Below are 113922 nucleotides of genomic sequence, written 5' to 3' on the forward strand. Positions count from 1 at the left end.
AAAATAGGCGATAAACATCTAAAATTGATTGCATCCTATTCAATCACTACTTCACAATAGAACAACTAATTATGGGCAAAAACGACACTAATTATGGAATTATAATTTAAATTTATTAAATAATGTAAAATTAACAGTCTTTCTTGTTACAGAACAGTCTTTAGGTAGGATATAAGTTAAAAAACAGAACATAAATTTCAATTCAAGGGCTTCAACTATTTGAAACATTAAGTAGGTAGATATAAGTTAAACACAAACAGAACATAAATTCAATTCAAGGGCTTCAACGAGGTGAAGCATTAAAAAAAGTTTTCAATTCAAGGGCGTCAACGAGTTGAAACATTAAAAAAAGTTTAGCCTGTGGAACCTGAATAGGTAAAGGGAAGAAAAACAGTTTTAATATATATTAATAGTAACAATAATGAGAATTTCAATACTTACACATAGTTAGTCCCCACCCATTAAGGATGCTGTAACAGTTGAAAGGGATCTCCTGTTTCTGTTCATTTGTTCACTGGCTATTTTTACCCTTCTTGAAACTGTGGTCCTAGGGATGCCATAAATCGCTTGTGCCTTTGAAGGGTACAATCGGTTATTTAAGCACATTTGTACAACTTCTTCCATAGTTTTTTGGATGTATCGCTTCCTTTTTTCGTGGCGACTGGCACTACTTCCTCCGCAAAGTTTGCATCTTCGATGCTTGATGCCGAGGTTGATGGGAGTTCCAAGTCCGAGGCAGTAGTAGTCGATGCTGCTGCTGCCGAGGTTGATGGGAGTTGCGATTCCAAAGTTTTTATAGGCGATGCTGCTGCTGCCGAGGTTGATGGGAGTTCCGATTCCGAGGTGTTAATAATCTCTGGGAACCCGTGGAAACCGTCCTCTCTAACATCATCAACAAGCGGTGGTGGTGGCAATGAATGAAGTAGGCAATAGTATCTTTACCATGGCCCTTACAAATGCTTTGTATAACAACAAAGTAGATGATAAATATCTGATACTTCTGCTTCATTCAATGCAAATTGGACAACTATAGTTCTTAGAAATAAACTTGTATGTAGTGCATTTTCATCACAAGAACACAACACTAAATGTATCGGAAATGTATCTTTGAAAATAGCAAGGACTCATGGTACAATCATTACAAGGTAGGACACAGCAAACATATGATTACAATTTTTTCCTGAGGTCCTCCTATTGTGTCAAAACTGTTTTGACAAATGACAAGATAAATTGATTGAATATAAAATAATAAAATCAAAATATAAATAAAAGTAGAAGACAATAAATACATTATTCGAAAACAAACTTGATTTCAACATAAGCGAGGAATCCTTTTAAGCAATTGTGGCAGTTCAGTGGAATATGATGTGGCTATCTGTTCTGATTGAAATTTACCGATGTCCAACCACAACGTTATCAATTTGATTTGGTCTGGAGACAGCCAGGTGCCCTTATGAAAGGGAAGATGCTTGAATCTGGTGCTGTTATCTATCGTGTGTTTTGTCGATGCGAAGTCTATCAGCCTAATCCGTAGTCCGATGCATCATTGTGACAAACTGAATTTCCGGATTATTTGGTCGAAAATATTCTGCTTTTAAATTCCCGAGTCATCAACTTACGATGTTTTTATAGGTTGGGTTACTAGCCCAACGGCCACCCAAGTTTTATAGATCTTGTGGATGGATCAGGATCCACTTGAAATGGAAGAGGCACCATGATAAGTCATGGGCATAATCATGTTAAAGCCGGTTAAAACCGTTGCTTTTAACTTTCTCCCCTATGTCACCCTCACCATACAAACGCTTTTTTAACCTCTAGAAACACTAATGCCACCTTCAATATTCCTAAAAGCGATGCGTCGTGTTAGATGGTGGATATACCAAAATGTGGACTAATATAGCCAATTATCAATACAAACAATATAAAGGCCTATAATACATTTGACCAACATCCACAACTTCAATCCTTTCGGACACTAGAGTGATCTCCACAGACAGACGGACGGACATGGCTATACATACATATGTTTATTTCATGTGGGAGCGTCAATAAATGAAAAAAATAATTTACATATATTTAAATTAAATGTAAACAAAACAAACATTGACATTACTTCCAATAAACAAAAGTTGTTGCTTTTGTTATTAGTAATTTTGAAGTTATAAGCAAACTGGCTTCAGAGTTGTTTTTTAAAAATTTTGTCAACCTGCCCAACCTTCTAATAATTGAACCATGGCAAGGACTAAAGACGTCCTGGATTACATTTATGTTAAAAATGGGTGTGCGAAGCCTATTGACAGCTCTAAATCACAATTTATACTATGTAGCCAAAAACAAAAAGCTGGGGCCTAATTACGTGATTCGATCGTGATCGTGAATAAGTTTTTGGAACGATAAAAAGTTCTCTCTCAAAATAAATGAGAGAAGGTTTTTTGCTTAGCCTCTCTGAGAGAGTCTTTCCTTTGGTAAACAACGGAGGATGTTAATGTTGATAACCTATAAAAAAACGCTATTAATATTTTTTTGCGGAACTGCTTACTTTTTTAATTATTTTTAAAGACTGCATAAATTTGTATATTTTTTTTCTAGTTTAATTACTATTTCCCAAACGAGTGCAGAGGAATTTTCTCAACTTTTCTTGTTATTTTGTGTTAAATATACTGAGATTTTTTTACTAATTTTATTTTTCTTCTACAAACCGACAACAAACATCAATTTTTTACATCTTATGCCAAGTTTGCACTTGCGCTCCAAAATCCACTGGATTTCAAGAAATCCTGAAATACACCCCGGTGTTTATACTTATTTTTTGTGGAATTCAAACATATCACAATGATCAAGGTAGATGCATATGCGCAGCTGATCGAACATGAATTTTCACAAGTTGTAAATTGAATTAATCATCAAAAATATAAAAATATAGAACTTTACAACTTTATTTGGAAAATTATCGTAAAATTTTTTATATATCGTATTAATTGTGTATAATACTAACAAATGAAAAAATAAAAAAATGATTTTATCGTTGAGGCATCATAATAATAAATTTTGATAGATAAAAGTTGTGCTCAGAACCTGCATAATATTAGTACTTGCAGTAGTTTTCCCGTTTAGTGCTAAAAATGCGTTCCCGTACTCCGAAATCTAGCAAGACTTGCACTTCTCTTTAAACAAAAATAGCGCCGAATAACACCTTCTTCTCCTGTTTTCTGCCATACAATTTTGGCTTAGTAGAAACTAGCAGCAAGTATTTTCATTGGCATCTAATATGATAGCTGATACGTTGATTTTAGAATTTATGCAGGAGTTTCTGCAATTTCTGTCATTTTTCCGTTCCCGTATTTTTTAAGAAATTTGTATGGGGAAGCAATTTTTGACAATTCGCTCTTTTTTCTTTCTTTTCATTAAAAAAATACGGGAACACAATGAAAAATAGCATTGTAACAAAGTAATTTAATATTTTTTCACATTGTTTACAAATTTTTATACTAAAATTTTTTGTTGCAGCAATTAACCATCTACCTTGTTTATTGCGATACGTGAAAAGTGTTGCAACTTTTGGTACTTTTTTAGGCAAAAACATGGTTGTATATCATGTGTACTGTGATTTCGATGTTGATTTCGCTGAAATCACGAAATGAGATGATTTCATTTTTGTATGCGAAATCATGATAAATGTCGCTTGATTTCGCGCGAAATCACGAAACGCCTTCGAAATCACGAAACGACGCCGAATGTAAACCAAACATTATACAAAAAGGCATTAAGAAGTCTTTCATTTTATTGGTTTACGATAGGCAATTTAGCTACGAGTAATTTCTCACAAATGTATGCTCAATAACTCGATATTTTTACTCGATAACGAATCATGTCATCTCAACTTTGAGTACCCGGTTCGAAACAACTCGATATCAAATCACATAATTAGGCCCCTGTACTTTCCTTGCCTTCTTCCACGGCACAATCATACATGTACCCGCATCAGCCCAGCTGATGTACTGCGAGCTGTCAAACAAGTTGTAATTGAAAACACAAAATTAAAACACAAAAATTTAAAAGAAAAATTGTGAATTTTAGATGGATTTTTGTAATAATGCGTTTATTAGTATCTCCCTAACAAAATTTTGTTGAAAAAATCGTGTGAATCGCTTTATTTTTGGAAAACAGTTTTGACATTTCACAGTACCGACCTGCGTTTTGTTGTAGTTGTTGGATGATGCATTTACCTGGTAATTGTGCCATGCCTTCTTCGCTTGTCACATTCAGTTGGTCGAACATCAGAATACACCTTCGTTGATTAACAGTTTTTGTTTGTAGCTATTTTTATACGCATTTCGTTTCGTTTCATGTAACTTTGAAAGTTCAAGTTCGATCAACTGGGTTGATGCTTCTAACTTGTTAATCGTGCCATGTTTTGTAAAACATTTGTCATTTAAGTTGTCAATTCTATAGAATATCTGTCTGGTTAAGTATTGGTCTGTTCCAGTACTGCAAGAATCTACTAATTTTTACTATTTTTTCCGATAACATAAAGGAAAAAATGTTATTGTAGTAACAAATAGTAGCTTCTTGCAGGTTGTGGAACGGAGCATATATTGTAATGTAAATTATATTGGCTATTCCCATATTTAAATTAGGCAATTTTCCTTGCGGCAATTGTCATTTTCTCGGTGTTAAGAGGCAGAGGGTTACCATATGCCTCACCTCTCTCTTCCTCAAATTTACAATTGCCGCAATAAAAATTGCCTAGTGTAAATATGGACTATGTTTAGCTTATGCATTCCCAGCAAAAAGTTTGCATCCGCGGATGCAGTTAAATCACTAGAACAATTGCCGCTGGAGTACATCTTTTCCTATGAATTGTACAAGAGAGCGCGGAGAGAGAGCTAGGATGCACTCCATTTCGCTTCCACAGCACACAGCTAGGATGCACTCCATTTTCGATCCAAATCACAGCCTTTGATGTAGTATTTTGGATTGAATTTAAATGCAGTCTAAAGATGCTGTAAAATGCAAGCCATTGCAAATATCCCAAAATAAAAAACATACATTGCTTATGCGTGTAAACAAGAATATTAACTTCATTACACTAATACAAATTATAAAAACTCTCCATTAATTTTGATCATAACTGAGTTTACTTCCTCTGCTCAGCTTTTTGTGACACCGCAACTGATATTGCTTCATCATCCAAATGGTTTTTCATTTTTCCTCCAACTCCAGTTCAGATTTCCAAAAAAACTCTAATACCCCGGTTACACTATTGAAGGTTAACCCACTGGGTTTAATAGATCCAGTGGGTTAATCTTTGCTGGTTACAATTGGCTTTTCGAGGATATAAACTGTCAGCTGATGTTTGTTTACGTATACATACAAAATAACTAATAAAGTCGTGTGTTACACTTTTATGCTTGGTTTACATTTGGCGTCGTTTCGTGATTTCGAAGGCGTTTCGTGATTTCACGCGGAATCAAGCAAAATTTATCATGATTTCGCATACAAAAATGAAATCATCTCATTTCGTGATTTCAGCGAAATCAACATCGAAATCACAGTACACATGATATACAACCTTGCTTTTGCCTAAAATAGTACCAAAAGTTGCAACACTTTTCACGTATCCCAATAAACAAGGTAGATGTGCGAATTGCTGGAACAAAAAATGTTAATATCGAAATTTGTAAACAATGTGAAAAAATATTAAATTACATTGTTACAATGCTATTTTTCATTGTGCTCCCGTACTTTTTTAATGGTAATGTTAGAAAATAGACCGAATTGTCAAAAATTGCTTCCCCATACAAATTTCGTAAAAAATACGGGGACGGAAAAATGACGGAAATTGCAAAAACTCCAGCAGAAATGTCAAAATCAACGTATCAGCTATAATATTAGATACCATTGAACATATGAACATGCTTGCTGCTAGTTTCTACAAGGCCAAAATTTAATGGCAGAAAACAGGTGTTAAGGCTTGGATACATAAGCTGCTTTGCCTGGTTGCCTTGCTTTCCTGCTTCATTTCTGACATAATAAAAATACAAGAATAAAGAAGGCCGAGCAAATTTCGAACTGGGTTGCCCTTTTCTTTTTTATTCTTTTATCAGAAGTAAGCAAGGTAAGCTGCTCTGCCTGATTGCCTTGCTTTCCTGCTTCATTTTTGACATAATAAAAATAAAAGAATAAAAAGGCCTAGGAAATTTCGAACTGGGTTGCCCTTTTCTTTTTTATTCTTTTATCAGAAGTAAGCAAGGTAAGCAGGCAAGGCAGCTTATGTACGCAGGCCTTTATTCGGCGCTATTTTTGTTTAAGGAGAAGTGCAAGTCTTGCTAGATTTCGGAGTACGGGAACGCATTTTTAGCACTAAATGGAAAAACTACTGCAAGTACTAATACTTTGCAGGTTCTGAGCAAAACTTTTATCTATCAAAATTTATTATTATGATGTCTCAACGATAATTTTTTTTTATTTTATCATTTGTTTGTACTATACACAATTAATACGATATATAGATAATTTTACGATAATTTTCCAAATAAAGTTGTAAAGTTCTATATTGTCGTATATTTTTAACGATTAAATCAATTTACAATAAATTGTTTTTGAAAATTCATGTTCGATCAGCTGCGCATATGCATCTACCTTTATCATTGTGATATGTTTGAAATCAACAAAAAATAAGTGTAAACACCGGGGTGTATTTCAGGATTTCGTGAAATCCAGTGGATTTTGGAGCGCAAGTGTAAACTTGGCATTACAATTTCTCGTATGAGATATCGTCCCCTCTTTGCTCATATTCGTATTATTACGGTATTAGATTTAACTAATCTCCGTGTAGACGTTGTTTTATTCCCCAGTACGATTTGTACCAAATAAAACAGGGTTCGTTTTAGATTACGTTTCTACAATGCTTTATTTACTTTATTACACTTATTCAGAACCGACTTTAATTACTAAGCACACAGCAAGTCTCTAGTTAGCACGCAGCACTTCTTTTACCGATCTGTTCAGTTCAACGCTTAAAACACAACTACTCCGTCATTGCCATTTCCCCGGTAATTTATACCCCAAAGTCTCCCTGTTCTAGAGTCCTCCAGAACACATATGGCAACATCTCGAATCAGTGCAGCGAACACACAGACGCACATTCGCACTAAGCGAACAACCATACTCACATACATACATGGGGGAATACAATTGCACGACAAGCACAGTAATGACGTAACAACAACAAACAAGTGCAAAGAAGTAACAAACTAAACAATAATTACATGATTATGGCAAAACAAAATAAAAGCACATTAATGAAAGGTAAAGTAACATCTAGAATAATGAAGAGAGTTCTACATGGTAGTTGTTGTTGCTTAAATAAAGTAACTGCGTAATAAAAACTACGTTACAATTCAAATTTTTAAATTAACGGAAATTAAACTAAACTAACTTAAACCTATCAGTTACATTCGTAACATTGCCTCCCGCTTAAGCCTGTTCGTCCCGAATAGGCACAGTTCCCTCTCTGTGGTATGGGCATTGGTAACACTGCCTCCCGCTTAAACCTGTTCCTCATGACCTGGCACAGTTCTCGTTCCATAGCGGGCCAACCGTTCTAGATGTACCACCTTCATCTTTGATCTAGGGCTGTCGCTCTTCTGTATGCGATACACGACGTCATTTATTTTCGTGACTACCTTGTAGGGGCCTTCCCAGTGCGTTTGTAATTTGGGGCATAGTCCTTTTTTCCGTTGTGGGTTGAACAATAGTACCAGTTGCCCTTCTTGGAACCCATCAGTATTTGCCGCTCGATCGTACCTCGCCTTCATGCGATTGCTGACCATTTTTATCCGATGACGTACTGCATCGTGTACTTCACTGAAAGAGTTTTGACTGTTTTCATCGTTATCAATTTCGGGGTTTGGTGTGGCACCGAAGATCAGGTCACCAGGCAGCTTCAATTCATTCCCGAACAAAATTTTGGCTGGGGTTCGAGATGTGGAGTCATGAATGGCCGACCTATAGGCTAGTAGGAATTTTGGAATATGCTCATCCCAGTCTCTTTGGCCGCTATCTACCACCTTTCGTAGATGCTCTTCCAGGGTGCGATTAAATCTTTCCACCATGCCATCTGATTGTGGATGCAGGGGCGTTGTCCTCGTTTTCTTGATTCCGTAGATGTCACACATTTCTTTGAAGATCGCTGACTCAAAATTTCTTCCTTGATCGGAATGAACCTCAGATGGGACACCATAGCGACAGATCCAATTCTTGCTGAACACATCCACTATTGTCTTGGCTTCCTGGTTGGGAATGGCATAAACCTCTGGCCATTTGCTGAAGTAATCCATGACCACTAAGACATACCGGTTCCCAGAGTCGCTTATTGGAAACGGTCCAGCCACATCCATTGCGATTCTTTCAAATGGAGCTCCTGAATTATACTGTTGCATGTGGCCTCGACTCTTCCGGGTTGGACCTATAGCTCTTATACACCTCTCACAGTTGGCAATCCAGTCAGCGATGGATTTCTGACAGCCGACCCAGTAGAACCTCTGCTTTATCTTTTCAGCAGTCTTTGTCACACCAAGGTGTCCTCCACTTGGCCCATCGTGAAACTCTGACAAGACATCTTTTATTTTGGAGTCTGGTACGACAATCAAGTTGCGGTGAGTTTTTCCATCGTCGCTCTCCCACTTACGATGTAGGCACCCATCTATTAGAAGTAGACTGTTCCACTGGGCCCAATAAGATTTCAAAAGTGGGCTTTCGGGCGCTATTTCTCTGCGACTAGGGCGTTCGCCCGTTTCCATAGCAGAAATTATTTTGCCTAGGGTGCGATCTTTTCTTTGTTCCGCCGACCAATCCTCGCCTGATTCAACCTGCAGTAGCCGGACATCGACGATACTTGCTTTGGCTTCAGCCTTCGAGCAATGTCTATCTACATTCAATTTTGCATGGCCGACGAGACAGGGCATCAGCATTACCGTGTTTTCCACCTTTTCTGTGCTCGATACTTAGGTCATAACTCTGAAGCCTCTCGATCCAGCGGGCCAATTGACCTTCCGGGTTCTTAAACTGGAGCAGCCATCGCAGAGCGGAATGATCGGTTCTTAGCAGGAAGGGCTGTCCATACAGGTATTTGTGATAGTGTTTGATACTCTCCACAACTGCCAGCAGCTCTCTCCTCGTCACACAGTAATTCCTCTCAGGCTTTGACAATGTTCGGCTGTAGTACCCGATGACTTTTCCTTGGCCGTCTATTTCCTGGGAAAGGACACCACCGATCCCGTATGCACTGGCGTCAGTGTCCAACACAAACTTACCGCCGGGTACAGGGTACGGCAAAAGAGGGGCTGTGCAGAGCATGTCTTTGAGTTTTTGGAATGTCTCTTCCTGATCGTTGCTCCACAGAAATTTCTGCCCTTTTTGAGTCAATCGGTGTAAGCTTGCGGCCATGCTGGCAAAATTGGGGACAAACCGACGGTAATAGGTGCAGAGACCCAGAAAACTTCGCAGCTCATGGAGGTTTCGAGGCTGCGGCCAGTCTCTGACGGCTTTAATCTTCTCGCTATCCGTCGATATGCCCTCCGTCGTCACATGGTGCCCCAGGAACTTCACCTCTTGCTGGAAGAGGTTACACTTCTTCGGGTTAAGTTTTAGACCCGAAGACGATAGCTGCTGGAGTACATTCCTTAAATTCGTGAGGTGTTCGTCGAAGGTCTGTCCCATGACTATGATGTCATCCAAGTATATAAGGCACGACTTCCACTGCAACCCTTTCAGCACCCGCTCCATCAGCCTTTCAAAGGTGGCCGGGGCGTTGCAGAGCCCGAATGGCATGACATTAAATTGCCAGAGACCGCCGTTAACGCCAAACGCTGTCTTTTCCTTATCTTTTTCGGCTATCTCTACCTGCCAGTAACCACTCTGCAGATCGAGGGTAGAGAACCATGACGTCCCGGCTAAGGTGTCTAGTGTGTCATCGATTCTTGGGAGCGGGTAGCTATCTTTCTTGGTGACATCATTTAGTTTTCTGTAATCCACACAAAATCTGGTGCTTCCGTCTTTCTTCTTGACCAGAACTACTGGGGAACACCAGGGACTCGACGACGGTTCGATCACACCACTCTCCTCCATTTCGCTTATCAACTTCTGGACTTCGTCCCTTTTTGCCAGTGCACTATAGGTAATTTGCCCTGTTTTTGAGGCAAAAAGTCGATTTTGCAACTTTTAATAATAATAATTTTTTAGTTGGCATTGAAAAAATAACATGTCAAAATTTATTAATATGAATGACATTTTTCAAAATAGCGTCATTAACGCGGTATAAATTGCAGTCAAAGTGAGAATTTCGAAGAAGAAATAAAAAAATATATATTGAAAGGCATATTTCAATGCATTTAAAACCGCGCAAAAATAAACCAAATATAAATATATGTAAAATGGAATATATTGGCAATTGCGAGAGGAATTTATTTCATATATAATATAGTTTAAACATTTTGGGTAGCGCCCAAAAACAACAAAAAGTCAGAAATAAATATGTTATTTTTCTTTAACTCACTTCACATAGACTTATACTAAATTGGCCGTGTTTGGTCGTGATTTTGCCACCTAGAACACAATACTGAAAGTCTTCTGCATTGGTATTACCAGGTTTCCAAACCCGATTTTGCCCGTTTTTTGATATTTATGAGATTTTATTAGATTACTTCTCAATAAAAAGTCTTAAAATTGTGGAAGTTTGGTTTGAGGCATGGTACAATAAGGAAGGTAGAACAGGTTCGAAAAAACTATGGAAAATCAACCCTACACGTATGCCCGCTTCCTTTCAAAATTGTCTATGGTGACAAACGTCAAGTTTTGTTTTTGTTAATGTTTGTTTTGTTTCATATTTTATTAAATTTTTAAAATTAATGAAATGTGTTAAAAAATGAATAATACGATATATTCAGTCTTCGAAATTGCCTTTAAAATTTCATAAAGGTTTATTTACAGGACAAGACAATAACTTTTATGTGGATCTACTAGAAATGTCCCTGCTAAAGATCGTAACTGTTGGCTAATACGAAGAAAAGAAAAAGTATCAATAAAGTCAGGAGAAGTCTTCGTTTTATGAAGTGAAAGATTGGATTCTGTTAATTATCAATCTGTAAATTCGAGTCCTTGTTAGAATACAGAACATTAGCAAGAAAAATGTCAAGAAAAGCAGCTTTCATATTCCCACAACCTACACATGCGCACATGTATGTATGTATATTTACCACAGAAACTCCGGAAGTGACAAGGAGACTTCTCTCGCATGTTTTTTACGACGAGTCTTAATGGCTGTCTAGCGACCCCCAGAAATGTAGCCTGCAGGCGTGCTTACCATTTTACGGCTGCAAGGACTACTTAAATTCTCAAACGTGCGCCAGAAAATGGAGAAAGTGAAATTCTTCTTATTGGAGGTTAAGATCACATTGTAATAATAAATCCGATCAAAAATATATTGGGAATTTAGCGAAAGATTCACCTTTTTTCTTTATTTTATATTCAATAAGAAGTTACATTGTTAAATAGAAGTTAATATCGTGACATAACTTTGTTTACTTTGTTCATGTTCCATAGTATCTGCAATGTTCAATCTGATTGTTACTTTATTTCGCTTTATTGTGTGTCCTTGTCAACACTGGACTTCACATTTAGAGCCATTGAATTTAAATTTAATATCACATCCAGCAGACCCCTCAGAGCTACGGTTATAGTCCCCAGGAATTTAAAAAATGACCATTTGAGCTCCTAATCAGTTTTTGATACGTCGCATCTTCTCACTGTTATTGTTTCTGTGTTTATTACGACTACAATTCTTTTTTTTTAATTAATATTCAGTAATGTGTGTATGTATTTTTTGGAATTTGTCAAAATTTGAATATTCAAAACAAAACGTAACAAAATGACGTTGACACAAGTTGGTCACCAAAAGAAAAAAAATATAATAAGCTGTGAGCTCTGTCATACCTTTCTTATTATACCATGGTTTGAGGAAATAAATAAAAAATGTAAAAAATATTGTTTTTTACAATTGCATTGCAAGTAAAATAAGTAATGGCTACAAATTGTTCGGTATATCCGGGTTTTCTATAAACGGTGCGGCAGTAGTAAGCTTTATTTTATCTCTCTATTATATATTAATCATTGATACGGTTTAAAGGAGTACTAAACTCGTCCTTATTAACGTATATTCAAAAAATATACAAAACTGTAGTAACAATTCGTTGGAAAATCTACTCGCGGGGACAAAATTTGTGTTACTTACTACGGTGGTCGTTTTCATCAGTTTGTTGTGTATAAGAAAATTAATAAAAATGGCATTGGAAAAAATAGCTTTGTTCGTTATATACGTAGTTGCTTATAACCGTTGTTCTTTATATCCGAATTTATCCGTAAAAATCTTTGTTTCATCTTACTTTTACACATAAATAATTTAAAAAGTTAAAAAATCCTTTAATTCCGCTGTTATTAATTTTTGTCTCAAAAACAGGGCAAATTACCTATAGTGCAGTGGAACGCTTCTTGGGGCCTGTTTTATTGGTCTTGCGTCTGCTGCGTTTATTTCATGTTTCACCACCGATGTTCTTCCTTGATGCCCTTTTGTAGACGCAAAGGTAGAGGCATGTTTCCATAATAACTGCTTGGCCTTGTTCTTCTCGGAAGGTGATAAGTTCTGTGTCCACTCTTTGATGTAACCATCGAGGTGCTTCTTTTCCGTGGCTGCTGATTTTTCGGTGTTATTTTCCAAATTGATTACAGCTTCGGCTGGTGTACATTGTCCAACGTCGGAAAATTGGCAAATTTGTTCTTGCTTATCTGACAGGTTCAAAACTCTAACTGGAATCAGTCCATCGTCGTTGCTTTTCACCAGGGCATTCGCTATTAAGATGTTACTATTTTTGTTCTCTGCTGGTTCCGCCACCCACAATTTCCCGACTCCACAATCTCCATACATTGGTACCCATATCAATGTTTCGGCACAAGGCGGAATAATCTCTGGATGTTCCGTAGTCAGACGTCTAATAGGTGTGTTTTCATCGTAGCCCATATTTAATGGAATTTCCACATTGGACCATGTCATCACACGTTCTTTCATATCCAGATTAAGACCAAAGGCAATCATAAAATCTGCACCTATTATAACTTCGTCTACGATATCAGCAACTATAAACTCGTAATCGACCGATTTATTGACAATAGTTAGTCTCACGGTTATCTTTCCATGTACTGCAGCAGGCTCCCCTGTTGCTGTGCGCAGTCTGACTCCATTTAGTGGCGTTATCTTCCCCCTGGCCAGATCTGATCTGATGATGGACTTTGATGCGCCTGTATCCAAGGTCAGAATTCGCTTGTCGCCATTGATATAACCAGTTGTTGTAAGGTTGTGGTTTTTCTGTTGTACTATCGCTATGGAGATTGTGGGACCGTCGTCGATGGGAGCCAGTTCACGCCCCGCTGGACTGGCTCGATTTAGTTTAACGGTGACTCATTTGCAGAACGTTGAGCCACTCTTTTACTTTCTTTTGACGGGGATGGTGACGATGACCTCGATCGCTTGCGCTTCGCTCTACATTCACGCGCAAAATGACCCATTTTGTCGCAATTGTGACACCTACCCTTGGCCTTAGTTGGTGCTGCCGTATACCCGCTTCATTGCTGCCTCGATCTCGTTAACACGATATTTGGGTTCATCGAACTCGGTATCCAGTTTGCGGACCTTGTGAGTCTGGGGATTGGTGATTATTCTTGCCGTCTCTTGTGTAAGGGCGTACGACACGGTTTCAGCAAATGACGATTTTGGTGACGCATACGTTGCACGTTTGATCTCGGCGTCACGTATACCATTCACAAATGTTTCGATTTTCATACGGTCCAACAATGGATGGTTTTCTCCTGGATACGTCATTAGCACCAAACGTTCTACCTCCGTTGCGAAGTCCTGTAAGGTCTCATTTGGCTTCTGTATTCTTCCCCTTAATTCCATTAAGTAGATGTTTTGCTTATGTTCGCCACCGTACTTACGTTCGAGAACAGCCATTATATCCCCATAACTGTTTCTAGAAGCGGCGGGAATACTCTGTAATACGTCAGCAGCATCACCCTTCAATGCCATAAGGAGTGATACCGCCTTTTCGTTGTCGTTCCAAGAATCTCTAGCAGCCACTGTCTCGAACTGTAATTTGAACACATTGAAAGAGGTAGAGCCGTCGAACACTGGAGGCTTAATTTTTAACGCGTTATGGATAGCTCTCACTGGACCGCCTTTAATTTCCAGTTCCGACATTTTCTTTTCTATGCCCAGAATCTTCTCATCTTGAGCCAGAAATTTCTCGTCAACAGACAAAATCTTTTTATCCAACTCTTTAATTTGTACCTCCACGATTTCTACTCTCTTTTCAATCACCATCGTGATGTTCTCGAGTTTCTCGTTAATTGTTCTAGAATTTACCTCTAATTTCTCTTCCATGCCCTTAGCGATTTTTCTAGAGTTCTCTTCTAATTTTTCCTCTATTTTTCTGGAATTTTCTTCGCTCATTCGACAATTTTCTGCTTTCATTTCCATCACAAGTCTGGAAGTTTCTTCGCTCATTCGACAGTTTTCTGCTTTCATTTCTATCATAAGTCTGGAAGTTTCTTCATTCTTCCTAGACATCTCTTCTAACATCTTACAGTTGTCAGATTTCATTTCCGCCATAAGTCTTCTTGAATTTTCTTCATTTTTCTGGTTCATTTCCAGCATCATCATAGCCAGCATTGATTTCAAATCGTCACCCCTGGCAGCTACCGACGAAACTTCCTCAACGCTGGATTCGCCCTTTGCCGATAACTCGACTTCCTCCTTACCATCGAACTCATATTCATCGATGTTCATTCCACGGCGCTCGAACTCTTCCAACAAGCGTTTTTGTAGTTCGGCCTTGTTGCCAGTTGAACACAACTCCAACTTACTTAGCTCCTTCTTCAAGTCTTCCACTCGTAGATCCTTAAACTTCATTGTAGGATGATCGTAATCCCACTTCTGACACCAATTATTACGGTATTAGATTTAACTACTCTCCGTGTAGACGTTGTTTTATTCCCCAGTACGATTTGTACCAAATAAAACAGGGTTCGTTTTAGATTACGTTTCTACAATGCTTTATTTACTTTATTACACTTATTCAGAACCGACTTTAATTACTAAGCACACAGCAAGTCTCTAGTTAGCACGCAGCACTTCTTTTACCGATCTGTTCAGTTCAACGCTTAAAACACAACTACTCCGTCATTGCCATTTTCCCGGTAATTTATACCCCAAAGTCTCCCTGTTCTAGAGTCCTCCAGAACACATATGGCAATATCTCGAATCTGTGCAGCGAACACACGGACGCACATTCGCACTAAGCGAACAACCATACTCACATACATACATGGGGGCATGGTACAATAATTCATAGGTAGGCCAGGTATGAGAATCGCCAAAAAAATACAACCCTGTCGCTATGGCTTAAAACGTCAAAATTGTTTTGATGAATGATAACGGATGAGTAAACAAAGAAGAACGAAATGTTGAAATGAAAACAAAACAGAGTTGAATTTTTTGATCAATAATAAATATCAACTCTGCATGTCAACACGGTTTTGACAGATTAAGCCATAACAAAAAAAAAAAATTGTAATCAGCTGTTAGCTGTGGCCTACCTAAGAATTATTGTACCATGCATGGGGGAATACAATTGGACGACAAGCACAGTAATGACGTAACAACAACAAACAAGTGCAAAGAAGTAACAAACTAAACAATAATTACATGATTATGGCAAAACAAAATAAAAGCACATTAATGAAAGGTAAAGTAACATCTAGAATAATGAAGAGAGTTCTACATGGTAGTTGTTGTTGCTTAAATAAAGTAACTGCGTAATAAAAACTTTACGTTACAATTCAAATTTTTAAATTAACGGAAATTAAACTAAACTAACTTAAACCTATCAGTTACATTCGTAACAGTATATTTTACACACAGGGATACATTTTTGCATCTTGATACCATGACGTACCTTTTGTTAAAAAAGTTTCTAATGAAAAAAAAATAATATGGCCTGTTCCCGTACTTTATAAAGTGGTAAAAGTCGTAAAAGTTGTAAAAGTCGTAAACGATTTTCATATAAATTTTGTGTACGGGAACGCAAAATGTGTAAAAGTGGTAAAAATTGTAAAAACTTTTTAGTTCTGGAACAGAGCTATAATTTTATGGTTTCCAAATAACTTTAGATTTATTAACTACATAAAATCTCATGCGACCAATCGTAAACGTGTAAAACACGACAAACTCTGTTGCAAAAACAGTTGCAACTTTTGGTACTTTTTGAGTAGAGTTGGATTTTTTGCACAAATACCGAATACAACACTGTATTTTTGGTGGATTTGTGCCGGATTTAAAATAAACCCAGCCATGAGAGGATTTAATTTTTGTATGGCAAATCTGGTCAGATTTGAGTAGATTAAGCAAATAAATCCTCATGAAGTGGGTTAACCCGGCAAAAAGCTGTAGTGTAACCGTGCTATAAGTCCACTTCAAAAATAATTTGCGTCTCGTGAATTACAGCAATGTCCGTATCTTTAGTTTGTATTTCTTTATATTTTTTTTTTAACAAATTCTTATAATTTTAGACACTCTTTCTTGTGTTCAGAAAAAAAACTGCGAGTGTAGGGATCAAAAAATTGGCTTGCTTGATCTATAAGCGAGTGCTTCTAAAATATATCGAGCGGAGTGAATTTTTCATAACTCCGTGTGGACTGCATCGAAAGAAGTATTGAAATCATAACTCTGCATTGCACTACTTCCAAACTTTTTTGCTGGGTTACTATAGCTCTGTTTTTCCTTTGTTATCGGAAAAAATATTAAAAAATAGTGAATTCTTGCAGTTCTGGAACAGACCATATATATGTATGAAATAAATTACGTAAATTCCCAAAACACCCGTTTTAAGTGTAAAATGCGTTTTAGAAGGTGTTGCTCAAAATCAGCCTAAACCTCAAAATGTATTCCATGGTGGAATAAGAAGGTGTTACATCAAATCATGTCTAACGTCAAATTTGCTCACAATAATGCATTACTGTGAACTGTTTGTTTACATTTTGTATGTGATTTTATTCACAATAACGCATTTTGACAACTGGTATGAAGATCAGCTGTTTTTGGCGTTACACCTTATTATTCCACCATGATTTATTCACAGTCATGCATTACTGTGAATTGTTTCTTTACATTTTGTATGTGACTATATTCGCAATAATGCATTTCACTATAGGGATACGCAGTGGAATGCAATAATCGGTTTTTCGATTATACGATTTTCGTGAAAAACTTAAAACTCTATTTTCGGTTAGTCGATTATTTGAGAATGTACTAAAAGTTGACTTTCGCTTATTCGTTAACCGCCGAAAACCGATTATAATCGACCATTTCCATTGATGCGATCCGTGATGTATATATGTATAAAAAAGTACCGTTCAGTACGCGGTATTAGCACACCCAATAGTCAACTACGACTAATCTAAGTCGTCCACAATTAATAGTGGACTAAGAATAATAATAGACTACGACTAATGGCCGACTACGAATAATAGTTGACACCGTCTTTCGAAAGTCGATTAAGAATAATCGATTACCCGATTTTCGCACAGTCAATAGTCGACTACGACTTTCAGAAATTTTGCGGCTAATAATCGATTAATCGATTAACTGAAATCGATTTTACGTATCCCTATTTCACTAGAGTATTTTCACTAGTTCAATTGAACGAGTTATGGCCTGTTCCCGTACTTTATAAAGTGGTAAAAGTCGTAAACGATTTTCATATAAATTTTGTGTACGGGAACGCAAAATGTGTAAAAGTGGTAAAAATTGTAAAAACTTTTTATTTCTGGAACAGAGCTCTTGTTCATAATATAGTTCAAGGGACACTGGTCATTTCTATGAACAAATTGCGAATGAGTGATTTTATCTCGTTGTGTGTATGAAATAACTCATACGCAAACAACTATGATACTGAACTAGTTCACTGATTTAACAACTCTAATTTTCACAGCAAGAATTGTAATCAGCTGTTTTCGGTGTAGTACCTGAATTATTGTACCCTGTATCTTCCTACTACAAGCATCGGCTTACTGAATGGCGCTGACTTTGTATTCTTGTTTCCCTTAACCCATACGCATGGCACAATTACCAGGTAGATGCATCAGCCGACAACTACAACAAAAACGAGTTCAGTACTGTGAAATGTCAAAAATGTTTTCCAAAAATAAAGCTATTCACACAATTTTTTCAACAAAATTTTGTTAGGCAGTTTTTAATAAACACATTATTACAAAAATCCATCAAAAATTCACGATTTTTCTTTTAAATTTTTGTTTTTTAATTTTGTGTTTTCAATTACAACAACTTTTTTGACAGCTCACAGTACATCAGCTGGGCTGATGCAGGTACCTGTATGATTGTGCCATGCCCATACGATACGATCTGGCAATGCTGTTCAAGCCCTTTTACATATTTTTTGTTATTCTTGTAGAGGATAATTTTCTTTGTTGTAATTTATTTTTAGAATAAAAAACTGTCAAGGGTATGTACAATATGGACCGGTGTTAAGTGTATGAACGTTTTCAGACGATAAGGTTTGACTGCTCAAAAACGTGGTTTCCGTTTTGACTCTCATTCGTAATTTTCACATCTAGTGTTGCGTTTTTGAAGTCATTTTATACAAGCGTACTTTTTGAACAAAAAGAAGTACGGTTTTACATAAATGTACCAAAAAGGTTTATGTGTGTATTGTCACTTCTTACAGCATTTAACACAAAAATGAGTATTTGTTTACATTTTTTTTCTTATACATTTCGCACACACACATTCTTTCTTAATTTTATAAAAATATGTGAGGGAACAGTTACACTTCACCCCTGTTAACTACCTTTCAAAAAATTCCAAAAAATTGAGGCAGTTATGCGGGAAAGGTAGTTACGAAAATCTACCTCATGTGGGTAGTTACAAAAATCTCATCTCAGCCTTACAAAAAATGACAACAATTAGAACATAATCACCAAAAAACAAAATGGTCTATAGTAAATAAGTCTAAAAATATATAAGTTGTATTATTGAATCAATAAGAAATTTTAGTCATCGGTGAGCATAACACCATAACATAACACTGGACATCTTCATCACAATTCACGTAGTCATCGAAATTAAATTTCTCATAAATACACCAGTGGGGGTAATAAACCGAGAAAAACATTGTTAAATGTTCTTTTTGGGGAAATATTTGACGGGCAAATATCCGAATTGGGTACTTATAGAAAAGTAGTTAAGCGGGAGAGTTTGAACTCATTTATATGAAAAAACTTTGGGGATTCAGATTGTGAGGCAATTAAACGGGAAAGGCAGTTAAGCAGAGAGGTAAATAACCGGGGTGCAGTGTATTACTTATACCATGATCAGATTTACATTAGGCAATTTTTCTTGATGGATTTTTTCGTCCCCTTTTATACAAACAATTCTGTTCGAACATTTTTCTTTCAAGACATTTAAAATAATCTCAATTACGAAAACTATAAAAGAAATTAATTAAAAAATCATAACATATTCTTGAAGTAATGTTTGTATAATACAAAGTCCCAATTTACATTAGGCGAGTTTACTTGCGGCAATTGTCATTTTGTAGGAGAGAGAGGTGAGGTATATGGTAACCCTTTGCCTCTCAACACCCTCTCTCACCCACAAACTGACAATTGCCGCAAGTAAACTCGCCTAATGTAAATTGGGACATATTAAATAAAAAATATTTCTTGAACGAATTTATCAAAAAAGTACTTTATGAACGTTTTCGTTCACTTACTTCCACATTTTGTTTCAACACTGACACAATTTACGAATGAGAACCAAAACGGACAACGCATTTTTGAGCAGGCAAACCTTATCGTGTGAAAACGTTCTATGTGATAATATATTAAATCGTTATATTTACATAGTGCTTGGCAGCTGCCACCAAAAATAAAAAAATCATGCCTGGCTTTCAAGATTCCGGTAGCAGTATGGATACTTTGGATGTTATACAGGAATATTTTGCCAAACTGAATCCTATTGCAGAGCGCATTTATCACGATATAAATGATACGAAAGTGAATTATGGAAAATTGTGGAATAGCCTTAACTATCATGAGCAGGCAGATATTATCAATGATACACTCATTAAGCCGGAGATTTCATTGCATTATTTCGATAGTTTTCATACACCGCAAACCAATTCCACGAAAAGTCATCAAACTTCAACAGATTCATTGGCAGCAATTGTCTTAAATGACTTTAAGAATTGCGGCGGCGGGAGGGATAAAGAAATTGTGCCACTGAAACAATTTGATGCCAAATATAGTAAAAATGAAGGCCATGGATTTGATGGTAGGGATCTGAGGACATTTTCAATTCAAACGGTGGCAATGAAAATAATACAAGATGATAACATCGGTAGCTTTCGTGATGAATATTCACGTCCATTTAGTTATCGCACCAAATCTCAAATAAATTTACATCTTTTTTCCGGTGATATGTCTGGAGACTCGTGGCATTCAGCAGATAAACAACACCAGCTATCGTTATATCCTGGCAGCAAAGATTCCAAACAAGAACCCTTGGATGCAGAGTCAAAAAAGACCTTACTAAATTACCACAGATTACAGTGTGAGCTAAAGAAAAGCCTAAATCAAAATATACAAAAATCCCGGCTAAATGATGTTCAAAAAAGTGGCGTTATTAAACCAAGTAGTATTACAAGTCCCATCATCAATGGCATGGAGGCAAAAACTCGTAAAAGTATTAATAATCTTCAATCTCCAATTAATGCTGATGTTGAAAAATCGAATAGCAGCATTAAAGCCGCCGCGTCAGCACCGAAGCCAAGTAAATCCTCCTCTTCCTCCATAATGCAGGTATTTTTAAACTCGAATAACAGTTCGGCCCCACCACCAGCAACATCGTCTAACATAATTAATTATGCTGTCTATACTGACAACTTTTTGGATGTCGGCGAAGAAAAAACCAATTTAATGCAAAATTGTGGTGGTCGCGGTGGACAATTTCTGCTATCAGCCTCATCTTCATCTACAGCCACTTCGGAAGATGATGAATACGATGGCCAGGCTGATAAAACATTAGATTCTGAAGAAGTTTATCTCTTGGATAGAGATATACGTAAAGGTTTTGATTTTCTTAATAATTGGTAAACTTTTTTGAAATTGTTCCTTAGAAGGCCTAGATTAAGGTGCATAGAAGTGAACGTTTTCGTTAAAAGGGTATTTAATGGCAAATACCTTCTTAACCTTTTAAGCGAATATTTTTTATATTGTTTATGTATTTTATGTATTATAGTTTTATATGTAATTTTTAAACTGACGAAGGCAGCATGTAATTACCCTATTATGACTTACAACATGTTAAGCATATTTCATTTTTATATTATGAAATACATTTATAATAATCTCGAGTAGGCTTAAGTTCGTGTTACACTCTCAGTGTTTTCTATTAACATACCAAAAGAACAATAGGTGTGTTCGTCTACTCATCAAATTTACAAGTTCAGCAACTTCTTGTAATCGGCTAAGGTCATTTGCATTGTACTGTGGAGTATGCGAACAACAACCAGTAACAATTTGTACACATTTTGAGTAAACGAGCAGACATAACGTTTCTGTGCTAAACATTTCCCAACATGCCTAATGTTATCTGAGAGTCTAACAGAGTTCTGTTTATTAGTTGCTTTAGGAGCCCCACTCTGATTTTCATTAAAAAAACTTTGTTTTCGTGAATTTTATACATTTTAAACTGTTCTCATGTTTCTCAACTACAACTGTATATGCTCTGCGGAATATACCTATTGAGTTCTGTAAGTTTTTTTGATTGTTATTGTTCTATCAGACATACATACTTCTGTTACACTCCTTATAGAGATGTCCTTATAGGATGTCAGACATTTACCTGTGAATAGAACTCATGGAAAAAATGGTAGTACTCAAAGAGAGAGAGAGAGAGAGAAGGTAACACGAAGTTGAGCCTCTATGAAAATATCCCAGACTAACGTAAACTCAATTAACAAAACCAAAATGAAAAATACTCTTTACAAAAAGATCATATTTTAACAACTTCATATTGTAGTATTTTTTACAATTCATTTGCTTTTAATTTTATTCTACTTCTCTTTTTATATGAAGAACTATATTTTGGATAATATACAATATATATATTATAAATAAGGAGACTAACATATATTTATAGACTGATAACATTACAACAAATTAACGACAAACCAAAATATGCTATATACACATACATACATAGAACATACATATGAGAAAGGCATCTAAACAATTTAAAAATAATACATTTTCCTAATACAACTAAATCATAGCCGACCAAGAAGAGCGAGCGCTTAAATTGTTTATGTGTGGGTAAAATTACACTGACAGAACAGGGTGATGATTTTCATATTGAGTGTGAAATGAAAAATATACTGTTGGCGCGTTCGCTTTGTATGACTTGAATTAAAAATATTATAAATAACTTCATAATTTGAAAAGTATTTTTCTTCATATGTTAATTTTTTTGAGAGAAAAACAAATTGTATATAAAAATGATTTTTGAAGACTTTCTAAGCATACATACATTTTTTATTGCTGCATTGCAGACGAGGCATTCTGCGTCATTAAAAATATTAATACAAAACAAAAATCATTTTCAAATTCTTCCCTCCACATATTTGCTGTACAACTGCAAAATCTTTTCTGTGTACCCAAAAATAAACAAATAAAGCGGCATCAACCTGCTTGCATGAAATTCAGTACAAGACTGAAGTAAAAAAATCAAAACATTTGCTCTCTTACTTTGCGTTCGGGCCGCGTGTGTGTGATTTGCCGAAAAACTTCGTAACCAAATCAATACCCACGAACGGGTTTGAACTAAATACACCCAAACTTTTTGTAGTGTTAACTAGAAATTTAATTTTAAGAGCTTTGTACTTGTATTTAATATTATATGAAAAAAATATATATAAAAATATATACTAATAATATATTTAAATCTTTGTTTTTTTTTAGTTCAGAAGATGGACATAAAATCTATATGTGATAAGTTTAGCTGGCCAACGAAGGATGTTCAAATAGTTCAGCAATATGAACTAGACCTAGAAATTCCAGAGGTTGATATAAGTGAAATAATAGAGAACGGAACTGAAGAATTTTATCAGACTCCGCAACGGAGAGTTTTGATACTTATAGAAATGGTACTAAGTTCTATACTATTGTACGAAATTCGAGGTTGCCCATAGATACTCCCAGCAGACTTTATAGAATCACACCGAAATGCGCTCTTTTTTCGATGTACCAACTAACAACGGTATTCTGCCAAGCATTTTGAAGTACTTACAGTAATAGAACTAGGGCCTGTCCTATTGGTTTCGATGACCCAACAACTGTGTGTTTTGAAGAAAATCTTAAATTTCTGAAAACGAAAGGCAATATGTGATTATTTAATTAAAGTTTCCTGCGGCCAATGATATTTACGCAAACTTGAATCTAAATGATAGATTTCTGGCCCATTAAAATTTTAAAGTGAAACTAACATAAAATGATTTCACACGAAACTGTGCCAATTACCTTGTGCATTTGATTAAATACACTGCCTCCACAACTTCATTAAATATTAAAACTTCCAAAAGAAAAACTTAATCTGAAGGTAAACTTCCCGTAAATTTAGGCTCAGAATAAGTATGTTTCTATTGTGTTTTCTCTTTCGAGATGAGCTTAATGATCAAAGTATTTTATAATTGAAAACGAACGCCAAATATATTGTCACCCTACACGTCGTCATAAAAAGTTTTCACATTGGGTTATCGTTATGAAATATTCAAAATATAACATTACACAGCGGCCTCCTACTTATTAGAGACCCCCTAACGCCGGGGTGTCAGGCGAAACCGTGCCCATCGGTGCAGTTAGGGTACCAACTGTATTATAACGGAGCCTCGTTGATACCTGGGCATCTCAACGCAGTAATGACTTAGTTGTCAAGTCCTTGCCATGGTACAGGAGGGCTATGCCATGGTGTACCTCACTTCCCCCATTAAATCTATGACGCTTGGAGAATAAAAATTTAAACAAAAAAACAATTAAAACAAATTCGACTGATGACAACACTGCAATGCCTAAGGATAACTCTTCAAATTCAAAATTCTGTACCAAGTCTGGGGCAACCCGGCCAACGGTTGACGGGACGGTAGTGTCGGGAGTGGACGGACAAAAGGTACCCACTCTAGAAGCTGTCACTGACAGTTTGGATGAACAAAGCCGGAATCTCCTGGAGATACTGGAGCAGACGTTGGCCCTGCGTCTCAGTCAGGGTGGCTATTCTACTGGGGCCGAGGACGGCTCATCGGATGACGAAATGAACACCACAGTCATTCCAGCGACTGTAGTCAACGATGAGTCGGCCTCGCTTCCACTGAGAAGCAGCCACCTGTATGAACTCTGGACCAACCGATGCACCAGCTTCCCAACCATAGGCCGCAGCCGATTTTGCTGGCTTACAAGGACTTGCTGCTGTTGAGGAAGGAAATCCGACCAAAATAGTGGCCGGAAAAGCTCCCACCACCTCAGATAGCTCTGCAAGTCAATGGGCCAAAAAGAGGAGGGCGTACCACAGAGGAAGTACATTGACAGGGAACCCTCATCTATAACGCTGAGAGAATGTAAGCTGATCAAGATTAATCTCAAGGTAGTGAGAAAGATCGAAAGATCTCACCCTCACTTACCCAAGAGAAATCCTGATATCAGTAAGCTTTCTCTCGTAACGGCTAATGAAGAGGTTAGGTCAATGCCTACATCGACTTCCACAGCCCCCAAGGGCCAAACCCGGAGCGATGTTGACATGATCCGAAAACCATCAAATGATTCGCCTCCTTCAACCTCAAAGCTCTCTTCAAAGTGATGTCCCGCCACACAGACAGGACAAACCTCAAAGGAGAAGGCAGTCAAGTCGAAGGGGACGCATCATAAGAGCTCCAAATCTGGGAAATCCGACCGAACACCGATCTCCGCACCTGGGGGAGCACCTACCAAACCCAATCCATCTCCACCAAAAAGCGCGGTGAAGAGAGATAGGTCAATGGAGGAGCCACTCCCCAGTGCTAAGAGACCCACTTCGGGTCAACAACCCAATATCCATACCTCCCCAGGCGGTTGCCCTAAGACTGCGAACAGGAAAGATGCCGCAGCCAGTTCAGCCTCACAAGCTAACTTGGGCCGCAAGGAATCTTCCGGTTCTCATCTCAAGAGCAACAGCAGGGGAAAAAGAACGAGCAGACCGATGGTGCCGGACGAGTTGCGAGCAGCGGTCATCGATAGATCTTACCCTGACTGGATAATCAGAGAGGATCGATGGCTACTTATCGAAACTCGTCTGCGTGACATCGTGTTCGCAGGCGAAGGGGAACCACCAAAACACACCCAATTTGGCAGTGCCGCTCCATACAGAGGCGTTAGGGGCATCTGTTGTGAAAATAGGGAATCTCTGGATTTCCTCACTTCCACGATAGATGGTCTTGGCGAACTCTGGGAGTGGTGTCAACTGGCAGTCGTTGGTGTCAAATAGGTCCCTTTCAGAAGAGTGTTGTCAGCATGGGTGCCACCTCCACCTGTGGATCCCGCACGCATACTGACCATACTCGGCAGACAAAACCCCAATCTTCGGACCAGCACATGGAATCTGGTCAGCCACAATCCGGAAAATGGAAGTGTTGCCATCAGGGTGTCAATAGACACTCAGGGGCAAGATTACCTAAGGACTCGAGAGGGCAAACTACAGTTTGGTCTAGGATGGATCAGATTCCGTCTAGGACGAAAGTAGTGGAGGAACGGAAGCAGCAGCCGCTTCGCATAATGCAGATTAATCTGCATCACTGCAAAGCGGCTGCTGCTGAACTTCTTGTAGCCCTCAAGAAATCCGAAGTTCACATCGTCTTAATCCAGGAGCCCTATTTATACAAAAATAAGGTTGCTGGGTTAAGCGATAGCAACTACACCACCTTCGCCACACCCAACGGGGACAAGGTAAGAACCTGTGTAGTTGCTAAGAAGAGTCTTAAACTAATATTTCTCTCTAATTACAGCGGAGGTGATATTACGGCTGTAAGGATGGAATGCAGCTCCCAGAGAGCCACCATATTCTCGTCCATATACATGCCATTCGAGAGCCCTGACCCACCGGGCAATGACGTGGAGAAGCTTGTCAGAGAGATGGGTAGCACTTGTCTCATCATCCTAGGATGTGATGCCAATGCTCACCATTTCCACTGGGGCAGCAGAGACACAAATTCCAGAGGTGAGTCCGTATTCGAGTTTATCTTAACATATACAGCCCAATTATGAACGGCCTCTCACCGTGAGTTTTCTCTTTCTCGCCTCCTCCCCTATTATAAACATCATATCGCCGTGAGTGATGTTATGTTCTCACTGTTCCCTTATTATAAACAACAAGAGGGTGAGCAAAACTCACGTTCGTGAAAAAATTAGCTATTACAAATGTAAAAAAAGTGAGAAAAAGAGGCAAATTTCTGCTGAAATTTCTCACTACCGAAATCAAAGTGAGTTGAACAAAAAAATTTAAGTGTGAACATTTATTTTAAAAAATACGAATATTTTGTATCTGTAATGATAATTAATTGTATTTTAGGTTGAAAGTAACAAAAAATAATAAGAGATTTTTTATGTTGTGAGGTTATTGTTGACCTTTGGACGCTATTTTCTTTGGTTTTAATTTGGCTTGAGGTCAACTTAAAAATTTAAAAACAAATGGGCGTTTTTGTTTTTATTCTTATAAAAAGAAAGAAATATCATTATTATAAATTTCTACCATAATGTTTATAGTTGCATAAAACGAATGTTCTTGTTTTTTAAAGCTTAGGACATTGACCGCTAACATTTTTTCAGAGTTCTTTACGAATTCGGTCTGAATCTCTGAATTCTTTCAGAATTTGGTACAAAATTGGGTCTACCTTCAGTTCCAAGAATGGCATGTAACTATCCACTGGAGTTATATGACTAGGTTTGGCATCGCACCATTAAAAGACGCAGAGTGCTGTGCATGGTGCTATCAATATTTGCCTAAGAATTTAGACGACTGCAATATCCCAAGTATAGTTGAGCAAAAACTACTCTGGTTTGTTGTGGACTTTATTCACACTATATTTGTTTACATTAGAACCTGCGACTATGTGAAAGCTATTCAAAACTACTTGAAATGCTTGTTGAGCAAGGGATTCTATCCAGTATGGTTGGGCTTCCCTCTCTAGAACGTGAAGATCATTCTTGATGGACTTAGTGTGTCGGGCCAACCCACCCAACGTTTTAGTTACAGTACTTGCTCGGGCATTACCGTGAGAGCCATCCCTATCTCACGGTAATGCCCGAGCAAGTACTGTAACTAAAACGTTGCCCGTGGTATGTATCAGTGAAGGAAGGCCTAAATCGAGTTTTCAGGTATGGACAGATCAAAAAGGTACATTCTGCATAAAGCGGCTCACAACTATACAAGGACCCAATCAGGAGCAACCCATGTCTGCAATTGTTATTCCTAGAGAGAGTAATGTACACGATTTGGATCTTTTGGGGTCGCAGTCTTGGAAAGAATGGGAGATGGTGCTAAACACAACTTCCACTTCATTTCCTTGGTATTCCTCAGAATTTGCCATTTCTGTTATCACCCAAAATGCAACATTAAACATTTACTTATTGTAGCCATTTAATGACGTTTTTAAACGACATTTGTTCACTTTTTTACGATTTTCCAATAAATTTCACGAATTCTTCAGTGTAAATAAACAATTTTCACATATCTGCCAAAACAAAAGAACAGCTGTTACAGATGTTGCCATGTTGTTTTAATGTTGTATTTTCTTTTACCAATATCCATGTTCTTTTACAGTGGATTGTTAATAACTGACATTTTTCTTGCTAGAAATGTTTATTAATTTGAAAATTTATTTATTTTTTATACAAAAAATAAGAATTAATTAATCTCAAAGTTATTTGTGCAAAAAATGACGGTATGGCAACACAAATTATTATTTCAAGGGTTCACAAGTCGCGCCATTATTTTCCATTTTCCGACTTGTCAACCCTTGTTCACTTTTTGTGCTCCTCCCTGCTCAATCATAATAGCTCGAGCAGGTGAAAGTGAACTGCAACTCACTTGTGAGTAGCTCCCTACGTGAAGATTCATAATCGCTATGATAATCTTAGAATATGCAACAGGGGAAACGAATACACGTTTCAAAATAGAATCAGGGGGGAAGTTATAGACATAACCCTCATAAATAAAGACGAATCACTTATCAGTGACTGGAGGGTATCGGAAGAATGCTCCTTTTCGGATCATCGGAAGATATTCTTCCAAGTCTCTGTTAATGGTATTCGACAGCCACCATTTAGAAATCCACGGAAAACCGACTGGAACAAATTCAATGAACTAGTAAGCTCCAAGCTGGGAGTGTCACGATACCCCCAAACAGCCACAGAGGTTAATAGTTCAGTGAATAACGTGACAGAGGTTTTGGTGGACAGCTATGAGACCGCCTGCCCACTCACTTACCCAGGCAGAAGATGTCAACCGGCCTGGTGGTCGAAAGATCTGGCTAATCTCAGAAAGACTAGCAGAAGGCTCTATAACAAAGCCAACAAAACGAAGTTGTCCACTGATTGGGAGAACTACAAAGTATCTTTCAATAAGTACAACAGCGAAATAAAGAAGGCTAAACGCAGATCATGGGTCTGCTTTAGCGAGTCTATAGAGGGAATAAAGGATGCAGTCAGGTTTCGTAGAGTACTGTCGAAGGACCCCAAATTCATCGGCAGTATCAAACGGGATGATGGCACATGGACTAACTCCGGTCTAGAAACTCTGGATCTCCTAGCCAAAAACCACTTTCCCAACTGCATGGATGCACCAGATCGCTCAGCCGATCCACCTATGTGCAATCAAGCCACAGGGGAAGTGAGTGTCATCGAGGAGATTATAAGTCACACAAAGATAACTTGGGCGATAAACACTTTTAAGCCTTTTAAATCACCTGGTCCAGATGGTATCTTCCCTGCAATGCTACAAAATGCACTGGAGGTGTTGATCCCACACCTGGATCACATTTATAGGGCCTGTCTACGTCTATCGCTCACTCCGGTTCTGTGGAGGGAGGCCACGGTGACATACATCCCCAAAGCGGGAAAGTCAAGTCACACGCTTCCCAAAGCCTATAGACCAATCAGCCTATCTACCTTTCTATTGAAAACCTTAGAAAGATTGCTTGATCTAGGAATAATGTCCAAGCTTGAAAACAGTGTTATAAGTCCTGCCCAACACGCCTTCATCAAAGGCAGATCGGTGGAGACTGCACTAAATGAAGTCGTTGGTTTAATCGAGAGGAATATGATGGGATCGAACTATACGTTAGCAGCGTTTCTTGACATAGAAGGCGCTTTTAATAACGTCAAACTCGAATCCATCCACAATTCGCTCTTGAACTTAGGTGTTTCCACCACACTGATCAATTGGATCGATGGAATGCTTAGCGGCAGGATAATCAATTCAAATATCGGTGAGACCTCCATTCGGAAGTCTGTCACCAGGGGCACACCACAAGGTGGCGTACTATCTCCACTGCTGTGGCTCCTGGTGATTAACTTAACTTAATACTTAAGGAATTTGACCAACTACGTATAAAAACAGTAGCTTATGCTGATGACGTGGTCATAATGATCACCGGGAAGTTCCCACAAACGCTATCGGAACTCATGCAAGGAGCTCTAGACAATTTATCAAGATGGGCACACAACAATGGACTTGTGGTGAACCCATCTAAGACAGACCTGGTTTTATTTACGAACAAGAGAAAAGTCAAACCATTCACCCTACCAACGCTGGATGAAGTGGCCTTAAAGCTCTCTCTAGAGGCCAAGTACCTTGGCATTATCCTGGACCACCAACTAACGTGGAAAAGGAATGTCGAAGAACGTGCCAAGAGAGGTCTTATAGCCCTTTATTCATGCAAGAACTCTATTGGTAAGAGTTGGGGTTTGAAACCACAGATCATCGTCTCCAGCGTCTTCCAAGCCGAAATCTTTGCGGTCACGAAAGCAGCAGAGTTGATAAAAAAACATGGAAGGGGACATAGCTGGACCGGTGACTATTTATGTGGATAGTCAAGCGGCCCTAAAATCACTTTGATCCCATTCAGTCAAGTCTGCTGCGGTCTTGCACTACAGGAAAGCTTTGGAGGCCCTACGATCAATCGTTACCTTGTGCTGGGTCCCGGGGCATTGCTACATCGAGGGAAATGAAAAAGCGGATGAATTGGCGCGTCGCGGATCTGAGTCAAACGACATCGAAATCGATAACTCAATCAAGCCACCCTTGTGTCACTTCATGCGGCTCCTAGAACAAGTATACAGGGAGAAGGCTGGTCAGATTTGGAACAACGAACCTGGCTGTACGGTATCAAAGGCAATCTGGCCCAACCTCTCCAAACGGAAGACCACTTCTCTACTCTCTATGAGAAAACCCGATCTGAAACTAATGGTTGGAGTAATCACGGGACACTGCAGAATAAGATCAATGACCTGTAAATGGGATAGAGATGACTCCACAGACTACTGCAGATTATGCGAAGATGAAGAAAAAACAGAGACGATTGAGCACTTATTATGCCGTTTCCAATGCTCAGGACCAGGAGAATTCAAACAATGGGTGATCATACAATATCATCTCTGACAACATTTTGCCAAGCCGAGCCGACAACACTGCTTCTTCTCGCCAAGGGTCTGAAGTGGCTTCAACATGAACGAATTACAGCATCTTAATATGGCAAAACCTCCTTTCTCTCTCTCCTTTCATAAATAATTTCTCAATTGTCTTTCAATCCATAGCACTTTCTTAATTATTCTCCCTTATTTTCTTAATTTTTCTTATAGGCCGTTTACATATAACAAGGTTAACCCAGTGGGTCTGGGTTTCAAATGTCATTTCCATTGTATATACTTCAAATAAATCCTCATAATGAAGGTTAACCCTGCAAAAAATTATAATATAAACGCCGTATTATTTCTTACTTCTCAACTCGATACCTTCTATGCAATTATTTCTTTTCTTGTCTCCTACCCACACTATAGGATGAACACAATGGACCATAAGGTCTCCGAGTGGAGTGGCTGTCCAATACGACAGCTGCGCGTCCTTTAACCTGACCTAACCTACACAGCAATTTTAATGGAGATGTTTTAGCTTTCTAAGCCACTGCCAATCTATCAAACATAAGAATTGGAAGACATTACAATTTAGGAAGGAAAACCCCTATGATTGTACATGTGTATGTATTGAGAAATGATTCTACAAATGACACTAGGTGGACTTGATAGAAAAATATGTACTTCATATCTGAAATTTTTCAATAATTTCCGTATAAATGGAATTTATCAAAATCCACCTTCGTCTTCGAGCCATTCACATGCGATATGCCAGATGAGCTGAGTAACCACCAGCGAAAGTATCGTATCATATTGGTTTAGTGTGTGGGACATTGCCAGAATTCACTTTTTCAATACAAATTCCTTAGGTCATGTTAGTTTCATTAATTCAGTTAATTGAAGAGCTATAAATTCATTTAACAACTCTTGCTTAGATAATGAAGAAGCATCTATTGCAACAAAAGTGTTTGTCGAGGGTCAATTTTTATATGTCAAATCAAGATCAGATGTCACAATAAAAAAAACAGATGTACATTGAATAGAGATCTATTTTGGTCTGATATATTTGCACACGATTTGCCTATCTTCATTTTACATGGCATGCATTTAAAATATTGAGTAATTCTTTTCTAATTAATGAAGTAATCGCCTATGCATCTAAACAAGTGCAATATATATTAAAATGCATCGTGGTTAATGCGCATTTATGTGGCATTACGGCAGAGTTTATTGATCTCTGTTATTGCAACGAGATGTATCCGAAATTTCGAATGTTCCTTTACTTTTTAAATCTTGTTGGTATTTCTTTTAAAACTGTTTACATTTTTGTTCGTATGGGAATAAATACTTTGTTTCGGCCTTTTTTACAAACAACGTCAAAGGAAAGAACAACAATGTTAAATAGGCCTGCTAATGAAAATAGTTCACTATTTTTTTTTTTTCTATAAATAGATCAAAAGCTTAAAAATTGGTCATAAGGTTTCATAAGTTAATGTGTCAAGGTCGTCTTGTATGTAAGCGACCCTAAGACAAATATAGAATTACAAAAAAATATATGTGCAGCAAATGTTTATCTAAAGGAATGCAAAAAAGAAACGAAGAAACGTAATTGTCCAATACTAAAGACTGTGACAAAGACGTAATATCTACATTCTATTTTTTTACAAACAGATGCGCAATTGCCTCTGTATCTTCTATATTTTGTTTTATCATTCATTTGTTCGATTGCAGGGGGCGGAAGGTTGTCTAGACTCCGAGGGAACGCATAAAATTAGCAATTGTTTGTAATAGAGGTTTGAAATTACATCATAACCTGCAGTGTAATTTGTAGCAACGGATGAAATATATGTACATACATATAGACATACCTACACATTTACGGCAAGCGATAAGAGTATTTTTATTTGGTCTTCTTAGTAAAGACTTATTGATTATCAATAACAAAAGGGGATTGATTGATCTCTTTTAAGCAACCAATTTTATTAATTGGTAAGATCTCTCTTTAAACTTTACTAATACTCTTATCTGCTAAAAAGTCATATGGACTTATATGTATCTGTGGTCTTTAGATTACTTTCAGAAGTCACAATGTTATTCTCCCAGAAGACAGTGGATGTCGCGAGGTCTTATATAAGAAGACGCCGTCGAATTCTATAAGAGAACTCCTGTCATTTTATAAAAAAGTTGCAATGGTCTTATATAAGAATACCGAGTGGAGACATACTGGTATTTTATGAGGAAAGCCAATAGTCTTATATCCTATCAATGAACCTTCTCTGAGAAGACATTATTAAAAAAAAATTAATTAAAAAAAATCTACTTTGGAATTCAATTTATAAAAATCACATCGATCTTCACTAAGAACATCTTTTGCTGTTCTGTGAATAGATTCGAGGGTTCTCTATTAGAGATCACCATGGTTTCTATAAGAAGACTATCTGTAGTGCTATTCTCTAAGTAATTTTTGAGATACAAGGGGTCTTCTCCGTTCTATTATGTAGAATACACCTACGGAGGTCTTCTATTTTATATAAGACTGCTGCGGAGGTCTTCTATTCTATAGAAGACTCCTACAGAGGTCTTCTATTCTATAGCATACCCCTACAGAGGTCTTCTATTCTATAGCATACCCCTACAGAGGTCTTCTATTCTATAGAAGACTCCTACAGAGGTCTTCTATTCTATAGAAGACCCCTACAGAGGTCTTCTATTCTATAGAAGACCCCTACGGAGGTCTTCTATTCTATAGAAGACCCCTACAGAGGTCTTCTATTCTATAGCATACCCCTACAGAAGTCTTCTATTCTATAGAAGACTCCTACAGAGGTCTTCTATTCTATAGAAGACTCCTACAGAGGTCTTCTATTCTATAGAAGACTCCTACAGAGGTCTTCTATTCTATAGAAGACTCCTACAGAGGTCTTCTATTCTATAGAAGACCACTACAGAGGTCTTCTATTCTATAGAAGACCACTACAGAGGTCTTCTATTCTATAGAAGACCCCTACAGAGGTCTTCTATTCTATAGCATACCCCTACAGAGGTCTTCTATTCTATAGCATACCCCTGCAGAGGTCTTCTATTCTATAGCATACCCCTACAGAAGTCTTCTATTCTATAGAAGACCCCTACAGAGGTCTTCTATTCTATAGAAGACCCCTACAGAGGTCTTCTATTCTATAGAAGACCCCTACAGAGGTCTTCTATTCTATAGAAGACCCCTACAGAGGTCTTCTATTCTATAGAAGACCCCTACAGAGGTCTTCTATTCTATAGCATACCCCTACAGAGGTCTTCTATTCTATAGCATACCCCTACAGAGGTCTTCTATTCTATAGAAGACCCCTACAGAGGTCTTCTATTCTATAGAAGCCCCTACAGAGGTCTTCTATTCTATAGAAGACCCCTACAGAGGTGTTCTATTCTATAGAAGACCCCTACAGAGGTCTTCTATTGTATAGAATACCCATACAAAGAGCTACGATTTGCTCGCGAGTGAAAATTTGGGGGGAGATGGTAATTTTTTTTATAAAATTTTCCTGGTGGTTTGGTACAAGTTTATTTGGGGATGGGGTAAGTTTTTGTTTGGTGGTGGCGAGGGGCCAATTTGCCCCACCCATCTTGTCCGAATTTGAGAAGAGTTTCACTCGCGAGTGGAATTTGAGGGAGTATTCGGAGCTCTGCCCCTACAGAGGTCTTTTATTCTATAGACGACCCCCCTACAGAGGTCTTCTGTTCTATAGAAGATCCCTACAGAGGTCTTCTATTCTATAAAATATCTACAGAGGTCTTCTAAGGCATTTTTTAGATGACCTCTACGAAGATCTTCCATTCTATAGATGAACCCTACGGAGGTCTACCATTCTATAGATGAGTCCTACGGAGGTATTGTATAGAGGACCCCTACGGAGGTCTTCTATTCTATAGAAGACCCTTACGGATGTTTTCTACTATATGGAAGGCCCCTCATTAGCTCATTTATAAAAATCACATTGATCTTCACTTCTTCACCATGATTTCTATGAGAAGACTATCTGTAGTGCTATGCTCCAAGTAATTTTTGAGATACTAACGAAAATCGAGGATACCCTGACTTCCATATCGTCAGTTGCTTGGCAAATGATTGCAAATGTGTGAAGTATTATGTTTCTTAAGACCGTAGTACTTAAAAACTGTGAAGCTACGTGTCTCAAAACGTCAAAAATACACATTTTTAACGCAGGTAAAAAGCAAACATGTTTAATTTTTATTTCTGATGCATTTAGTTGAATTTTCGAGGAACAATGCAACTGAAATATTTTGACGAAGTTTAAACAACACAAAGCAAATGACGATATGGAACAACAACAACAACTCAGGAGTACCTTTGAGAACCTCTAACGATCTTTTCCCCCATACGAGATTTATGAAGACATATTTCATGTACAATTGCATCGGAATTCCCATTCAACAACAAATCAGGAGTACCTATGAGAACCTATAATGATCTTCTTCATGAGCAATCCTACTTAGCTGCTATTAGGCGATCTTCAAGTGGAAATCCAATCAGTCTTATGAGTTGTTATTGTCACATTTATAAACACATACATACATGCATATGATTTGATTTAGCATCGTCGATGTATTATCAAGTATCATCGTGGGCAAATGTTACACGCGACAAGCATGGCTAAATTTGTGCTGATATACGCATTAATTCCTGTTGCCAACTTGTTCACATCACACTCACGTGTATTCACACCTACATATGTACATACATACATAAAAAAAATTGCTACAAAAATAAACATTGAAATAGATTTGTTTTTTCAAAAGAAAACTATGTTGGTTTTATTTAAGTTTTCATAAATATAGCTTCATGTATCGGTAATATAGGTATAGTATTTATCGCACAGTTTTTTTGCATTTTTTTCTTTTTGCTTCGTTTCTTCACATCATACATACATATACAATATATAAACAATTCATCTTCATATAATAACTTAGAAATTAGAATTGGTAAATATACTTCTTATTTTTGTTTTGTTTTTCCTTTTTATGATAAATTACAAAACACCAATTTTATGTTGTTGGGCATTGAGACAATTGGCTGCGGCATGGCATATTTATATAGCATTAATTTAGGAGAAATGGCGACTCTATTTAGATTAAGACATTAAGATTAATAAATAGTAATTTCTATGGTTTTTTATTTTAAAAACTCTGAAGAAAGGCTTGAAAGGAAAGTAGCTTTTGTTTACTGTAGTTTCGGAAATGTCATTTAAAAGAACAAAAAATAAAACATTGTTTTTTTTCGCAAAGAAACCATACTATTGCTAAGAACATTGTAAACATTACAAAAAATAAAATTAATAACGTTAGAACAGAGACCGGCCACACAGCAATGGATTTGTTTTGTTTATGTTTTTGCGAAAAGACAACTTTTCGAAAGTTTCCTTCATCTTCTTCTTTGACATTTCGCAAAAAGTTGTACTATCTTTTTCTTCCACACTTCATGGACTGACTGTTCTTCTTCTCTTGGTAACACTTTTCTTTACGATGTATTCTAATCCTAACTAGGTGCAGTACTTTCATATTCTACAGAATAATGCTCCTATTGCTGCTGCTCTGGCACAGCGCAGCAATTGTTGAGCGAGCTTTGTTTTTGCAATGGTGGCACTGCTTCCTGACATTCTTCTAGCTTATACTTTTTAAATGTGCATATGCTTAGCGGCCTGCGCGCTTATTTCATCCATACTTTTTCGTGCACTTTCGGTCATATCATCCAGGGAACGCCGCGTTGTCATTATCAAATCATCTGTGCTCTTTGCTGCTGTTTCGGCAATACCTTTTACTTCGGCATTTATCCTTCCGATAACCCATTCCAAGCCCAGACGCCCTTTGCCCGCATTCATACTGATGTTGGATGTGACCATATCTTCCATGTAGTGGGACAGGGGAACACCATGTACTGTTACTGAAGCCTCTTGTCTTAGCAATGTTTTTGTGGGATCTTTGGGATGTGGTTCGTAATATATGATTTCATCCACCGATATGTGTCGGCAGAATGTCAAATTTACAGTCTTCAAAATCATTTGTCTTTTTGAGGGATCTACAACTGAACGTTCGCTGGCAAAACATGATTTGGCTGTTCCAATGATTTTATGGGTCCAGTTGGGGAAATACCATTTCGATTGGACCAGACGATGGGTGTGTAAAACACCATCGACAACTTTGCGTTCAACGACATCGGTGCCAATGATGGACGGTGTCATGGGGTTGGGATATTTTCGCCACGCTGCCTGAGCCACCGTTTCCCATGGGTGGTTGAATGTGTGTTCAGACGTCCAAATTTTCATTATGCAAGATCTGTGTGCGTGTGTGTATGCTGTTCAGCTGTTCTCGGGTTTAGCGAACTTCCACTTTGCTAAAATACACCAAAAACCCCGTTCGTCACTCTGCTGTCCAAAGATCAGCTGGCTTGCCTGTTGAAAAACAAAAAACGCCAGATTTTAACAACAACAAAAACTATAAATTTGTTTATCGCAAAATTATTGAGGGAAAAAAATGTATTGATAAAAGAAATTTGGATGTACGTAACAACCTTCGAGTTAGACAATAGTTCGACAAGAAAAAGACTGGCAAATTGCTATAACCACCCTTGAGAAAATTTATCACAGTTGTAAAATATGGTAGTAGGAAAAAACTTTCTTGCAAACAGGTACTTTTCTCAATTATTAATTTTTGTTTGTTTGGAAACAAATATTTTATATTTTTATCACAGTTCACGGATTTTTAAAAGCTTATTTTTTAAATACTTTAATTACTACTGTCGTTTGTTAACATTGACCCGTTATTAGCACCTTTATATTAATCACTGAATTTAAAGATGCATTTTCCTATCCAACACATGCAAAATACGACAATAGATTTTTCGATGAAATTAGAAATCAAGTACTCAATAATTTGGTTATCGAATAACTGTTTGGAAAGAGTATGCGATTTGGTGCATTCTATGTGTTGTACGTACGGCAGTTGTCACACAATTGATACTACCAAAGCACATGAAACAAGCATGGTAGAACAATAAAAGGTAACAGCAATACCAAGCTGACGGAACTGGGCTGTAACGTTAGTGTCAAATTCCATTCGACATTTAACAAAGCACATTTATATAAGGTAGAAGTGACAATCAGCTGTATTTTTACTTCTTTTTTGTTTTCCTAATGCAATAGGATCTACTCATGAAATTTGAAACTTCGAAATTTGCTACCATAAATACTAATGGTAAACGCGTAATAAAAATGACCTACGACAGTTCTGAATGCTTTATATTTACATTTTGATTTAAATTTATTCTATTTTAGAGGACTTTCAAAATGTATTTATGTTTTTCTTGAGAAAATTTTTAGAACAACCCCATTATTCAATATTTTCTTTGCCTTTAAATTTTCAATAACAACAATGTTGTTTTTGTAAATTTGTTAGTTGTTGTAATTCATGCATATACCTTATAAAAATATGCCTTGATATTTAATATATTTTGCTCTGTTTCAGAACCTGAAAGAAGCTACTATTTTTTTATCTTTATGTTTTCAAAAAAAAAAAAAATAGTAAAAATTAGTAGATTCTTGCAGTACTGGAACAGACCATTTATTTTCTTTTTCGATGTAGATTAGGGATAAATATATCATTCGGAAAAAAAACATTTTCCCGTAAAGACTTCTTCATATCAATGACATGTAACCTCCTCTTAAGTCCGAATGACGTGACGCACACTAAAACACAGCTTAAGGTGCCATCAGACCATCTGCTTTTTTACGTATGTTATGTAGCTTGTACATTCACATGCAAATTCATATGTACAACAAAAGTGCCATTTTACATACAGAGCATGGCACAAATACCCAGGTAGAGGCATCGTAAAATTCTGAATATGTTATGTCAAAACTTTCTTTATGTTGTTGGGGAAATTGCAACAAAAATAATTTTTTTTATAAAGGAATTTGACTTTTCATATTCGATCAGCTGGTGTGATACCACTACCTGGTAGTTCTGCCATGATACAGACCCAGCAAAAAAAGTTTGGAAATCTGAACTGAAGTAGGAGGAAAAATAAAAAACCATTTGGATGATGAAGCAATATCAATTTTGATGTCATAAAAAGCAGAGTAGAGGAAGTAAACTTAGTCCCAATTTACATTGGGCGAGTTTACTTGCGGCAATTGTCATTTTGTAGGAGAGAGAGGTGAGGCATATGGTAACCCTTTGCCTCTCAGCACCCTCTCTCACCTACAAACTGACAATTGCCGCAAGTAAACTCGCCTAATGTAAATTGGGACTTAGTTACGATCAAATTTAATGGAGATTTTTTATAATTTGTGTTAATGTAATAAAGTTAATATTCTTGTTTTACACGAATAAATGTATTTTATTTATTTTCTGATATTTGCAATGGCTTGCATCTTATAACATCTTTAGACTGCATTTAAATTCAATCCAAAACACTACATCAAAGGCTGTGATTTGGATCGAAAATGGAGTGCATCCTAGATGTGTGCCTTGGAAGCAAAATGGAGTGCATCCTAGCTGCGCGCTCTCTTGTAAAATTCATAGATGAATTCATAGGAAAAGATGTACTCCAGCGGCAATTGTTCTAGTGATTTAACTGCATCCGCTGATGCAAACTTTTTGCTGGGTAGTTTTTTCGAATAAATTGTATAAAAATGTAAAAATCTGGTCTGTTCCTTTACTTATAAAAATGGTAAAACCGGCAAAAGTAGTAAAAGTTGTAAACTGTTCCCATATGAATTGCATTGTGTCCGTAGTAAAGGAACGCTTTTCGGGTAAAAAGTGATAAAAATTGAAGATTCTTGCAAGTAAAGGAACAGAGCTATCTTTACACATCTTGAAGAATTTTCGGCCAAAATAGGTTTGTTGTTGTTCTACTTAAGTGAGCCGGTAAATAGATCTTCTTGGTTCTACCCTTGATGAAAGTATAAGGTGGCGTGAAACGCCAGCGTCGTCAATCTGAAAATTTGTTTGTTATTGTGGATAAATTGTATGAAATCAATTATACAAGACTATTTTGATTCAAAGTTCAAGTTGCCAACATTTTTGTTTATATTTTTATACGAAAAATTCACGATAACTATGAATTTGACAAATTGGTTGCAAAAAGCTGACCTTAGTGTTCCACATTATATATTGCGACATAATTTGGAACCTTGAAGAATTTTCGCCCGAATGAAAATATGTGTTTTATTCGACGCCATGTAAGTGCGTTAGTATTCGTCAAGATCAATCAACTGCGATTTTTTTTCCTCAAAATGTAATCCTCAGGGCGAAACCTATAGCTCTGCGTGTGCGTTCAAAAATACAAAAACAAAATACATGTATTTCAAATTGAAAACAACAAGAAATACATGTATTTTGTTTTTGTATTTTTGAACGCACACGCAACACGCAGAGCTATAGGTTTCGCCCTCAGATCTAATGTATTTTCTTCGGATCGAATGGAATTTTTATAAAGTGACTCAGTTACATGTCAAATTTTTATCATGTAACAGTATGAGAATCCTTTACACATGTACATGTGTAATAATTCTGTTATCTAAATATTACCATAATAAACATATACATATATTTAACTTATGATAAAAAACGCCAATTTTATTACTAACATGTGTTAATGTGTTTTGTTTTTCTTTTCTCTTATAATATATGACTGTTCGTTTGCTTTTCCGGAACAATTTATTAATAAACTTCCTGTAAGCGAATAAAGTTGCATTTACATCAAACAGGTTTTAATAAAATTAAATAGTTAATTATCATAATTTAACCGTATATTTTTTATTTTAGTATACAACCCTCAACAGTACGTTTGCATATAACCAGATTAAATAAATACACTGGATTTCAAATGTCAATTCCATTGTGTATGCGTCAAATAATGAGGATTTATTTAGAGAAGGTCAACCAGGCAAAAAACAGTAATTTCACTGAAATTTTGATATGAAATGCGTCTCTAGATCGACGTCCATAGGTCCCGGTCCACACTAGCATCAATTTCATTAAAAAATTTCATGAGATTAGGCGTTCTTAAATCGAATTCCCCACTACAGCAATTTTATGATTTTACTCTACTATGGAAGTCGATCTAGAGACGCATAATTTTATGCAATGTTTTCAATGAAATCACTCTAGTGTGGACCGGGATTAGTAGAGTAAAATCATTTCATGAAATTTTTGAATGAAATTCACGCAAGTGTGGACGGGGACTAAATCTGACCAAAATCCACCAGATTTGCTATACAAAAATAAATCCTCGTATTGAATGGATTTGTTTTAAATCCGTCATAAATCCTCGTATACAACTCTGTTTATTGCAACATGTTGCTAGAAAATACAAAAAGTTGCAAGCTGACACAAAAAAGAAGGTAGATGCATCCGGGAATTGCTACAATAGAAATAAGTTAAAATATCAAAATATGTAAACAAGACGAAAAAATTAAACTTGCTTTGATATACAAAGTTTATTTTAATGAACCAAGACTAATATTTACGATGTCTAAAATATAAATGCTCTGTTCCAGAACCTGCAAGAAGCTACTATTTTTTACTACGATAACATGTTATCCTTTATGTTATCGGAAAAAATAGTAAAATTTAGTAGATTCTTACAGTTCTGGAACCGACCAAAAATAATTCATTATTTGCTAATTAGTTAGCATTAGCATTGAAAAAAAAAAAATATCATGAAATCATGCGTTCTTAGATCGAGTTCCATACTAAAGTAATTTTATGAAACTGCTGTAGTGAACTCAATCTGAGAACGCCTAATTTCATGAAATTATTTCATTGAAATCACTTTAGTGTGGACCGGGACCTGTTGCGCCTTCTACGTAGCCAGCAAACCAAATGTCTGATGTCCGACATATTGGAACAATTCCGGAAGCAAAATCGTTCAGATTTTGTTCCGATTTCGGAGAAAATGTCGGAAGTAAATTCCCCTTCGGATATGCTAATGTTTTTCTTCCGGTTTTGGTACGAATACGGATCGATATTTCGGAAGCAAATTTCCCTTCGCACAGCAACCACCTTTTGTATATATCTAACAAGAAACATTTGCTCTGTTCCAGGAACCTGCAAGAAGCTACTATTTTTTATTACGATAACACTTTTTCCTTTATGTTATCGGAAAAAATACTAAAAAATAGTAGATTCTTGCAGTACTGGAACAGACCAATTTTAGTTTGTTGTCGAAAAACAAAATGGTTGGTTATAAAATTCGCATATACCATTTTTAAAATATTTTAAATATAAATGCAACATATAATAATTTAAGCTAGTGCTGATAGACTCAACATATTCGTACACAAGGTTTACATTGTTCTACTATAACTACAAAATGATATCAGTGAAAATCATTAGATACGCGTCAGAGAGAAATTTTTTCCTTCGATATTCATACGACATTATTCCAAAATCGTTCAGAAATCTTTAAGAAGATTCGGAAGATACATCAGATTTCCATACGACATTATTCCGAAATCGTTCAGAAATCTGTACGAAAATTCGGAGGAAAAAATTCGAATTCCGAATTTCACAAGGATTTTCTTCCGATCTCGTTCCGAGTTCTGACCGAAATCGATTCGCTTTCGCTCCGAAATTATGTCAACCACTTCATACAAATTTCGTTAAGATATCGTTACGATTTCGGATTCGAAAACGGACGTATCGTCCGAATTTTGTTCCGATTTCGTTACGATGTCGGTACGATTGCTTTGCTGGGTAGCTATGTTTCTTTTTTTATGAATACGTATGTATTAAAGTTTTCTGTTCGTGTTTAATGAAGAGAAAAGAAACGTATTGATGTTTTCTCTTTACAAATAATGATCTCCGTCGAGTTCTATAAAATTGCCATGAAAGAATATAGAAAGCAATACTGCAATAAATCAAATATGACAAACACATGAAAGCGTGCGCACTATTTTCTTGAAATTATACATTTCACATAAAAACACATAGTTTCATGACATTTTCTCGTGAAATTACTCGTGTGTGGACTTTGACTATTGAACTGGATGAACGCATTATATTTCGTTACGATACACTCTTATTTATTACATTTGTTTGTAAATTAAATATTGAAATTCCATTTTAAATGACCTTTTGTATGGAATTTCAAATATGGTAGCTTTATCTCCACGGTGTATATTGTTCCGCTCCACCAACAACAACAAACAATGCTATAATCAAGTTAAACATTTTTTCGTAAATATGAAGACAAGAACAACAATATGAGTCACAGTCAATCTTTAATGTCTATGCACTGATAACAGGCAATAGAGTCAGTCAGTTAATACAAAATATGTGTCTACAAGTTCACACCATACACAATTAACACTGATTTTCTCATTGAGTGACACGACGTTAATGATGATTTGCAAACAACAACACAATAGGTCTGTTCGATAACCCAAAAGTTTGTACAAATTTGTACAAACTTTTACAAAATGCTGTTCGGTAACAAAACAAACATGTTCAGTAAAAGAGTAATGAGAAGTAGTTACAAGTACTTGCAAGAACTCGCAAATACTTTTTACTTGCGAAGTTATCGAACAGGCCTAATGTCTTTGAACAAAGCAAAATGCACCAACAAAGACTGCCCGCACCTCCCTATCAAATCTTAGAAAATATATGCCCAAAAGATATTTGTTTTATAGTTCTTTTATTTGAATATTAATTACAGTTATTTTTGTTTATTATTATAATATACTTAAGAAAATTGTTTAAAATACAAAAAGCACGAAAAGCTACTAAGGCCCTACGGCTTCCATTCGGTTTTGTTGTTCTGTGATTTGATGTTGTTTTTCTTCGTTATTTTTTTGCTATTCGTGTAGAACATTATTTTTTAGCTTTTTTTAAGAATTTGATTTAATTTGTGTAATTTCTAGGTTTTTTATTCTTCTATATAATCGAATATAATATTATCTTATATAAACATACAGCGACATGTTTACTTGTTCTTTTAGAATTCCTTAAATTATGTTTTAAAATTATAATAAAAAATATATCCTCAAATTCACCGAAAATAAAGGAAACATTGAATAGGAAATGAAAACATATCAGAAATTTCAATTGTTGTAGTTTAGGGAGGGAAATGGGGGGCGAAATAGAAAAATAGGGGCGTTTGTTTCAACATAACAGCATTATAAAGATAGTTGAGTGTGGGGTGGGTGGACAAACAAGAATCAAAACAAAAAGACAAACTATTGCATTACCGTTCAGCATTAATAACGACATGCATACTCTTGTGAAGGCAGCCAGTCAGTAGCGCAGGCCGTCATCATTGTGAATCAGAATGATTGAATTAAAAGCTTAAGAATTAGCATTGACAGTTATCAGCATTTCCGGGACGACTGTTTCGATCGGCATTCAAACGAATTTGATCGGGGAATTCATTGTAGAGTTCTACTTCAGCCTCCTGGGCCAAGCCATTCTTGGCAATTGTCTGGAATGCCAGCTCCACATTTATGCCCTCCTTGGCTGATGTTTCGAAATATGGAATATCATTCTTGGACTGACACCACTGTTGAGCCCTTCGTGTTGACACCTGACGATTGTCCATGTCCACTTTATTGCCCAGGACCACAAAGGGGAAATGTTCGGGATCTCGGGGACTGGCTTGTATTAAGAACTCATCACGCCATGAATCGAGATTTTTAAATGAGTTGGGTGATGTCACGTCATATACCAAAACACAACAATCGGCTCCCCGATAAAAAGCAACGCCCAGCGATTGGAAACGTTCCTGGCCGGCAGTATCCCAAATTTGCATTGTGACCACACGATCATCGACAACCACCTCCTTTGTACAGAAATCGGCACCAATCGTTGCTTTGTATTGATTTGAGAATCGCTTGCTCACATACTGGTTCATCAACGAGGTTTTTCCAACACTGCTATCGCCCAAAATGATAACTTTCAACAATGACTTCTTACGTGTAGCCATCTTTTTAGGAGTAGTAGTTAATCAACACAACAAAAACAAATCTTTTTTTCTTCTATGTACTGTGTGTATAAAACGTAATTATTTTATGGGATGGGATTTAATATTTCTTTTTTTTTCTCTCTTCTGCCACACACACAAACACAAACTGCGCAGTTATTCAATATTTTTTCGAGATGAATAAATTTAATGTTTGGAATTAGTTATAGTGTCGTTTTTATAATTCAACTTTATGTATCGCAAATAAGCTATTGCAATACTATAATTTATATTCGTTCCGACGAAAAACCACTTTTTCTCGACAAGGAAAATTCAAGTTTTATGTTTTTTGTGTAGTAATTGGTGATTTTTTTCTTTGTTTGTAGTAGCTGATAGGGATAGGTAAGTTCGACATTCGATTAATCGATTTTTAAGTCTAAAAATCATAGCCGACTTTTGGCTATAGTCCTCTATAATTGAAAAGTCAACTTTTCCTGGCCGACATTCGATTTTCCAACGTATAACACGTTTACATATAACCGGATTTAAAACTAATTTTACACTTATGTTTGGTTTACTTTCGGCGTAGTTTCGTGATTTCGAAGGCGTTTCGTGATTTCGCGCGGAATCAAGCAAAATTTATCATGATTTTGCATACAAAAATGAAATCATCTCTTTTCGTGATTTCAGCGAAATCAACATCGAAATCACAGTACACATGATATACAACCCTGTTTTTGCGTAAAAAAGTACCAAAAGTTGCAACACATTTCACGTGTCAGAATAAACAATTAACATGCTGCAAGTAGTAATATTTTGCAAGTTCTGAACACAAATTTTATCTACCAAAATTTATTATTATGATGTCTCAACGATAAAATTATTTTTTATTTTTTCATTTGTTAGTACTATGTACAATTAATATATAATTGTTCCACAAACATCCCAGATTGGACAAGGGAGACTTCTCTATACAATTAATACGATACATAGATAATTTTACGATAATTTTCGAAATAAAATTGTAATGTTCTACATCGTCGTATGTTTTGAATGACTAATGTTTGGTTTACATTCGGCGTCTTTTCATGATTTCGAAGGCGTTTCGTGATTTCGCGCGGAATCAAGCAAAAGTTATCATGATTTCGCATACAAAAATGAAATCATCTCATTTCGTGATTTCAGCGAAATCAACATCGAAATCACAGTACACATGATATACAACCCTGTTTGTGACTGAAAAAGTACCAAAAGTTGCAACACTTTTCACGTATCACAATAAACAAGGTAGATGGTCCATTGCTGCAACAAAAAATTTTTGAATCAAAATTTTTAAACAATGTGAAAAAAATATTAGATTACTTTGTTACAATGCTATTTTTCATTACGTTCTCGTACTTTTTTAATGGTAATGTTAGAAAAAAGAGCGAAATGTCTAAAATTGCTTCCCCATACAAATTTCTTAAAAAATACGGGAACGAAAAATGACGGAAAAGGCAAAAACTGCAGCAAATCAACGTATCAGCTAGCGTATTTAGATGATAATGAACATGTTGTTAGTTTCTACTATGCCAAAATTGTATGGCAGAAAACAGGAGAATAGGGTGTTATTCGGCGCTATTTTTGTTTAAAGAGAAGTGTAAGTCTTGCTAGACGTGGATTTTAAGGCCTGCGTACATAAGCTGCTTTGCCTGATTGCCTTGCTTTGCTGCTTCAATAAAAAAATAAAAGAACAAAGAAGGCCGACCCAATTTCCAACTGATGGCAACCCAGTTCGAAATTTCGTCTTTATTCTATTATTTTTATTACGTCAGAAATGAAGCAGGTAAGCAAGGCAATCAGGCAAAGCAGCTTATGTACGCAGGCCTTTAGAGCGCAAGTGTAAACTTGGTATAATTCAATTTACAACAACTTGTTTTGAAAATTCATCTTCGATCAGCTGCGCATATGCATCCACCTTGATTATTGTGATATGTTTGAAATCAACATACACCGGGGTGTATTTCAGGATTTCGTGAAATCCTGTGGATTTTAGAGCGCAAGTGTAAACTTGGCATTATACACTTAAAACAGGTATTTTGGGAGTTTGCGTCATGTATTTGACAGATATGTGGTCTGTTCCTTTACTTTAGAAAATGGTAAAACCGGCAAAAGTAGTAAAAGTTGTAAAATGCTCCCATATGAATTGTATGGTGTCTAAAGTAAAGGAACGCTTTTCGAGTAAAAAGTGGTAAAACTTGAAGATTCTTGAACGTAAAGGAACAGATCTATGGTATGGAATTGGCAACTTAAATGATGGATGTTTTATAAAACGTGTTAAATGTAAAATGCGTTTAATGTGGGTTTCAAATGTCAATACGTCAAACGAATCCTCATAAAGAGGGTTAGGGCGAAACCTATAGCTCTGCGTGTGCGTTCAAAAATACAAAAACAAAATACATGTATTTCAAATTGAAAACAACAACAAATACATGTATTTTGTTTTTGTATTTTTGAACGCACACGCAGAGCTACAGGTTTCGCCCTTAAATCTGCAAAAAGTTATATGTACTATAAACAGGCTATTACAATTCATATAGCTCGGAAATCAATCAACGTTCGACTTTAATCAACAAATTAACTATTGAAAATGAATTACCTGTGAAAAATTAACAAAGTTGACGATGAGTTGATTTTTTGTAAATAACACGTTCGCAAATATCGTTTCGTTGTGAAGTACAAACTCAGACAAGACCATGTTCACGTCAGACAAACACTACGCACTTTTTCAACAACTCGCTTGATTGACCTCATGATACAATAATAGAGGCACTACACTAAAAACAGCTGATTATTATTCTAGTTGTCAAAATTCATTATTCTGAATAAAATCACATACAAAACGTAAACAAACAATAGTAGTACTTTATCATAAACAAATTTTAAATGTTATGCTTGGTTTACATTTACGAAATCCACTCGATTTCAACTGTCAAATCCATAGGTTAAACGTCAAATGAAATCCAGATGAGATTTCATTAAACTTACCCTTAGATTGATTTTAAGCAACTGATGTATCGTATTCTCATTTCGCAACGATTTGCGTCATGGAACAATAGTAAAGGTGCTACCATGGTACAATAATGTATAATAATTTGTTTGTTCCCGAACTGCAAGAATCTACTAATTTGTCCGATAACATAAAGGGAAAAATGTTATCATAGTAAAAAAATAGGTTCTTGCAGTTTCTGGAACAGATCATATATAATAAATAATAATAATGTAGCTGCCGTCTGTAGAAATGAAATTACGGAATTGAAACCATTCCGATCGGAATCTGTGACATGCCTACAGCTGATTACAATTTTTTTCTTGTTATGGCCTATACTTCTGTCAAAAGCAGGGTTGTTGACATTATGCAATTATAAAGGTGGATGCATCGGTGAATTGTTCCAACAAAAACTGATTTAACACTATAGATCTGTTAATTTACGTACAAGAATCTTCAAGTTTTACCACTTTTTACTCGAAAAACGTTCCTTTCCTTTCAGACACAATATAATTCAAATGGGAGCATTTTACAACTTTTACCGGTTTTACCATTTTCAGAAGTAAAGGAACATACCATATATCTTAAAATTGAAAACATGGGTAGGAAATTTTATTCGCGTGGCTAAATAAAATTGTTGATTTTTTAATAAATAAATATGCAGAAATACTGTTCTAAAAGTACGGGAACCGAAAAATTACAAATATTGTAATATTTCTAACTGAAATGTCGCCGTATCTGCAAATCGGATGCCAGCAATCACGATGTTAGATCAGCCAAATTTTTCAAGTAGAAGATGAGAGAATGGCATTTTTGTTTTCACTGTCTTTAGTTTGTGTACAACTTTTGCTATGTTTGGAACACCTTCTACAGTTTTGTACCACGAAAATTATGTATCTTCTGATCATATTTTGAACAGCTTGGTGATTAAACACTGATTGTTTTGTCCAAGGTAGATTTATAGAAGGTATATCATGGTACAAATACACAGGTAGCCGCATCGGCAATTGTTGGTAACATAAGATGTCAAAATTTGACATCAATTCAATGCAATTGACACATTATGTTACCATCAGCTGGCTTGATAATGCTACCTGTATTATTGTACCATGAGGTATATGCATGAATTACAACAACTAACAAATTTACAAAAACAACATTGTTGGTATTGAAAATTAATTGTCAAAGAAAATATTGAATAATAGGGTCGTTCCAAAAATTTTCTAAGGAAAAACATAAATACATTTTGAAAATCCTCCAAAATAGAACAAATTCGAATGACAATGTAAATATAAAGCATTCAGACCTGTCGTAATTTTTATTACATGTTTAGGAAGAGAAACAGTATTTTACGGTAACAAATTTCCATGTTTCAAATTTCTTGAGTAGACCCTATTACATTTTGAAAATTAAATTTACAAAAAAAGTAAGAATACAGCTGATTGTCACTTCTACCTTCTATAAATATGCCTTGGTTTTGTCTTTTTTTACAAACAGAACGGTATTGTTGTACATAATTCTCATATACACTTTCTACAAAACTACGTATATTACTATGAATATTAACAAAGACAAACCATGTCCAGGGGCTGGATTCTTGTTCTATGAAGAATTGAAATTAAAAATATTTCTCTAACCCATTTTTTGAGTTACCGACTAAAATCGTTAACATTAAAACGCAAAATTATGAATGATAAGTTCAAATATCGGTAGAACTTTACGACTACTTTTTATAGGTTGCTAACTTACCGAAAAGATGAGTTAAAGAATCGCACTGCAGCAGGTTTTGCCAATTGAAATGAAGAAAGTATACTAAAGGGATAATCAAAAGTCATAACAAAGCAGAAAAAAGCAAAACAAATGAAAGGAAAAAAAAAGAAGAATAAAAAAGAAAATTCTTTTAATTTTTTCGTCTGACTTGACTCGCTAAAGACCCATAAACGATTATAAACATGACTCGAAAAAGAATAGAAAAAGAGTCACAAATTAATCAACAAAACACCAATAAATGATTGAAATACGACTCGAAAAAGACTTTATATACCATCAGAAAATGGGAAAAAAGAATCGAAATTAATGCAGGGGAAGACTCATTTGTGATTTGTTTAGAAGAGTCGCCTGAGGTTACGTTTTCCTCCCGACAAAGGAGTCATGTATGATCAGAAAATGAGCTCATATTCCAGATTTTTAATCGTGCGTGCAGACAGATCAAAAAAGACTCGAATTTGATCAAAAATATAAAAAAATGCTGACTGTTGACGATAAGTTTAGTCCCTATTTACATTAGGCAATCTTCCTTGCGGCAATTGTCAGTTTGTCGATGAGAGAGGGTGTTGAGAGGCAAAGGGTTACCATATACCTCACCTTCCTCTCCTTCAAACTGACAATTGCCGCAAGGAAAATTGCCTAATATAAATATGGACTTAGTTTATATCAAATTTTTTTCATATATAACCGGCCTTCGGCCCGGGATTTAAGACATTCTCCTATGGACGAGAACAAAATTTGGCTAACGCGAACAAAACTAAAATTTCCCTTTAAATCGAAATTGTTTTATCATCGATCCGAGTCCAGTCCAAAGAGAAAACTTGATATTTCATTCATTTTTCTCGTTTTTTATAAATCGTAAAATACCAAAACAAACAAAAACAAACACGTTGGATGTGCTAATAAACAAATTTGAATGGAAGCGGGCAGGACATAGCTATAGGGTTGTAATTCCATAGTTTTTTCGCAACTGTTCTACATTCATTCATGAGTTAAATGTTGTCATTCTTGAGTTAAATGTTGTTTAAAACTATAATAAAAAAATAAATTCGTACATATGTATAAATTACATTTAATTGAGCTATATATAATCTAAGTTTTAATATAAATGACATACATACAATATACACATTGTAAAAGTTGTGATATCAAATTTAACTCTATATTATTGGGTAATCTTGCTGCTTGCCATGCCTATGTTCCTTTAAACATTTCCACATATCTTTCAAAACACGTTGGATTAAAGTGCATTAAATTTTGTTCAACATATTTACGAAATTGTTTCAAATTTTGTTGCTCCTTAAGCAATTTCTGATGTTCTAATTCGACTAAATGTGGTATTGCTTGTTGGCTGGATTTTGCTCCTGCTATTTCACTTTGATTTTCACCATGTTGTAATGGTTTATTTCGTATCACTTGTTCCTTGACTTTGTTATATTCTACATCTGTCAGTTTTACAACTAAATCGGGTAATTTAACTTTAATTCCATCATTTGTTGTTGTATTTGCTGAAGGATTGATGTTGTGGGTACGTTTTGAGGTGTTATCCAAACCGAGTACAGTGGATAAATGTGGTTCATTGGAGGTGGAACATTCACTGCTTCGATCTGTTGCTGCCAGATTTTGAAAGTTATTAATGTCTTCTTGCACACCGTATATGTCATAGAACTTATATCCCAACATTTCCAAAGCAATCTCTGTTAGTAAATATGACATTTTGGGCTTAAATTTTAGATTTTTTTAAATAATATTCCACCTGATATTTGTTTACAAGCTTTTTTTCTAATTTGCGAGGCCGCAAAAATTGTTTATCTGCGTCACAAATTGGTGACGGAAAATTTTCGGCAGTGACGGCTTTAATAAAATATATGACACATGGCGATACTTTGAATTTGTAGCATTATTCAACGTTTATAGGAGGTAGAAGTGACAATCAGCTGTATTTTTACATTTTATGTAAATTTGTGGCCTGTTCCCGTACTTTATAAAGTGGTAAAAGTCGTAAAAGTTGTAAAAGTCGTAAACGATTTTCATATAAATTTTGTGTACGGGAACGCAAAATGTGTAAAAGTGGTAAAAATTGTAAAAACCTTTTTGTTCTGGAACAGAGCTTTGGTTTTCAAAATGTAATAGGGTTTACTCATGAAATTTTAAACTTTGAAATTTGCTACCATAAAATACTTCTTTTATAATATAAAAATAATATAAAAATAAATTTTACTAAATTTAATGTAATACAGAGCTAATATATTAACTCCTATAGTCCATATTTACATTAGGCAATTTTCCTTGCGGCAATTGTCAGTTTGAACGAAAGGGAGATGGGGCATATGGTAACCCTTTGCCTCTCAACACCCTCTCTCACCGACAAACTGACCATTAAGGCCTGCGTACATAAGCTGCCTTGCCTGCTTACCTTGCTTACTTCTGATAAAAGAATAAAAAAGAAAAGGGCAACCCAGTTCGAAATTTCCTCGGCCTTCTTTATTCTTTTATTTTTATTATGTCCAAAATGAAGCAGGAAAGCAAGGCAATCAGGCAGAGCAGCTTATGTACGCAGGCCTTTAGTCCATATTTACATCAAGCAATTTTCTTTGCGGCAAGTGTCAAGGCCTACGTACATAATCTGCCTTGCTGGTTGCCTTGCCTGCTTCTGATAAAAGCATAAAAAAGAAAAGGGCAACCCAGTTCGAAATTTGCTCGGCCTCCTTTATTCTTATATTTTTATTATGTCAAAAATGAAGCAGGAAAGCAAGGCAACCAGGCAAAGCAGCTTATGTACCCAGGGGCTCAATTCTTGTTCTATGAAAATTTGAAATGAAAAGTTTTATAATGGAAATAAATGTCAAATGAAAAATTTTATAAGGCAAATATTTTTCATTTCAAATTTTCATAGAACAAGAATCCAGCCCCAGTCCTTCAGTTTGTTGATGAGAGAGGGTGTTGAGAGGCAAAGGGTTACGATATGCCTCACCTCCCTCTCCTTCAAACTGACAATTACCGCAAGGACTATATATGGACTTACCTCTGGCAGTTGTTTTCCTCTTTTTATTAGAAAAGTTTTCCCTTACTTCAAAAAGTATACAATTTATAAGAGAACATTTTACGACTATTACCATTTATTGCGATTTCTACATTTTAAAAAGTAAAGGAACAGACCATATAATATACAGATAGATATCATTAGTCCTAGTCCATAGTACACATAAGCAGTATTTGTAGGTTTATCATGGTTACACAAATGTCCAGAGCATGAATAACATTTTTCAGCGTTATGCTTAGATGCCGAAGCTGGCAGGCCATCACATTTTAAAGTGTTAAGGAATAGCTTGTGCTTCTTATAACATGATCGTGAGAGGATTATTTTGCCATCTAAAATTAACAAAGTTATATACGATTAGATGTATGTATAGTTTTAAATATAATTTAGTCAGGTCATACTTTGAACAAATAACCTTTTTACACATGCATTCATTCCTTCTTCACATTGCTCTATAAGACGTGTTTCATTAGGCTGAATTTCATTGCATCCTATGTCTGTGATATTCAAACACTTATAACACGATATTGTAGAATCTTTCTTGCTACTTTTCATTAACACGTTTGCAACATCGCTGATTGCGAGATCTAAAAAAATAAATTGATTAGTCCCGGTCCACACTAGAGCGATTTCATTGAAAAAAATTTCATGAAATTAAGCGTTCTTAGATCGAGTTTCCAACTAAAGCAATTTCATAAAATTGCTTTGGTGTGGAACTCGATCTAAGAACACTATTTCATTGAAATCACTCTAGTGGGGACCGGGACTTGCAGTGACATTTGGAATATGGGTTATGCTAAGTTTACATTTACGAAATCCACTCGATTTCAACTGTCAATTCCATAGCTCAAACGTCAAATGAAATCCAGATGACCTATGGATTTGACAGTTGAAATCGAGTGGATTTCGTAAATGTAAACCAAGCATTACACATAAAGCAAATAGTTATTGAAAATTTCAATATCAAAACCGGCATTAAGCTATTGTTGTTTTGCTTATATTTACCTGCCCTATTTAACTCCACGCACAAGAGAATTACAAAAATTGGTAACGAATATCTCATTATGTTTGTGTTCTTCGACAAACATCAAACATGTACGGCCCGGAATTCAATACTGACATTAAAAGGCATTTCATTTACAATTCCAGTGATTAATCATTCCATTTTTTTATTAATCATGTCATGTCTATATATAACAACAGAAATTGTTCATGCAGCTAACCGCAAACAATTATTTTCTTTAAATCTGTTTTTATTGTTATATTTTTAATTTTAATCAGTGAAGCCAAGTTTACCATTCATTGTAACGGCGTCACCGAAGAAATTCTTCGGCCTCGTTGTTAGCTAATGACTACTTTACACGACATTTTATTTTACACATGTGTTGTCACTTTGCATATTCCTTTTGTATATAAAAAGTGAAAACCCATATGTAAAGGCCTCGACACATAAGAAGCATGGCATTCTTGCTTAAGTCATATTCGGAAAATGACTAAAGCCCAAGTTCGCCCTAATTCAAATGTGATTCTGAAATCATTTTATTAGGTCGAGCTTGGTCTTTAGTCTTTTATCAGATATGACTTCAGCAAGAATTAGAGTTGTATAGTTCATGAACGAACTAGTTCAATTGAACGATTCATTGAAAAGAGCGTATGAACTAGATCAGTAGATATAGTTCATTATAGTTCAATAGTTCACTGAACTATAATCAGTCGGTGACCGTACAATTCACAATCTAGTTCAACATGTCGTTCACAAATACATAAAGTGACGGCGTCGTCTATGTTAAGGGTGCCTTTGTAATGTGATCAGTTTGTTTATGTTTTGGATCAAGGTAAAAAATAAAAAGAAACACACACAAAGCTTTTTTTGCAATGACAATATCTACACACACAACATACGATTTTTTGCCAGCCACCTAAATGAAGGATGTTTTTTCTAAAATTAATTAATCTTTATTTAAGAATGCAATAATGCAAATGTAATATTTTTGTTATGGAGTATTTAAATTATATTAGTCTTTTGTTTGTATTTGATGTATGTATGCGTTTTCATCAAACGACCGATTAAGAGCCGGTGAACGATTTTGATCCCAATGATTGAACTGGACAGTGAACTATGAACTAGATTACTGACCTAGTTCAGTTTAAAGAGCTGAGCTATTGAACTAGATCTTTCAAATGAACTAGATTGTACAACTCTAGCAAGAATGCCATGCTTCTTATTGCTCTGTTCCAGAACCTGCAAGAAGCTACTATTTTTTACTACGATAACAATTTTTCCTTTATGTTATCGGAAAAAATAGTAAAAATTAGCAGATTCTTGCAGTACTGGAACAGACCATATGTGTCGAGGCCTTAAGTCAGTAGAGTTTTTTTTTGGCAGTTTTTAACAAAATTGTCGGTAGTGAGTTTTAGCTTATAGCTCATTTAGACTAGCCATAAATCCTCGACTGGATTTAATAAATCCAGTACAAATCTCATTGCATTTAGATATACATTTTGGAGGATTTAAATGACAGTCTGCTGATTTTTGTTCATAGCACAATTACCAAGGTAGATGTATCAAAAAACATTTTTTGTAAATTGAATTCGTCTCAAAAAACATACGTAGTGGTGTTCCTCAGGGGTCTGTTCTTGGCCCGCTGTTGTTTGTAATGTATGTCAATGATTTGTTGAGTTGTATTAATAGTAGGAATTGTATGTCGTTTGCTTTTGCTGATGATGTGCAAATTTTGTTTAAAGGAGAATTTGTGTTTTTGGATGTTTTGCAGTCGTCGATTGATTTTACTGTGAATATGCTGGTTACTTGCTTGTCTTGCAATGGACTCTCCATCAATACTCAGAAAACTAAAGTTATGTTTTTCGGAAACATGCAAGAGGATTCAATAAGTGTTTCCATCTATAGTACTCCTATAAATGTTGTAAGCTGTATGAAATGTCTTGGTTTGTTTCTTGATAGTGGTTTGGTGTTTGATGTGCATGTGAATTCTTTGGTGTCCAAGGTGAACTTTATTCTAAGGAAGTTGTACTGTTTGGACTTAGCTCTGCCTAAGAGCATTAGAATTCAGTTGGTCCATGCACTGATTATGCCTCACTTTTTGTATTGTGTTGAGATTTTTGGGGGTAGTCCGGGTTGTGTTTTGCGTAAGTTGAAACTTTTGTTCTATAGTGTTATGCGATATGTGTTCTGTGTTAAACGTCGTGATCATATTTCTCCTTATGTGAAAGAGTTTCTTGGCTGCACGTTTGAAAATTTTTTGAGTTTGCGGTCTATGTTATTCTTCTATAAGGTTTTTAAGTTGAAGACCCCTTTATGTGTGTTGAGTCTGTTCACGTTTTCTCGTTCTGAGAGGAACAAACAGATAATTGTTCCGCAGTTGACTCCTTTTTTGGAAAAATCGTTTTATGTTAGAATTTCGCGTGTTTAAAATGTTACAAGAATAAATTATGTGCTCATTTTAATCGTAATCAAATACAGCGTTCATAAATGTTGTCTTAGTTTGTAATGATATATTGTTGCATAGCTGATTCTATTAATGATTATTTTGTTATATATTTTCATTTCTTAATTTACATGCTTTTGCTTTTATTTATGTTTAATCCTATTCATGATATGCTAAGAAATATTGTTAGATATAAGTATCTGAGAGTAGTTATTGTATAGCTGTTTTTGGAACCGCTCATGGCCCTATGGGCTAGGTTACTGTGTTTGTCAAATAAAAATTAAATTAAATTACAAATTTATTGTTTACTACTGAAAATGTTAGCACATTATGCTACTAATGCTAACTAAAGAGCAAATAAAGAATTATTTTATCGGAGGTTTGCCCGTCTAAAATAAATAAACGAATTATTTTATCTTTTAGACATCGTAAATATTAGTCTTGTAGTGCGGTTACACTACAGTTTTTTGCCGGGTTAACCCACATTATGAGGATTTATTACTTAATCTGGTCAAATCTGACCAGATTTGCCATACAAAAATTAAATCCTCTCACGACTGGGTTTATTTTAAATCCGGCACAAATCCACCAAAAATACAGTGTTGTATTCGGTATTTGTGCAAAAAAATCCAACTCTACTCAAAAAGTACCAAAAGTTGCATCTGTTTTTGCAACAGAGTTTGTCGTGTTTTACACGTTTACGATTGGTCGTATGAGATTTTATGGAGTTAGTAAATCTAAAGTTATTTGGAAATCATAAAATTATTTATTTTTTTTTTCATTAGACACTTTTTTAACAAAAAGTACGCTTGATAACATGATACAAAAATGTATCCCTATGTAAAATATACCAATATGAGCAAAGAGGGGACGATATCTCATACGAGAAATCGTAAAAGTGTAACACACGACTTTATTAGTTATTTTGTATGTATACGTAAACAAACATCAGCTGACAGTTTATATCCTCGAAAAGCTAAGTGTAACCAGCAAAGATTAACCCACTGGATCTATTAAACCCAGTGGGTTAACCTTCAATAGTGTAACCGGGGTATTGGTTGATTAAAATCAACTTTGTACATCAAAACAAAACGTCAAATACATCCTCATGAATTGGGTTAACCCGGCAAAAAACTCTAGTGTAACCGTGCTATTAGCAAATAAAACTAAATCCGGCTAATGAAGTCATATCTAAATGATCTATTAGAATAGTTGGCATCCCTGCATCAAAACACAATAATTTTTCATGGCGAATCCCAGTCTATGAGTGTTTTCAGACGATAGGGTTTGACTGCTCAAAAACGTGGTTTCCGTTTTTACTCTCATTCGTAATTTTCACATCTATGGTCTGTTCCCGTACTTTATAAAGTGGTAAAAGTCGTAAAAGTCGTAAACGATTTTCATATAAATTTTGTGTACGGGAACGCAAAATGTGTAAAAGTGGTAAAAATTGTAAAAACTTTTTAGTTTTGGAACAGAGCTCTAGTGTTCCGTTTTTGAAGTCATTTTATACAAGCGTACTTTTTGAACAAAAAGAAGTACGGTTTTACATAAATGTACCAAAAAGGTTTATGTGTGTATTGTCACTTCTTACAGCATTTAACACAAAAATGATTATTCGTTTACATCTTTATTCTTACACATTTCGCACACACACATTCTTAATTTTATAAAAATATCTGAGGAAACAGTTATTACTTATACCATGATCAGATTTACATTAGGCAATTTTCCTTGACGGTTTTTTTCGCCCCCCATGGTACAATAATACAGGTAGCATTATCAAGCCAGCTGATGGTAACATAATGTGTCAATTGCATTGAATTGATGTCAAATTTTGACATCTTATGTTACCAACAATTGCCGATGCGGCTACCTGTGTATTTGTACCATGTCGCCCCCTTTTATACAAACAATTCTGTTCGAACTTTTTTTATTTCAAAACATTTAAAATAATCTCAATTACGAAAACTATAAAAGAAATTAATTAAAAAATCATAACATGTCCTTGAAGTAATGTTTGTACCTATAATACAAAATAAATAAAAAATATTTCATGAACGAATTTATCAAAAAAGTACTTTATGTACGTTTTCGTTCACTTCCACATTTTGTTTCAACACTGGCACAGTTTGCGAATGAGAACCAAAACGGACAATGCGTTTTTGAGCAGTCAAACCCTATGGTCTGAAAACGCTCTATTTCAAATTCGATCAGCTGGGCCTGATTCATCTACCTTGATTATTGTGCCTTGGTAATTTGTTAAAAATAGAAAACAAATAGAAGTGTTTACCTGAAGAATTTTTGGGGAACTGCTGATTTTTTTACCTAAACGACGGAAAAATATTCAATTTTGTAATGTTATATTTCGCGTAAAGTCTGCGATTTGATGTTCGCTAACGAAAATTGTAATAAAGACAAACCGAGTACATCATGAAAATTAACGAAAAGAATCTGTGTGTTTTTGCAACAACACCACCGTACGACAAGGAAGGCTTTCTATACAAGAGAGGCGAGGTCAATAAAGCATTCCAGAAGAGATATTTTGTTCTTAAGGGGAATCTGCTGTTCTACTTCGAAAAGAAGGGTGATAAGGAACCTTTGGGACTAATAATTGTTGAAGGTTGCACGATAGGTCAGTAGCTAGGCTAGCTAATTGGTGGCAATGAACTTGATTTATTTTTGTGTGCTTACTCATAATTGTGGTGTTTTGTTTTTCTGTCTGGCAGAACTATCCGAAGAAAGTGATCAATATTGGTTTGAAATTGCCTTCAATGGAAATCGTACATATATTTTACAAGCTGAATCTCAGGAAAGTATGGAGTCCTGGATGAAGGCATTAACATGTGCCGGTTATGAATATAAAAAATTGATGGTAGATGAATTACAAAGACAATTGGAAGAAATTGAGGGATCACGGAATAGTAAGTGACTAAATATGTTTGATGTTGAATGAATAAAAATGTTAGTTTCTGTTTTTTAGAAATTACAACTGAAACTGTAACCAATAGCTCGGCATCATTAACACCAAAACCACCACCACGTCGAACAAATCCCTTTAATCGTCCAGCACCTCCTATACCGGGGCACAATGGTGGCACAAACGGTAACAACGATACAAATATGCCATTTATAAATGGTCATTTCGGTTCTTCATCACAACGCAATTCCCAGATGAGTAAGTTTCCAGTCTCAGTGATTTTGCAAAGTAAAAATTTATTGTTTGTTTTTTACAAATGTTTATAACACAAATAGGTATACATATATTTGCGATAACAGGCATTTGATATCTTTGAGGCGATTAGATACATTTGATAGGAAAATTCTTTAAGAACTGAAAGTAGATAACATGTGTAGGAATTTTTAATAAATTAGGATACAGGAAGTAATTTTTTGACTTTTCGTTTTAAGTTGGCGCTGTCTATAGGGAAAACATTTTGGTCAATTGCTTTATTGACTTGCATACTTCTTTCTTCCGTGATTACGATGTAGAATATGTTTCCCACAGACGACATGCTCCTACAAAACTAAAGTTAAGCTAAAAATACTAGACACGTGCATCGGCGTTAGGAAAGTTTACACCGAGGAAATAACCTTAATAAGGGTCTATAGAAGCACCCTTTCTTTGGGAAAGGGTCTATAGAAGCACCCTTTCTTTGGGAAAGGGTCTATAGAAGCACCCTTTCTTTGGGAAGGGTCTATAGAAGCACCTTTTCTTTTGGAAAGGGTCTATAGAACTACCCTTTCTTTTGGAAAGGGTCTATAGAACTACCCTTTCTTTTGGAAAGGGTCTATAGAACCACCCTTTCTTTTGGAAAGGGTCTATAGAAGCACCCTTTCATTCAGAAAGGGTCTATAGAAGCACCCTTCTTTCAGAAAGGGTCTATAGAACCACCCTTTCATTCAGATAGGGTCTATAGAAGCACCCTTCTTTCAGAAAAGGTCTATAGAAGCTCCCCTTCTTTCAGAAAGTGTCTATAGAAGCTCCCCTTCTTTCAGGAAGTGTCTATAGAAGCACCCCTTCTTTCAGAAAGGATCTATAGAAGCACCTTTTCTGTGAGAAAGGTCTATAGAAGCCCCCTTACTGTTAGAAAGGATCCAAAGAATCACACTTTCTGTTAGAAAGGGCCTAAAGGAGCACCATTTATTTTAGAAATAGTCTATAGAACCACCCTTTCTTTCAGAAAGGGTCTATAGAAGCACCCTTCTTTCAGAAAGGGTTTATAGAAGCACCCGTCTTTCAGAAAGGGTCTATAGAAGCACCCCTTATTTCATAAATAGTCTATAGAAGCAGCATTTTCTTTCAGAAAAGGTCTATAGAAGCGCCGTTTTTTTCAGAAAGGGTCTATAGACGCGCCCTTTCTTTTTGAAAGGGTCTATAGACGCGCCCTTTCTTTTTGAAAGGGTCTATAGACGCGCCCTTTCTTTTTGAAAGGGCCAATAGAAGCGCCCTTTCTTTCAGAAAGGGTCAGTAGAAGCAACCTTTTTTTTCAGAAACGTCAATAGAAGAACCCTTTTTTTTCATAAAGGGTATATAGAAGCACCCCCAATTTCAACAATTTTATGTACAAAGTCTCTTCGACAATATTACTCACAATAATACAAGGAACATTTCTGTTAAAAAAATTAACTCTCATGTATGTCGTCAAAGGGATCTTTTCGGTTAAAGTATTTCGGATAAAGTGTATCAATTAACCTCATCCAGAAAATAATTTTAGGTTATATTTTCGAATGAGAACAGTATCTCCCAAATTATCATTATAGGGTGCAAGGTATTAACCAGAAGCTTTGTGGATGTATCGTACAGATATTGACTTATTTTATCCGCTTTAAAATACTTAACGTTTTTCCAAAAATCCAACTGGCACGTTTAATGTAAATTGACACCTCCGTGGATGAATCTCTGTTTATTTACTGATTTCAGTGGTTAAACTTTTTTTATTATTATGCCCTTTATTGAAAGATTGAATTTCATGGTTTGCACTAGAACTCAGTAATGGAAAATGGATTATCAGCTGCTCTAGATGATATGAACAACAAAAACAATTGCATTCATTTATTTCACAAATGTCATCTTAAAGAGTTTCGTTTGTTCTCTGAGAGGATTGTAGGCTAGGTATAACGGTTTAATCATTGTCTTATGTTCTATCACTTTTTAAACAACGCTTGATGTGTTGTGTATTGTTTATTTTGTTATTTTCGCTTTTTTTTTTTTTTGATTTGTAAATCTGAAGTAAAAAAATACAAATGGAAAATTATTTTCATTTGGACTATTTTTGTTGTATCTTTCCACGAAAAGGTTATAAACTGTTTTCCGTTACAGGTCATGAAACTAGTCCTGTTGCACCGCCCAGAGGAATGCCACCCACATCACATTTTACAACGGGTGCCATTAGTACGGCTAGAAGTGAATTTTATGTTCCTACACAGACAATACAACCTCTACGTCAGCAGCAACAACAACCAGCCGCCAATAAACACCTCAATGCCAACCTAGCATCAATTGCAGTATTAAAACCATCCTTAATTGATTTACAGAATCACAATAAAGCAATTAATTTTGAGGATATCCATGAACAATTTCGTCAATTGGTAATGAAGGATGTTCTGGCTTATCAAGCCCAACGAGAGGTTAAAAGAAGGCCATTGATCGAATTGTAATAGAAAAAGCAAACAAATTCGTGAATTTGTTATCCTGGTATACTTCATCAATAATTGATTTAATTTACCCCCAGATTAGATCATGTGCTCATAGAAAATATTGTCACTATTTTATGTGTGCTACATCTTCCGACCTAAAAATGCCGTATTAGGCCTAAATGTTAGGCTAATTTTTTAGCATGGGAGATCCAAAACCATAATTATTAACATATAACATGAGCTTCTATATAATAATTATTTACATACTTATATTTATTTGTCCCTAATTGTCATTAATTAATACATAATTCTAAATCACTGTTAAACAACTGATATCTTTTAATTTCTATTAATAATTTTTTTGTTAAGTATAAATATTAGCATTTATAAGAACAGTGAGAGAAAACGATAACTTAGAAATATAGTAACAGCAGAGTAAATAAAGAGTTCTCAACTGGTTTAAGTAAACATTATACTTGTGTTTGTTACGAGGTCTATTAGAACAGTTTCTGGTGGCTTCTTTAAAGAACTTTTTGAAGATTTTCAAAGGCTACAAAACTTAGTTTCTGTAAAGAACTTTTTGAGGCTTTTCAAAGGCTACAAAACGTAGTTTCTTTAAAGAACTTTTTGAGGCTTCTCAAAGTCTACAAAACTATTTTCTGTAAAGATCTTTTTGAGGCTTTTCAAAGGCTACAAAACGTAGTTTCTTTAAAGAACTTTTTGAGGCTTTTCAAAGGCTACAAAACGTAGTTTCTTTAAAGAACTTTTGAGGCTTTTACACTGGAATTTTTACACAAACATTAGCAGCAAGTCGAGAAGGAGAAAGGTTTAAAAAAACAACAAAAAGGGTTGAACATACCTTTTTCTCCGAGGTTTTTGATTTTGATTGTGGCGGCATTTTAGATTTCTCCAATTTCCAATTGATCAGTACAGACTAACAATAACCAAATTTTCCAATTTCGATCCAATTACAATCTATCAGATCCTTTGGAAATTTTTTCATAGAAATTCTCGACGGCTGCTTTACAAAACTGACAAAACTCCACTTTTTTTTTTTTCCTTATTAACTTAAGAGAATAACTCCTTGGCCCACTCCCTAGCTATGAGGGGGTGTTCACAGCCATCACCAATTGTGCAAACTTAGTTCGCAGTTGTATGTTAGAGTTATGTTGATGATGATGCGATGTGCGATAACAATGTACAGTGGGTTAAAGGTGAACGAGCGTGTGTATTAGTGTTGATTGTGTAATGTAGTTAACTCGGGAAAAATGAAGATAAAAATCAAAATGAGGGAATAAGTAGATGGAACTCATGATCAGGATAATGTAGATAGAATTATAGCGGGTAGCCAATGTGGGGGGTGTTTAAAGTCATCTCCAATTGTGTAGGCGTGTTTTTGGATTAGTATATGAATTAATGGGTCTATCTTGTATTGCCACTAAACTTGAGTTGCGTTGTCAGTTGTCTGCGCGACTGAGACGAAATGTTGTACCATGAATGTCAACTCAACTGGGTGGTCGATAAACATGTTATCGATCAGTGTTTTTTCAAACTTGTGACCTCTATTCGCCAAAAAAAAACATTTTGAAAATAATTGCGCTTTGGATAACTCTTTTGTGTATTCTGGACAATATTTTAATATTTTGGCTGAGTTTTCGAGCAAATTTGGAAAACAACCCAAGATTGGAATATAACCTGCCCATTGAATCTTCGGATCGTCAAGTTTTATTTGCTGTCCCAAAAAATGATAAATTCGGTGGAATTATTTTTTGATGATGAAGAAAATGTACAGGACATTGCATCTATTAGAAGAAATTTGAGGGACAAGTCGAATCCATTGGAATTGCCATCTGCACTGTAAGCTAATGATCATGTGGAAAGATCTGTATTTGTCACCAAATTCATTTGCAAAAGATTTGCTGATGGACCACCACCAGTGTCGTTGAAGTTTATTTTATTTTGAGGCATTTTCTTTTTCAACTTTGCTTTAAAGTGAATCCAGACTCTGTCGCTCTTCAGGTGTTCGTGTTGGAGGTTCATGGCTGTTTAAACTGTCCGAAATGGACCTCCACGCTTCATCCGCTGTGGCTTTGGTTTCACCAAAACTCCCGAACTCCTCGGGCTAAGTTTGGATTTTCACTCAGTTTATCAATTAATATTTCGAACTGCTGCTTTGTCGTTATTTTCACCATATTGATACACAAAATTAATTAATGATGCAAAGAATCAATAATTGTTAACAAAATGTTTATTTTTCCTTCTATTTTACTTCTTGTTTCTTCGAAAATGTTCACTGCAACTGAAAATTGGTGGTTGCTGAAAAACAGCCGCTTCGTCAACTGAGATTCGCAACTTCAGTTGAGAGTTGCCATACGTGAATCAATTTTGACAACTGGCAACGCCACTCAACGATAATTGTTAGTCTGTGTTTAGACACACAAATTTCTCGGGAAATTAAATTGAGTTTTTTTGGCAGAGAGCGGAGAGGAAAGAGCTCCTCAAAACTCTTTCCTACCCCCTATTGCCTAAAAACTGAATTTACTTTCCAGAGAAATTTGTGTGTCTAAACACGGACTTATCGATGATCGACCCCTAAGATGAATGTTGATGCGATGAGTGAGTAGGGTGGCCATTAATAAAGTTGATGAGAGTGATGATTGTGCATTGTAGTGCATTGTAATTGATTTCATTCAGTAGGAAAATTGCGATAGGATGTCTGGTTTTTTTCCAAGAAGAAACCAGATATAAAAATTGCCTTTTGTCCAAGCAGGCCGTTAAAGTGGAGAGTAAAGCAGGTTATAACTCAATAGATGCCTTCTTGCACAAATCTGCCAGCTCATTCAAACCGTCCAAGCCCTTGAAAAGTATAAAATCTTCAAGTGAAGAGTAGTTATATAGGTCCTGGAAACCTCTTCTAGCATTATTATACTTACTGCAGCTGAAAAGTACGTGTGCTGCTGTGTCTTCAACTTCGCATATATCACACAAGTGTGAGGGTGACACGCTCATTCTGGCTAGGGTGCTGTTACAAAAACAGTGCCCACTTAAAATTCTATTAAACATTTTTTGAGTTAATGCATCCAGAGTGGATGATTTGAACCAGGGTGTTCTTGAGGTATTTTGAAAAATTCTAAAATAATGAGAATTACCATGATTTGCAAGTTCCTTATATTCATCGGACCATTCTTCCCATAAAGAACTGGCCATTGCGTTTATAGCATCATTAAGCGTCCAGGGTAGGTCCAAAAGAGTGCCATCCCAATGTGCATTTTTTGCTGCCCGATCTGCAATGTCATTATAAGTAATAAAAGAATGCCCTGGAATATAGTGAAGTTCAAGAGTAAAAGATAAACTAATCACCTTGTTAATGAGCCTGTCTATAATGTAGTTTTTGTGCGTGACATTGACCAAGGTACATTTATAGAAGGTAGAAGTGACAATCAGCTGTATTCTTACTTTTTTTGTAAATTTAGTTTTCAAAATGTAATAGGGTCTACTCATGAAATTTGAAACTTTGAAATACTGTTTTTCTTCCTAAACTTGTAGTAAAAATGACCTACCACAGTTCTGAATGCTTTATATTTACATTGTCATTCAAATTTGTTCTATTTTGGAGGATTTTCAAAATGTATTTATGTTTTTCCTGAGAAAATTTTTGGAACGACCCTATTATTCAATATTTTCTTTGACAATTAATTTTCGATACCAACAATGTTGTTTTTGTAAATTTGTTAGTTGTTGTAATTCATGCACATACCTTCTATAAATTTACCTTGCCATTGACCACTGCCTGAATGCCACTGAGGCTTGTCTGTTAGAACAAAACTCCACTTTCAAAATTTAAAATGAAAACCTCCTTTTATTTGTACGTACATTTTGTGGCAAGATACGATAGGTCTGTCGTTATATGGTCTGTTCCTTTACTTTTAAAAATGGTAACAGTGGCAAAAAATGGTAAAAGTGGTGAACTGGTCTCATATAAATTGTATGCTTTTTAAAGTAAAGGAATACTTTGCAGGTTAAAAATGGTAAGAAATGGTAACCTCAGGCACGTAAAGGAACAGAGCTATAATTAGTCCCGGTCCACACTGAAGGGCCAAATACATTCGGTCCGTTGAGTGTCGTTTTACGCGTCAAACGAAATAACCACATGAAAAATATGTAAGTCGATGGTCAGACTAGCACGATTTCAACATGGCGACGTCAAGTTTATAGGCGAGGGGTATGAAGTAGTGAAACCCATGTACATGGTTTTCTGTGTTTGTTATGTTGCCTCTTCTTGTTTTTCTTTGCAAGATTATTTCTTCCATTTTATTTCATTTTTATTTTCTCAAGCAAACGTTAACAACAAAACAAACATAAAAAGATTTAATAAAAACATTTAATTAATGAAATAGTGAAAATTTAACTATTAATATTAATTTAATTATTAATGTTAATTATTTTATGTTGTTTTTTTGGTTTATTTATGACTTTTTTGCTTTTATTGGTATGAGAAACACAACAAACGCGAATGGTAAAATAAAGAGGACACGCAAAAATCTTAAATTTCACGTTAACGAGTGTGGACACTAACGAAACTTGAAAAGAAACTTTAACGAAATTGGTTTCAAGAAACCTTGCTAGTCTGACCATCGACTAAGTGAACTTTGCTTTTGAACTTTTCATATGGTTGTTGTAACGCGTCACGCATTAAAAGCAAACGGATCGATTGTATTTGGTCCCTTAAGGCCGCGGCACATAATAAAATAAAGGATAATACGCCGACCGCCAAAATAAGTTATTTCGGTTATCTGTCGCGAATTATTTAAAACATAATTGCTTCTGAGTCCGATATAAACAAAATCACTGTCGTATAAAAACGATAGTTCGACAAGCTCTACTAACGATAAGTTGAGGATATTGCCAAGATACTAGGCCTTTGTTCAAAAAAAAAAAAAAAAAAAAAACAGTGTTGTATATCATGAGTACTGTGATTTCGATGTCGAATGTAAACCAAGCATTAGCAAGTAAATCATAATAATGGGGTAAATCCGGCTAATGAAGTCATATCGAAATGGCCTACAAAATAAATTTTTCTTGATGGCCTCGCACATACGAGCTTTGTTCCTTTACTTTTTTAATGGTAAGAGTGGTAAAAGAGAAAAGTGTCAAAATTGTTCAAAATTGCTCTCTCATGAACATTTTTACCAGAAAAGTAAAGGAACGGAAAAATGGTAGATCAGGCAGCAATGTCAGAAAAAAACATAAAAAATCAATTTTCGTCTTTTATTTCACAGTTTTTAATGTAGTGTTGTCAGTGTTCGACTTTTTCTTCGTTTTTTCGTCCATTTTGTGAAATAATCGTCAAACAAAAGTCGAAAAATCAGTTCTGCCATTTTTAGAGATGGACAGTGGGTAAATTCCCAATGGGTAAATACCCGGTAAATTGGGTAAATACCGGGTAAATACCCATTTGTGGGTATTTATTTGGGTATTTACTATATTGAATCGCTAATACAACATCTTAGACCCTATTTCTGGGTTTAGGCTATGAAATCGATTCAAAATGGATAGTTTTACAATACTTTAAACAAGTGGGTAAATACCCGAGTATTTACCCAAGTGTTGGGTAAAAATTCATTAACTGCCGAACCACTTGACGTAGGCTGACAAGAGAATATCTAGCATTGAAAATGGGGTCTCTGGGTCCATGTTTTGATATAGCCCCCATATAACCGTACCTCCCGATTTAAGGTATTTTTTGTCTATTTGCCTCATTGTACAATCATAGTGGCTGAAATTTGGCACAATGAGTTCTCAATATTTAGAAAATATCCTTGCAAAAATTTGTCAACATAGGTCCACGTTTTCTAATAGCCCCCATATAAGGGTACCCCGATTTCGAGTATTTACCCAAATTTTGGGTAAAAACTCTTTAACTGCCGAACCACTTGACGTAGGCTGACAAAACTTCGCATAAATCTTACTTATGTCAAAAGAACTTTTGGTACTGAACATGGGGTCTCTAGGTCCACGCTCTCTTGCAGCCGCCATATAAGGGTATTGAAAATGGAGTCCCTGGGTCCACTTTTTGATATAGCCTCCCGATTTCAGAAACCCATATTGGGGCTACAAGAAAACGTGGACCTAGGTCGACAATTTTTTGCAAGGATATTTTATACATATTGGAAACTCACTGTACCAAATTACAGTCAGTATGATTGTAAATTGTGGCTAATAGTTAAAAATACCTTAAATCGGGAGGTACGGCTATATGGGGGTTATATCAAAACATGGACCAAGGGACTCCATTTTCAATACCTTTATTACTATTGATATAAGAAAGTTTTGAGCCAAATTTTGTCAGCCAACGTCAAGGGGTTCGACAGTTAATGAGGTTTTACCCACTTTTGGGTAAATACTCGAAATCGGGGTACCCTTATATGGGGGCTGCAGGAAAACGTGGACCTACGTTGACAAATATGTGCAAGGATATATTATACTCCTAGAGGACTCACTGTGCCAAATTACAGCCAATTTGGTTGTAAAATGTGGTCAATAGATGAAAAATGCCTTAAATCGGGAGGTACGGCTATATGGGGGCTATATCAAAACATGGACCCAGAGACCATGTTCAGTACCAGAAGTTCTTTTGACATAAGAAAGATTTATGCCAAGTTTTGTCAGCCTACGTCAAGTGGTTCGGCAGTTAAAGAGTTTTTACCCAAAATTTGGGTAAATACTCGAAATCGGGGTACCCTTATAAGGGGGCTATTAGAAAACGTGGACCTACATTGAAAAATTTTTGCAAGGATATTTTCTACTCCTTGAGGACTCAATGTGCCAAATTACAGCCAATTTGGTTGTAAAATGTGGCTAATAGATGAAAAATACCTTAAATCGGGAGGTACGTCTATATTGGGGCTATATCAAAACATGGACCCAGAGACCCCATGTTCAGTACCAGAAGTTCTGTTGACATAAGAAAGATGTAAGCCAAATTTTGTCAGCCTACGTCAAGTGGTTCGGCAGTTAATGAGTTTTTACCCAACACTTGGGTAAATACTCGGGTATTTACCCACTAGTTTAAAGTATTGTAAAACTATCCATTTTGAAAAGAATTTACATCCTAAACCCAGGAATAGGGTGTAAAATGATGTATTTGCCATTCAATATAGTAAATACCCAAATGAATACCCACAAATGGGTATTTACCCGGTATTTACCCACCGTGTGGGTATTTACCGGGTAAATACCCGGTAAATACCATCTCTAGCCATATTCTACCTGCAGAAATTTTGCTGGTAGCCTGTGGTAGAAGAGAAAGCCATTTTCGCTCTCTCTCGCCTCTCACTCTCTTACAAATTGCTTCCAGTTTTGCCACTTTTCGGGGTTAAGGAACGCTTTGCAGGTTAAAAATGGTAACAAATGGTTAAAATGGTAACCTCAGGTGAGTGAAGGAACACAGCTACGGTTCGTTGTGGTGCGACGCGTTGCATGCACTTCTCTTCAAACAAAAATAGCTGCTGTTTTCTGCTATAGATATTTGGCCTATTATTATTATTGGCTTCTGAATACGATGGCTGATACGTTGATTTTGACATTTCTGCTGGAGTTTTTGCAAATTACCATCATTTTTCCGTTCCCGCATTTTTTAAGAAATTTGTATGGGAAAGCAATTTTTGACAGTTCGTCTTTTTTCTAACATTACCATTAAAAAAGTACGCGAACACAATGAAAAATAGCATAATAATTTAATATTTTTTTACAAATTGTTTACAAATTTTGATACAAAATTTTTTGTTGCATCAATTGTCCATCTACTTTGTTCATTGTGTTACGTGAAAAGTGTTGCAACTTTTGGTACTTTTTAGGCAAAACCAGGGTTGTATCATGTGTACTGTGATTTCGATGTTGGTTTCGCTGAAATCAAGAAATGAGATGATTTCATTTTTGTATGCGAAATCATGATAAATTTTGCCTGATACCGCGCGAAATCACGAAACGCCTTTGAAATCACGAAACGACGCCGAATGTAAACCAAGTATTAGTGTGGCCCGGGACTAGAGGTGTGCACAGGCTTGATGTAAACGTAATGTATGTCATTGCAATTTTACGGAAAATACAACCGTGTAGTGTAAACAAACATTTAAATAAACAAATACAACTCTGAGAAAATTTCACATTACTTCTCCACGCTCATTCACAAAGAGAGTGATTTCAGTTCTTTGCGGATTTTTGTGCGTCTATTTGTTTAAGTTCTTTGAATTTTGCATTATTTTTGGTTTTAAACAAGAAAAAATCCTTAAGAGGACAATTTTTCAATAAAAACGTAAGTATAAAAGGCTCGTAAAGCTAGAAAAAAACAAATGTTTTCTATGATTAAATAACATAATAAATATTATGTACGAAAAAAACTTGTGCATTGTGCAAAAAATATGAATGTCATTTTCGGCTGGCGTCGTACACAACCAAACCAAGCGCTACATTTCAAAGGAAAAAACAAGCTTGTGGCCTTCAGCGATAGACTGTAGACTGTAGCAGAGGAGGAAGCCAGTCGGCTGAAAATCGGCGGCGCGCCGCCGCCGCTCTTTATCTTCGAGTCGAGCCGCCGCCGATTTTGTCGGCTCAAATCGGCTAAAAATCGCCAGCCGTCAAATCGGTAGAAACGGCGCAAGCCGATAATTTTCAGCAAAAATCCATGAAATTTCGCTATATACATAGTCACGGTCCACACTAGACTGATTTCATTGAAAAAAATTCATGAAATTTAGCTTTCTTAGGGGTAGTTTACACTATATGTAAATGTCATATGACATGAACTTTTCTATCGTTATATATTCATGTGCAATATTGGAGATTTTCCTTACGCAATTTACTCTGTTCGTCCACACCAGCAATAATGTAATAAAACTACGTCTCCAAATTGCCTCCGTGGGTAGATATGGAATGATTTTATTTTGTGTCATGTGACATTTACATATAGTGTAAACCACCCCTTAGAAATTTTATGAAATTTCTGTAGTGGTGAATTTGATCTAAGAACGTCTAATTTCATGAAATTTTTTAATGAAATTCATTCTAGTGTGCACCGGGACTATGTTTAAACTACATGCATGACACAATTACCAAGGTAGTGGTATCGTAATATTTTGAATATGTTATGTCAAAATTTTCTTTATGTTGTTGGGGAAATTACAACAAAAATAATTTTTTTATAAAGGGATTTGACTTTTCATATTCGATCAGCTGGTGTGATACCACTACCTGGTAGTTCTGCCATGACTACATGTTAACAAAGCTTAAATTTAGCCGCGAGTCGGTAAATAACTCGGCGCGCCGCCGCCGATTGTCTTGCACAGACGTGAGCGAGCGAGCCGAAAAAATCGGTCGGCTTCGTTGTCTGGACTGTAGTTGAACTTGTAATACTTATGCAAAAATCTTAAATTATAAAAAATATTGAATATTTTTGAAAAAACTCTCTATTTGACAATAAGATGCTTATCTGTCAAATGGCTTTGGCTTCTTTTGTTTGGCTTTGCTATGTTTGGTTCTCTACAAGTAAAATCAAATCCTTCATTTTGTATTCTTGTTTAACCGCAAACACTTTATCCACTTTATCCCCTCTCTGTCCGTTTTTTATGACCATAGATACCATGTCTTTAGTTTGGTCAAACTGTGAACAAACGCTTTAATTACAAAGAACAAGCCAGCATAAGCAACGAGAGGTACATAACGACGCCACAATATGGTTCTTTGACATTGCATTGCAGAAATTATGTGCAAAGTATAATGGGAGTTCTTGTTAAAGTGGAGTTGCAATGGTGAAACCAGAGACTAGCGGGGTAGTCTGTTGTATTCCTTTTCTTGTTGCCTTTCTAAAAGAAACCCTAAGACATTTTTTCTTACCTTTTTTGTCTTATCTGTTCTTCATTTTCTCAATGTTGTTGTTTTTCTTTTTAGCAATTTCATTTTCTTATAATGTCGGCCAAACGTAAAGCTGGTGGTAATGGCAATGGACCAAACAAAAGACGTCCGAAGAAAAAAGAATCTGACTATGAAGACGAAGTTAGTGAAGAGTCTGATGCTGAGGGCGGTCAATCATCATCAAATCAAGTGGAGGTTTTAATACCAAATGATGATATGGACCCACCAACAAAATTACCCGATGATTTATTGGCTTCAATGGAAAAGACACCAGGTCAAATGCTTATTGCCGGTATGGTCACCTGGGATCTTACTGGAAAAAGAGATCGCAAAAATGTTGTTAAAGTTCGTCCAAATCTGTATAGTTTTCATCGCTTTACGGAGGAAAAGGTAAGTGTGAATGGTTGATATTTTCAGTGTAAATGAAAGAGGGTTGTTTTGGAGAGATGAATAATGTAGGCGGGAATATTAGGCCAAAATGGTGCTAATTTAAGAAGACGAATAGTTTTCTTTTCGGCATAAATTGATTTTACGAACACCTGGCAGAAAAATCTGAAATTTTTACTATGGGTATATCTTCTCGTCCTGATTACAAAAATATAAAGCTTTTCGGGGGGGAAGTCCATACTTCCCGAGCTATGGGCCTCTGAAGTTCCAAAAATTGCTTAGGTGGAAAAAAGTTACAATTTAAAAGAAAATTTTATTTCCGTGCCCGAGATTTGCACCTGTCCATAGGAGAAAGCCTTAAATACTTAGAAAAAAATTTACTATTTGAAAAAAAAATTTAAGATTTTTCCGCCAACTGTTCGTAAAATCAATTTGTGTTCCTTCTTTTCATCTGAAAATGGTTCTCACCGTTTTGTACAACGGATTTATGTACAGATGATTCCTTTGATTGTCCTGAAAACAACAAAAGGCCTTCCGTGATAAAAATTCCTCATCTCAGGAATGTATGCCACTGTTCCACTGGTTAATCTTTTTCTTTCTTTTTTAGTATCGGTTTGTGGCCAGTAGCTGTTCGGCAGCCCATACAATTCTCATCAATATGGATCGCAGGGCCATGGCCTTTGGTCGCAATCCTTCCGGTCAATTGGGTTTACCCGATACAAAGCTGTGCGAAAAGCCAACCATAATACCGGCTCTGGAAAATATCAATGTTGTCCAGGCTGCCGTTGGACGTCATCATTCACTTTTCCTCACCGATACGGGACGAGTTTTTGCCTGCGGTGACAACAAGTCTGGCCAGTGTGGCATTGGAAATACAACTCCAACTGTTTCCACACCAACCTTAATCAATTATCGTGGTCCACCTATTATACGCATTGGATGCGGTGCTGAGTTCTCGGTGATATTGGATATCAAGGGAAATCTGCATACATTCGGTCTGCCGGAGTATGGTCAATTAGGTCACAATACTGATGCAAAATATTTTGTAAATGCCAATAAATTGTCATTCCATTTCGAAACATCTCCCAAGAAGATTGTACTTTACATCGAAAAGAGCAAAGAGGGCCACGTAACACCGGTGGATAATGTGCAGATTGTGGATTTTGCTTGTGGTAACAATCACACGGTAAGAAGGAATACAACAAACACATAATGGGTGTTAACATGAAAATTAATGTTTAAATTGTGTCTCTATTTTAGGTGGCCATTGATTCCAAGAAACGGGTTTATAGCTGGGGCTTTGGTGGGTTCGGCCGTTTGGGTCATGCTGAACCGAAGGATGAAATGGTACCACGTTTAATCAAATTCTTTGATATTCAAGGTCGTGGTGGTCGCAGTGTTTATTGTGGCGCCACCTACAGCTTGATTGTCAATGAGCTGGGTGTCCTATTTTTATTCGGTCAAAACAAGAAAACTGGTGAAGCCAATATGTATCCCAAACCGGTGCAGGATTTATCTGGTTGGAACATCACATCGGTGGGCTGTTCAAATACCTCAATTGTTATCTCAGCCGATGACACACTAATTGCCTGGGGTGCCTCACCCACCTATGGTGAGTTGGGTATCGGTGAATTCCAAAAGTCTTCCACAGTTCCTAAGGAAGTGCCGAAAATGGATAGCATGAAAATACCTCAAGTAACCATGGGTTACTCACACACCGTTCTACTTGTCGACACTGATCATGAGGGAACCAAGGCGAAATATGACAAGTTGCCAGAATACACCATTGATGATTAGTGCGAACGAAAGACTTGATATGAGAGCATCAACATTGCGCGATACAAGCAATCTATAATGATAAATATAAAACTGAACCTCTATGCATTTAAACAATAATGCTAAACAAAAATATTTAGAAGTATACTGCTGCGAAAAAAACGTTTTTTATTATCATAACCATACAACAAAAGAGCAAGTTACCTCCCTTCCAAATGAGATCAATGATTTTTTTTCATCTCATAGCAAACAACCAGTAAGATGGCCGTCATTATCATCTCTAACACTGAAAATAATATATTTTTAAATTGTCCATTTTTTTAATTTTCTATTTATGAAATTGATTGTATTTATAAATTATTGTAATTTTAAGTATGTATTCTTCGCATCTCAGTTAAGACAAACGAAAAATCACCGAGTCCATTGTCATTAGAAGAGTGATTAAGTGTAACAAATGTTCTGTATATTCTCCATTATCATTTTCAGTATTTTCTGCGCCACATCTCTATACACATTTTACTACTTAATTCCGAAGTGAATTCACATTATTTTTTTTTACAAACCAATTACGAAAAAACATTCAAATATGTATACCAGTTTGATAACCATTACAACAACAAACACTACTTAAATAAAGAATAAAGATAAACTGTTAGTTTTAGAACAAAAAATAAGTGTTTTTTTCAAAAGGTATTAGACTTAGAGATTTCTTTTATTCGGTGACATGCATTAAAATAAATATGTGAACAAACATTTGTTTCTTTATTCAAGCTTTGGAACAAAAAACAAGATAAGTCGTTCTATGTCAACGCAACAAACGAGTCAAGTAAATCAACTGAACGACATTTTCAATGCCAATCAAGCTTTGCCGACTCAACGAAATGTTCAAGCCAATCAAGCTTTTCTTTTGCCTAAGGGGTCGATTATGGATAGCAACCCAACTCCAGTTGCGTTGCCTACAGCAAATTTAGTAATATAATTTTCTATTTCTGCATTAAAATTAATACTCTTTTACAATTAAATTAATAGCTGAAGGTTCAAAACACTGATATTGATTGAATTTGACAAACATTTCCGTCCTTTTACTCATTTTAATTGGATGATTTTCTCTTCTGGCAACGCAACTACAGTTGAGTTGCTATCCATAATCGACCCCAAAAATGAAGTCTTGTGGGAGATATTAGCCCCATTCGAAACTAACCTAAAAAATCTTCGTTGAAATATGAAGTCATATTTTGATATTGGGATTTTTAATGATATCTGTTAGACTTTCAGACTTCTTTTGTTAAGAAAATTACCTTCAAATTCGATGAAGAATATTTCCTTCATTGACACTATTTCCCTAAAATTAAGTGGGTGATATTAGCCCCTTTCAATACTAACCTAAAATAAAACCTTTGTGGAAGTACTAAAATTTAATATTGATATTTTTAATGACTGAAAGGGAGAAATCTATTTGGTCCGAACTTTACATATGGTAATATTTATTCCAGACATAAATCAGGTTCAAATATGGTTTGTAATGGTCAACTCCGTCAGGTACCTCTCACATAAAATTTCTAACATTTTCGTAAAAGTGTAGTTTAAGGACTCGTCTACAATAGTTTTCATTTTTTGCAACAGCATGTCCTCGCGACTCCAATTTTCTCAGTGGCAAATCCTTATTTCCGTGATAATGACACAAAAGCTCGCAATTTAGCAGCCTTTTTCTATAGAAAAATCAATTCAGCAAACTTTTTCTTTAGAAAAATCAATTCATTTTTTATAGAAAAGGTCAATTCTGCAAACTTTTTCTCAAGAAAAAGTCAATTCAGCAAAGTTTTTCTATAGAAAAAAAAAACAATCCAGCAAGCTGTTTCTATAGAAAAAGTCAATTCAGCAAACTTTTTCTAAAGAAAAAGTCAATTCAGCAAAGTTTTTCTGTAGAAAAAGTCAATTCAGCAAAGTTTTTCTGTAGAAAAAGACAATTTAGCAAAGTTTTTCTATAGAAAAGGTGAATTTAGCAAACTTTTTGTAGAAAAACTTAGTTCAGCAAACTTTTTCTAAAGAAAAAGTCAATTCAGCAAAGTTTTTTTATAGAAAAGGCCAATTCAGCAAACTTTTTCTGAAGATAAAGCTAATTCAGCTAAGCTTTTCTATAGAAAAGTGAATTCAGCTAATTTTTCTGTAGAAAAAGTAAATTCAGCTAACTTTTTCAATAAAAATTCCAATTCAGCCAACTTTGCTATAGAAAAAGTTAATTCAACAAATTTTCTTTTTATAAAAGTCAATTCAGCAAACTTTCTCTATAAAATAAGTCAATTCAGCAAACTTTTTCTGTAGAAAGAGTAACATCTGCAAACTTTCTCTAAAGAAAAAGTGAATTTAGCACACTTTACCTAGAAAAAGTCAATTTAGCAAACTTTTTCTAAGGAAAAAGTCAATTCTGCAAAGTTTTTCTGCTGAAAAAAACCATTCAGCAAAGTTTTTCTGTAAAAAAAGTCAATTCAGCAAACATTTTCTATAGAAAAGGTGAATTTAGCAAACTTTTTCTAGAAAAAGTCAATTCAGCAAACTTTTTCTAAAGAAAAGGTCAATTCAACAAAGTTTTTCTATAGAAAAAGATAATTCAGCAAACGTTTTCTATATAAAAAGTGAATACAGCAAAATTTTTCTATAGAAAAATTCAATTCAGCAGACCTTTCTACAGAAAAATCAGTTCTGCGAACTTTTTCTACATAAAAATTCAATTCGACAAACTTTTTCTATAGAAAAAGCCTATTCAGCGAGGTTTTTCTATAGAAAAGTGAATTCAGCTAATTTCTCTGTAGAAAAAGTAAATTCAGCTAAGTTTTTTAATAAAAATTCCAATTCAGCCAACTTTGCTATAGAAAAAGTTAATTCTTTATAGAAAAAAATTAAATTCAGCGAACTTTCTCTATAGAATAAGACAATTCAGCAAAAGTCAATTCAGCAAAAAAGTGAATTCAGCAAAGTTTTTCTGTAGGAAAAGACAATTCAGCTAAGTTTTTCTGTAGAAAAAGTCAATTCTGCAAACATTTTCTATAGAAAAGGTGAATTTAGCAAACTTTTTCTAGAAAAAATCAATTCACCAAACTTTTTCTAAAGAAAAAGTCAATTCAGAAAACGTTTTCTATATAAAAAGTGAATACAGCAACGTTTTTCTATAGAAAAAGTCAATTCCGCAGACCTTTTCTACAGAAAAATCAGTTCTGCGAACTTTTTCTACAGAAAAAGTCAATTTAACAAACTTTTTCTGTAGAAAACGACAATTCAGCGAGGGTTTTCTATAGAAAAGTGAATTCAGCTAATTTCTCTGTAGAAAAAGTAAATTCAGCTAACTTTTTTAATAAAAATTCCAATGCAGCCAACTTTGCTATAGAAAAAGTTAATTCAGCTAACTTTCTTTATAGAAAAAAATAAATTCAGCGAACTTTCTCTATAACAAGTCAATTCAGCAAACTTTCTCTATAGAATAAATCAATTCAGCAAACTTTTTCTGTAGAAAAAGTCATTTCAGCAAACTGTTTCTATAGAAAATGTGAATTTAGCAAATTTTTTTTTTATAGAAGAATTCAATTCAGCAAGAAAAAGTCAATTCAGAAAACTTTTTTTATAGAAAAAGATAATTCAGCAAGCTTTTTCTATTTAAAAATGAATTCAGCAAACTTTCTCTATAGAAAAATCAATTCAGAAAAGCTTTTTCTATAAAAAAAAAACAAAACAGCAAACTTTTTCCTATAAAAAAGTTAATCTAGCAAAATTTTTCTGTAAAAAGGCCAATTCAGCCAAGTTTTTTTATTGAAAAATAAATTCAGCAAGCTGTTTCTATATAAAATGTGAATTCAGCAAACTGTTTCTATAGAAAAAAATCAATTCAGCAAAGTTTTTCCTATAGAAAAAGTGAATTTACCAAAATTTTTTATAGAAAAATTCAGTTCAGCAAACTTTTTCCATAAAAAAAGTCAGTTTAGAAGACATTTTTATAGAAAAAGTCAATTCGGCTAACTTCTTCTGTAGAAAAAGATAATTCAGCAAGCTTTTTCTACATAAAAATGAATTCAGCAAACTTTTTCTATAGAAAAAATCAATTCAGAAAAGTTTTTCTACAGAAAAAACAATTCAGCAAACTTTTTCCTATAAAAAAGTTAATCTAGAAAAATTTTTCTGTAAAAGAGGTCAATTCAGCTAAGTTTGTTTTATAGAAAAGTAAATTTGCAAGCTTTTTCTGTATAAAAAGTCAATTCAGCAAGCTTTTTCTATATAAAAAGTGAATTCAGCAAACTTTTTCTGTAAAAATAGTCAATTCAACAAACTTTTTCTATAGAAAAGGCCAATTCAGCGAAGTTTTTCTATAGAAAAAGTGAATTCAGGAAAGATTTTCTATAGAAAAACAATTCGGCAATAAAAAAAGTTAATCTAGCAAAATTTTTCTGTAAAAAAGGTCAATTCAGCCAAGTGTTTTTATAGAAAAGTCAATTCAGCAAGCTTTTACTATATAAAATGTGAATTCATCAAACTTTTTCTATAGAAAAAGTCAATTCAGTAAACTTTTTTCTATAGAAAAAGTGAATTTAGGAAAGTTTTTTATAGAAAAATTAATCAGCAAACTTTTTTTTATAGAAAAAGGCAATTCAGCAAACTTCTTCTGTAGAAAAAGGTAATTCAGCTAGCTTTTTCTTTATAAAAATGAATTCAGCAAACTTTTTCTATAGGAAAAGTCAATAAAAAAAAATTTTTCTATAGAAAAAACAATTCAGTAAAGTTTTTCCTATAAAAAAGTTAATCTAGCAAAATTTTTCTGTAAAAAATCGCTGTTTCTATATAAAATGTACATTCAGCAAACTTTTTCTATAGAAAAAGTCAATTCAGCAAACTTTTTCTTATAGAAAAGAGAATTTAGGAAAGTTTTTTTATATAAAAATGAATTCAGCAAACTTTGTCTATTGAATAAATCAATTCAGCAAACTTTTTCTATAGAAAAAGTCAATTCAGAAGATTTTTTTCTACAGAAAAAACAATTCAGCAAACTTTTTCCTATAAAAAAGTTAATCTAGCAAAACTTTTCTGTAGAAGAGGTCAATTCAGCTAAGTTTTTTTTATAGAAAAGCAAGCTTTTTCTATATAAAACGTGAATTCAGCAAACTTTTCCTATATAAAAAGTCAATTCAGCAAAACTTTTCTACAGAAAATGTCAATTCAGCGAACTTTTTCTATAGAAAAAGTGAATTCAGCAAATTTTTTCTATAGAAAAAGTCAACAACAAGTTCAACAATTTTTTTTATGTGGATGTTGTATTTTTTTACCAAAAAGATGTGTCGCAAACTTTTTTTTGAAAAATGTTATTTAACTCTACAGTAAAGAGCTATTCAGCAAACTCTTTGCTGTAGAAAATTCATGTAAATTTTCTACGGAAAAAAATTATAAATCCACAAAACGTGAATTTTTAAAATAGTAAAGAAACTTCTAACTTGAAGTCTTGCATCAATGTTTAGCAACATTGGGCGCCACAACATCATGAAAAGCTCCATGGGGCTCCATATCGCAAAAATCTAACCACAGACCGAAAAGCTTTTCACCACACAACAATTCAAAAATAAAGCCGCTATATACCTGTGTGTGTGCCTGTGTGACCATTAGCAAACTGAGAACAATTACACCAGCAGGAGCGTGATAACTTCTATTACGTTCACCACGCTCAGTGGTAAAGGCGACCAGCCAACCAACCAACGGCTTTTGTATATGAAGAAAATTTCCAAATGTGCTTTTTTAGTCTTCCGTGTAGTCCTTTTGAGTCATGTCGTTTCTTATCAGTTGTCCCGTCGTTTATTGAGTACCAAAAACAGCCAGCAACAACAACAGCAGAAAAGACGGTGCAAAATATTTAGTTGTTCATTGTTATCAGTGAAATTTCTACGTGTGTGCGTGTGTTCGTATTGGCGTGTGTGTGCAAAAATTTGCCTTTGTTAGGAAAAAAAGAAAATTTCGCCAAAACAAATTTTACAATCATCTTTAAAAAAACAACCAAAATAAAGCAATCAAATCCTTTAAACAAATAATAAAAAAAACTACCCCTCGCAAAACGTTTTAAACCGTTCAAACGAAGAGTTCCCTCCGCAAATATCGCCTTCCTCCATTTAGGGTGTAACAAAAAAAAAAATTATAGCCAAGACAAAAAAATCTGTAATGTGTGCCTTTATCTACAAAATGCCTGCGACACAATAACTCTCAGTTTTTTTGCCGTCTATCGTTTCGTTCGTTGTCTGTTAAAAGTGTTGTTTTATTTTTCACTTAACCAAAAATTGAATTAACAAACGAAAAAACTTATCATCAACAACAACAAAAACGCCGTAACAAAAATCAAAATGTTGGATTTTTCTTGGTTTGATATTTGATAATAGGTTGGTATTGTTTAAAAAACGTCCTCTGCATCTTCTTCTTCCGTCTCCCCTTTGAAAGCAGAAGAAAATAAATACTCTTTAAAGTCAGTGACTGAGTCCGTGTTTGTGTGTTTGTTAGTGTGTATGCTGGTGGATTTCAACACGAAGATGGTTGTAAAGATTTTCGGGTTTACAATTTTTAACAAGTAAAAGAAAGTAATAAATTTCACATACTTGTATCATATGTATAAAACGTACGAATTTCGGGAACTTTTAGGTTTTAAAGTTTGATAACATATTTTCTATGGAAAAATAAAATACAGACAAATTTTCTATAGGAAAATCCATTTATAATTGTTTTTTTCTATAGAATAAAGCCAATTCAGCCCACATTTTCTATATATCGACGCCTCCAAACAATAGTATGCTAAGTCGACTTAACATGTTTTCAAGTTCTTTACATTTTTATATTTAACGTCCTTTAACGTAAATTCTGTCAAATTTTGGTAATGATCGGACAATCCGAACAGAAGTTATAAACAAATATTTACTAAGCATAGTACTGAAGGTCAAAGAAATTTCCAAACTTTTAGAGCTTGTCCTGCAAAACTCGCTTTTCAGAATTAACAAACTATTATTTGGAGGTGTCGAACGTCCTTTAACTTGAATTCTGTCTAATTTTGGTAATGATCGGTCAATCCGAACAGAAGTTATAAAGAAATATTGACTTAGCATAGTACTGAAGTTCAAAAAACTTCCAAACTTTGAGAGCTTCTCCTGCAAAACTCACTTTTTAGACTTAGCATACTATTATTTGGAGGTGTCGATATAAAGTTAATTCAAGTTAATTCATAGAAAAAGTTAAATCAGCAAATTTTTCTATAGGAAAAGTCAATTCAGCGATTTTTTAATATAAAATGTCAATCCAGCCAACTTTTTATATAGAAAAAAACAATTCAGCAAACTTTTTATATAGAAAAAGCCAATTCAGCAAACCTTTTCTATGGGAAAAATCATCTCAGCAAACTTTTTCGATAGAAAAAAACAATTCTGCAAACTTTTTTTATAGGAAAAGTCAATTCAGGAAACTTTTTCTATGGAAAAATTAAATTCAGCAAAACTTGTCTATAGAAAAAGTCAATTCTGCAAACTTTTTCTATAGGAAAAATCAATTCAGGAAACTTTCTATGGAAAAAGTAAATTCAGCAAAACTTTTCTATACAAAAAGTGAATGCATCGAACCTTTTCTATAGAAAAATGCAATTGAGAATACTTTTAATAAAGAAAAAGGCCAGTTCCTATAGAAAATAATAATTCAGCGAACTTTTTCTACAGAAAAAATCAATGCAGTGAACTTTTTCTATAGAAAAAGTCAATGCAGTGAAGTTTTTCTATAGAAAAAGTCAATTCAGCAAACTTTTTCTGTGGATTAAATCATCTCAGCGAACTTTTTCGATAGAAAAAGTCAATTCTGCAAACTTTTTTTATAGGAAAAGTCTATTCAGCTGACTTCTTCGGTAGAAAAGATCTATTCAGCAAATTTTTTTATTAGAAAAAGTCAAGTCTGCGAACTTATGTATACAAAAAGTAAATTCAGCAAACTTTTTTTTATGGAAAAAGTCAATTAAGCAAACTTTTTCTATAGAAAAAGTCAATTCAGCAAACTTTTTCTATAGAAAAAGTCAATTCAGCAAACTTTTTCTATAGAAAAAGTCAATTCAGCTAACTTTTTATATAGAAAAAGTAATCTTTTTTCATCAATTCTGCAAACTTTTTCTACAGGAAAAGTCAATTCTGCAAACTTTTTCTATAGGAAAAGTCAATTCTGTTTTTTCTGTAGAAAAACTGAATGCAGCGAACTTTTTCCATAGAAAAATGCAATTGTGCAAACTTTTAATAAAGAAAAAGACCATTTCCTATAAAAAATAATAATTCAGCGAACTTTTTGTGCAGAAAAAAATCAATGCAGTGATTTTTTCTATAGAAAAAGTCAATTCAGCAAACTTTTTCTGTGGAAAAAAACATCTCAGCGAACTTTTTCGATAGAAAAAGTCAATTCTGCAACCTTTTTCTATAATAAAACTCTATTCAGCTATCTTCTTCTGTAAAAAATTCTATTCAGCAAACTTTTTCTATAGAAAAAGTCAATTAAGCAAACTTTTTCTATAGAAAAAGTCAATTTTGCAACCTTTTTCTATAGGAAAAGTCTATTCAGCTATCTTCTTCTGTAAAAAAGTCTATTCAGCAAACTTTTTCTATAGAAAAAGTCAATTAAGCTAACTTTTTCTATAGAAAAAGTCAATTCAGCAAACTTTTTCTATGGAAAAAGTCAATTCAGCAAAATGTTTCTATAGAAAAACTCAATACAGTGAACTTCTTCTATAAAAATGTTAATTCAGCAAACTTTTTCTGTGGAAAAAATCGTTTCAGCTAACTTTTTCTATGGAAAAAGTTAATTGTGCAAACTTTTCTATAGGAAAAGTCAATTCAGCAAAATCTTTCTGTAGAAAAAGTCAATTTAGTGAACTTTTTTATAGAAAAACTCAATCCAGTGAACTTTTTCGTTAAAAAATTTCAATTCAGCAAACTTTTTCTGTGGAAAAAATCATCTCAGCGAACTTTTTCTATGTAGAAAGTCAATTGTGCAATCTTTGTCCATAGGAATAGTCAATTCAGCAAACGTTTTCTGTAGAAAAAGTCAATTCAGCAAAATTTTTCTATAGAAAAGCTCAATAAAGTTAACTTTTTCTAGAGAAAATGTCAATTCATGAAACTTTTTCTATAGAAAAAGTCAATTCAGCGAACTTCCTCTATAGAAAAAGTCAATTCAGCAAACTTTTTCTATAGAAAAAGCCAATACAGTGAACTTTTTCTATAGAAAAAGTCAATACAGTGAACTTTTTCTATGGGAAAAAGTCAGTAAAGTAAACTTTTGCTATAGAACAAGGCAATCCACCAAACTTTTTCTAGAGAAAAAGTCAATTCAGGGATTTTTTTCCATAGAAATATGCAATTCAGCATTTTTGTTACAGAAAAACTCAATTCAGCAAACTTTTCATAGAAAAAGGCAACTGAGCAAACTTTTTCTATAGCAAAAGTCAATTCAGCAAACTTGTTCTATTGAAAAAGTCAATTCAACAAACTTTTTCCATAAAAAAATCTTTTCAATGAAATTTATTCTATAGAAAAAGTGTGCTGAATTTACTTTTTCTATTGAAAACGTTTGCTGAATTGACTTTTTCTACAGAAAACAGTTTGCTGAATTGACTTTTCCTATAGAAAAAGTTTGCAGAATTGATTTTTTCTATCGAAAAAATTCGCTGAGATGATTTTTCCATAGAAAAAGTTTGCTGAATTGACTTTTTCCATAGAAGAAGATAGCTGAATAGACTTTTCCTATAGAATTTTTCTACAGAAACAGTTTGCAGAATTGACTTTTCCTATAGAAAAAGTTTGCAGAATTGACTTTTCCTATTGAAAGAGTTCGTTGAGATGATTTTTCCCACAGAAAAAGTTTGCTGAACTCACTTTTTCTATTGAAAAATTTTGCTGAATAGACTTTTTTTATAGAAAACATTTGCTGAATTGGCTTTTTCTATAGAAAAAGTTTGCTGAGATGATTTTTCCACAGAAAAAGTTTGCTGAATGGACTGTTTCTATAGACAAAGTTCACTGTATTGAGTTTTTCTATAGAAAAATTTTGCTGAATTGACTTTTTCTATAGATCAGTTCAGAGAACTTCTTCTATAGAAAAAGTAAATTCAGGGATCTTTTTCCATAGAAAGATGCAATTCAGCAATTTTTTTTTTACAGAAAATGTCAATTCAGCATACTTTTCCATACAAAAAGGCAACTCAGCAAACTTTTTGTATTGAAAAAGGCTATTCAGCAAACTTTTTCTATAGAAAAAGTGAATTCAGCAAACTTTTTCTATAGAAAAAGGCAATTTAGCAAACTTTTTCTATAGAAAAAATCTTTTCAGTGAAATTTGTTCTATGGAAAAAGTTTGCTGAATTGACTCTTTCTACAAAAAATGTGCTGAATTCACTTTTTCTATAGCAAAAGTTTGCTGAATTGACTTTTTCAATAGAAAAAGTTTGCTTAATTGTATTTTTCTAAAGAAAAGTTACAGAATTGTTCCATGGAAAAAGTTTGCTGAATTGACTCTTTCTACAAAAAATGTGCTGAATTCACTTTTTCTATAGCAAAGTTTGCTGAATTGATTTTTTCTAAAGAAAAAGTTCGTTGCTTTGGCATTTTCTCTAGAAAAAGTTATCTGAATGGACTTTTTCATTACAACAATTTTGCTGAATGGTCATTTTTAATAGAACAAATTTGCTGAATTAAAATTTTCTGTAGAAAATGTTAGCTGAATTGAATATTTCTATAAAAAAACAGTGCTGAATTAACTTTTTCTATAGAACATGTAAGCTGAATTGCTTTTTCTAAAGAAAAAGATCGCTGAGTTGCCTTCTTCTATAGAAAAGTTCGCTGAATTGAATTTTTCCACTGAAAAACTTAGCTGCGTTGGCTTTTAGTTGAATTGACATTACTACAAAAAGGTTGGCTGAATAAACATTTTCCATAGAAAAACTTGGCTGAATTGAATTTTTCGGTAGAAAAAGTTCTCTGTTAGACTTTTTCTACAGAAAAAGTTCGCTGACTTGACTTTTTTTAATAAAAAACCATTGAATTTGCTGAATTACGTTTTCCTTATTTACGACATTTATGACATGCCATCTCTGCTTTCTTCTAATCACAAATGTCTGATGTGTTTAGAGTTTTTTCTGCTTTTGGCGAAATCTACCCAGTCGTACTCACTCACCCACACAGCCTCCCCCGACCGAAACATAACCAACTTTTACAACTTTGCACATCATCAGCTTCTCTTTTCTTTGTTGTTTGTAGAGGACGTCAATTCTTTTGTTTGTTTCTTGTCTTGAAAGTCAATTTGCTCGGCTCGTAAAGAACATTTGCGTGCGTGCGTCTGTGTGTGTATTTGTGCATAAATATCCAGGCATCCTACCACCAACCAACCTAACCCGCCCATCAAACAACTCAGCATCCATTTAACCGCCCACCTACCATCTGCCGCCAAACAAACAGAGAGTCAGCTAGCCAGTCAGTCATCCACCGAACCAACCACCCCCTCAGCTAAACCAACTCTTTAAGGGAAAGACGGCGACGACGACGACGAAATATTTAAATCGACACGAAAAAACCGCAAACACATTATCCGGGTATACAAAAATCGCACAGCTAACCAGACAAAACCGACCAACCAACAACAACAACTACTAACCAAATCAAAGAACAAACCGAACAAAACCCACCAACAACCAACCTTTTAAATAAAACGAGTCAAAGAAGAACAAACAACAGCAACAACAAAACCAAGCGGCAGGAATAACATCTTTGTTCAGGGTAAGTTTTGCGGCTGTTCTAATTTGTCCAAACCTCTAATCCAAATCCAGGAGATTATAAAAAATAAATATTTTCAAAATTGACCACCATCAGGAAGATTGGGCTTTGAATTTGCCCACCGTTGACATTCCAGTATTTCATGGCAACAAATTGGCTGAATGCAAATTGTTAAGCGGCTGAATTGAAATTTTCTACAGACATTGGTGGCTGAATAGAAAAATAAACTTATGTTGACAATAACAAATTTAGCTGAATTGACTTTTTCTACAGAAAAAGTTAGCAGAAATGACATTTTCTATAAAAGAAAAACTTAGCTGAATTGGATTTTCTATAGAAAAAGTTGATCAAATTTATTTTTCTATGGAAACAATTGATAAATTGATTTTTTTCTATAGAAAAATTTTGCTGAATTGACTTTTCTTATGGAAAAAGTTCGTTGAATTGAATTTTGCTATTGAAAAACATAGCTGAATTGACATTTTCTATAGAATAACTTTGCTGAATTGACTTTTTCTATAAAACAACTTCCCTGAATTAAATTTTGCTATGGAAAAATTTCGCTAAATTGAATTTTTCGATAGAATTGAATTGATAGAAATGAATTTTTGACCGAAAAAAATTTACTGAATTGACATTTTCCATAGAAAAATTTTGCTGAATTGACTTTCTCTACAGAAAAAATTAGCTGAATTGTTTTTTCTACAGAAAAGTTGGCTGAATTGATTTTTTTCTATAGAAAAAGTTGGCTGGATTCACCTTTTCTATAGAAAAAGCTAGCTGAATTCATATTTTCTTTAGAAGAATTTAGCTGAATTGACATTTTCTATAGAAAAAGTTAGCTGAATTGGCTTTATCTATAGAAAAATTGATAAAATTGATATTTCTATGGGAAAGGTCGCCGTATTTACTTTTTCTATAGAAACAATTGATAAATTGATTTTTTTTCTATAAAAAAAATTGGCTGAATTGACAGTTGGTATTGAAAAAGTTGCTGAATTGACTTTTGCTATGGAGAATCTTTGCTAAATTGAATTGTTTCGATAGAAAAAGTTCGCTGAATTGACTTTTTTGATAGAAAAGTGCGCTGATTTGACATTTGGTATGGAAATAATTCGCTGAATTTACTTTTACTATAGAAAAACTTTGCTGAATTGACTTTTTCTATAAAACAACTTTCCTGACTTTGACTTTCTTAGAAAAAGTTAGATGAATTGACGTTTTTGATAGAAAAGCTTAGCTAAATTGACTTTTTCTATAGAGACTGTTACCTGAATTGACTTTTTCTATAAAAACTGTTTGCTGAATTGACTTTTCTATAGAAAAAGTTTGCTGAATTGCATTTTTCTTTAGAAAAAGTTGGCTGAATTAAATTTTTCTTTAGAAAAAGTTGGCTGAATTGACTTTTTTCTTTTAGTTAGCTGAATTAACTTGTTCTGTAGAAAAACTAGCTGAATTAAACTTTTTCTTTGGCAAAAGTTATCTGAATTGAGTTTTTCTATGGAAACAGTTCGCTGAATTAACTTCTTCTATGGAAAGATATAGTTCAATAAGTTGACATTTTCCATTGAAAATTTTCGCTGAATTGAAAAGTTAGCTGAATAGTTTTTTCTACGGAAACATTGGCTGAACTGATTTCTTCTATAGAAAAACGTTGGCTGGATTCACATTTTCTATAGAAAAAGCTAGCTGAATTGATATTTTCTTTTGAAGAATTTAGCTAAATTGAATTGGAAAAATTTGCTGAATTGGCTTTTGTATAGAAAATAAAGACTGAATTGAAATTTACTATAGAAAGTTTTCTGAATTGACTTTTTTATAGAAAAAGTTGACTGAGTTCACTTTTTCTATATAAAAAGATCGCTGAATTGATTTTTTCAATAGAAAAAGTTTGCTGAATTGATTTCTTCCTTAGAAAAAGTTAGCTGAATTGACTTTTTCTATAGAAAAAGTTAAATGTATTGACTTTTTTGACAGAAAAGGTTAGCTAAATTGACATTTTTATTGAATCTGCTAGTTGAATAGACTTTTTTATAGAAAATGTTAGCTAAATAGACTTTTCCTATAGACTTTTCTATAGAAAAAGTTGGCTGAATTGAATTTGTCTATAGAAAAAGTTGGCTGAATTGACTCTTCTTTAGAAAAGGTTGGCTGAATTGACATTTTTATTGAAAAAGTTAGCTGAATTAACTTTTCCTATAGCAAACGTTAGCTGAATTGAGTTTTTCTATGGAACCAGTTCGCTGAATTAACGTTTTCTATGGAAGGAGTTAGTTCACTGAATTCACATTTTTCATAGAAAAAGTTGGCTTAGTTGACTTTTTCTATAGAAAAAGTTCGCTGAATTGACTTTTTTTATAGAAAAAGTTGGCTTAGTTGACTTTTTCTATAGAAAAAGATCGATGAATTGATTTTTTTCGTAGAAAAAGTTTGCTGAATTGACATTTTCTATAGAAAAAGTTGGCTGAATTGACTTTGCTATAGTAAAAGTTAGATGAATTGATTTTTTGATAGAAAATGTTAATTGAATTAACATTTTCTATAGAAAAACTTAGCTGAATTAACTTTTTTATTGAAACTGTTAACTGAATTGGCTTTTTCTATAGAAACTGTTGGCTGAATTGACTTTTCCTAGAGAAAAAGTTTGCTGAATTGATTTTTTCTATAGAAAAAGTTTGCTGAAATGGCTTTTTCAATAGAAAAATTTAGCTGAATTGACTTTGACATTTTCTATAGAAAAATTGGCTGAATGAACTATTCTATAGAAAAAGTTTTCTGAATTGACTTTTTTATAGAAAAAGTTTGCTGTATAGACTTTTTCAATAGAAAAAATTTGCTGAATTGACTTTTTCCATAGAAAAAGTTTGCTGAATTGACTTTTTCTATAGAAAAATTTAGCTGAAATGGCTTTTTCAATAGAAAAAGTTTGCTGAGTTGACTTTTTCTATAAAGAAGATTGAATTCACCCCTTCTATAGAAAAAATTAGTTCAATTGATATTTTCTTTAGAAGAATTTAGCTGAATTGAAATTTTCTATAGAAATAGTTAGCTGAATTGAAATTTTCAATGGAAAAATTTGGCTTAACTGACTTTTCTATAGAAAAAGATCGCTAAATTGATTTTTTTTCATAGAAAAAGTTTGCTGAATTGATTTCCTCCTTAGCAATATTTGGCTGAATTTACTTTTTCTTTAGAAAAAGTTAGATTAATTGACTTTTTTGATAGAAAAGGTTGGGTGAATTGACTTTTTGTACAGAAAACTGTTGCTGAATTCACATTTTCTATAAGAAAAATTTGCTGAATTGACTTTTTCTATAGAAAAAGTTTGCTGTATTGCCTTTTGCAATCGAAAAAAGTTTGCTGAATTGACTTTTTCCATAGAAAAAGTTTGCTGAATTAACTTTTTCTATAGAAAAATTTAGCTGAATTAACTTTTTCTATAGAAAAAGTTACCTTATTGAATTTTTTATTGATACTGTTAGGTGAATTGGCTTTTCCTATAGAAAAAATTTGCTGAATTGATTTCTTCCTTAGAAAAAGTTGGCTAAATTGACTTTTTAAGCTGAATTGATGTTTTTGATAGAAAAGGTTAGTTGAACTAACTTTTTTATTGAAACTGTTAGCTGAATTGATTTTCCTATAGAAAAAGTTTGCTGAATTGACTTTTTCAATAGAAAAAGTTGGTTGAGTTGACTTTTTCTATAAAAAAAAGATCTCTGAATTAATTTGTTTTCATAGAAAATGTTTGTTGAATTGATTTCTTCCTTAGAAAAAGCTTGCTGAATTGGCTTTTTCTATAGAAAAAGTTATATGAATTGACTTTTAGTTAGCTAAATGTTTTTTCTATAGAACAATTCCGTGAATTGGTTTCTTCTATAGAAAAGGTTGATTGAATTCACCTCTTCTATGGAAAAAGTTAGTTCAATTGTTATTTTCTTAGAAGAATTTAGCTGAATTGAAATTTTTTATAGAAATAGTTAGCTGAATTGATTTTTTCATAGAAAAAGTTTGCTGAATTGATTTCTTCCTTAGAAAAAGTTGGCTGAATTGACTTTTCTATAGTAAAGTTAAATGAATTGATTTTTTTGATAGAAAAGGTTAGTTGAACTAACTTTTTCTATAGGAAAACATATCTGAATTCACTTTTTTATTGAAACTGTTAGCTGAATTGGATTTTTCTATAAAAACTGTTAGCTGAATTGACTTTTCCTATTGAAAAAGTTTGCTGAATTGATTTTTTCTATAGAAAAAGTTTGCTGAATTGACTTTTTCAATAGAAAAGGTTGGTTGAGTTGACTTTTTCTATAAAAAAGGTCTCTGAATTAATTTGTTTTCATAGAAAATGTTTGTTGAATTGATTTCTTCCTTAGAAAAAGGTTGCTGAATTGACTTTTTCTATAGAAAAAATTATATGAATTGACTTTTAGTTAGCTAAATGTTTTTCCTATAGAACAATTCGGTGAATTGGTTTCATCTATAGAAAAGGTTGATTGAATTCACCTCTTCTATGGAAAAAGTTAGTTCAGTTGTTATTTTCTTTAGAAGAATTTAGCTGAATTGACATTTTCTATAGAAATAGTTAGCTGAATTGATTTTTTTCATAGAAAAAGTTTGCTGAATTGATTTCCTCACTAGAAAACTTTGGCTAAATTGGCCTTTTCTATAGAAAAAGTTAGATGAATTGACTTTTTGGATAGAAAGGTTTGGGTGAATTGACTTTTTCTACAGAAAACTGTTGCTGAATTCACTTTTTCTATAGAAAAAATTTCCTGAATTACCTTTTTTATAGAAAAATGTAGCTGAATTGACCTTTTCTATAGAAAAAGTTTGCTGAATTTGCTTTTTCTATAGAAAAAGTTAGGTGAATTGATTTTTCTGCAGAAAAGGATTGCTGAATTGACCTTTTCAATAGAAAAAGTTTGCTGAATTGACTTTTTCTATAAAAGAAAGTTTGCTGAATTAACTTTTTTACAGAAAAAGTTACCTAATTGAAGTTTTTAATGATACAGTTAGCTGAATTAACTTTTTCTATAGAAAAAATTGATAGAAAACTTTTTTGATAGAAAAATTCGCTTATTTCAATTTTTCTATAGAAAAAGGTTAGCTGAATTGATTCCTTCTATAGAAAAAGTTCGCTGAATTGTCTTTTTCTTTAGATACCTTTGATGGATTTGAAAATTTGGTGAAAATTTGGCTGAATTGATTTTTTTTCTATAGAAAAAGTTAACTAAATGATCTTTTATTATATGGAAAAAGTGCTATAATTAGATATGGCCACATAATCTATGTCGGAACCTTTTCTAAATCCCATCTACCTATGTTAGATTTTTTCTAAAATATATGTAAAATATTGACTTAAGAATGCTGCACACCCAACCTCATACATATTTACACATTTCCACTTGATTTATTTTGTTGTTGTTTGTGGCCATATCAAATGTCAAGTATTTATGAAGGATACATATCATCATATTCTTCATTGCAAATGAGAAAAATTTCTACAAAGCATAGCTTGTGGCTGGTGGCATGAAGGTCGTAGTAATTGACAAACATACACACACATAAACACCTGTAGATATTATGCGCTTATACTTTTATATAATCATTCATTCATTCACTCATTTATACATTCATTTCGTTCATTCGTTGTCAAGAAGCAAAAGCATATTAATCCTTCTTAAGAGGCTGAGGCATTAAGGTATTCAATAACACAGAATGAATGCCGTTAGATTGCAACGTGGTTGGGATTTCATTTGTAGCATTTTTAAGGGGGAGACAGGGATAGTGGTCTCATAATAGGTTTGTGGGTATGGACCAAAGGAAGTATTTCGGATGAAAAAAGAAAGTCTTTATTGACGACGGAGGTTTTTAAGACACCAGAAGTGAGACGGCCAAAAGTGGGTATTTATGGATGATCAGAAGTCAGTCTTTATAGACGAGCTGAAGAGAGAGTTTTTAGATGACTAGAAGAGAGACGTTCACACGGTGTCTTTATAGACGATCAGAAGTGGGGCCTTTGAGCCCGTCTAACTATATTAGTCACTGTTGCTTCTATCTATTCTATCGTTGATCCCAATCTGTCCCTCGTTTGGATTTAGAATATTTTGATATTATCTCAGTAAATGTGTATATGTTTCATATCCAAATGACGACAACCTTTAGTTGTGTGTGTCCGCTTACCTGAAAAAATAATTAAAATTTGATACCAAAAACCAATGCTAAAAACAAAACATTACCCAACAAACACACAATTATTTCATTATATTGAAATAAATTAGCGTTTTATTATAACACCCCCACACGCACAACCATCCATTCAACCCTCCGGCCAACCAACCTCCAACCACCCATCAAATTGGTTGCGTACTACTTTTTTGCGTGTAATTACATTTGTCCGGTATTGATATAAAACTTTATAACAAAATGAAAATGAACAGTCCACCGTGGACAGGTACATTTGGTAATTACCTAACGTTTTCACAATTAGGAGCAACACCCTAGCAACGAACAGTGGAATAGCTTGTCAAAGGAAATTTTCAAAAAAAGGGAAATTTAAGGTAGAAAAGGACAAGGATTCTTGTGAATCTTCCATATTAACTATGCGATGTGTTAAGTAATATTGTTACCAACAATATGATCATTATTTTTGTAGAAGACCTTTACACTGTTGGGGCTCATTAAAGGGTGGTTATAAGACCTTTTTCAAAAAACGTCCGAAATTGGTACTGAGTTTGTGTGATACATTGGATGAAGACGTGTAGAGATCCAGCCCTAAAGAAAAATACCCTTTCTCAAATATACATAGCCCACTTTTAGTACCAAAATGTCCCACTGTGCCTTTGTGTAATGACGCCTTTTGTTCCAAAAAACATGTAACCTAACCGGTAATCAAATTCTCTATCTTCAGTCAGCCATTCGTTTGTCTTATTTTCCACACCACCGCCTTGTGCTGTGCATTAAAAGTTTCAGTTCCACGTTTTTGTATCCGTGAGACAATTAGTTCCAATGATTAATATCTCGTTTTGTGTCGTTTGTATATTTTTTCCACGGTTACGAATTAATTTGTAATTTAATAAACAGTTGACAATTTTGTCAAACATAATTACAGCGTGGAATGAATGATGGGCAACAAACAGTAAGCGTCAATAATTCAATTTCCCCCAAGGATTTCCTCCAAGGGACTATAGAAGCACCCTTTCTTTCAGAAAGGGACTATAGAAGCACCCTTTCTTTCAGAAAGGGACTATAGAAGCACCCTTTCTTTCAGAAAGGGACTATAGAAGCACCCTTTCTGTCAGAAAGGGACTACAGAAGCACCCTTTCTTTCAGAAAGGGACTATAGAAGCACCCTTTCTGTCAGAAAGGGACTATAGAAGCACCCTTTCTGTCAGAAAGGGACTATAGAAGCACCCTTTCTTTCAGAAAGGGACTATAGAAGCACCCTTTCTGTCAGAAAGGGACTATAGAAGCACCCTTTCTTTCAGAAAGGGACTATAGAAGCACCCTTTTTTTCAGAAAGGGACTATAGAAGCACCCTTTCATTGAGAAAGGGTCTATAGAAGCACCCTTTCATTAAGAAAGGGTAGAGTATATAGAGGCACCCTTTCTTTCAGGAAGGGACTATAGAAGCATCCTTTCATTCAGAAAAGGTGTATGGAATCACACTTTCATTCAAACAGAGTCTATAGTAGCACCCTTTCATTCAGAAAGGGACTATAGAAGCAATCTTTTATTCAGAAAGGAACTACGGAAGCACCCTTTCATTCAGAAGCACCCTTTCATTTTGAACGGGTCTAAAGAAACACCCTTTCTTTCAGAAAGGGACTATAGAAGCACCCTTTCATTCAGAAAGGAACTACGGAAGCACCCCTTCATTCAGAAAGGGTCTTAACAACCTTCTTAACAACCCACGATGGGGCCAATGACAGGTTTTCGAGGCAACAAATCACTGGAGCAAGCTAGACCTTCCAAATTTTGTACAGATGTTTATAGAAACTAATGTGCCAAATTTGGTTCATATCGGTTCATATATACATATAGCTGCCGTATTTATGTTCGCCCGATTTCAAGCAATTGATGGACCAAACACGCAAATTCTGCCCAATTTTTATGCGATTTGGAAAATACCACGGAATTAGGACTACAAATAAGTTTGCCAAGTTATATTGAAATCGGTTCAGATTTTGATATTGCTCCCATATATATTTTCGCCCATTTTAGGTATTTGGTGCACCAATCCCGCTATGTATGTCCAATCTTGATGAAATTTGAAATGTGTGACGGATTTTGGTCTAGAAACATTTTTGGCAAATCATATTGAAATCGGTTCAGAATTGGATATAGCTCCCATATATATGTTCCCCCGATTTCAGGAAAATGATTGACCAATCATGCAAATTCCATCAAATTACAATAAAATTTGGAAAATGTTACGGAATTCGGACTACAAATAAGTTTGTCAAGTTATATTAAAATCGGTTCAGATATAGAAATAGCTCCCCTATATACATATGTTCAAATTTCATGGTTTTGTCTGTGGTTTGTTATAAGTTAATAAAAAAAGGTTCCAAATTTAGTAAAAATCGGCTAAGATTCCGCCACAAAAGCCAAAGTTTGCGATATCTTTGAAATTATATATTATTATTATATACGTCTATTAAATTTTTCCGAAATCCAATTGGTAACATTAATGGGTTTCCGATTATTCGCCAACCAAAACATAAAAATGTCCATATTTTTAAGTACTACGACATATGAAATCAGATTTTTATGAAAAGGCGCAGATAGGCGCAGCTAATTTTTTCACAAAATGATAGTACACATTAATACCTTTCATCACATATATATAATATCCTAGATCTACCTAGATCTCAAAAGTTATACTCCAGAGAACACATGGATAACAAAGCAAAATACTCCAAAAAAGACATAACATCTTAACTCAAAAATACATTTACCACACATAACATTTTTATTATTTGTTAACACTGTCTTATTTTACATACCCACTGAAGAGCTTTCCATGTTTAAAAAATATAAAAATGTTGAAATGTTCTTTTTGGCGCCTAAAATGCTTTCACTACTTATTTATAATGAATGTCGGAAAATGATGCATAAGAAAATATGTCACCATTGCCAGATCAGTATGTCGCTATGTGATGTTACCAGATTGATTTTTATTTTATTTTTAGTGATTCAGAGTGTTGGCAATCGAAATCCGTTATTATTTTTTTTTAAATTGTTCACTTCAAAAATTGACTTTTTGCCTCGAAAACCTGCTATTGGCCCCATCGTGCAACCTTTCCAAACGAAAGGGTGCTTCATGACAACCTTTCCAAAGAAAAAGGTGCATCTTAACCAACCTTTCCAAAGAAAAAGGTGCATCTTAACCAACCTTTCCAAAGAAAAAGGTTCATCTTGACCAACCTTTCCAAAGGAGAGGGTGCTTCTTAACAACCTTTCCAAAGGAGAGGGTGCTTCTTAACAACCTTTCCAAAGGAGAGGGTGCTTCTTAACGACCTTTCAAAAGGAAATGGTGCTTCTTAAAATTTTAACTATTGTGAGGGAGGTACCCGAAGGAGTTTTCCGATTTGGTTCTTTGTGTTTGGATTAAATATTTGCGCCAATTTCGGTTGGTCAATGGGCCAGAAACTTAGAAATACCGAAAATGAGCGGTATCGTCATATAGGGGATATATTAAAAAAAAAAAACAAGTAAAAAAGTATCAGTCGGCTTTGCCGACAGAGATATACCCTCAGCCTGTGCAAAATGAAACACTTTTTTCACAAAAAAACTTATGTATTTAGGGGGTTTCAAAATTTTGGTCGTATGAACCGACAAAAATGTTGATTAGGATTAAAGTTCAACATTTTTTTTGGAAAAAGTACTTAAAGGAATAGACCGACATAGACCATGGGGGTGCCATAGGGGGTGTTTACACCCTTCGGGCTGTTTTCTCAAGAAGTATGGACTTGCCCCTGAAACAACTTTTACCATTGTAATTGAGGCATCGAATGTAAGTTGCTTCAACAAAAATCAAAGTGATTCAATAGCAGGTCCTAAAGTGAACTTATCCAAAATTTTGTGTGGGAGGTACGGGATGGAGTGGACAAATATTGTCTATATTCGAACCTGATCTATATCTGGTAGATATTATGAGAATGTGTAAAGTATGGACCAAATCGGTCACTCCCATCAAGAGTTATCGTGCGCACAATTTTTCCGAATATTTTTGAACTTTTGTGGGGTAAGTACCTGAAGGAGTGGACCGATATGGCTTATCTACGAACTTAAACTAAGTTTGGAAACAATATTACGAAGGCCAAATTTTGGCCGGAATCGGCATATCCGTTCGAGAATTATCTTGCGGTTCCACCCATAAACATGGTGTCATAGGGTTTGTTTTTCAACTTTCAGGGTATTTTTTCAGGAAGTATGGACTTGCCCCTGAGGAAACTTGTACCTTCGTATAGGGGACAGTGAATACAATGTGTTACAACAAAAACCAAGGCGATTCGAGAGCAGGTCCTAAACTGAACTTTTCCGAAATTTTGTGTGGGAGGTACCAGAAGGAGTTTACCGATTGAGTCCATATTGGAACCTCATCTAAGTCTGGTAGAAATTTCATAATGTGCAAAGCATGGACCAAATCGGTTACTCCCTTCAAGAGTTATCGTACACACAAATTTTCCGAACATTTTCGAACTTTTGAGGGGGAGGTACCGGAAGGTGTGGACCGATATAATCCATCTTTGAACTTGAACTAAGTTTGGACAAAATATTACAAAAGCCAAATTTTGGGTCGAATCGGCATATACGTTCCAGAGTTATCTTGCACTCCAACCACTACACACGGTGTCATAGGGTTTTTTGTAATTTTTTCAGGCTATATTCTCAGGAAGTATGGACTTGCGCCTAATGAAACTTACAGCGTCGTATAGAGGACAGCGAATACAACTTGCGTAAACAAAAATCAAAGCGATTCGAGACCAGTTCCTAAAGTGAACTTTTCCGAAATTTTGTGTGGGAGGTACCCGAAGGGAGGACCGATTGAGTCCATATTGGAACCTCATCTAAGTTTGGTAGAAATTACACGATGTGCAAAGTATGGACCAAATCGGTTATTCCCTACAAGAGTTATCTTGCGCACAAATTTTGCGACAATTTTTGAACATTTGTGGGGGAGGTACCTGAAGGAGTGGGCCTATATGGCCCATCTTCGAACTTAAATCGAATCTGGACAAAATATTTCGATACCCAAAACTTGAACCGAATCGATTGATCCGTTCGAGAGTTATCGTGCGCACCAGCCAGCCAGACAGACTGACGGACATACAGACAGACAGACGGACGGACATTGCTAGATCTACTCAAAATTGTCTGCAACGGATATCGTACAAACATACTTGGGGTCTAAAACCATTATTTCGATGAGGCACATTTTTGGTCGTATCAAAGTGTAAATACCCTCTTTAGCCTAAAGGCTGAGGGTATAAAAAACGTGGACCTGTAACGACAATTCTCTGTCAGAATATTTTATAGCACCAACGAAAACTAAATACCAAGAATTTTAATTGGATAATGTGGCGAAGATCTTTAAAAAACCGAAATTCGGGAGCTATATAAAAACGTTGAAATGGATCGACCATTCCTGGCGGGAATACTTTCCTATATATGAACTATATAGCTGAATAATGTAGTTGACATCTTCAAAATACAGAAAATTGGGAGGTAACATTCTATGGGAGCTATATTAAAAAGTTGGCTGTACCGAACCTTCCCAGGGGGGACAATTTTATACCACCAACGAAACGAAATATTCAAAAAATGCACATAAATAAATATGCGCTCGGTTGCTTATTTAGCCGTGTATGTCAATATTGTGTAGCAGTTGAAGTGTACAGCTAATTCTAATGTTTTTAGATGATGACTTTTTTGAACCCTGAACAAGAGAAATCGAATCGTTCTGCATCAGGACAATGCGAGCTCTTCTGACACATCGATTCAAACCAGCGCCTGTTTGACCGGACAAAACGTGCAATTGATGAGTCATGCGCCCTACAGCCCTGGCTGGGGATCCAATGACTTCATTTGATTGCAGCACATCTAGAAAAAATGCTTGGTGAACGATTTTCGTCACCAGAAGATGCTGTAAAAGCGTTCAAAAATCATGTTTTGGAGGTGTCTCAATCAAGCCACTGAAAACAACCCAACACATGGTCGCATATCAATCTGTCCTAAGTACGATCAGGCTAAAAACTGTCAAACGTTTGAGTAAAGTTTTGCGTTGGGCGACAGGGCGACGCCGATACCAAAGTCCAGCGTTTATCTGTTTGTCGGCATATATTTCAAATGAATTTGAATTTTTCGGCATCATGCCCAACAGTGTAAAAACGGCCAAAACGACACAAAACTTTACCCAAACGTTGTATGTGTTTTTAAAAAGTTCTAGAGTTATCTTGCGCAATAAGCATTTTAGTATGTGCTGGCAGGGTATTTGGAGCTTTTGGGTCATTATCTCAGAAGGTATGGTCTTACTTCGGAAAAAATATGGTAAATGGGGTCAATAGGACAACCTACTGAAAAAGGAATCAAAACGATCCAAGAAGAGCTTTAACTTCGCTTTTGCCGAAATTTATGTGGAAGGTACCCGAAGGAGTGGACCGATGTAGACCATATTCCATCTTGATATATGACTGGATGAAATAATGTGCAAAGTCTGCACACATCAGAAACTTCCTGCGAGATTTATCTTGCAGATTTGCCATTTTGGTTTGTACCGTCAGGGTTTCTTGGAGTTTTTTAGGCCAATATCTCAGGAAGTATGGACTTACGCGGAAAAAAATTGTACCGTCGTAAAGGGAGTCGCAAGGACAACCTGCTGAAAAAGTTTCTAAACGATCCGCGAGATGCTCTTAAACTTCACTTTATCCGAATTTTGTGTGGAAGGTACCCGAAGCAGTGGACAGATATAGTCCATATTCGAACCCTATCTATGTCTGCAGGGAATAATACGATGTGCAAAGTTTGGACCAAATCGATTGTTCCCTTTGAGAGTTATCGATCACACCATTTTACAGAAAAATTTAGAACTTTTGTGGCACATCTTCTAACTTAAACTATGTTTGGACAAAATATTACGACACCCAAAATTTGGTTCGAATCGGTTGATTCCTTCGAGAGTTATCGTGCGCACAAGCCAGACAGACGGGCAAAATACCGAAAATTTGGAGGTACCGTTTTATGAGAGCTATATCAAAACGTGGTCCTGTACCGACCATTCTCTGACGGAATATTTATTTTGCAGCTATTTCGGTTGGATAATGTGGCTAAATGCTTCAAAAAGCATGTATCGTTCTATGGGGGGTGGTATTTAAAAACCTTGACCTATACCTACAATTATCTGCTGGAACGTTTTTTAGCCGCAACGAAGACTAAATACCAAATTCCAGCCATTTGGGTGGAATAATGTGGCTAGAACTTTCTAAATAACGAAAACCTAGAGGTACCGTTATATGTACATTAATGTGGCTAAAAACCGATTTCTACAAAAAATTTTGAAAATTGGATCGATTTTGGGATTTTTTGAGCCCTATATAGCTATATCAAAATCCGATCCGATTTTCAAAAATTTTTGTAGAAATCGACTTTTAGCCACAATAATGAACTGGTAAATTTTTTCATCGATCGGACCATAATTGTGGCATTTAGGGAATTTTCGTGAAAATGTACATTTGGCCACAAGCACAAATGCACAAATTACTATGGAAGCAAAGAGCGTTAGGTTGGCACGGGTTAACGTTCTAATAATGTTTTTGGATCAACTGGAAAAAATTAGGGGTTGAAAATAAAAAAAATCGTTTTTTGGGTCACCCTCATGAATGTACCTGTAGCGACGAATTTTTCATTTAATTTCGAGTGTTCCATCTCTATGGTCATATGATGCGTATGATTATCTGCCTTATTCTACATTCATAGATCAATCATACGCACCATTTACCGGCAAGAACTTGAGATTAGGTACCTTAAAATACTTCAGATATAATATTTAATACTCTTGGGTCCCATAGCTGGTACTCTTGTATGACAAAAAAACTGAGTTCCCCTTTTTGTGTTTACTACACATTACACACCTCTAATATACCTGTGTATGAATGTATGTTTGCTTCGTTCCTTTGTCGACGCACCGCATTCAACAGGTTAAAGACCTTTTTGACTTTTTCTCCACCACACAATTGTGCGTGTAGCTAAATGTCAAAACGAGAGTAAAAGGCATCTTTCAACATAAATAAACATGCTTGAAACTGGCTACATATATACTATGTTTCTACATACACACATATACATATTTGTAGGTAAACAGGGGTGTGCATGTTTTTTGAGTAACAAGATCTCAAAAAAATCAGTCTCTCCTCCAACAAAACATTGTTTGAGCGGGTGGGACAGTGCGTGTCTGCTTTTGTTGTAGGGACGTCAAAGGTATACAAACGTTTTACATACATACCTATGTATGTGTATTTATGTACATATGTATATACAACATCACAGCATCACTGAGGGATGATTTGCAATGAAGTGTTAACGAATTCATTATACAACAACACCAGGACAGAGACACATACACACACTGACACACGCACATGAATCTATAAAATATTCACGCTAAACGACCATTAACCGCAAAAGGCATCTATCTCATCAACCGCAATCGTTAAAATTATAAACAAAGATTAAATTGCAAAGCGACAAATACAAACACCACCGTCAGCGTCACTGACACTGGTACATCATCAATGATTCCAACCACCCTTAACTAAAAATCACAACAGGAAGTGTAAGTGAGACAATATGTGCATGTGTGTATTTGTGTGTGCTTAGGAACATTTTGAAAAGTATTACATAAACGCAACAAAAAAGAGACAAACTTTTTTCTAATATTTAAAATCTTAGAATTTTGTCTTATTAGAAAAAAGTTTCTATCTCAGGGAGTGTCCGGGGAAACCCCATATTATTTAACATTTTTTAATTAAAAAACAAAATAGTTAATAAAGTTGGCTTTTTCTATCCCAATATCCAATTTGAGCCAAGCCACTGACTGCATCAAACATCAAAAGACCAAAACACCCAGTCCCAATCAACCGTTTAACCTGTCCGTAACCGTATTAGCACACAATGGGTGGTGGGCTTCCAAGTAGAGGCAAATTGTGTTGTTGTCTTTGCCCAATGGAACAAGCCAAGCACAACAAGTTGTATGTGTGTGTGTGTAGCATCATTGTTATTTCATAGTTTCCATCTTGCAAAAAATGGTGGCATTTGTTTGCTGGTTAGGTCATGGTTGAAAGGAAATGACAGCATCCACACCTTCGTAGCTACCTCAAAAAAGGACTAGACTAATTGTTTTTTTTCCTTTATTGAATTTGATTTATGGTCGAAATGTCAAGATTTGAATCGGGACTTCATCTATACTAGAAGAAGACCCTTGGGTCTTCATCTATACTAGAAGAAGACCCTTGGGTCTTCATCTATACTAGAAGAAGACCCTTGGGTCTTCATCTATACTAGAAGAAGACCCTTGGGTCTTCATCTATACTAGAAGAAGACCCTTGAGTCTTCATCTATACCAGAAGAAGACTCTTGGATCTTTATCTATAACAGAAGAAAACCCTTGGGTCTTCATCTATACCCGAAAAAGGCCCTTGGGTCTTCATCACTACTAGTAGAAGACCCTTGAGTCTTCATCTATACCAGAAGAAGACCCTTGGGTCTTCATCTATACTAGAAGAAGACCCTTGGGTCTTCATCTGTACTAGAAGAAGACCCTTGGGTCTTCATCTGTACTAGAAGAAGACCCTTGGGTCTTCATCTGTACTAGAAGAAGACCCTTGGGTCTTCATCTATACTAGAAGAAGACCCTTGGGTCTTCATCTATACTAGAAGAAGACCCTTGGGTCTTCATCTATACTAGAAGAAGACCCTTGGGTCTTCATCTATACTAGAAGAAGACCCTTGGGTCTTCATCTATACTAGAAGAAGACCCTTGGGTCTTCATCTATACTAGAAGAAGACCCTTGGGTCTTCATCTATACTAGAAGAAGACCCTTGGGTCTTCATCTATACTAGAAGAAGACCCTTGGGTCTTCATCTATACTAGAAGAAGACCCTTGGGTCTTCATCTATACTAGAAGAAGACCCTTGGGTCTTCATCTATACTAGAAGAAGACCCTTGGGTCTTCATCTATACTAGAAGAAGACCCTTGGGTCTTCATCTATACTAGAAGAAGACCCTTGGGTCTTCATCTATACTAGAAAAAGACCCTTGGGTCTTCATCTATACTAGAAAAAGACCCTTGGGTCTTCATCTATACTAGAAGTAGACCCTTGGGTCGTCATCTATACTAGAAGAAAGCCCTTGGGTCTTCATCTATACTGGAAGAAGACCCTTGGGTCTTCATCTATACTTGAAGAAGACCCTTGGGTCTTCATCTACACTGGAAGAAGACCCATGGGTCTTCATCTATACTACAAGAAGACCCTTGGGTCTCTTTCTATACTAGAAGAAGACCCTTGAGTCTTTATCTATACTAGAAGAAGACCCTTGGGGGTCCATATACACTAGAAGAAGACCCTTGGGTCTTCATCTATACTAGAAGAAGACCCTTGGGTCTTCATCTGTACTAGAAGAAGACCCTTGGGTCTTCATCTGTACTAGAAGAAGACCCTTGGGTCTTCATCTGTACTAGAAGAAGACCCTTGGGTCTTCATCTGTACTAGAAGAAGACCCTTGGGTCTTCATCTGTACTAGAAGAAGACCCTTGGGTCTTCATCTATACTAGAAGAAGACCCTTGGGTCTTCATTTATACTAGAAGAAGATCCTTGGTTCTTCATCTATACTAGAAGAAGACCCTTGGGTCTTCATCTATACTAGAAGAAGACCCTTGGGTCTTCATCTATACTAGAAGAAGACCCTTGGGTCTTCATCTATACTAGAAGAAGACCCTTGGGTCTTCATCTATAATAGAAGAAGACCCTTGGATCTTCATCTATGCTAGAAGACCCTTGGATCTTCATCTATACTAGAAGAAGACCCTTGGGTCTTCATCTATGCTAGAAGAAGACCCTTGGGTCTTCATCTATGCTAGAAGAAGACCCTTGTTCCTTCATCGATACTAAAAGAAGATCCTGGTATCTTTCAAAACGTTTTTTCCACCGGCGGTAGTCTGTTAACGGAGACGATGATACAAAGATGGTCTTCAGCCAAGGAAAATGACGGGTTGCCACGACACGTCATTTATCAGACCGGTGCCAAAATTGTGGAAGATACTATAATTTCCGATCAACTTATATGAGTGTCGCAGCAGTCGCCTGCATCTGGTTCTGCCCTCATTTTAGAGTTATCGGTATAAATGTATATATTCTTTGAGAAAGGGTCTATAGAAGCACCCTTTCTTTGAGAAAGGGTCTACAGAAGCACCCTTTCTTTGAGAAAGGGTCTACAGAAGCACCCTTTCTTTGAGAAAGGGTCTATAGAAGCACCCTTTCTTTGAGACAGGGTCTACAGAAGCACCCTTTCTTTGAGAAAGGGTCTATAGAAGCACCCTTTCTTTGAGAAAGGGTCTATAGAAGCACCCTTTCTTTGAGAAAGGGTCTATAGAAGCACCCTTTCCTTGAGAAAGGGTCTGTAGAAGCACCCTTTCTTTGAGAAAGGGTCTATAGAAGCACCCTTTCTTTGAGAAAGGGTCTATAGAAGCACCCTTTCTTTGAGAAAGGGTCTATAGAAGCACCCTTTCTTTGAGAAAGGGTCAATAGAAGCACCCTTTCTTTGAGAAAGGGTCTATAGAAGCACCCTTTCTTTGAGAAAGGGTCTATAGAAGCACCCTTTCTTTGAGAAAGGGTCTATAGAAGCACCCTTTCTTTGAGAAAGGGTCTATAGAAGCACCCTTTCTTTGAGAAAGGGTCTATAGAAGCACCCTTTCTTTGAGAAAGGGTCTATAGAAGCACCCTTTCTTTGAGAAAGGGTCTATAGAAGCACCCTTTCTTTGAGAAAGGGTCTATAGAAGCACCCTTTCTTTGAGAAAGGGTCTATAGAAGCACCCTTTCTTTGAGAAAGGGTCTATAGAAGCACCCTTTCTTTGAGAAAGGGTCTATAGAAGCACCCTTTCTTTGAGAAAGGGTCTATAGAAGCACCCTTTCTTTGAGAAAGGGTCTATAGAAGCACCCTTTCTTTGAGAAAGGGTCTATAGAAGCACCCTTTCTTTGAGAAAGGGTCTACAAAAGCACCCTTTCTTTGAGAAAGGGTTTATAGAAGCACCCTTTCTTTGAGAAAGGGTCTATAGAAGCACCCTTTCTTTGAGAAAGGGTCTATAGAAGCACCCTTTCTTTGAGAAAGGGTCTATAGAAGCACCCTTTCTTTGAGAAAGGGTCTATAGAAGCACCCTTTCTTTGAGAAAGGGTCTATAGAAGCACCCTTTCTTTGAGAAAGGGTCTATAGAAGCACCCTTTCTTTGAGAAAGGGTCTATAGAAGCACCCTTTCTTTGAGAAAGGGTCTATAGAAGCACCCTTTCTTTGAGAAAGGGTCTATAGAAGCACCCTTTCTTTGAGAAAGGGTCTATAGAAGCACCCTTTCTTTGAGAAAGGGTCTATAGAAGCACCCTTTCTTTGAGAAAGGGTCTATAGAAGCACCCTTTCTTTGAGAAAGGGTCTATAGAAGCACCCTTTCTTTGAGAAAGGGTCTATAGAAGCACCCTTTCTTTGAGAAAGGGTCTATAGAAGCACCCTTTCTTTGAGAAAGGGTCTATAGAAGCACCCTTTCTTTGAGAAAGGGTCTATAGAAGCACCCTTTCTTTGAGAAAGGGTCTATAGAAGCACCCTTTCTTTGAGAAAGGGTCTATAGAAGCACCCTTTCTTTGAGAAAGGGTCTATAGAAGCACCCTTTCTTTGAGAAAGGGTCTATAGAAGCACCCTTTCTTTGAGAAAGGGTCTATAGAAGCACCCTTTCTTTGAGAAAGGATCTATAGAAGCACCCTTTCTTTGAGAAAGGGTCTATAGAAGCACCCTTTCTTTGAGAAAGGGTCTATAGAAGCACCCTTTCTTTGAGAAAGGGTCTATAGAAGCACCCTTTCTTTGAGAAAGGTTCTATAGAAGCACCCTTTCTTTGAGAAAGGGTCTATAAAAGCACCCTTTCTTTGAGAAAGGGTCTATAGAAGCACCCTTTCTTTGAGAAAGGGTCTATAGAAACACCCTATCTTATTAAAAGAGTCTATAGAATCACCCTTTCTTATTGAAAGGATCTACAGAATCACCCTTTCTTATTGAAAGGGCTTATAGAAGCACCGTTATAGAAGCTATAGAAGCAACCTATCTTATTGAAAGGATCTATAGAAGCGCCCATTCTTATTGAAAAGGTCTATCGAAGCACCCTTTCTTATTGAAAGGGTCGATAGAAGCACCCATTCTTATTGAAATGGTCTATGGTTCTAAAGTTCTAATAGTCTAGTATTCATATCTGCAAAATATTCATCTCTTCTAATGTGTGGCGATAGTTTTTCACCTCAAAATGTGTGAAACCCTTTAAAAATGATCTGCTATAAGCATTAAGAAACTCTTTAATCTCGTGCTTAAAGTTATGTGCATATTATTCTCTCCTTGTTATCCTTTAATATATTTCCTCAGTTCAATTATTGTCCGTGTTATTATTACTTTTTTCCTGCTTCTTCTTCTTCTTCACCAACACAAAACACTTTCACTCAAGCCGAAGCGATGTTATTAGTTTCGAACAACTAAAGCTTGAAAATTGAATATTAAAAACTATTGTCCGGATTGTTTGCCCTCCGGTCGAAAGTTAATGACATTTGACTTGAACGAACTTTTGTTGTACAACTTGCATGTACCTCAACTATGCTGGTGCTGTTGACGCTGTGGCCGATGTTGTTGAAAGTTTTCAACAATGGCAATACGGAATAATGAAATTAGTTTCCTATTTTCCCATTTTATGTTGTTCGGCAAACTTTTTTACGGCATGTTGTTTTTTATTACCATGTACTCATCTCGGTGTTTTCCTCTTATTTCTTCTCTTTGCAGAATAATGCCTTGGATATGAAGGGTGCAGCAGCAGCAGCAGTAGTAGCCAGGTTGTCGTCGTTATTGTCGTGGTGTAGCCAACAACAACAGCATCAGTCCAAAATATAATGTACAGTAATAATTTACAACAATGGTGGGAGAATACATATCATCACCATTTGAATCAGCAACAGGAACAGCAGCTAGTGTTCGATGCCAGCCTCTTTCAGACACAAAGGGTACCGGCGGCTGTGGCAGATTATTATTATACAACAACATTAAGTCCGAATTTATATCAGGATTCCAAAGACTTGTTTGTTAATCATGCAGCTTTACAGCAAGAACAAGCATTGGAGAATTCTAAGGGTGCCGTCGGGTCTGGCCTCTATGATTATGACAGTTATGAAAATTTAACATTCATAAGTCCCTATGAAGGAGATCGCGATGAATATGCAATACCCTCCCTGACTCTGCTTTTTATGGCAATTTCCTATGGACTTGTGGTATTTGGTGGAGTTTTGGGCAATGCGACTTTGTTGCTGACACTGTGTTCGGCATCGTCGGTAAGACTGCGTAATCCCTTGCTACTGGCCGTGTGTATTGCAGATTTGTTGGTAACTGGGATATCGGCACCTGTGACGCTGCTTAACCTGGCAATAAATCGAAAAACCAACGCTCTTCCATTGCAGTTGTGTAAAGTGATTGATTTTATACAGGTGAGTGTGTAGTGGGTCAATAGAAGGCCCCAACAAAGGCTTTCAATGCTATAGAAGCCTTCTATGGAGGCTTTCTATGCTATAGAAGCCTTCTAAGAAGGCTTTCTATGCTATAGAAGCCTTCCACGAAGGCTTTCTATGCTATAGAAGCCTTCCACGAAGGCTTTCTATGCTATAGAAGCCTTCCACGAAGGCTTTCTATGCTATAGAAGCCTTCCACGAAGGCTTTCTATGCTATAGAAGCCTTCCACGAAGGTTTTCTATGCTATAGAAGCCTTCCACGAAGGCTTTCTATGCTATAGAAGCCTTCTACGAAGGCTTCCTATGCTATAGAAGCCTTCCACGAAGGCTTTCTATGCTATAGACCTTCCACGAAGGTTTTCTATGCTATAGAAGCCTTCCACGAAGGCTTTCTATGCTATAGAAGCCTTCTATGGAGGCATTCTAAGCTACAGAAGCCTTCTACGAAGGCTTTCTATGCTATAGAAGCCTTCCACGAAGGCTTTCTATGCTATAGACCTTCCACGAAGACTTTCTATGCTATAGACCTTCCACGAAGGTTTTCTATGCTATAGAAGCCTTCCACGAAGGTTTTCTATGCTATAGAAGCCTTCTATGAAGGCTTCCTATGCTATAGAGGCCTTCTCTGGAGGCATTCTAAGCTATAGAAGCCTTCTTCGAAGGCTTTTTATGCTATAGAAACCTTACACGAAGGCTTTCTATGCTATAGAAGCCTTCTACGAAGGCTTCCTATGCTATAGAAGCCTTCTACGAAGGCTTCCTATGCTATAGAAGCCTTCCATGAAGGCTTTCTATGCTATAGACCTTCCACGAAGGCTTTCTATGCTATAGAAGCCTTCTATGGAGGCATTCTAAGCTACAGAAGCCTTCTACGAAGGCTTTCTATGCTATAGAAGCCTTCCACGAAGGCTTTCTATGCTATAGACCTTCCACGAAGGCTTTCTATGCTATAGACCTTCCACGAAGGTTTTCTATGCTATAGAAGCCTTCTATGAAGGCTTCCTATGCTATAGAGGCCTTCTATGGAGGCATTCTAAGCTATAGAAGCCTTCTTCGAAGGCTTTTTATGCTATAGAAACCTTACACGAAGGCTTTCTATGCTATTGGAGCCTTCCACGAAGGCTTTCTATGCTATTGAAGCCTTCCATGAAGGCTTTCTATGCTATAGAAGCCTTCTATGAAGGCTTTCTATGCTATAGAAGCCTTCTACGAAGGCTTTCTATGCTATAGAAGCCTTCCACGAAGGCTTTCTATGCTATAGAAGCCTTCCACGAAGGCTTTCTATGCTATAGAAGCCTTCCACGAAGGTTTTCTATGCTATAGAAGCCTTCCACGAAGGCTTTCTATGCTATAGAAGCCTTCCACGAAGGCTTTCTATGCTAAAGAAGCCTTCTACAAAGGCATTCTATACTAAAGCATCTTTCTATGCTAAAGAAGCCTTCTACGAAGGCTTTCTATGCTATAGAAGCCTTCTACGAAGGCTTTCTATGCTATAGAAGCCTTCTACGAAGGCTTTCTATACTGTAGAAGCCTTCTACGTAGGCATTCTATACTAAAGAATCCTTCTATGCTATAGAAGCCTTCTACGAAAGTTTTCTTTCCTATAAAAGTTTTCTACGAAGGCTTTATATGCTATAGAAGCCTCCTACGAAGGCATTCTATATTAAAGAAGCCTTCTACGAAGACATGCTACTCTATAGAGGCCTTCTACGAAAGCTTTCTATTCTATAGAAACCTTCTACGAAGGCATATTGTACTATAGAAGCCTTCTACGAAAGCTTTTTATTCTATAGAAGCTCTCTGCGAAAGCTTTCTATTTTATAAAAGCTTTCTACGAAGGCTTTCTATTTTCTAGAAGCTTTATTTTTAGAAGCCTTCTCCGAAGGCATTCTGTACTATAGAAGCCTTATACCAAGGCCTACTTCTCTATAGAGGCCTTCTACGAAAGCTTTCTATCCTATAGACGCAATCTGTGAAAACATTCTATTTTATAGAAGCTTTCTACGAAGGCTTTCTATTCTATAGAAGCCTCCTACGAAGGCTTTCTATTCTATAGAACCCTTCTGCGAAGGGTTTCTGTACTATCAAAACCTTCTACGAAGGCTTTCCATCTATAGAACCCTCCTACGAAGGCTTTCAATAGAACACTTTTATGAAGGGTTTCCATACTATAGAAACCTTCTACGAAGGCTTCCTATATCCATCCTCCATCGCACGTTCCCTTTTACCCAACATTCACTTTTAATTGCTATTGTCTTTTTTCCATTTTCAGGCCACACCAGTTGCTGCCAGTACTTTGTCATTCTTCTTACTTTCCCTAGATCGTTATGCAACCGTCAAACATCCACGTCTGGCCCAACTACGTCAACGTCGTTATTTGCACGTTTCCTTGGCGATTTTCTCCTGGATGACATCAACCATTGTTAGTGTTCCATTTTTATTTATCTATAAAATTGTTGCAAACACAGTTGTTATAAAGAATTCTGCAGCAGCAGCAGCTACACACCGGTCATTAACTACACCCGCACCATTGCCAACAACGTCATCATGGTCGACGACATCAACATCCTCATCATTGTCATCGCTGTCTGAATTGGTAACACAACCCACACCCACTTCCACAATTTCAGTTGGTGGGGGGGAATTTCCCAACGTTAGCATAAGTTGCCATTCAGATCCTGCTGCCAATCCTGTTTTTGTTGTTTTCATTTTGATACATACCTTTATTGTTTTCATTTTACCCGGTGTCGGAGTGCTGCTGAATCATTATGGTGTACGGAGGAAATTATGTGCACTGTCGTTGACAGCTCGTGCCGCACACGGTGAACTGCCACTTCCGATGCCAATATTAAGACGTCAAACGCATATGGTGATTGTTACTGGAGTTGCAAATGCCCATCAGGCGGCGGGATGTGGTGGTGGCGGCACAGATGATACAAATGCAAATGATGATATACAAATGCAAAATTTGAATCCCCGAGGAGCGGGTATGCCACATGGAGCGCGTCATATTATCAAATCGAAAAATCCCATATCACCAAGGTGAGAAGGAATGCTTATACGATTACGCTTATAATCTATTTTGGTTGGAGAGGCTTTATAAACGTCTTCTATTAGACGGTCTGTAGGGCGTGTTTATAGGCAACAGCGTCTATTGGATAGCCTTTAAGGAGTCTTTATAGACGACATCGGCTATTGGACGGCATGTAAGGCGTCTTTATAGACGACATCGACTATTAGACGGCCTGTAGGGCGTCTTTATAGACAACCTGGCAACCTGTGAGGCGTCTTAATGGACGACATTAGACAGCTTTTGAGGCGTCTTCCTAGACGATAACGACTATAAGACGTCCTGTTAGGCGTCTTTATAGACAACATCGGCTAGTAGACGGTCTGTGGGGCGTCCTTACAGACAACATAAGTTATTAGACGGCCTGTTAGGCATCTTTATAGACTACAACGGTTATTACAAGGCCTTTAAGCCGTCTCTATAGAGGATAACGACTATTCGACGACCTGTAGGGAGTCTTTATAAACTACAACGACGATTAGACGGCCTGCAAGGCGTCTTTATAGACAACATCGGCTATTATACGGCCTTTGAGGCGTCTATATAGACGACATCGGCTATTAGACGGCCTCTAAGGCGTCTTTATAGACAACATCGGCTATTAGACGGCCTGCTAGGCCTCGTTATAGGCGACAACAACTAATAGGCGGCTTTATAGACGTCATCGACTATAAGAAGGCCTTTAGACGACATCGTCTATTAGACGGCCTCTAATGCGTCTTTATAGACAACATCGACTATTAGACGGCCTGTTAGGCTTCTTTATAGACAACATCGGCTATTAGACGGCCTGTGGGGTGTCTTTAGAGATGTCATCGACTATTAGACGGCCGGTTAAGCGTCTTTATAGACAACATCGGCTATTAGACGACATGTGAGGCGTCTTTATAGACGACATCGGCTATAAGACGGCCTGGAATGTGTCTTTATAGACGACATCGGCTATTAGATGGCCTGTTAGGCGTCTTTATAGACAACATCGGCTATTAGACGGCCTATTAGGCGTCTTTATAGACAGCATCGGCTATTAGACGGCCTTTGAGGTGTCTTTATAGACGACAATGACTATTACACGGCCTGTTAGGCGTCTTTATTGACAACATATACTCTCAGACGGCTTGTAAGGCGTCTTTATAGACAACATCGGCCTGTGATGCGTATTTACAAACGACTATTAGACGGCCTGTTAGGCGTCTTTATAGACGTCATCAACTATAAGGCGACATCGACTATTAGGCGGCCTGTATGGAGTCTTTATAGACAGAGTGAGGCGTCTTTATAGCCGACATCGGCTATTAGACGGCCTGTAAGGCGTCTTTATAGCCGACATCGGCTATTAGACGGCCTGTAAGGCGTCTTTATAGACGACATCGGCTATTAGATGGCCTGTTAGGCGTCTTTATAGACGACATCGGTTATTAGATGGCCTGTTAGGCGTCTTTATAGACGGCAACAACTATTAGACAGCCTATTAGGCGGCTTTATAGACGTCATCGACTATAATACGGACTTTAGACGATATCGACTATTAGACAGCCTGTAAGGCGTCTTTATAGATGACATCGGCTATAAGACGGCCTGTAAGGCGTCTTTATAGACGACATCGGCTATTAGATGGCCTGTAAGGCGTTTTTATAGACGACATCGGCTATAAGACGGCCTGTAAGGCGTCTTTATAGACGACATCGGCTATAAGACGGACTGTTAGGCGTCTTTATAGACAACATCGGCTATTAAACGGCCTGTGAGGCGTCTTTATAGACGACATTTACATTAGACAGCTTTTGAGGCGTCTTCCTAGACGATAACGACTATAAGACGGCCTGTTACGCGTCTTTATAGATGTCATCGACTATAAGACGGCATACAAGGCGTCTTAATAGATGACATCGGCTATTAGACGGCCTATGGGGCGTCTTTATAGACGACAACAACTATTAGACGGCCTATTAGGAGGCTTTATAGACGCCATCGACTATAAGACGGCCTTTAGACGACATCGGCTATTAGACGGCCTGTAAGGTGTCTTTATAGACGATACAAGATATTAGACGAGCTATAAGGCGTCTTTATAGACGACAACATCTATTAGACGGCCTGTTAGGCGTCTTTATAGACGTCATCAACTGTAAGTCGGCCTTTAGACGACTTTATAGACTACATCGACGGCCTGTATTGTGTCTTTATAGACGATATCGGATATTAGACGACCGTTAAGGCGTCTTTATTGACAACATCGGCTTTTAGACGGCCTGTGAGGCGTCTTTATAGGCGACATCGGCTATTAGATGGCCTGTTAGGCGTCTTTATAGACAACATCGGCTACTAGACGGCTTGTAAGAAGTCTTTATAGACGACATCGGCTATTAGACGGCCTGTTAGGCGTCTTTATAGACAGCATCGGCTATTAGACTTCCTGTTAGGCGTCTTTATATACAACATCGGCTATTAGACGGCCTGTTAGGCGTCTTTATACACGACAACGACTATTACACGACCTGTTAGGCGTCTTTATAGACGACATCGGCTTTAGACGGCTTGTAAGGCGTCTTTATAGACGACATCGGCTATTAGACGGCCTGTTAGGCGTCTTTATTAACAGCATCGAATATTAGACGGCCTTTGAGGCGTCTTTATAGACAACATCAGCTATTAGATGGCTTGTAAGAAGTCTTTATAGTCGACATGGGCTATAAGACGGTCTGTAAGGCGTCTTTATAGACGACATCGGCTATTAGACGTCCTGTTAGGCGTCTTTATAGACGACAACGACTATTACACGACCTGTTAGGCGTCTTTATAGACGACATCGGCTATTAGACGGCTTGTAAGGCGTCTTTACAGACGACATCGGCTATTAGACGGCCTGTTAGACGTCTTTATAGACAGCATCGACTATTAGACGTCCTGTTAGGCGTCTTTATATACAACATCGGCTATTAGACGGCCTGTTAGGCGTCTTTATAGACGACAACGACTATTACACGACCTGTTAGGCGTCTTTATAGAGGACATCGGCTATTAGACGGCTTGTAAGGCGTCTTTATAGACGACATCGGCTATTAGACGGCCTGTTAGGCGTCTTTATAGACAGCATCGGCTATTAGACGGCCTTTGAGGCGTCTTTATAGACAACATCGGCTATTAGACGGCTTGTAAGAAGTCTTTATAGACGACATCGGCTATAAGACGGCCTGTAAGGCGTCTTTATAGACGGCATCGGCTATTAGACGTCCTGTTAGGCGTCCTTATATACAACATCGGCTATCAGACGGCCTGTTAGGCGTCTTTATAGACGGCAACGACTATTACACGACCTGTTAGGCGTCTTTATAGGCAACATCGGCTATTAGACGGACTGTGAGGGGCCTTTATAGACGACAATGTCTATTAGATGGTCTGTAAGGCCACGTCTTTCTTATACGAGTGTTTTTAATGTACTGTTTTTATTTAAAGTAAATATAATCATAAGAACTTAGTTTTACAATTTAACTTAACCTATCTCAGACTAGCGCTTCAAAAATATCCATGTTTGTAAGATGGCTTGGAAGAGTCTTAACATACAACGATAACTTACCCTTATCTCATATCTTACTCATTGCTTTTTCCATCATTTTATAGAGCAATGCGTGAAATACGCGAACATTCCCAGCGTCAAAGAATGCAGCGGGCATCAGCACGAGGTCGGCGTGTAGCAACACCGGGCATACCTTTGCCACAAACTTCTACGTTACGTTCACGCCGTCATCTGGCAAATATGCTTATTGGTTCGGCTTTGATATTTATAATATGTTGGACGCCGCATGTATTTTGTGTAATTTATCGGATAATGGGCTATAAACAGCATTGTTCGAAATCATCAAGATATTTTAATTTACTATTGGGTAAGTGATAACTTTTGATATTTGAAATGGAAGGACTATAGTTAGTTTTCTCTTCTAGGTTATTTATATTCCGCCCTAAGTCCCATTATATATTGGGCCCTTAATCACAACAGTCTGCGACAATCGCCTTGTGCTCCCCTTATACGTTTACGTTCAATGCAGAAATTTCTACGTACACGTTTCCGTTCGAATCCGGTACCGCCACCATCATCAACCAATGAGGCTCAATTGGGGGCATTTAATCCGAAATTAATAAAACTAACACCGAAACAATATCGCGCTCAGGCTTCATCGCATTATTTGTACTAAATGCAAAAAGAGGAAAATACGAAGTGGTATCGATGAAAAAAAAAAATAAACCGAATTTCTTTTGCTTCACTTTCTTGGTAGTAGTTATAGTTATATTGTAGTAAAATTTCTTCCAATTCTTTCAAAATTTCCACAACAATATTGTATCCCTGAACCAATTTTCCCTATATGAGTCTCCAATATTTGTGTGTTGAATGTATATTTAACTATTTTCTAGATAAGTGTTATTATTAAGCCTTTTTATTGGGAGATTTTCTAC

The 113922-nt window shown here is 35.7% G+C and overlaps 7 protein-coding genes and 2 long non-coding RNA genes across 17 annotated transcripts; 4 read left to right on the top strand and 5 right to left on the bottom strand.

Moving 5' to 3' along the window:
* Nucleotides 1-18527: 18527 nt before the first annotated feature.
* Nucleotides 18528-22166, top strand: LOC141392139 (uncharacterized). Its single transcript, XM_073965093.1, has 2 exons — nucleotides 18528-18632; nucleotides 20035-22166. The coding sequence occupies exon 2, from the start codon at nucleotides 20068-20070 to the stop codon at nucleotides 21280-21282; it is 1215 nt and encodes a 404-aa protein (XP_073821194.1). The 5' UTR covers nucleotides 18528-18632; nucleotides 20035-20067; the 3' UTR covers nucleotides 21283-22166.
* Nucleotides 22167-35639: 13473 nt separating this feature from the next.
* slmo (PRELI domain containing slowmo) lies at nucleotides 35640-37820 on the bottom strand. 2 transcript variants are annotated; one of them, XM_073967007.1, is made up of 2 exons: nucleotides 37683-37820; nucleotides 35640-37304 (listed from the first exon to the last, which is right to left on the bottom strand). In XM_073967007.1, the coding sequence occupies exon 2, from the start codon at nucleotides 37176-37178 to the stop codon at nucleotides 36531-36533; it is 648 nt and encodes a 215-aa protein (XP_073823108.1). In that variant the 5' UTR covers nucleotides 37179-37304; nucleotides 37683-37820; the 3' UTR covers nucleotides 35640-36530. The 2 variants fall into 2 exon arrangements, with proteins under 2 accessions (XP_073823108.1, XP_073823107.1); XM_073967006.1 differs by having other exon boundaries at nucleotides 37424-37802.
* A 5715-nt stretch (nucleotides 37821-43535) lies between these two features.
* Nucleotides 43536-45354, bottom strand: Rab7 (RAS oncogene family member Rab7). Its single transcript, XM_073967009.1, has one exon. The coding sequence runs from the start codon at nucleotides 44834-44836 to the stop codon at nucleotides 44210-44212; it is 627 nt and encodes a 208-aa protein (XP_073823110.1). The 5' UTR covers nucleotides 44837-45354; the 3' UTR covers nucleotides 43536-44209.
* A 3461-nt stretch (nucleotides 45355-48815) lies between these two features.
* LOC141393663 (uncharacterized) lies at nucleotides 48816-51442 on the bottom strand. The gene has a single exon (XM_073967010.1). The coding sequence runs from the start codon at nucleotides 51321-51323 to the stop codon at nucleotides 50802-50804; it is 522 nt and encodes a 173-aa protein (XP_073823111.1). The 5' UTR covers nucleotides 51324-51442; the 3' UTR covers nucleotides 48816-50801.
* A 1254-nt stretch (nucleotides 51443-52696) lies between these two features.
* On the bottom strand, nucleotides 52697-64148 carry LOC141393665 (uncharacterized). 4 transcript variants are annotated; one of them, XR_012410154.1, is made up of 4 exons: nucleotides 62593-64148; nucleotides 53653-53865; nucleotides 53049-53234; nucleotides 52697-52979 (listed from the first exon to the last, which is right to left on the bottom strand). It is a non-coding gene; the product is annotated as an uncharacterized lncRNA (long non-coding RNA). The 4 variants fall into 4 exon arrangements; XR_012410155.1 differs by having other exon boundaries at nucleotides 53653-53834; nucleotides 62593-64147; XR_012410156.1 differs by having other exon boundaries at nucleotides 64003-64021.
* Nucleotides 58255-62201, top strand: IPIP (Inositol phosphatase interacting protein). Its single transcript, XM_073967011.1, has 4 exons — nucleotides 58255-58728; nucleotides 58823-59017; nucleotides 59077-59271; nucleotides 61417-62201. The coding sequence occupies exons 1-4, from the start codon at nucleotides 58527-58529 to the stop codon at nucleotides 61752-61754; spliced, it is 930 nt and encodes a 309-aa protein (XP_073823112.1). The 5' UTR covers nucleotides 58255-58526; the 3' UTR covers nucleotides 61755-62201.
* A 430-nt stretch (nucleotides 64149-64578) lies between the features above and the next one.
* LOC141392476 (uncharacterized) lies at nucleotides 64579-64915 on the bottom strand. Its single transcript, XR_012409793.1, has 3 exons — nucleotides 64883-64915; nucleotides 64667-64755; nucleotides 64579-64606 (listed from the first exon to the last, which is right to left on the bottom strand). It is a non-coding gene; the product is annotated as an uncharacterized lncRNA (long non-coding RNA).
* Nucleotides 64916-69845: 4930 nt separating this feature from the next.
* LOC141393666 (protein RCC2) lies at nucleotides 69846-74476 on the top strand. 5 transcript variants are annotated; one of them, XM_073967017.1, is made up of 5 exons: nucleotides 71104-71276; nucleotides 71367-71443; nucleotides 71679-72032; nucleotides 72637-73215; nucleotides 73290-74476. In XM_073967017.1, exons 3-5 carry the CDS (start codon nucleotides 71697-71699, stop codon nucleotides 73824-73826), a joined length of 1452 nt encoding a protein of 483 aa, XP_073823118.1. In that variant the 5' UTR covers nucleotides 71104-71276; nucleotides 71367-71443; nucleotides 71679-71696; the 3' UTR covers nucleotides 73827-74476. The 5 variants fall into 5 exon arrangements, with proteins under 5 accessions (XP_073823115.1, XP_073823117.1, XP_073823114.1 ...); XM_073967012.1 differs by having other exon boundaries at nucleotides 71114-71276; nucleotides 71367-71560; XM_073967014.1 differs by lacking the exons at nucleotides 71104-71276; nucleotides 71367-71443 and adding an exon at nucleotides 69846-70047.
* Nucleotides 74477-79466: 4990 nt separating this feature from the next.
* LOC141392140 (uncharacterized) lies at nucleotides 79467-113713 on the top strand. The gene is made up of 6 exons (XM_073965094.1): nucleotides 79467-80206; nucleotides 85094-85609; nucleotides 105685-106379; nucleotides 108673-109442; nucleotides 113092-113354; nucleotides 113413-113713. Exons 3-6 carry the CDS (start codon nucleotides 105792-105794, stop codon nucleotides 113661-113663), a joined length of 1872 nt encoding a protein of 623 aa, XP_073821195.1. The 5' UTR covers nucleotides 79467-80206; nucleotides 85094-85609; nucleotides 105685-105791; the 3' UTR covers nucleotides 113664-113713.
* The last annotated feature ends 209 nt before the right edge of the window (nucleotides 113714-113922 follow it).

The sequence above is a fragment of the Musca autumnalis genome, unplaced genomic scaffold, assembly GCF_047663935.1.
Source record: "Musca autumnalis isolate F117 unplaced genomic scaffold, ASM4766393v1 scaffold_2, whole genome shotgun sequence".
Lineage (NCBI taxonomy): Eukaryota > Metazoa > Arthropoda > Insecta > Diptera > Muscidae > Musca > Musca autumnalis.

Bases quoted from the DNA above. Each gene is read 5' to 3' on its own strand.
- slmo (XM_073967007.1), bottom strand. From the start codon at position 37,178: ATGAAAATTTGGACGTCTGAACACACATTCAACCACCCATGGGAAACG.
- Rab7 (XM_073967009.1), bottom strand. From the start codon at position 44,836: ATGGCTACACGTAAGAAGTCATTGTTGAAAGTTATCATTTTGGGCGAT.
- IPIP (XM_073967011.1), top strand. From the start codon at position 58,527: ATGAAAATTAACGAAAAGAATCTGTGTGTTTTTGCAACAACACCACCG. The intron at 59,018-59,076 runs GTAAGTGACTAA...TCTGTTTTTTAG, and splicing joins AATTGAGGGATCACGGAATA to AAATTACAACTGAAACTGTA. The intron at 59,272-61,416 runs GTAAGTTTCCAG...TTTCCGTTACAG, and splicing joins ACAACGCAATTCCCAGATGA to GTCATGAAACTAGTCCTGTT.
- LOC141392140 (XM_073965094.1), top strand. From the start codon at position 105,792: ATGTACAGTAATAATTTACAACAATGGTGGGAGAATACATATCATCAC. The intron at 106,380-108,672 runs GTGAGTGTGTAG...TTCCATTTTCAG, and splicing joins AAGTGATTGATTTTATACAG to GCCACACCAGTTGCTGCCAG. The intron at 109,443-113,091 runs GTGAGAAGGAAT...ATCATTTTATAG, and splicing joins AAAAATCCCATATCACCAAG to AGCAATGCGTGAAATACGCG.
- LOC141393666 (XM_073967012.1), top strand. From the start codon at position 71,537: ATGGTGAAACCAGAGACTAGCGGG. The intron at 71,561-71,678 runs GTAGTCTGTTGT...TTTTCTTTTTAG, and splicing joins TGAAACCAGAGACTAGCGGG to CAATTTCATTTTCTTATAAT. The intron at 73,216-73,289 runs GTAAGAAGGAAT...TCTCTATTTTAG, and splicing joins CTTGTGGTAACAATCACACG to GTGGCCATTGATTCCAAGAA.
- LOC141393663 (XM_073967010.1), bottom strand. From the start codon at position 51,323: ATGTCATATTTACTAACAGAGATTGCTTTGGAAATGTTGGGATATAAG.
- LOC141392139 (XM_073965093.1), top strand. From the start codon at position 20,068: ATGCCTGGCTTTCAAGATTCCGGTAGCAGTATGGATACTTTGGATGTT.